This window comes from Salvelinus namaycush, chromosome 8, assembly GCF_016432855.1.
Source record: "Salvelinus namaycush isolate Seneca chromosome 8, SaNama_1.0, whole genome shotgun sequence".
In the NCBI taxonomy this organism is placed as follows: Eukaryota; Metazoa; Chordata; class Actinopteri; order Salmoniformes; family Salmonidae; genus Salvelinus; species Salvelinus namaycush.
In genome coordinates, this window is record NC_052314.1 from 27055360 (window position 1) to 27199538 (window position 144179).

Genomic DNA, 144179 nt, shown 5'->3' on the forward strand with positions numbered 1-144179 from the left:
CACTAAATCAAAGATTGGGCACATCATTGCGAACATGTCACACATCATGAAACGCGTTGAGTCAAAAATGACAGATAGTAGCCTAGTCACAAAATAGAACTCAATTTATTGAACATGAAATTGTTTTCAATATGGTTGAAATAGCCTATATAGCTAGGCCCATGTATACCTATGTATCTTTTGATGCAGTCATCTCAGTTTTCATTTGAAGCCTCATTTTATCCTTCACTTGTTTGTAGCGATTGCAAATACTTTGGCAACTTTGTATTTCTAGTCAACTTCGTTCTGAAGTTATTCGCAGTCACGGTCAGACAGCATAAACATCTTGATTCTATGTTTAGCTGAGATCTTTTTTTTGAAGATCCACGTTACTAATAAAAGCTCTGGAACACAGCTTGGCTACTAAAGATGCATTGCAAGAAGGTTCTAACGATGATCTTAACGCTATGAAGGATCTGGGAAACGAGATCCTAGTCACAATACAAAGCCAGGTGTTCACTTTAACTGAGGTCAAACACAAAGCCCCAACAGCCAAACACTGTATATAGAGTATATATAACAATGCATGGCTTAAAGCTCCTTGCCGTGGCTGTGCGGTTCCCAGAGTGAAATAAACTCCACAGTGCTGCTCTGTGAGGTAGGTGAGTCATGCAGTAGCCTCAGCTCCCGTATTTTTGTGTGTGATGATGCTGAGCTGGAAAATGTTGAAAAGAGCTGAAAGGGGCTCTGTGAGGTCACTGGTGCTCTGACGCTTCCTCTAGATGATGGGTTGCCATGGAGATTGGTTATTCCAATTTGTGAGCATGACTCTGGTGGAAAGAGATGGTTAAGTGGCTCGATGGGGGGTACGAAGACAAACAGTTGGATATTGAGATAAAGAGAACGTGTGTTTTTCCATTGCTTGCTTTTAATCTGACTTGGCTCAATTGGCTGCTCTTTTCCCTCCCTCTCTCCTGCCTCCCCTATATCAAGGTGTTTTGGTACCTCCCTTATGTACTACGCCTTTTGCATGCTAGACTTTTACTATAACACAGGTCAATATACTGCCCTAACAAAGGCAAAGGCAGGTAGCCTAGTGGTTAGAGCGTTGGACTAGTAACTGTAACTGCTCCCGGGTGGCGCAGTGGTCTAGGGCACTGCATCGCAGTGCTAGCTGCGCCACCAGAGTCTCTGGGTTCGCGCCCAGGCTGGGCTGGGTTCGCGCCCAGGCTCTGTCGCAGCCGGCCGCAACCGGGAGGTCCGTGGGGCGACGCACAATTGGCATAGCGTCGTCCGGGTTAGGGAGGGTTTGGCCGGTAGGGATATCCTTGTCTCAGTATGTAAAATGTAATAAAATGTATGCAAATTTATGTAAGTCGCTCTGGATAAGAGCGTCTGCTAAATGACTAAAATGTAAATGTAAATGTAAAGTTTGCGAGATCGAATCCCTGAGCTGACAAGGTAAAAATCTGTCGTTCCGCCCCAGAACAAGGCAGTTAACCCACTGTTCCTAGGCCGTCATTGAAAATAAGAAATTGTTCTTAACTGACTTGCCTTGTTAAATATAGACACTTTTAGTCAAAATTGAGTTACGACTGAAATCAGACTTTGCAGTATCTGTTTTATCTTGTGATACAGTGATGTTCCGTTTCAGAGAAAATTGAATTTGAAATTTGCAGGAACTACAAAATCCAATAAAAACCAAGGCAACCAGCAGTAACTGAAGTTACTGCACTTTGGCTTTGTTCCACTGTGTTTTGACTGCAGTTACCTGCGCTGCCATACAAAGGCAAAGAGCAGTAACTATGCAAACAATAAAACTGAGAAAAATGTCTTTAAAGTTTATTTGCTGTTCAGCCAAATATGTTGTAGGTATATCAGTTATAATGCACTGATATATTGTCTTATTATGACGTAATTTCTTATGCATATCAAGCATGACCACTGATTTGACCTATGACCCCTAAGTCAAATAAAGTTCGATAAACACTTTTAGATTGAAGATACTGCACAAAGTCAAATATTTCAAGTATACACATTCTTTGTGATGAAATAGTCCTTACCTTATGGTGAAAAAATGCTTGAGGGTTACTAGAATACAACATTCTAAAAATGAAAACAGCTACATCAAACCATTAAATACAGTTGGAATGTAGTTAGAACTCTCAAACTGTTTCCATCAAACAGAAAGAAAAAAAAGAAAGTTTGAGAAATACAATTAGATTGTAGATACTGCACTTTGCCATTGCATTACCCATAAACAAAGGCAGATTTCAATATCTGCATTTTAGAGGTCATACCCACACTGTGCCAGAGAGGGTACACACCCTACAGCAACACCATTTTCTTTTTTGTGACAAAACAATGACTAGATCTAGAGTTGAAAATGCAATGGAAACCCATTGAACTTGTATTTTTTATTCAGTACATGGGGATTTAACCGCAAAAGTAATTTTTATATGCACTAGGTATTTATGCACAGACTTTAATCCGCAACAAGTCAATTTGATGGAAAAACAACTCTGATGGGAAAATTTGCATATTGTTTTTATGCGGATTTTTGAATATTCACATAAATCTGTGGCCAATTGGAAGGAAACCTAGCTATAAACACCTCAAAGACTCTGGCAACTGCGCTAGTCCAGTGTCACTTTGATTATGCCTGCACATCATGGTCCACCAGCAGCCCCAAACATCACTGAGGCGCGCATGCTCCTATTATGCACAACAACAATTTCAGAGACATAGGACATAGACACACGGAACTCCAACATAAACCGGGAAATATGAACAAAGGAAGCCATACACCTGATCCTATATATAGCAAAGGCACCCGATCCTATAGCTGTACAGCAAATCAGCAATCTGTCCGCTAGCTCACCTAACCTGTGTTGATTGACAGTTTGCTCGTCCAATCAGAGTGTGTGTTTCACTAGCCAATCTGTTGCAGGTTTTTTTGCAAGGGCGATGCTGTGGCTACTGTCTCTGGCTGCATGTAGAGTAATCCACGTAGACTCTGTGACACAAAATGAGTGACAAAACATGACAAAACCTGGCCAGATAATTTCAAGTCATCAGTCTCAAGATAAAGTTGAGTCCCGAGTCTTGAGGCTCCAAGTCCAGTCTCAAATCATCAAATTTGTGATTCGAGTCAACCTCGAGTCCAAGTCGTGACTCGAGTCCACAACTCTGCTACTGGTTAGTACCAATGGATGCAGAAGAAATAGATGAAGTCTGTAGCTCAAACACACAATGTTTAAAAAAGGGTTAGAAGTCCTAAATCACACCAGTGTGATGATGGGACTCATTACGTTAAAAATAATGCCAAAAGCTAGCTAATGTGTGAACAGTATAACTTTTTTTGTCTGTATATCTGTAATGTGTCTGTATCTATGTATTTATGGAAAAATGGAAATAAGTCCTCAACTTTATTGTGCAATCCTGGTCATTTAAAAAAATGTTTGTACTGTGTATATATATTTAAAAACTGTATTGACAAATTAAATTAATCAATCAATCCAAACTGTGCCGCGACCATTTAATAAATGGAAATAGAGCTATATGGAATCATTTTAAGAAGGCCATACCAAGGATAATTTTTCTATTTGATTTTAAATTGTAAAACCCCTTTAAGTATGAAAAAATATGTGAAAAATATCAGGAAACTTTTACATTTGTTACATGTATTTAACCCCTTATTTTTGTCACTAAACAGTCTCCATATATACTTCCAATTATGTTTTCAACTGGTACAACTGAGGCTTGTGAGGCCTGTGTTCATCCTAGAACAAAACAACTGACATGTACGTGTTCATGAGAGACTTCAGCCAAATCCCAAGATGCTTGTGGGGGTCGTAGAGCAAAACGGAGACACATGTTGTTTGTGAGTGTCTCATTTTTCCATAGAGGGGTCATAATAGTTTGTAGGCGAAACCAACGTTACAGACGAGTTTGTGAGAAGACCGATTTTCGGGATGTCTCATGGTCTGACAAACCCCACTCTATCTCTGTCTTTTATTTGTATTTTATGTTTGTCGAGATTGACATAGTGTTTTATTGTGGTGTTGAAAGCGCAAACCATGCTGTTGAAGCACCCGAAGTTGGTATGCATTGTTCATTGGTTGTGTGTTGCAATGGCACAGAAACCTGTTGGTGGAAAATATGTTGCATATATTTTATATAATTATAAATATGGCATCAACATGTTGAAAATCTGATTTCCCCCTAGCTAATCATTGTCTGCAGCCGGCACTGATCGTAGTGTAGGCCTAATGAAACAGACAGGAAGGTGAGCTCGTCCGTGGTGGTCGGCGAACCTTCTGGCCCATAGCCCTGCGTGTCATCGACTGTGCCACAAAAGTATGCTGAAGTGCCAGTCGTGTCCATGTTTCTTAACACAATAAACAAACAATTAACAATAAATAACAGTTATTATTATTTATGGCCAGTTAATACAGTTAATTCTATGAGGGGGACAGTCTGCAAAAAAAATGTAAGTACAAGGGGAGGGTCATCTGAAAATATTTGTAAAATTGGGGGGGGGTGCATTTTTTTTAGGATACCTTGATGTTGGACCAGCCCTCCCCCATTACATTGTGAACTGTCCCTAATGGTATCGGCTACTGTAACAGATTAAAGAGGTGTCTGCTTAATCAATAAGCCTTGCTCTGGCATGGCAGGGCCTTCCTACTGGAGAAGGAGGGAGGAAATCATTATCCCTACTACAAACAGTGTGAATTTTGTGTTTGTGTACATGTTGATGAGGAGGTGGGGGGCGCGTCAGTGTGTCGGATACGCTATATATTCTTGTGTGAGGGAGGAAGTGTAAATATGTGTAAGATGTGACCAAGATTGATAAAGTGTTTATGGATTGGTCTCAGACTCTGAGTCACGTGCGCCGAATACAACATGTGTAGACCTTACAGTGAAATGCTTACTTACAGGCCCTAACCAACAGTGAAATTTAGGTATTAGGTGAACAATATTCATGTGAGTGTATGCAAGCAAGAAATAGAGTACATTTATTTGAGATGGTTGAATAGAAAGTGTGTGTGTGTGTGTGTGTGTGTGTGTGTGTGTGTGTGTGTGTGTGTGTGTGTGTGTGTGTGTGTGTGTGTGTGTGTGTGTGTGTGTGTGTGTTGTGAGGAAGAGAGCAGAACGTGTGTCTATGTTGGCAGGCGTCATTAGACCACAGGAGTGTGAAGGAGGAAAATGAGGTCCTGATGTTCAGGATGATGATCTGAATACAAATTAAGCCTTGTGTCACACACACACACACACACACACACACACACACACACACACACACACACACACACACACACACACACACACACACACACACACACACACACACACACACACACACACACACACAAAAACTGTCTCCTTCCATACAAATCATAATACATTTCAGTCAACACCTAAACACTACAAGCAACACCAAATGTTGCTCAACAGTTTTTTTTGTGAGTGGGGAGATGTGCTTTGTATTTTCTTACAACATCTTCTGTGTTTTTCTGAGGGCGTAACTCATAAAACAGGGGTCAAATGTCAGCTTGTGATTTACCCGCTCCTTTCCTGGAACCAGGTCACTGAGGACAGCAAATCAATCCTGAAGAACTTCCAAATGATTAAAACCCTCCAGCTGTGTTTGACCATCGTTTTTCCACTGGTGACCAGTGGTTACAGTGAGCTGGGCTCCTGGACCTCGGGTCAAAGGGAGAGGCAGGCGTAGCCAACATCCAGTATCTTACGGGTCCAAAGCGAAAAGTAGGATAAAAGTATGGTAAACCAAAGTTAGGGTTGAAGTTGGGGATAGGGTTCAATAACGTATGTAAACCCTGGATTATTGATGCTATGTTTTTGCCAGGCTTTGAGAGAGGCTTTGAAGACACCGGTCGGCCATATTGGCACTTCCCAGAAGAAGCAGGAATGAATGGAATTCTACAGTACTTGAATGAAAGGTTTCAAGGACAAAATTACATGTATTTAAGTATTTTTGTTGTTGTAGTGTGAACAATAACATAAAAACTTCCTAAACATTATACTTAAAGGATTTAGTTTTCAATAAAAATAAGCATTAAGGTGTCTGTAACAAAATAAACGTGACAAAAACAAATGTACACATTAATAAATTAATTTCTATAGCTCCCAAACTATGTTTTACAATGGTCATCTAGTGTATATATAGATAATTGGTAGAGCTAGGGTGTGGACATCAGCTAGGATTAGGGTAAGCCGGTGAGGATAAGAGTTGAGCTAAGGTTTTTTAAATGTATTTATTTAACCTTAACTAGGCATGTAATTTAAGAACAAATTCTTTTTTACAATGACGGCCTACCAAAAGGCAAAAGGCCTCCTGCTTGGTTGGGCTAGGGGTTGAACATAAGGCTAAGCTCAGCCCTTATCCCAACCCAAACCCTAGGTTCACATACACATCTGGTTCAACCCCAACCTCAACCACAACACTTACCCTAACCTCATGTCCACATCCTGGTTGAAACCTAACCCTAAACTTAACCCTAACCCTAACCTAGGCGAATAAAATAGTGGTTAACTTTTCCCATCCACTCCGAATTCCAGCTCCTTCCCTCTGGTCGCAGGATAAAAAAACAGGGCCTCCGCAACTTAACAAAATGTTGGACTAATTGCACTTGGAGGTGAAATAAACGCACACCTGCTTAGGTGAGGTGCAGGCTAGCGGAGTAGAACACCTGTTTAGGTGAGGTGCAGGCTAGCGGAGTAGAACACCTGCTTAGGTGAGGTGCAGGCTAGCGGAGTAGAACACCTGTTTAGGTGAGGTGCAGGCTAGCGGAGTAGAACACCTGCTTAGGTGAGGTGCAGGCTAGCGGAGTAGAACACCTGCTTAGGTGAGGTGCAGGCTAGCGGAGTAGAACACCTGCTTAGGTGAGGTGCAGGCTAGCGGAGTAGAACACCTGCTTAGGTGAGGTGCAGGCTAGCGGAGTAGAACACCTGTTTAGGTGAGGTGCAGGCTAGCGGAGTAGAACACCTGTTTAGGTGAGGTGCAGGCTAGCGGAGTAGAACACCTGCTTAGGTGAGGTGCAGGCTAGCGGAGTAGAACACCTGCTTAGGTGAGGTGCAGGCTAGCGGAGTAGAACACCTGCTTAGGTGAGGTGCAGGCTAGCGGAGTAGAACACCTGTTTAGGTGAGGTGCAGCCTAGCAGGGTAGAACACCTGCTTAGGTGAGGTGCAGGCTAGCGGAGTAGAACACCTGTTTAGGTGAGGTGCAGGCTAGCGGAGTAGAACACCTGTTTAGGTGAGGTGCAGGCTAGCGGAGTAGAACACCTGTTTAGGTGAGGTGCAGGCTAGCGGAGTAGAACACCTGTTTAGGTGAGGTGCAGCCTAGCAGGGTAGAACACCTGCTTAGGTGAGGTGCAGGCTAGCGGAGTAGAACACCTGCTTAGGTGAGGTGCAGGCTAGCGGAGTAGAACACCTGTTTAGGTGAGGTGCAGGCTAGCGGAGTAGAACACCTGCTTAGGTGAGGTGCAGGCTAGCGGAGTAGAACACCTGTTTAGGTGAGGTGCAGGCTAGCGGAGTAGAACACCTGTTTAGGTGAGGTGCAGGCTAGCGGAGTAGAACACCTGTTTAGGTGAGGTGCAGCCTAGCAGGGTAGAACACCTGCTTAGGTGAGGTGCAGGCTAGCGGAGTAGAACACCTGCTTAGGTGAGGTGCAGGCTAGCGGAGTAGAACACCTGTTTAGGTGAGGTGCAGGCTAGCGGAGTAGAACACTTCAAGAAGAAACCGGGAGCCGCACACTAAGAGCTCAGATGCAATCATTTAATTTTACATATCTGGCATTACTCAACTCATATGTATATACTGTTTTCTATACTTCTACTGTATCTTAGCCACTTAATAATGTTTACGTATCTTGCATTACTCATCTCATATGTATATACTGTATTCTATACTATTCTACTGTATCTTAGTCCGCTCCGCTCTGACATAGCTCATCCATATATGTATATAGTCTTAATTCATTCCTACTTAGATTTGTGTGTATTGGGTATATGTTGAGTAATTTGTTAGATATTATTTGTTAGATATTACTGCACTGTCGGAGCTAGAAGCACAGGCATTTTGGTGCACCCGCAATAACATCTGCTAATCACGTGTATGTGAACAATAAAATTTGATTTGATTTGAATTAATGACCTAATAACCAACGTTTCGACAGACAAGTTGTCTTCATCAGGGTATAATGACAAACACTGCGGGTCACTAGTTTTATAGTGTCAAAGGACACACACACAGGTGTCTGTAATCATGACCGGGTGTGGCTTGATATCATTGGTTAATTTACAGATATAAATAGAACATACACTACCAGTCAAAAGTTTTACTATTTTCTACATTGTAGAGTAATAGTGAAGACATCAAAAATATGAAATAACACATATGGAATCATGTAGTAACCAAAAAAGTGGTAAACAAATCAAAATATATTTTATATTTGAGATTCTTCAAATAGCCACCCTTTGCCTTGATGAAGGCTTTGCACACTCTTGGCATTCTCTCAACTTAGCTTCATGAGGTAATCACCTAGAATGCATTTCAATTAACAGGTGTGCCTTGTTAAAAGTTAATTTGTGGAATTTATTCCATCTTAATGCGTTTGAGCCAATCAGTTGTGTTGTGACATGGTAAGAGGGGTATACAGAAGATAGTCCTATTTGGTAAAAGACCAAGTCCATATTATGGCAAGAACAGCTCAAAAAAGCAAAGAGAAACAACAGTCCATCATTACTTTAAGACATGAAGGTCAGTCAAAATGGAAAATGTCAAGGACCTTGAAAGTTTCTTCAAATGCAGTTGCAAAAACCATCAAGCGCTATGATGGAACTGGCTCTCATGAGGACCACCACAGGAAAGGAAGACCCAGAGTTACCTCTGCTGCAGAGGATAAGTTCATTAGAGTTACCAGCCTCAGAATTTGCAGCCCAAATAAATGCTTCACAGAGTTCAAGTAACAGACACATCTCAACATCAACTGCTCAAAGGAGACTGTGTGAATCAGGCCTTCATGGTCAAATTGCTGCAAAGAAACCACTACTAAAGAACAACAATAATAAGAGACTTTCTTGGGCCAAGAAACACGAGCAATGGACATTAGACCGGTGGAAATCTGTCCTTTGGTCTGGAGTCCAAATTTGAGATTTTTGGTTCCAACTGCTGTGTCTTTGTGAGACGCATAGTAGGTGAACGGATGATCTACATATGTGTGGTTCCCACCGTGAAGCATGGAGGAGGTGGTGTGATGGTGTGGAGGCGCTTTGCTGGTGACACTGTCTGTGATTTATTTAGAATTCAACGCACACTTAACCAGCATGGCTACCACAGCATTCTGCAGCGATACACCATCCCATCTGGTTTGGGCTTAGTGGGACTATCATTTGTTTTTCAACAGGACAATGACCCAACACACCTCCAGGCTGTGTAAGGGCTATTTGACCAAGAAGGGGAGTGATGGAGTGCTGCATCAGATGACCTGACCTCCACAATTCCCCGACCTCAACCAAATTGAGATGGTTTGGGATGAGTCGGACCGCAGAGTGAAGGAAAAGCAGCCAACAAGTGCTCAGCATATGTGGGAACTCCTTCAAGACTGTTGGAAAAGCATTCCAAGTGAAGCTGGTCGAGAGAATGCCAAGAGTGTGCAAAGCTGTCATCAAGGCAAAGGGTGGCAATTTGAAGAATCTCAAATATAAAATATTTTTTCCAATACCTCGCAAAGAAGGGCACCTATTGGTAGATGGGTAAAATTTGTTTACCACTTTTTTATTTACTTCATGGTTCCATGTGTTATTTCATAGTTTTGACGTCTTCACTATTATTCTATAATGTAGAAAATAGTACTAATAATGAAAACCCTTCAATGAGTAGGTGTTCTAAAACTTTTGACCGGTATTGTATAAAAAACATGAATGGATAGCATACGATCATCGATTCAATTTGGCTACCTAGGCCTACAAACATTTACAATAAATAACAAAATCACAATAATCACAAGAATGGCTATAGATCAAAGTCTACGTCGAGATCGAAGGGAGCAAGGGTCTTTAAATTAAAGATCCAGGCAGCCTCTCATTTTAACAATAAATTGTCGAGGTCAGCCCTCTCCTAGGGAGGGTGACATGTTCGATGCCGATATAACATAGAGACGACATAGAGACGAAATAGAGTGGTTTGCTTCCAAAAAGTGGGCCGCAACTGGTACGTCGAGTTTTTGCACCTAACGCTGGACTAATTGCACTTAGCACTTGCACTATGAAACTGAAATTACCCAGCCTATTTGCTTGTAAATATCCTTTGCTCTTTTTTTTATGTGATATGTTTTATGGCTGCTGCAAAACAATTTGCCTCTCTGAGGACATTAAACTTTTCTGAATCTGAATCTGAACGTCCACATCCCAGTTCCAACCTTAACCTCAACCTCAACCACAACCACAACCACAACCACAACCACAACCACAACCACAACTCTAACCCTAACCTCAACTACAACCATTGCTCCAGGGTCGCTGTCAATAATGGCTGATCCCTGGCTCTGACCCCACTCTCCGGGGTTGTCTCAGGGGGTGTGAGATTTGCAAAAAATTAATTCCAATTCACACATACACTTGTACATGTGTGAAATATGACAAATGTAAGCACCCACCTAATTATCTTATTATTCCCGGTTCAAACCTAACTGTAACTCTAACCCTAAACCTAGACTAGGTTTGATCATCACGTCTAAACTGTGGACAGACTGTGGTGTGGTATGTCTGTGGGTCCAGCTACCTGTGAGGGACACAGCCTACCTCAGTGGTCCGGGGACACTGGCACGAACTGTGAGATTTATGTGCGTATCTCTTGCTCCCCCATGTGGTCGAATTAATAAACGCACTACAGGAAAAAATGGCGACCTCCGTGTGTACGGTGTCAATGATCAACTAACGTTTGCACATGTTATTGTCAAAGGACCCGATAGTCAAACGATAAGAATTATATGGAGCGAAATGCCAACTTGGTATCCATCTTAAACGACAACAGAGTTGCGTGAAAACGTGAGTTTTGCACCAAACTACCTTCAAATTATCTTGCTAGCATAGCTAGCTAACTTAGCTTTGAAATCAACTAACAGCCACAAAGACAGTTGCATGCTCTGTCTAGAATAATGTCGCTAGTTAGCCGGTCTATCAAATATTTGTATAACTAAACCATTGTTCTATCTGTGGGTCTATGGCCCAGCCGTGTTGTTGTTTTGACAAGGCCAAGGGTGTATTCATTAGGCCAGTTCTATTGCAAAACATTTTGCAACAGAACCCGTTTAGTTCCATTCTGTTCTTAAACGAAGTTTAATGTTTTGCCTCTGTACTCCAGCATTTTGGATTGAAAATAATAGAATGACTATGAGATTGAGGTACAGACTTGTCAACTTTAATGTGAGGGTATTGTGTCATTATGGAGTCACTTTTATTATAAATAAGAATATAATATGTTTCTAAACACTTCTACATTGTGGATGCTACCATGATTACGGATAATCCTGAATGAAATGTGAATAATGGGTGAGAAAGTTAGATGCATAAATATCATATCCCCCCAAAAAATGCTAACCTCAGGTGTTATTGTAATGGTGAGAGGATAGCATGTCTTGGGGTATGATATTTGTGCGTATAACTTTCTCACTCAGCTTTTTCCGGGACTATCTGTAATCATGGTAGCATCCACATTAATGTCGAAGTGTGTAGAATCATATTCTATTCTTATTTACAATAAAAGTGACTCCAAAATGACACAATACATTAGTTACCATTAATTTCTGTTGGGCACAAAATAATCTGAAACACAAACAGAAAATGCACCCAACAATGTTAATTCATTGTGGAATATAGGACCAAATACTAAACCTTTGACTACTTTAATACACATATAAGTGAATTAGTCCCAATACTTTTGGTCCCCTCAAATGGGGGGGGACTATGTACAAAAGTACTGTTCACCAATATTGGTGAAAATACCCTCAAATTAAAGCTGACAGTCTGCACATTAACCTCATAGTCATTGTATCATTTAAAATCCAAAGTGCTGGAGTACAGAGCCAAAACGACAAAAAATGTGTCACTGTCCCAATATTTTTGGAGCTCACTGTATATACCACTATCCCCAACACACCCCACCACCCCTTCCTGCTACTTTGGCCCTAACAGATCCTACACCATGTTGTCAGCCTGGGAGGCTGAAAACCCTTCTCTCAAACCCCCCTGTAGTTCTTCTGCACTAAAATCTCTGACACCCAAAAACTTCTCTGCTGCTACTAGAAAATTACATATTGGATTTTCTTTCCATCTGAACAGCACAATTAATGACCATGGCAAGAAGCCAGCCTTATTAAAGCACAAACTGTTCGGGTTACTCTGTACAGGCCTCTCAGCCTCCCTCACCCTTTGCCCACCATTTTCTACTTTCCTCACTGCTCTCACCCTGGAAACTTCAACCTGTCTCACTCACACAAGACATTTCTGATCCCTTGCAACATGGCCACTCCCACAATTGAAACACTCCACTTTTTCTACTGAAACGACATACTCCTTTGACCCATGCCCTCCTGCACACTTCTCACATCTCGGAATCTCCCTCCTACATACTGCTGCAACATGAGCATAAACTTGTCACCTGCGCACCCTCAGAGGTTCTTTGGGGATGCAGTGGGGGGGCACCTTCCGGAAGGCCGACAGCCGGCTAAGCGGGCTGCCTGGGGGCCGGGCCTAGCACCAGGTTGTACCGGCCTGAATTTCCATTGCTCTATCCAGAATTACAACCAACTAATTGCATCATTACCTCAAAAATGGAAAAGGAAAGTGGAAGGGGGAGAAAGTAAGGACCTCTGTTGGGCCTGCATTAAAGACCAAAATTGGTTAAAGAAAATTGTGCTGAATAAAAAAGTACCAGTTTCTTCTTAAGGCTAGGGGGCAGTATTTTGACATCCGGATGAAAAGCATGCCCAAAGTAAACTGCCTGCTACTCAGGCCCAGAAGCTAGGTTATGCATATAATTAGTAGATTTGGATAGAAAACACTCTGAAGTTTCTAAAACTTTTAGAATCATGTCTGTGAGTATAACAGAACTGATTTGGCAGGCGAAACCACGAGCACAATCCATCCAGGGGGGGAAAATGTTGAGGTCATTGTGTTTTCCAATTGTTTCTATGGGAAGCCCTATTTATGAGGAACCTGGTTGCAGTTCCTATGGCTTCCACTAGATGTCAACAGTCTTTAGAAAATGGTTAATGTTTTTCTTTTGAGAAATGAAGAAGTAGTGCTATTCATTGTGTCACTCCAGGTGGACTCTACTGTTTGGTGCGCATGAACTGGAACGTGCTTCACGTTGTTTTTATCTGGCATTAGAAACAGTTTATTCCGCCTTAAATTTTATCGATTATTTACGTTTTAGGGTACCTGAGGTTGGATTAGGAACATTGTTTGAAATGTTTGGACCAAGTTTACAGGTAACTTATTAGATACTTTGTAGGCATGTTGGGCGAGTTGAAACCGGTGTATTTATGAATCAAACGCGCCAAATAAATGGACATTTCTGGGACATAAAGAAGGACATTATCGAACAAAAGGACCATTTGTGATGTTTCTGGGACATTTTGGAGTGCCAACATAAGAAGATCTTCAAAGGTAAGGCATTAATTATATCGCTATTTCTGGCTTTTGGGGCGCACCAGTCTGGTTGAAATAGGATTTTCATGTGTTTGTATGCGGGGCGCTGTCCTCAGATAATCGCATGGTCTGCTTTCGCCGTAAAGCCTTTTTGAAATCTGACACAGCGGCTGGATTAACAAGAAGTTAAGCTTTATTTTGATGTAGTACACATATATTTTCGTGAATGTTGAATATTGATATTCCTGTAGTTTGAATTTGGCGCCCTGCCATTTCACTGGATGTTGTCAAATCGATCCCGCTAAAGGGATTGGCGCGTGAAGGGGTCCATAAGAGGTTTTAAGGACCAAAAAATTGACAACTGTTCCATATACAGTGCATTTGGAAAGTATTCAGACCCCTTGACTTTTCCACATTTTGTTAAGTTACAGCCTTAATTTAAAATGTATTAAATTGTTTTGTTTCCTCATCAATCTACACACAATACCCCATAATGACAAAGCAAAAACAGGTTTTTAGAAATGTTTGCTAATTTATATTTAAAAAAAGACTTAAATATTACATTTACATACAGTTGAAGTCGGAAGTTTACAAACACTTAGGTTGGAGTCATTAAAACTCATTTTTCAACCACACCACAAATGTCTTGTTAACAAACTATAGTTTTGGCAAGTCGGCTAAGACATCTACTTTGTGCATGACACAAGTGATTTTTCCAACAATTGTTTACAGACAGATTATTTCACATATAATTCACTGTATCACAATTCCAGTGGGTCAGAATTTTACGTACACTAAGTTGACTGTGCCTTTAAACAGCTTGGAAAATTCCAGAAAATGATTTCATGGCTTTAGAAGCTTCTGGTAGGCTAATTGACATAATTTGAGTCAATTGGAGGTGTACCAGTGTGGATGTATTTCAAGGCCTATCTTCAAACTCAGTGCCTCTTTGCTTGACATCATGGGGAAATCAAAAGAAATCAGCCAAGACATCAGAAAAAAAGTTGTAGACCTCCACAAGTCTGGTTCATCCTTGGGAGCAATTTCCAAACGCCTGAAGGTACCACGTTCATCTGTACAAACAATAGTACGCAAGTATAAACACCATGGGACCACGCAGCCGTCATACCGCTCAGGAAGGACTCGCGTTCTGTCTCCTAGAGATGAACGTACTTTGGTGCGAAAAGTGCAAATCAATCCCAGAACAACAGCAAAGGACCTTGTGAAGATGCTGAAGGAAACAGGTACAAATGTATTTATATCCACAGTTAAATGAGTCCTATATCGACATAACCTGAAAGGCCGCTCAGCAAGGAAGAAGCCACTGCTCCAAAACCGCCATAAAAAAAGCCAGATTACGGTTTGCTACTGCACATGGGGACAAAGATCATACTTTTTGGAGAAATGTCCTCTGGTCTGATGAAACAAAAATAAAACTGTTTGGCCATAATGACCATCATTATGTTTGGAGGAAAAAGGGGGAGGCTTGTAAGCCGAAGAACACCATCCCAACCGTGAAGCACGGGGGTGGCAGCAACATGTTGTGGGGGTGCTTTGTTGTACGAGGGACTGGTGCACTTCACAAAATAGATGGCATCATGAGGGAGGAAAATTATGTGGATATATTGAAGCAACATCTCAAGACATCAGTCAGGAAGTTAAAGCTTGGTCGCAAATGGGTCTTCCAAATGGACAGTGACCGCAAGCATACTTCGAAAGTTGTGGCAAAATGTCTTAAGGACAACAAAGTCAAGGTATTGGAGTGGCTATCACAAAGCCCTGACTTCAATCCTATAGAACATTTGTGGGCAGAACTGAAAAAGTGTGAGCAAGGAAGCCTACAGACTCAATTACACCAGCTCTGTCAGGAGGAATGGGCCAAAATTCACCCAATTTATTGTGGGAAGCTATCCGAAACGTTTGACCCAAGTTAAACAATTTAAAAGCAATGCTGCCAAATACTAATTGTGTATGTAAACTTCTGACACACTGGGGATGTGATGAAAGAAATAAAAGCTAAAATAAATCATTCTCTCTACTATTATTCTGACATTTCACATTCTTAAAATAGAGTGGTGATCCTAACGGACCTAAGACAGGGAATTTTTACTAGGATTAAATGTAAGTAATTGTGAAAAACTGAGTTTAAATGTATTTGGCTAAGGTGTATGTAAACTTCCGACTTCAGCTGTACGTATTTAGACCCTTTACTCAGTTCTTTGTTGAAGCACCTTTGGCAGCGATTACAGCCTTGAGTCTTCTTGGGTATGGCTCTAGAAGCTTGGCACACCTGTATTTGGGGAGTTTCTCCCGTTCTTCTCAACAGATCCTCTCAAGCTCTGTCAGGTTGCAAATGTATTAAAAATACAAACTAAAATACCTTATTTACTTGAGTATTCCAACTCTTTACTATGAGACTCGAAATTGAGCTCAGGTGCATCCTGTTTCCATTGACCGTCCTTGATATGTTTCTACAACTTGATTGGAGTCCACCTGTGGTAAATTCAATTGATCTGACATGATTTTGAAATGCACACACCTGTTTATATAAGGTCCCACAGTTGACAGTACGTCAGAGCAAAAATCAAGCCATAAGGTAAAAGGATATGTCCGTAGAGCTCCGAGACAAGATTGAAGGTCCCCAAGAACAGAGTGGCCTCCATCATTCTTAAATGGACGAAGTTTGGGGAACCACCAAGAATCTTCTTAGAGCTGGCCGCCCAGCCAAACTGAGCAATCGGAGGAGAAGCGCCTTGGTCAGAGAGCTGACCAAGAACCCGGTGGTCACACTGACAGAGCTCTAAAGTTCCTCTGGGGAGATGAGAGAACCTTCCAGAAAGACAACCATCTCTGCAGCACTCCACCAATCAGGCCTTTATTGTAGAGTGGCCAGACAAAAGCCACTCCTCAGTAAAAGGCACATAACAGCCTGCTTGGAGTTTGCCAAAAGGCACCTAAAGACTCTCAGACCATGAGAAACCAAGATTAAACTCTTTGGCCTGAATGCCAAGGGTCATGTCTAGAGGAAACTTGGCTCCATCACTAAGGTGAAGCATGGTGGTGGCAGCAGCATCATGCTGTGGGAATGTTTCTCAGCGGCAGGGACTGGGAGACTACTCAGGATGGAGGCAAAGATGAATGGAACAAAGTACAGAGAGATCCTTGATGAAAACCTGCTCAGGACCTCGGACTGAGGTGAATGTTCACCTTCCAACAGGACACAGCCACGACAACTCAGAAGTGGCTTCTGGACAAGTCTCTGAATGTCCTTGAGTGGCCTAGCCAGAGCCCGGACTTGAACCCAATCGAACATCTCTGGAGAGACCTGAAAATACTGTAATATCTTATGTTTCACAGAGACTTGGCTGAACGACGACATGGATAATATGGAGCTGGCTGGCTTCTCCGTGTTTCGGCAGGACAGAGCAGCTACGTCTGGTAAGACAAGGGACAGGGGTGTGTGTCTATTTGCCAATAACTGCTGGTGCGCGATGTCTAATATTAATAAGAAGTCTTGAGGTATTGCTCGCCTTAGGTAGAATACCTACCTAACGAATATGTGGGAACTCCTTCAAGACTGTTGGAAAAGCATTCCAGGTGAAGCTAGTTGGGAGAATGCCAAGAGTGTGCAAAGCTGTCATCAAGGCAAAGGGTGGCTACTTTGAAGAATATCAAATATATTTTGATTTAAGTTTTTTGCTTTCTACATGATTCCATATGTGTTATTTCATAGTTTTGTTGTCTTCACTATTATTCTACAATGTACAAAATTGTAAAAATAAAGAAAACTCTTGAATGAGTAGGGGTGTCCAAACTTTTGACTGGTACTGTAAGTATTCAGACCCTTTACTCAGTACTTTGTTGAAGCACCTTTGGCAGCGATTACAGCCTCGAGTCTTCTTGGGTATGACGCTACAAGCTTGGCACACCTGTATTTGGGGAGTTTCCCATTCTTCTCTGCAGATCCTCTCAATCTCTGTCAGGTTGGATGGGGAGCGTCGCTGCACAGCTATTTTCAGGTCTCTCTAGAGATTTTAAATCGCGTTCAAGGACTCTGGCTTGGCCACTCAAGGACATTCAGAGACTTGTCCCAAAGCCACTCCTGCATTGTCTTGGCTTTGTGCTTAGGGTGGTTGTCCAGTTGGAACTTGAACCTTCGCCCCAGTCTGAGGTCCTGAGCGCTCTGGAGCAATTTTCATCAAGGATCACCCTGTACTTTGCTCCGTTCATCTATCCCTCAATCCTGACTAGTCTCCCAGTCCCTGCCGCTGAAAAACATCCCCACAGTCAGATGCTGTCACCACTGTGCTTCACTGTAGGGATGGTGCTAGGTTTCCTCCAGACGTTGCGCTTGGCATTCAGGCCAAAGAGTTCAATCTTGGTTTCATCAAACCAGATAATTGTGTTTCTCATGGTCTGAGCATCCTTTACTGAGGTGTGGCTTCCGTCTAGCCACTCTACCATAAAGGCCTGATTGGTGGTGCTGCAGAGATGGTTGTCCTTCTGAAAGGTTCTCCCATCTCCACAGAGGAACTCTGGAGCTCTGTCAGAGTGACCATCACGTTCTTGGTCACCTCCCTGACCAAGGCCCTTATCCCACGATTGCTCAGTTTTGGGCTGCCAGCAATAGTATGAGGTGGTTCCAAACTTCGTCCATTATTGGTGTCCATTTAAGAACTTCAATGCTGCAGAAATGTTTTGGTACCCTTCCCAAGATCTGTGCCTCAACACAATCCTGTCATGGAGCTCTACTGACAATTCCTTCGACCTCATGGCTTGGTTTTTGCTCTGACATGCACTGTCAACTGTGGAACCTTATATAGACAGGTGTATGCCTTTCCAAATCATGTCCAATCAATTGAATTTACCACAGGTGGACTCCAATCAAATTGTAGAAACATCTCAAGGATGATCAATGGAAACAGGATGCACCTGAGCTCAATTTTGAGTCTCATAGAAAAGGTTCTGAATACTTATGTAAATAAGATATTTCAGATTTTTTTTTTGAAACAAATCTAAAAACATGTTTTTGCTTTGTCATTATGGGGTATTGTGTGTAGATTGATGAGGATTTATTTTATTTAATCCATTTTAGAGTAAGGCTGTAACATAACAAAATGTGAAAAAGGGAAGTGGTCTGAATACTTTCCCAATGCACTGTATATCATTAATTTATATGTCCAAAAATGTAAATGATGGATTCTAGCTTTAAGGAAGGGCTTCAGTAGACGTTAAATCCGACTGACCCTGAAACCAAATGCCAATGTCATCTCATCTTTGACTTTGCTCTGTGATGTGGTCTCTTCTGCAGGGCAGGGGCATGTCCAGGCTGTGTGTGGTGTGTGGGGGCTCCAGGGGCATTGGCAGGGCTGTATCAAGGCTGCTGGCAGAGAGAGGCTGCAGGGTTGCTGTGGTGTCCAGGAACCAGGATGCTGCTCAGGCCACTGTGGTGTCCCTCGCTGGAGGTACAGCATTATACCTGCAGGGGTGTCATGCACCTCTTAGTTGGGCTCTGCTGTTCACATTTTCAATGTCTAACCCAGCGTTTCCCAAGTTCGGGGTCACGACCGCATGTGGGGTTGCCTAATTAAAATATGTGTAGCAAGAGAATTACGCTTGGTTCATAGAACCGGGGTTAGGTCGGTAACCTCCGGTAGCCGCTAGATGCGGTTGACATAAACAGCACGTTTTCTGTTTTCTTCCAACAAATGTCTTACTATCTTTTGAACCATTTAAGCTGCAAAATATAATGACCCCATCAATGAAAGATAAGACTCTCAGGAACACCAGAGTGGACAGGGCCAGGCACTAAATACGACTGGGGGGGAAATAAGGTACAGGCTAGTTTTTCTAACACAGAACATCATACAAAATTATTGACTGATGATCTACTGAACTTCCGTCAATTCTGTCACTTCAAACCACTCTTCCTTCAGATTGAAATACTGTGAAAAGTACTGTCAGAATGATTTGTAATAAACTGTCATAGCCCCATTTCAAAAAGTTAACATTGGCCGTTGATTACATAACTTATTTTTACATGGTGAGGTGGGGTCGCACATTTTTTTAAATATCAAAATGGGGTCATGGGCCAAAAAGGTTTGGGAACCCCTATTCTAACCAGATGATTAGGCTAGTGCCACATTCACTTATGTTGTTTATTAGGCCTAAACACAGTTGTAGTTTTCGGTTGACCTTATGTTTAACCAATCTCTCGTTTTCTAGCTGACCATGTGGCCTTTAGTTGTGACGTCTCCAGAGGAGAGGAAGTTCAGAAGATATTTGAGACGATCCAGAAGACCTGTGGAAACATCTCATACCTGGTCAATGCAGCTGGTATCAACAGGTGTGTGCGTGTGAAATACTTGCATGAATCAGTACTCGTACAGGTTAGTTTCATACCTTCAGAACTCCAATGATCACCTATGCAGGTGAGTTTGCATGTGTATAAAAAAATAACTCATCCATCTCCTGTGTATGTGTTCAGGGATGGTCTGTTGCTGAGGACCAGGCCCGAGGACATGGTGGCTCTGCTTCATACCAACCTACTGGGGAGCATGTTGACATGCAAGGCAGCGCTACGGAGCATGCTCCACACCCAGGGGGGGGCCATTGTCAACATAGGTACTGTTACTGTACAGTGCCTTCGGAAAGTATTCGGACCCCTTGAATTTTTGTTACGTTACAGCCTTATTCTAAAATTGATTAAATAAATAAATAATCCTCAGCAGTCTACACACAATACCCCATAATGACAAAGCAAAAACAGGATTTTAGAAATGACATATTTACGTATGTATTCACACCCTTTACTATGAGACTCAGGTGCATCCTGTTTCCAGTGATCATCCTTGAGATGCTTCTACAGCTTGAGTGGAGTCCACTTGTGGTGAATTCAATTGATTGGACATGATTTGGAAAGGCACACACTTGTCTATATAAGGTCACACAGTTGACAGTGCATGTCATAGCAAAGGTTACCAAAGCATTTCTGCAGCTTTGAAGGTCCCCAAGACCACAGTGGCCTCCATCGTTCTTAAATGGAAGAAGTTTGGAATCACCAAGACTGGCTGCCCGACCAAACTGAGCAATCGGGAGAGAAGAGCCTTGGTCAGGGAGCTGACCAAGAACCCGATGGTCACTCTGACAGAGCTCTAGAGTTCCTCTTTGGAGATGGGAGAACCTTCCAAAAGGACAACCATCTCTGCAGCACTCCACCAATCAGGCCTTTATGGTAGAGTGGCCACTCCTCAGTAAAAGACACATGACAGCCCACTTGGAGTTTGCCAAAAGGCATCTAAAGACTGAATGCCATACGCCACGTCTGGAAGAACCTGGCACCATCCCTACGGGGAAGCATGGTAGTGGCAGCATCATACTGTGGAGATGTTTTTCAGTGGAAGGGACTGGGAAACTAGTCAGGATCAAAGCAAATATGAACGCCGCAAAGTACAGAGAGATCCTTGATGAAAACTTGCTCCAGAGCGCTCAGGACCTCAGACTGGGGCGAAGGTTCACCTTCCAACAGGACACGGACCCTAAGCACACAGCCAAGACAACTCAGGAGTGGCTTCGGGACAAGTCTCTGATTGTCCTTGAGTGGAGTTGGACCCGGTTGAACATTTCTGGAGAGACCTGAAAATAGCTGCGCAGCAATGCCTCCCATCCAACCTGACAGAGCTTGAGAGGATCTGCAGAGAAGAATGGGAGAAACTCCCCAAATACAGGTGTGCCAAGATTGTAGCGTCATACTCAAGAAGACCTGCCAAAGGTGCTTCAACAAAGTACTGAGTAAAGGGTCTGAATACTTATGCAAATGTGATATTTCCATTTTTTATTTTTAAATATACATTTGCAAACATTTCTAAAAACCTGTTTTTGCTTTGTCATTATGGGGTATTGTGTGTAGATTGATGAAGGGAAAAAACTATTTAATATATTTTAGAATAAGGCTGTAACTTAACAAAATGTGGAAAAAGTCAAGGGGTCTGAATACTTTCTGAATGCACCGTATGTCCAGCCCCTTCACACTACTGAGTTACTAACCTAACGTAGCAGACGTAGAAGAAAGCGCCTGAGCGGAGTTCCTACATCTGGTTTTCAGCGGAAAAGGAAGCTAGGTTGAATTTGCTGTATCCCTGAAAACCGGATACATCCGGTTATTGGCAACTCCGCTCAGGGTGCTATGATACTAGATGCATTCTATGTTGCCATTTGGCCACAAGGTGGTGGTTGTGGTCCAGGGAATAAACATAATCTCTCACTTCACTTTACATTGAGTTAGCCAAATCACTGTGCTCATGGTTGTGATCTGTGTGTACTGTAGGCTCTGTGGTGGGGTTGAAGGGGAACGCAGGTCAGTGTGTGTACAGCGCCAGTAAAGCAGGTCTGGAGGGCTTCACTCGCTCCCTGGCCAAGGAGGTGGCCTCGCGCAATGTCAGAGTTAACCTGCTGGCTCCAGGTATGGAGCTGTCTCTTCCTCTTTTCTTTACTGCTCCTCTCTCTCTTTCATCTATTGACTGCTTATTCTCCTCAACTTCTCTCCTGTCTTGTCCTAGCCTTTGTACTCCTGTGTATGCTTCAGCCATCTCCTTCATCATTGTCATGCTAAAATAGAAAGACTTGTACTGTACCTAGGATATTGGTTTCCAATGTCCTCTCAGCTCGAATTCAGTTTTCTCCTGATGCTGACCCTCCCTTATCTTTTCTCCTTTCTCCTAGGTTTCATCCGGACAGACATGACAGTGGGGCTGAGGGAAGGGGAGGGGGTGCGGACCATCCCCCTGGGGAGGTTTGGGGAGCCTGAGGAGGTGGCCAAGGCTGTTCTTTTCCTCCTGGAGTCTCCCTACATCACAGGACAGGTGCTGGTGGTGGACGGAGGGCTGCAGCTGGCCATGTAGGGAGGCCCTCGACCCCTCTATATACACCTGGTGCCCACTATACCTCCTAACACTGTCAGCTGGGTGGTTTAGAGACTCTCAGATGAGAATTACAATGGAGAGGTCTGTGTTTTCCAGTATATGTATGTTTCAGCTTAGGATGGGCTGGGTTCATGCATAGGAAAGGGATAAATATGTTTTTTATCTATACTGAACAAAAATATACACGCAACATGTAGTGTTGGTTCCATGTTTCACGAGCTGAGATCCCAGAAATGTTCAATTTGCACAAAAACGTATTTCTCTCAGATGTTGTGTGGGCTTGACCTTGTAATAAGTCAGGGCCATAGATATGTATACCTGAGTATGGTTCATGTAATACTGTTGCCCCTATCGGTACACAGTGCTGAGTCACAGGGTACTGCTCCACAAAGCTCAGAGGGGGTGTGTCTTTATGTGAGTGACAGTTTTTCATGGCTAACACTGCTGACTCCACTGTGTCTGACTCAGTCTGGCCCTCCACGCTCCTGAGGCCTTAACTTTGATCAGCAGATTTAATGCTATTACTCTTTCCATGACTTCTAGGCACCTAGTGCTGACCAAAGCTCTCATGTTTCACTCTCCCACTCCCCTGGGGGACCGCGACACAGCGCAGGCCCCAACCGCTGCCCCCCCCTTGAGCCCAGCCCTGGAGGGGCCCAGAGAGGGGGTATGGATGGGGTCTGACTGCCTGCCTAGTGCCTACAGCTGGAGGGGATTTTTAGCCCATGGAATGTTTTGAGGGTCCAGTTACAGCTCAGGATCGGTGGTGCAAATGGATGGGGTCAGAGGTGACTGTCATGCTCAGTGTGGAGATTTGAAATGCTGTGATCTCATCTGTTATTTCCTCCAGTGGAGAGACATTTCACCTCACTGGAGTGTGCTGCCCAGTCCCCTCACACACAGGTTGCTCAACAGTCACATATATTTACACGTCATTAGAAGCTTTCATGGATCTGGGGCATCTGCACTCATCTGCTGTCTATCATGTGACCTAAGATCAAGGTGGAAACAATGTAAACTAGGGATCAAGGTCAAATCTGATAAGAATTCTCAATAAACAATGGCATTTCCCCTGTGATGGATGATATGGCTGCTTGGTAAGTTTTTGTATGGAATTGATTTGAGCAGTCTCCTACTGTCTCCTCACTCAACATAAACACAGTACCTCTAGACACTTAGATTTTTTTATTATCTTTCATAAACTAATGTAATATCATGAGAACATTCCATATACAGGCATTGAAATCAAAAAGGTGTCCTATATGTTTGTGTGACTGATCACAGTAATGGCAGGATGAAACATGCTGTGAACAGATACAGCAAAAGAAGCCTATTTAATAATGCAGTAGTGAGAGAAAATATATCATTACTTATTTCAATACAATTCTGTGTATATCTTTCCCTTAACAGCTTTGCTATAATTAATAATAATAGTCATTTGGTATAAGTTCCTCATAAAAACATGGACAGATATTGTGATTGAAATAAGCCCAAGTGATCTTTTAATTAAGGCAATATATATTGTTTCAAAAAGTGTGATATTTTAATACAGACAGGATTATGTTTTGTCATTGAACATTTGAGAGAGAAAAAATCACTAATATAATTTGTCAAGTTTCTTGGGAAAGTTTTCTCATACAAAAATAAAGCAGACAGTCTGTGGTGTGTGATCAATCAACTGAAGCCATTATTAGGACTGTCTGTGAAAATTTTAAACTTCAAAAATAAACCAAAGAAAATAACTGATCTACAAAATCAATCATAACCATCATTTTCCTCATCAACACCATCATCATTTCATCATCAACATTGTCAATTTCTTCTTTGTCATCTACAGTGAATTCTATTCCAAAAACTTGCTTTCCTCTGTCCTTGACTTCCACTCACGGATCACACAGTTTACAAGCGTTGAAGTGACTTGTCACTGGGCTGAGACTGATCACCTGGGCCTCCTGGCCCAGGATAACCCCTCTTCCTGTCCCTGTTACAGTCAACCTTCACACACCAGTACCTCCTAGCCAGTCATGGCCCTCTATCCATCAATCAATCACTGAAGTTACCATGGTAATGGTGAGAGCTCTCAACGGTGTCCGAGTCATTCAGCCAACATTCTCTTTTTCACAACTCATCTAGTCACTAAATAGTTTGAACTTTCAAGGTCATTTGACCTGACAAAAAAACAAGAAAAAAAGTATGTAAGAAAAAAGTAAGTCCTTGTGCAATATCGATGGTATTTGTGCTAAATGTTGAACCTGACAATGCTGATATCTATGGTATTGTGCTATTAATGACTAAAACCAGACACTGTTTATATCCATGTTGTGCTATATTACCAAGACTATGCTGTGATAACCATATAAAAGAACAACTTTGTGTTTTGCGGTCTCTCTTTCGTCTCTCAACAGTCCAGGGAAACATGACGTGCGGCTCCCATGCTTTGGACTTTCCATACCTTTCCATTGCGTCCAAAGTCTGTCCTGTTTCTACATATCTCTACCCCTATAATTGGGTGCCTTTGTTGGGGGAGTATTTCATAAGTAAGGCATCAATTTATATAGAGCATTACAAATGGCACCATTGTCACATGCATAATAACACTACTTTAGACTTTAAAATATATATATTTTTTGCAAAGAGTTCATGTGAGATATCTTAGGCACTTAAGAGGTGTGTGGTTATGGTAGAGTTACTTTGAGAACTAATTTACCAACATTCAAGTCTTCTTCAGTTCCACCACCCATTATCAGAAATTTGTGAACAATATTTTTTTTTAATGGACCACAGAATTGCAAACTAACTTCAATGGCCACCAAGGGTAAATTCCTCTGGTTCCTATGGTAGTTCCTATTCCTATGGTTGATCAAATGGAACCATCTTTTTATTACATTTTTTATTTAACCTTTATTTGACTAGGCAAGTCAGTTAAGAACAAATTCTTGGGTTAACTGCCTTGTTCAGGGGCAGAACGACAGATTTTTACCTTGTCAGCTCGGGGATTCGATCTAGCAACCTTTCGGTTACTAGCCCAACGCTCTAACCACTAGGCTACCTACCTGCCACCCCATCTGATCCTAAGTTGGGATCCATGTTTCATTGACACTGAGATATTATGGGGTGTCACATTGCCCGTCATCCATCTTCCAAAATAGTATCTGTGGCATTGTCGTAATACGCCTCGGATGGAGGGGGTTACATTTACCCCTATATGTCTGGGGAGAACGGGGGAGAATGGGGGTTGGTGCTTGTAGCACTGGGGGTTAGTTTTAAGGCATTAGGGGGTTGAGTGGGGTGTGTGAACCCCGCTGGTCTCTACAGGTCATCACTCTCCACCAGGCCTCCCGGCTGCAGGGGGCTGGAGTCAGGGAAGAAGGCTGCCTTCACGTCCAGTCCTCTCTCTGTCAGCGCTGCGTAGCGACTCGTAGACGGACGCACCTTCTTAGGCTTGGGAGTGTTGGGCTGCTGCCACTGAGCTGAGGATGAAACATAGGTGGAAGAGATGAGAACAGAGACAATAACAGAGATTTAGCCTTTTACATTTGGTCCTGTGTGTTTAGAGGGTAAATAATATTCAGTTGGTTTGTGTGGACACAGAGAAAGACATTGGTGTCTGGGGGACTTACTGTGGACGTCGAGTCGTGCGGTGCTGGACACGATGCCAGCGTCATTTTTGGCTGACACGGTGTACCATCCAGCATCCTCCTTCATGGCTGGCTGGATGATCATACACAGGTAGCCACAGTTGTCCTGGTGCATGCTGGGAAACAGAGTTCAACACACTCCCTCAGGACAGAGTTTCACCAACTGTTGTCAGATCATCAATATCTTTATCATTTGCAGGTCCAGTTTAAGAGGCTGCTTACCAATAATATTGCTTCACTACTTCCTTTGACTGTTTTTGGACTTATATAATACAAGCCATAGACGGTGAATGGTAGAGCTGGCTTACCTGATCCTGTCTGTATTGTGAGTGAACGACTCGTTCTCTTTCTTCCAGAAGATCTTTGGGTTGGGGACAGCCGACACACGGCACTCCAGACGTACAGGGTTACCCTCGGCAACAGCAGTGTTCTGCAGCTTCTCGATGAACGAAGGAGCCTTGTGAATCTCTTTGGCTGGAGACAAGAGAGAGACCACGGTCAGTCAATAGTATATCAAACTATGACGTATTGTGATAAGTACTACGGTATTTGCATCAACAAATAAAAATAGACAAAGGGCCCTTATATCTGAAAAGACATGTAAAATATTATGGCCAGTGCTTGACTTGGGCAGGAGGAGCTCACCGGAGCTGAGTACCAACACCTCAAATGTTCTACTGCTTGAGCTCCTGTTCCTCTTCTAGAATAGTTGCTCAAAAGTATTGTGCAGCTCCTGCACCTAAATATAAACAGTGCCGGCACCCAAAATAAGTACTGGAACCTATTTCAGTCCAAGTCAAGCTCAGATGATGGGTACTTTCCTGTGACGATGTTTTAATGTTGTTCATCTGTCTATACTTATACATCTACGTATTGTATGGGTGTCTACCTGCGACAATGAGTTCCAGGTTGAAGGAGTTCTGTCCGGCGCGGTTGCTAGCGATGCAGGTGTAGATGCCTGCGTCGCGGCTGGACACGGGCTCGATGACCAATGAGTGTACGCCATTCTCCCTCACTAGCATCTTGTGGGCGGAGTCAGGACGGATGGTCTGACCATTCAACTGCCAGATCAGATCTGGTGTAGGCAAGCCACTCACCTAGAGGGGGGAACGCAACACATACTCAATGACTCATTCCTCACATTGTGTTATTTATACAGTGATGTGATGATTTGAATCTAGATGGAGCATGACTCTATCTGCAGTGTATATGTGCTTGTATATATTTGCATTGTGAGTACAGTAATATGGTGTGTCTCTGTCTGCAGTGAGAGCAGCAGTGTTTAATTGTTGCTTGTCTGGAGTCTCCTGCATGTTTTCTCATGGGAACTGCCTGGCCTTCAAAAGGAAGGTCTGACCAGTAGAGGCTGTGTTTGTGTGTGCGTGTGCGTGTGCATGTGCGTGTGCGTGTGTGTGTGTGTGTGTGTGTGTGTCCGGCCTTGACTGTATTGAGTGCTGGAAGAAGAATTTATACATTTTTGGTTGAACAACATGGTTCAGCCTGACTGCAGAACACTTCCTGTAGTTGAGACACTATTGGCATGGAAAGTTTGGAAACTCACAAACGATTTGGAAATAAATTTAGTCTATAAATATAATTGACATTCAGAGCCCCAAGACATTGGAGACTCACTGTGTTTATTTTTTGGACGAGTATAAAAAGAGAGTATTTTTATAGCGTGTGAAATCCGTGTATGCTGCTTTTTGGTTGTATTACAGTTTTGTAACATCGTTTTCTAACGGTCTGACCGCACAGGGAGGATTAGTGACCAAGGGAGAAAGAGAGAAAAGGGGATGGACAGAGAAAGAGAAAACAAAGGGAAGGAGAGTGTGGAGAGAGACATGATTGCAGAAAGAGTGAGAGGGATCCCGGTAATCCTAGCAAAATGACCCCAGGATTTCCCCTCCTCTTGCGCTCTGTCTGAGCCATTCCTCATGAAAGAAGAAATTAAATATATAGCCCGCGGTTTTTTCTTCTCCAGTATATACAATTAATGGGGAGGACACCTTTCTCAGGCCCACAGACACTCCTCATCACTGACACATACATACAATTAGAGGGTGGATCTGCACTGCTTTCCTCCATTTTCTATGATTTACTATTTGCTGAACACCAGGGTTAATTGTGGAAAGTTGGAATGTTCCTTTTAGGAATTCTTAGATCCTGCCCTGCTTCCAGTAATGAAAAAGCTCCCAGTCCTCCATAAACACCAGGCCTATAATGGCAGAATCCTAAAGATGTGGCTGTAGTTGAAGAGGTCAAGGAGAGGTGGGTTCAGTGTTAAGGGGGCGTGGTCTCACCTTGCAGTCCATCCGGCAGAGCCTGCCCTCCTGGACGATGAGGTCACCGGGCGCCTGCAGGAAGTGGGGGCGGAAGTGACGCTCCTGGATATTCTCGTTCTCATCACCACTGTCTCTGGACCGAGACCTAGGTCTAAGAGAGGGAAGCAGAGCAATAATTTTACACCCAACAGAACCCAGTACTCCCACTACTAACACCCTGTTTCTCCGTTTAGGAACTCTATGGTGGGTCATGACCCCAGGCGTTCCCTGTCCTCCTACACTATCACAACAATGACATCACCATCCCTCCACACAGTGTAAATACACCCGAGCTGTGCAGAGTGGAGCGAGGGGAAGAGAGAGGGTAAGAAGGAGAGAGATAAAGGGAGAAGGAGGTACTGATGGATATCTTCAAACACTTCCCTCAGACAAATGAAGGACTTATCTGGGAGTGTCTGTGTACAGATCAGCTTACCGTAATGCATGTGTGTGTGCGTTCGTTCGTTCGGTTGGATGTGGGAGTGTTATTATACGTGGGACAGGTATTATGCAGAACAAATATTACACCTATCAATCTAACAGAGCAGAACCAACAGGTGTTTCCGCCCTCTCACGCTACACTATTCACCTCACATAAAAATGTCAGCACAATGATTTAACACACACTAGTATCAACAATACTGTACATAACTCTTTTAAAAGGTCATAATAATGGTCGTTTGGAATTGATGTTCATACACCTGGTATCATTGTGAATATGAACATTTAGTCTATAATGTTGCTTGACCGGTGGTTAGGCTGGCCAAAAGTAGGCTACATGAAAAGTGCATTACTGGTAATATAACCTTGTGTTAGTGTAGGTTTTCAGTGAATTTATGTAAATCATAAAGCTCATCTGCATTTCCTGCAATGCAGGAAAATTCTCATAAACAAAAGAGTGATCAAATGAAGATGCCACATCTGTAAGAACGGCATATGAATAATAGCCAACAGTGTTTTTCTGCCCTCTCCTTCTGTGTCAGGTATTGTAGTCTCCTTCTGTGTCAGGTATTGTAGTCTCCTTCTGTGTCAGGTATTGTAGTCTCCTTCTGTGTCAGGTATTGTAGTCTCCTTCTGTGTCAGGTATTGTAGTCTCCTTCTGTGTCAGGTATTGTAGTCTTCCTGTACCTGCGAACATGTCCAGGTGCAGAGCGCTGGCTCCTCCCTCTCTGGTTCACTGCCTGGACCATCATCCTGCCAGTACAGCTCACCCTCCCCTGAGAGAGAGAGAGAGAGAGAGAGAGAGAGAGAGAGAGAGAGAGAGAGAGAGAGAGAGAGAGAGAGAGAGAGAGAGAGAGAGAGAGAGAGAGAGAGAGAGAGAGAGAGAGAGAGAGAGAGAGAGAGAGAGAGAGAGAGAGAGAGAGAGAGAGAGAGAGAGAGAGAGAGAGAGAGAGAGAGAGAGAGAGAGAGAGAGAGAGAGAGAGAGAGAGAGAGAGAGAGAGAGAGAGAGAGAGAGAGAGAGAGAGAGAGAGAGAGAGAGAGAGAGAGAGAGAGAGAGAGAGAGAGAGAGAGAGACGTTTGTTCGACATTTATGACTGTTCATACTCAAACTCAACTAAAACCCACGTCAGGGGGGAAGTACAATGTGTTGAAGTTGGCCAGGCTCTCAGAGAGCCAACAGTACATGAACTCTCGACCCTCATGAAGGCTTTAGTGATTTCCTGTCTCACTCAACGCCTGCTTCCCCTTGCTGGCTGGAGACCCTTATCTTCTCCATGGCTATTATTCTCCAGAACTAATGACTGCTAACAGCATCAGCACCACTGGCTGCCAAACGGCACCACTGGCTGCCAAACGGCTTGGTCCTGATAATGTGTGTGTATGCGTGTCCATAGATACAGTGTGTGTATGTCCCTTGTGTACAGTAGATTAGTGTGAAACAACTTGGTGTGAAAGTCTGTGCTGAGTTTTCTACATGGGGTGTGAATCAGTCAGGTCCTGTGTGTGTGTGTGTTGGGTGGGTCAGGTGTTCTCACCTCGGGGTTACCAGCCATGATGGTGTAGTTGCCGTCATCGTCCAATGAGGCGGCGGCGGTGTGGAGGTTGCAGGTTCCATCAGCGTCGCGGCTGATCCTGTAGTGTTCACTCCTCTTAGAGATCTGCTTCCCATCCTTAAACCAGTAGATCTATAGGGGACAGGATAGACACAACACAGAGTTACACAATGACCTGCTTCCCATCCTTAAACCAGTAGATCTATAGGGGACAGGATAGACACAACACAGAGTTACACAATGACCTGCTTCCCATCCTTAAACCAGTAGATCTATAGGGGACAGGATAGACACAACACAGAGTTACACAATGATCTGCTTCCCATCCTTAAACCAGTAGATCTATAGGGGACAGGATAGACACAACACAGAGTTACACAATGATCTGCTTCCCATCCTTAAACCAGTAGATCTATAGGGGACAGGATAGACACAACACAGAGTTACACAATGACCTGCTTCCCATCCTTAAACCAGTAGATCTATAGGGGACAGGATAGACACAACACAGAGTTACACAATGACCTGCTTCCCATCCTTAAACCAGTAGATCTATAGGGGACAGGATAGACACAACACAGAGTTACACAATGATCTGCTTCCCATCCTTAAACCAGTAGATCTATAGGGGACAGGATAGACACAACACAGAGTTACACAATGACCTGCTTCCCATCCTTAAACCAGTAGATCTATAGGGGACAGGATAGACACAACACAGAGTTACACAATGATCTGCTTCCCATCCTTAAACCAGTAGATCTATAGGGGACAGGATAGACACAACACAGAGTTACACAATGACCTGCTTCCCATCCTTAAACCAGTAGATCTATAGGGGACAGGATAGACACAACACAGAGTTACACAATGATCTGCTTCCCATCCTTAAACCAGTAGATCTATAGGGGACAGGATAGACACAACACAGAGTTACACAATGATTTGCTTCCCATCCTTAAACCAGTAGATCTATAGGGGACAGGATATACACAACACAGAGTTACACAATGACCTGCTTCCCATCCTTAAACCAGTAGATCTATAGGGGACAGGATAGACACAACACAGAGTTACACAATGACCTGCTTCCCATCCTTAAACCAGTAGATCTATAGGGGACAGGATAGACACAACACAGAGTTACACAATGATCTGCTTCCCATCCTTAAACCAGTAGATCTATAGGGGGCAGGATAGACACAACACAGAGTTACACAATGACCTGCTTCCCATCCTTAAACCAGTAGATCTATAGGGGACAGGATAGACACAACACAGAGTTACACAATGATCTGCTTCCCATCCTTAAACCAGTAGATCTATAGGGGACAGGATATACACAACACAGAGTTACACAATGACCTGCTTCCCATCCTTAAACCAGTAGATCTATAGGGGACAGGATAGACACAACACAGAGTTACACAATGATCTGCTTCCCATCCTTAAACCAGTAGATCTATAGGGGACAGGATAGACACAACACAGAGTTACACAATGATCTGCTTCCCATCCTTAAACCAGTAGATCTATAGGGGACAGGATAGACACAACACAGAGTTACACAATGATCTGCTTCCCATCCTTAAACCAGTAGATCTATAGGGGACAGAATATACACAACACAGAGTTACACAATGACCTGCTTCCCATCCTTAAACCAGTAGATCTATAGGGGACAGGATAGACACAACACAGAGTTACACAATGATCTGCTTCCCATCCTTAAACCAGTAGATCTATAGGGGACAGGATAGACACAACACAGAGTTACACAATGATCTGCTTCCCATCCTTAAACCAGTAGATCTATAGGGGACAGGATAGACACAACACAGAGTTACACAATGATCTGCTTCCCATCCTTAAACCAGTAGATCTATAGGGGACAGGATAGACACAACACAGAGTTACACAATGATCTGCTTCCCATCCTTAAACCAGTAGATCTATAGGGGGCAGGATAGACACAACACAGAGTTACACAATGATCTGCTTCCCATCCTTAAACCAGTAGATCTATAGGGGACAGGATAGACACAACACAGAGTTACACAATGATCTGCTTCCCATCCTTATACCAGTAGATCTATAGGGGACACAATGACCTATAGATGTGGATAGGAGTAGGGAGGGAAGGGAGGTATATTATTATGTTATATCATATTATACTCCCTCCATCCTCTATCTATCCTCTCTTTTTCTATCTCTTCCATTCATCTGATGCCTGTCATCACCCAGTCATTACAGAGGCCCTCTGATGCTGCCCGCAGTGGCGGACTCAGAGATGTTAGTACGGCAGGCCTCGCCCTTATAACACACTGTACATGTACCTCCTACTAACAACACCACACATCATCAACTCCAAATGATCAGAACAATATGGCAGTACATTAAATAGGTTCAGCATACAACAATACACTATAACTAAATAGCGTAGCAGTGATAATATTGACATTAAATACAATAAAAAATACTAGAATACGGCGTGCTGGTATGCGAGACTAACGATGAATCAGTCCGCTATATTTCCACATCATCACTCTGTGATCTGTGTGACCTCTGACCTTTGGCTTGGGGTCTCCGATGACCTTGCAGGAGAAGGTGACGGGCATGCCCTCGAACACCTTGTAGTGTTTGAGCTTGCTGTCGAAGAATGGCACCACCCCCTGGCCTGTAGAGTCTTCGTCATGCTGCACATCGTCGTCAGACTCCTCCGCTGGAGAGCGCTCCAGACGGAACTCGATCTCACTGATCAGGCGCTGCTCGAAGCTGGACACCTTGTACTCCTGCAGAGCACACAGAGAGGGAGCAGGGTTAACCCTGGGAGACGGAGTTCAAGGAGCATCACTATTACAGGAAGAGCCTGAAATCACAGAGGAACGGGGTCACAGAAAAATCAGATGAACAAGAAGCACACTCCACCAAGAACATTCTGTGTCACTCATGCATGCATTCATTGATTTATCCTTTCATTCATTCAAGAACAGTGAGTTACGGAAAAACAAGATTCTCCTTTTCCCGTCAGTTCGCCTTTATCCAGTGTCTTCCTATTCCCTGTCAACTCTCTATTCCTCCCTCCTTTTCTGTCTATTCCTCTCTCTCTCTCTCTCTCTCTCTCTCAATTCCTCCTCCTCTCTCTTTCAATCTCAATCTCTCACCATCCTGGCCCAGTCTGTTGCGGCAGAGGCAACATCTGGAGAGTAGAGTGTACTGACTGACTGACTGACTGACTGATAATTACAGGCCTAAGACACAGCTGAAGGGTTATGACATCTCAAGGGGAGGCAAAGCTTTGGTAGTGGGAGGACGAGTATGTTGCCAACGCTCACCAAAGTGTAAATCTATTTCTCTGCCTCAATCCCTGTCTCCCCTCCTTCTCGCAAACGTTTCTCTCTCTCTTCCTCTCTCTCTCTCCCCCCCTCCCTTGAATTCTTGTTCTCTCTGTTTCTCGTTCACGCACGTACACAAACAAGAGACAAGTATATAGGTCATGTGACACGTAACACACACACACACACACAGCTATGGGTGTATCCCATAGTTCTGATGACAGTGGACCATGTTCATTTTAGCATCTCATGTCAGGAAGGTGTTGGAAACAAGCTCATGCAGGCGCCAATATCTGGTTAACACATCAAAAGTGACCAATCAACACACTGAGATTCAATGAATCAACATATACATTAAAAGTAACAGCCATGCACAGGGACAAAGCCTTGGCCATACTTACTCGGTTTCTCATAAACAGTATTGGTCAGTAATTGGGTCAGATCTGACTGAAGACCACAGGCGGTCAAAAGATATGTAACCACCACAATGACCTTAACAGAACCATGAATTCACTTTTTTCCATCTGCTTTTTTGTCAAATGTATGTTTGTCTTTATCCTTATCAGTTCATTTGCAGGTTCCCAGGCCTGATCCTGTTACGGTCAAAGTGTGTGTAAGCATATCTAATATAATTATTATCAGTGTAGCTTTGTTGAATGGTTTAAGCACGGGGAGTGACCACACACAGTGGGTGAGTGAGTGAGTGAGTGAGTGAGTGAGTGAGTGAGTGAGTGAGTGAGTGAGTGAGTGAGTGAGTGAGTGAGTGAGTGAGTGAGTGAGTGAGAGAGAGAGAGAAAGAGAGAGAGAGAGAGAGAGAGAGAGAGAGAGAGAAAGAGAGAGAGAAAGAGAGAGAGAGAGAGAGAGAGAGAGAGAGAGAGAGAGAGAGAGAGAGAGAGAGAGAGAGAGAGAGAGAGAGAGAGAGAGAGAGAGAGAGAGAGAGAGAGAGGCTTGAATAACCTTTTGAGGGACCGATTCTATATCAGATGAACTGGAGTCCTGCGAAGACATAAAATAGTAGTGAGGTGTTGTCTCTGTGTTACTGCATGACATCACGACCTGAGGTCCAACCAAACACCAAGAGGGTGTGGGCGTGCATGCACTTACCAGCATTCATGAAAGAGTGTGTAACATTGTAAGTCTTATACCCTTTCACACATTTCCACAAAACACACATATTTTCATCACATATCCTCTGATTTGGAACAGGCAAACTCACAGCCTCAGGCAGAGTAGTGCCCAGAGCCATGCAGAGCCAATCTCTATCAGACAGGGAACTAGGCTCATGGGCCTCCAGGCAGCCAGAGCCCAACGTCATTATAGCACAGCAGCACAGAACAGCCCTGACCTCCACAAAACACTACTGCCACTGTCTGCAGCTGTGAGAGGACAAACTCTGTTTACTTGGCACTGAGGCTTGACTTTAGTCAATGCAGCAACTATGTGTGTGTTCTGCAATGAGGTTTTGTGTTCTGGACATCTTTAAGACTACATGTTGTATTAATCTGTGTAGCTGTAGCCTATATTTGACACTTTATCACAGTTCTATACAGCTTTTTAATGTTTCTGAGGGGAACAAACGGCTACATTCAACTCATGTGTGTTTTTAAAGAGGGTTTTAAAGAGGGTTTTAAAGAGGGTTTTAAAGAGGGTTTTTAAAGAGGGTTTTAAATAGGGTTTTAAAGAGGGTTTTAAAGAGGGGTTTTAAAGAGGGTTTTAAAGAGGGTTTTTAAAGAGGGTTTTAAAGAGGGTTTTAAAGATGGTTTTAAAGAGGGTTTTTAAAGAGGGTTTTAAAGAGGGTTTTAAAGAGGGTTTTTAAAGAGGGTTTTAAAGAGGGTTTTTAAAGAGGGTTTTTAAAGAGGGTTTTAAAGAGGGTTCTGTAGGATAGTATTCTGTTCATATCAAAGCTTCATTGCATGCTTTAAATGAAAGTGTTTCCAGTGTAGCCGAAATATAATATAGCCTTTTTCAATAATAAACATCACAGGCCAGCATTCAGATGGAAAAATAGACTCAGAAATTCAGTAACCCTGCACCCTGCACACCGACACAACTCTGAGTGAAGCAGTGTGACTGACAAATATGACTAATGTAGGTGTGTATGCTACACACACACGCAATACTACAGTGTAACACAGAGGTGGTGATCCTAGACAAGTATTTTGTGACTCTGTGAGTAGTGTGTGAGTCTGTACCTGTCCAGTCCAGCCCAAGTGAGTGTGTATATACCTGTCCAGGTGTGTGTGTGTGTTCTTGGTATAGTTGTAGCAGCAGCGTACCTGTGTGACTGGCTCCTCGTCCTGCTGCTGTGTGTTTAGTACTGTGGCTGCGTTGTCTGCCCCCAGCAGCCTGCGAGCCATCTTCTCCTCATAGGTTAACCTCTGGAAGCACCGATTAATGGGTCAGCCGGGGTTAGTGTGTCAGTCGCAACAGCAACACACACTCGTTACAAATATTAATAAGATACAGTCTTCCTGAGATACACTTGTGAAATGGATGACATGGGGAAAAATGTTTTGTCCTCTCCAAGTCAAAAGGCTCTTTTGGACTCACTATAGTACCGGGCCTGTTCTAACATCAGCAGAAAAGCTTGTCTGTGAACATATCTGTAGCATAGTTATGCTTGTATTAATGGTTGGGAATGAAATTTGATTGATATTTGACATGATGGACCGCTTGTTAATAATATGTATTAAAGAATGTTACAACAATACCTTCATTCCCAAGTTACCTACAAATACACAGTCATTTGCGGTGTTATGAAGGCACTCTGTAACACACACCTGTTGTCCGTTGCTCATGCGCTCATCCTTAAATCGTAGCTTCCTCTCCAGGTCCTGAATGACAGCATCCTTGGTTCCCTGAATGTCAGAGTCAGAGGCCAGGCGTGGGGTTCCTCTGGACTGCTTCCGGGGGAAAGCACTGCCGACAGAACACAACAACAGACTTAGGGGTTAGAACATGGGACCTCAGACCGTTAGTCAACAATGGCTGCTGTTTCTTTCTACAGTAGATCACATAGCCATGATATGCAATATGTTGTTTGTGTGTGTGTTAGACTGACTGGGAGTTATTTGAACCCGTGATTGAGACAGAATAAGCCACTTCTTTCTGTTTCTCATTCCCTTATCTGAACATGTCCAACTGCAGCCTTCCAGACAGAGTCCTCTTATCTCTCTCCCCTGCTGCAGGAATGCCCCGGTGAGGGGAAAAGCAGACAGAGGAGAGGGCTTGATGAAAAAGAGGGCGAGGGAAGGAAGGAGATGTGGAATTGCCTTAAAGGGGAAGGGGGAGAGCGTGTTTGACAGCAGAGCAGAGTGGATGTTTTCTCCAGAAGGCCAGGCATCATCAAGCGGAACCAGAGCCAGGATTATCTACACAACACCAGATCTCTATCAGTTAAATAAACATAAACATGACCAAGCTCAATCTGGGTGCAGCCGACTCATAGTCAGGCCTGGCCTGAGATGGTAGGGTTTCTTGACTTGAGAAATACTATTGTGTTTTGGAAAATGCATGGTGTGCTTTCTCTGTAAAGCCTTTTTGAAATCGGACACTGTGGTTGGATTTACAAGAAGTTTATCTTTAAAATTGTGTATAATACTTGTATGTTTGAGGAATTTTAATTATGTGATTTCTGTTGTTTTGAATTTGGCGCCCTGCAATTTCACTGGCTGTTGTCGAGGTGGGACACTACCGTCCCACTTATACCAGAGAGGTTAACTCACACACACACACACACACACACATTTACACACCTCAGGATACTGAGAGAGACGGTGCTCTCTGAGCTGAGTGTCTGTATGAGCCCCTGACTGGTCTCTGGGTTGTAAACATGCTGAATAAGAATTTAAACAGGCCATCTTCCATCTAGCAGCAGACCTCCAGCCTCCAGCTGGAGGTCTCCCTCCATTCCATGATGAGAATGGAGGGAGAGGGAGAGCCAGCCTGGCTCCACAGAGACAGACCTGCCGCAGGCTGTCACTCACTGACTGATATGCTATACTACCATTTGACTGGGGATTGAAATGGTCTGAAAGTATAGGGTACTGCCCCATGGAGAGCCAGTGTAGCTGTGTCTAGAGCCAGTGTAGCTGTGTCTAGAGCCAGTGTAGCTGTGTCTAGAGCCAGTGTAGCTGTGTCTAGAGCCAGTGTAGCTGTGTCTAGAGCCAGTGTAGCTGTGTCTAGAGCCAGTGTAGCTGAGTAACATTGAGGATACTCACATAGTTCCATTCCCTTTAGGCAGGCCCAGGGCGTTGACGGACGGGCTAGTGGGCGTGGCTGGCAGGACGGAGGCCAGGAAGCCAGCAGGTGATTGGGGCATGGAAGTGAAGGGGGAAGAGCTGCTGGAGTGGCCGGGGGAGAAGGGGGGAGTCGAGGAGATGGGTGGAGGAGGGGGTGGGGGAAAGTCTTGGCTGGGGCCTGATGGAGAAGACATGCTGCTGCTGAGGAAGGGAGGGGGTGGAGGAGGGAAGGAGGGAGAGGACGGGGACTGAGACCCGATGCTGCTGCCCTTAGTGAAGGGAGGCATGGTGACCCTGGTGAAGGGTTTGTGTGAGGTGGGTGGGGAGAGGGGTGAGGGCAGGCTGGATCCAGAGGAGCCAGAGGACTGGGTGACGTAGCCCCCCACAGGGACTGTCCCCCCGGGGCTCTGGGCAGCGATGAACTGCTTGGGCCGGGCGTAGTTGAATGTGCTGGTCTGCATGGCGCTGCTCTCCAGCTCCTGGAAGGAGGGAGGAGGGGGAAGAGGAGGAGAGGGCGGAGAGGACACTTCCTGAGGCTGCTGCAGTGGAAGTGGGACTTCCTGCTCTTGCTCCTGCTGCTGGATCCAATTGGCTGCTTCTTGCTGTTCCAATAGAATCTGATCCTGCAGCTGCTTCAACTGTTCTATGTTCCTAAAAGGAAAGTTGATACATAGGCATCATCAGTAACATGACTGCTGGACAGTGGGGTCACTTTGAATGATCATGCCAAACGGTTAAAAAAAAACACTATTGCAGAAAAAAACTGGACAGTTTTAAAACGTTTGTGAGCTAAATGAAAGCAGGAACACACACCAGTAGATCAGAAGCATTCCGTACAGGCCTTTTTCCCCCCGGACCAATGGAATCCCTACAGTAAAGGCCTAGACTCCATACTATGTATCCACATATTTTGTGTCAGGGTCAGTATAAACGCCCAGAGAGGCTAACAGCAGTGGTTTTCCTTCCCCAGGTCACCAATCAGAACATAGCACACATACCCCTGTAACACTCAACATCCTCTCAACACCACTAGAACGCTGGAGGGGATGAGATAACGCTGCTAAGGTTACAGGCACGTTGTAAAAATGTTACAAAAGCATGCGGCTGTAATCCATTTTGACCTTGACTGACACAATACCCTATTACTCGTCTCTCACTCTCTCGTTACACAACCATGATTGACAAATTAAAGAGATTGTGATTGTAAAAACAGCAATCACAAAGAATGAGCCTCCCAGTCGTGCCGAGACATTGCTCTAATGTTACAGATGCGTTGTGAGGATGTTACTGTGAATGGTTGATAACCACACACAGAGCTGTCGGGATAACTTCAGCACTGGGCCATCCAAGGGCCTCACTCAGGAATTACACTGGAGCTTTTTTCACCAGCCTGGAATTGATAGCCTGTCAGGCCTGAGTTGGGAGGGTTCAGAGTACCATGGGGTGTGGTTCATTCAGCTAGCCAACCTTGCCACGGTGTTTGTGTTGTGTGTGTGTGTGTGTGTGTGTGTGTGTGTGTGTGTGTGTGTGTGTGTGTGTGTGTGTGTGTGTGTGTGTGTGTGTGTGTGTGTGTGTGTGTGTGTGTGTGTGTGTGAAGCGCTGATTAGTGATGTTCTGGGGAGGAAACCTCTGCATAGTGAGTCTATCAGTCATTACATAAAGACTTAAAAGGCCAGCCTGTCGACAGCCACGTCAAAAAGTACCATTTTAAATTAAATTAAACATATTAATTTTGTTTGGCATATTTTAACATCTCAACCAATGCCTTTTAGCATAGGAGTCCTGTATTTCCTCAAATATGGTTCAAAACCAGGACGTGAATATTAGCAAAAATTGACCACATTTTCAGTACTAATTCTGTATAAAATTGAAAATTACAAGACTGTAAAATGTTGTTTCTGATATCTATTTCTTGGTGTGCCAGTTAATGGGTTAAACTGCAGTGCGATGAAACAAAATAACCACAAACACACATCTTGTCTTCAGGGGTGAATCCTAATTATGCAGCATTGTATTCTGTCATAGAGGTATGGCTGGCTGAGGATTTCACACACAGAGCCCTCATACACTGTCAAATAACGTCTGGCCTGGTCTGGGATCAGTTGGCTGGGGAAACTATGGCTCTCAAGGAGGTTCCTGATCCTAAAGGGGGTGGATGACATGACTGTGGACTGGAATGAAGAAAGAGGGGCGAGTAACCTAGACTCATCCTATGTCCACTGCTTGCTTTGAATGTGTTCATTTATAATGGGGAACTATTTTATTTGGGTCTGGGGGCTTGTAACAGGAATGTACAGTGGGAACTTCAGAACACACATGACATGGTTGAGTTATCTTCTCAGGGTAGCAGAAGGGGTCTTGGGGAAATCTATAAAACCCCAATGTTAGAAACCTTAATGTTAATGGCCCAGTCTTTGACTGGTAGTGAGTCCATCTGAAAACCTGGACGGAAGAGTCTAGATCCAGCTACATGCCTTGTCATCAGGACTTCACTAGGACAACACTCTCAGAATCTGTTTCAGATGCTGAATAACCAGGACATTTTCCATTTCTGTCTGAGGTTCCAGGGGATAAGCCCCTCATTCCCCAGCCTCCCCCCATTCCCCAGCCTCCCCTCTCTCTCAAAAAATATGAAGAGCCCAACAATGGTAATGAACATTTTACAGTAAAATGACAGAACTGACAGTGAAATCACCATGAGACAGATATCCCACATGCTTTGAGATCAGTCACATGCTCCCCTCATTAGTAGCATAGCAACAGTGGAACTCCAGGCCCAAATAAACACTCATTATTCGAATCACTCCAACCTGTCATAACCTGTGTGATGGTGTAGACTATGGTACATGAGAAATAGCATGTGAAATAGCAAAATGAAATAATGCAGTGTCTACTTTCCATATGTGTTTTTCTTAATATCCCAGCAATGTCGGACATCCAAGCCTCCACCAAAAGAGCGCTTTTACAAGAATAGTTTGGCAGCTCCTAGGAGCGGCAGCCCTGGCCTCCACTCCTCCGTGGCGCTTTCAGTCCTTTTTTGGCTGCGTTCTCTCAGCGCAAGGCAGAAGCTCTTCGCCCCGCCCGCCCGCCCGCTCAAACAGAGGAGAAACGCGCTTCATTTCCTCAGCGCCTTGTCTTTCTCTCTCCTTCACTGCCAGCCTCCGTGTGTGAGTTGTGCATGAAATTATTTCCATAACAAACCGTTTGCCCGCGTGCCTGCATTTTTTAATAACCTACCTGATGGTTTCCAGCCTGCCTAGTATATTTTAGAGAATGTTAGGAGCCCAGTTTGAGTATACTAAATATATCTGAAAAGTTGTCCTGGTGTTTTTACTCCTGTCTCTGGAATTTTTCTGAGTATGTTTGGGAGGCAGAATGGATGTTGGCCAGCAGTGGCTGACTGACATCATCTTCTTGCCTTAAAAGGTGTTCCTTCTTTATATAGAACAGCTACTTCCAAACAAACATCGCCGCTCATTATTCCCCAAAACAACTGATGTGCACCCCTCTCTCCCTTTCCCTCTCTCTCTCTCCCAGCATGGTCAATCAATTCCACATTTAGTACAGTCTAATTCCCCTTGCTTATTTTACAAAAGGGCACTCACATGATTAAGATTCATTTGTCCTTCTTTCCGCATAATGACTAACTTTCCAATTGTATTCTACGTTATGAAATCTGACATGTCAATTTCATTTGAATTTTTCCACTCAATTGAATTGCCATTTTGTCAGATAGTATCATCTTAAATATTCTGAACCTCTAAAACAGCCCATAAACTTCAGATCTTTTTATGGTTGTCAGTGAGAAGGTCAGACTGTGTAATATTGTAGCTGCATCAGTTGTTTTATTGTGCCTGGTCTGTCTGCCTCTAGGACAAAAGGAGTGGGCCACCTTGGCTGACACCATGGCCCTGACCATACCAGCCTCCAGCCAGCTCTACCCAGCCAACATCCACTTACAACTATTTCATCTCTCTCAATCAAGCTTTTTCTCTACTGATTCAGAACAGGGATTGTCTATTAGTCTTGAATGAGCCAACAGACAAATCATTGGGATAATAAAGTATCACTTGACTTGATTTAGTCACCAACTCTAGGAACAAAGAGAGGAGCCTTCTGCCCAATCAACCACTCTTAAAAAGAGATTTAAAAGAGGTGGAGGTTCATTCTAGCATACAGCATTCACTTATAGCCATACAGCCTTTTAATTTACAGTACTTTCACATCTCCACATAAATCCTCCCATTGTTAAGTCTCAAAAAGGGCATTTTCTTATAGCTGTTCAGAACAACCTGTTCTATAGATGCCAGTCAGACTCTCTTGGGTACAAGAAACAAAACCTACATTATTTAGAACTTCTAAAAGGTTTGTGAACAGAGTTGGTGCTTGGTAAAAAAAAAGTTTAATCTCTCATGTGAGCAGCTAAAGAAATGACAGAAACTGCTGAAAAGGCTGGAGTTAATTCCTTTCTTTCTTCCATTCCTCTGAGAGTCTGTTCCTATCTGTCTTGCGGTGCAGTGGGGCCTTGCAGGGAGGGAGAGAAGGAGCCGTCCTGCTCTCCATCTCCATGCCAACGGCCCAGTGTTGTGCTTTACCGAGTTGAGCCAACTGGCCCACACAACTCTCAGTTCCAGTGTGAAAAAACTGCAGAGCTCTGCCCTGTCATTTCAGACTGTAACAGTACATTACCGTTAAATCTCTCTCTTCCTTTCTCCTCTCTCTTTCCCTCCATTTAGAGGTCTAAATAGGCCAGGCTGTTAAATGTTCTTTCTCTCTCATCTTGAAAAATACTTTCAGTTGGCCTGGTTCTTGGAGTAAATTATTTAACATGGAACACAATGAAAGAGAACTTTAGAAGAAACGTTTGATTGACAAACCATTCTTCACATTACCCTCATAGTAAAATGTCAATTATAAAGGATTCTGGTGGTGCTTTAACTTTCCAGTTTCTACATGGTAACATTAGCAGCATCGCTGAGCTTAACGGGGTCAGGCACAGCTTGTCTGAGTGAAAGTTAATTGAATCGGTCTTTTAGCACACCATGTAGCAAGCTGAAACAGACCATGTTGTAGCAGTCAGAAAGAGCAAGCTGAAACAGACCATGTTGTATCAGTCAGAAAGAGCAAGCTGAAACAGACCATGTTGTAGCAGTCAGAAAGAGCAAGCTGAAACAGACCATGTTGTATCAGTCAGAAAGAGCAAGCTGAAACAGACCATGTTGTATCAGTCAGAAAGAGCAAGCTTAAACAGACCATGTTGTATCAGTCAGAAAGAGCAAGCTGAAACAGACCATGTTGTAGCAGTCAGAAAGAGCAAGCTGAAACAGACCATGTTGTATCAGTCAGAAAGAGCAAGCTGAAACAGAAACAACCCATGCCAACAGTCAGCTACAGAGGGTTTCCAATCTGTGATCGCCACCGGCTGCTTCTCCTCCGTAGACTCCAATCATACTGTCTTTAATCAATGCTCTCTCTAATCAACATGTCTATAATGGTCATCTTTACACACAGTCGCTTGTTTGTGCTTCCTGGACAATGATGCCTCGGGTCCATACAGACAGGCGGTTCTACAATTAGACTGACTAACATTGCAACAAGCAAGCTGTGAGCCATCGCTGGGTTTTACGACCTAACTTGTTTGGGTGCGAGGAAGGGGAGCTTGTCTTTGGTTGGCCACTGGTTTGTTGACTAGGAGGAGGAGAGAAGGGAGAGGGTTTATGGGATTCCGCCAGCAGCACTCACTAACCACAGGAAGTGACCATGGGAGGACAGGAAGTAGTTGAGTGTAAACAGCCAATAAGGAGGGGGTGCCTTCTATAAACAACAAGAGGCTAAGCTTCCTTCTGCATGATGTGTACATACAAGCCAGCCATGTGTAAGTGAAAAGCTGTTGATCCACTCAAATGTCTGAACAACAGGTTTACATTTTCCCACAATGGGAAAGGCTCCTCAGAGGAGGAAGGGGATGACCATCCTCCTCAGTGAATCTCATAAAAATCTAAATTGTAAAACATTGAAAAAGTTATCCTTTTTAGATAAAACTATTCAAAATATATTCACATGTCACCAAATAATTGATTAAAACACACTGTTTTGCAATGATAGTCTAGAGTAGCCTCAACAGGGTAGCATCATGGTGTAGCCGGAGGACAGCTAGCTTCCGTCCTCCTCTTGGTACATTGACTATGTCATGACTGTCCTGTGAGGATCCAAATAGGTCAGATCAACTTTGCAATAAATAACTTCAATCAGACCCTCTCTCACCCACTCACCCACAGAGGGGGGGGGGCTGGTCAAGGAGAGAACATTCAGACATCCGTCTCCAAATTCAGCCAAGGAATGTGCCTTTGTTTTAAGAAGGCTTTTCCCGCAGAAACTCTAACACGTTCAAAAGCAACTACTGGAACAATATTTCTAACATAGAACGTGGGGAATGGTCAGAGGCGATGTGGAGACCACTGGTGACGTTTCGGGTGTTATTTTGTGATGTAATTTAAAATGTTATAAAGGAAATACTGTAACTTGGAAAGTATACTAACTATATGTGTGAAGTGTTCATCCGATGTGTTGTGCATGAAATATGAAAAATTATGAAAGTGTTTTTGTTAAGAGAGGGACATGATTTTAGGAGCCATAAGAGATAATAGTTTTACATAACTTTGCACAGTGACAAGTCACACCATTGAGTGAGGTCAGCCTGATGGAACCGCCCCTTTTGAACTAACTGTATAAAATGATGGGTTAAGAATTAACATACTGTATCAGACCAGAGAGACGTTGAGCTGCAGCTCACTTTTGATTTTTTCTCCCCAATTTTGTGGTATCCAATTGGTAGTTACAGTCTTGTCTCATCGCTGCAACTCCCGTACGGACTTGGGAGAGGCAAAGGTCGAGAGCTGTGCGTACTCCCGAAACACAACCCAACCAAGCCGCACTGCTTCCTGACACAACGCCAGCTTAACCCGGAAGCCAGCCGCACCAATGTGTCGGGGGAAACACCATACACCTGGCGACTGCGTCAGCGTGCACTGCGCCCGGCCCGCCACAGGAGTCGCTAGTGCATGATGGGACAAGGACATCCCTACCGGCCAAACCCTCCCCTAACCTGGACGACGCTGGGCCAATTGTGCGCTGCCCCATGGGTCTCCCGGTCACGGCCGGCTGCAACAGAGCCTGGACTCGAACCCAGAATCTCTAATGGCACAGCTAGCACTGCGATGCAGTGCCTTAGGCCACTGGGAAGCCCGCAGCTCACTTTTAAAGTGGTTTAAACTTTGAATCTCAACACGAGGTAGAGACGATAAAGTCAACTCCCGGACAATCACTGGTACGGCTGATTAGCTGTCCTAAGTAAAGTATCTAGAAAAATGAATTTAAGTAGGACCATTCCATTACTCTGTTCAAATCATCGTATTATGCTACTCTCATCACCCCACTGGGAACCATCGACACAGCTGGCTAGCCTATCTTCAAAGAAGCATCTTCCAGAGCAAATGGAATTAGAATAAAATCTGTAGTTCTGTTCAGGACTACACAATAAGTCACCGGATACCGGACAGCTGCCGGATACCGGACGACTGCAGAGAAGAACAACAGTAGAAGACGGGTGGGGACCCCTTTTGGACAATCAGAGCCTTACAAGCGTGTCGCGAAAAGGCCCAAACAACCCCCTTTCCCAGAAGGCCCAGTTAGGAGAGATACATGGCAAACCAAGGCATTTCCATGTAAATACATTCATGATTTCTTTCTCCAAGCGGGCGGCGGTTCGTGCACAAAGTATAAGTGAGAGTAGTTTCTAAATGTACCAATGTTAAGTGTTTCTGTCCCTCTCTCTCTTTCTCGCCCTCTCCATGTCTTTTGTAACAAGCAGCCATATCGTTGTCAGTCCGCTAGGGACCTGTTTCTAATGTATTAAGTGTGTATGTTTATTCTGTGTTATCAAGGGGTGTCAGGTAGCCTAGTGGATAGAGCATTGGACCATTAACTGAAAGGTTGCTTGATCAAATCCCCAAACTGACAGGGTTCAAATCTGTCCTTCTTCCCCTGAGCAAGGCACTGTTCCCTGGGTGCCGAAGACATGGATGTCGATTATGGCAGCCCTCCACACCTCTCTGATACAGAGGGTTTGGGTTAAATGCGGAAGATGCATTCAGTTGTACAACTGACTAGGTACCCCCATTTAGTTAGGTAAACCAACTTGTGTAGTACTGAATCATAAGCAAGGCTAGGGTTTTTGCCGATGCAAGGAGGTTACGACTGTTCAGAATGATGATATGATTAATAAGTTGACTGTTTATGGATGTAATATGTAAAGACCTTTAGAGTTTAATTTGGGAGATGATAACTCTTTAAAGAACCGCTCTTGTGGTGCCCCAAATCCTAATGAATTGTTACATGATTAATTTAATTTAAATCGGGTAACAATTAAACATAGTTAGTTGATTAGATAAATAACAGCCATCCGATTAATGAAAGTAAAGTCACGACAACTTCAATACATAATCTCTTGGTTCCATAGATTTACACAGTAACTATTTCTTTAAAAAATGAAGGAGAAGCAAGAGAGAAATAGAGAGAGAGAGATTTTGTCTTTTTTTTAGTTACTCAAACACCCGGCTCAAACAGAAGGATGCTATGTTAGCTAGCTGGCTATGACTATCCAACACAACACTGGAACTTGTCAAATTCAAGGTAATCTTTTGGTTTTATCAATTTATTTCCACCGGGGCCCCGCCGGTGTAACTGCTTAACTGGGTTTACTAACACATTAGTTCTATTACCTATGTTGACTAGGACGTTACTTTAGCTAATATGGGGACAACGATGCAGGCTGTGTGTAGCGGTTATGGTTTGGCTTGGAAAGATGTTTTTGCCTGGTCACATACAGCTGATGTGTTGTTCATTGAAGTCCACAAACGAAGGGAAATGGTGAGAGGAGACTACATAGAGGCTACAATGAAGACAACATGGCTGCTTTGAAAGTGAACTGTGTTTATGCGTGATTAGGGGTTTATTCATTCCGCCAATTCTGATCGAAAACGTTTCTTAAGCGGAAGCAAACAAAACATGGATAAGAGTTCCTGAATTTGTCCAATAGAAACTCTCGTTTGCAACTGTTGGACTAATGATCACACCCTAGATAAGCTAGATGCAGGCAAGAGTGTGTAAGGCCGTATTGAATGTGTCACTGTCTGTCCACGTGTCACTGTCTGTCATCTCAAATGTTTCTCTCGATCTGTGTACACCTACATTGTAAACTTTCATTTATAGGCTAGGTTGTAGCAACCTCATGATGGGTATAGGGAAAATGTCAGTATCATGTAGTAGCCTAAACCTATCGCTGTTACATTGAACTGGGTGAATGGAATATGAATGACAGTCATCCAACATGCTGTGATAGAAATAAGGCCATGCTCATTAAAAAAATAAATGGTCCTCCCTCATCATAAACGTCACTGACCACCACTGGAGTACAGTATCTGTCTGTGTCATTGTTTAACCACACATCACTGTGCCAGCTTTTAAAAAGTGTGTCCCAAACAAGCTAGCAGAGCTCCAGGATCACACCTCCAAAACAAACACAGCCCCTATGTGTGTGTCCTACCGTGGAAATACACCCCAAGGTGGTAACACAACAACATGCTGGCCCCAAACCACGCCCGAGCCAAGAGTTTATCAGACCAGATCCAGGAACGCATGATGAAATCAATGGGAGTATGGGAAAATACCAGACTCCCACTGCAATCACATAGACAAATACACCTCTCCCTGTCACCTCCCCCAAGCATGACCAGACATACAGTAGAGTATGATTAGTGGTGCATGCTGTCTCTCTGTGCCTGACAGCACCTGTTTCACACTTCCCTCACCTGTACTATACAGTATTACCGTGCCCCCATTACATCACTGTTACAGTGCGTCAACCTGCACTTGACCAATCTCTGACAGAGTGACAGACCAGACACTTTCTGTCTGACATACTGACTGAATCAACGAATGTCAGACTGTGACTAATTGACTTAGTATCTGACTGACTGGCTACGACATGATTGATTGACTGTAAGGAAATTCTGAATTCATTTGACGTGTCGCTCACAGACACACACCTATCAGGCTGAGTGTAGATCAGAATAACGTCATGTTTGTGTGAGATCAGACTGCAAGAGGAGGAGTAGAGGGGAGGCATGCAAAACTTACACATGTTTAAACACATGCACAAACAGGTACAATACCCAAGGCTTTTACAAATGACAGGAAGTGTAGATATGGGCCAAAATCCCCATGATCCAGTTGTTAATGATTATCTCTATCGCTGCAGAATAATGTTGACACTACGATATCTGTATGTACCCTAGCAAAGTAACAGGTCATTATACATCGACTTTGTTCACCAAGGATCTCGAATAACAACAATGAGCTCTTTTTTTTAGGCAAGTTGACATCCATTTGCAGTTCTATGGTAAGTTTACGGTAAGGGGCTGCCTATTGCAGCTTACATGATTCCAGTATACAAACAACCCCAGCAAGATAGCTGAATGTTTATGTTTGACATCATCACATCAGATCGCCGGATGAGATAAACCAGTGAGCGTGATACACTTCCATCAACAAATTCATGTGAAGCCCTCAAACTGAGGGTTATAGTAAAAAAGCAGGTTCATTGAGTTAGCCAGCTAACTTGTCTAAATGTTCTGAAATAACTTTGTATTTTTTTTTTGAAAGATAAGCTTCAAATGAGCATGGTATCTTTAACTCAACAACCAACAACACATATCTGAGTTTAGCTTTGTTTTTACTCATTGAACTTGCTTTGTAGTATACCCCTCAGGTGTGTGCTGCGCGCACACTAACCACACCAAACTAAACACACACAGAGACAGTACACACTTGTAGGCCTATACATGCGCACAAGCTCTGCCTGAAATTAGCACTTTGGATCATGTTTTTAAGGAAACACCTCAAATATCTCCGCCCCGTCCATCTGATGGCAAGCGAGCTGATATAAGGCAGGCAAATTGCCAAACCTGGTGTTAGGGCTGGAAAATGCCAGTGCGGCAGTTTTTACATGACGAAATTGCAAACTAACGTGCTTTTGACACTAGCGCCGCCTTAACGCCAGCCGAAAATAGAGCCCTTAATCAGATCCGTTTCCACAAGGAGCATGTAGGTGTAACGGATGTGAAATGGCTAGCTAGTTAGCGGGTACGCGCTAGTAGCGTTTCAATCAGTTACGTCACTTGCTCTGAAACCTAGAAGTAGTGTTGCATACTGTTACATTGATGCTGTTGACCCGGATCACTGGTTGCTGCGGAAAAGGAGGAGGTTGAAAGGGGGGTGAGTGTAACGGATGTGAAATGGCTAGCTAGTTAGCGGGTACGCGCTAGTAGCGTTTCAATCAGTTACGTCACTTGCTCTGAAACCTAGAAGTAATGTTGCCCCTTGCTCTGCAAGGGCCGCGGCTTTTGTGGAGCGATGGGTAACGACGCTTCGTGGGTGTCAGTTGTTGATGTGTGCAGAGGGTCCCTGGTTCGCGCCCGTGTCGGGGCGAGGGGACGATTTAAAGTTATACTGTTACATAGGTCAAACCTCCAGTCAGGTTCAGAACCAGAGTTAACCCATTTACCTGACCCACATCACAGGCTGACTCAACACCATGCAGTCCCATTCTGAGAACCTCATTCACCCCATACACACAAAACTCATATACACCCTAACCTCTCAACACACACAAAACTCATATACACCCTAACCTCCTCAACACACACGAGTCATACAACTCTCCCTAATCCCTCCCCCCCTGGTTTGGCTGAGTGCTCCTCCTCAGTAGAGAGCTGCCCAACTTTCCATGGACATTTCATAAACCCCTTGATTCAGCTCCTAGCTCAGATCCTTTGAGGTGCTTTATTGGCAGCAGTCGTCCCTGACATTTTTCATATAGACAACAAAGGAAAACAGAAAAGCCCTTTTTTTAATCAACTTCCATTCCTTGTCTCTTTCCTTGTCCCACTTCAATTTCTCTCTGTCTGTTCTCCTAGACTTCCAAATGTATTTTCAACCTCTCCATCTTCCTCTCTTTCACCTCCCTCCGTCTGTACCCTACCACCTCCCTCTCTTTATGGTTCTAATTGCACACACACCACATAAAACAGAACCAGACTATTTTCTTTCCCCCCCCTTTAAACGCTGCACAGAGCATGTGGCTCACTCCAACTAGACTAACAGTTCAGGGCTGCTCCAGCTCCAATCACCCCCTTCTTTATGTCTCTCCCTCCCTCTGTCTGTCTGTCTCTCTCTCTCTCTCCCTCTCTCCGTCCATCTCTCTATCATCTGTGGAGCCATTTCACATATATAATAGAATAACAGGTGATAAGTACAGAGAATGAACAGTGAGCTCTCTCTCTCTCCCTCCCCTGTCTCTATCTCTCTCTCTCTCTCCCTCCCCTGTCTCTCTCTCTCCCTCCCCTGTCTCTATCTCTCTATCTCTGTCTCTCCCCCTCTATCTCTCTCTCTCCCTCCCCTGTCTCTCTCTCTCCCCCTCCCCTGTCTCTCTCTCTCTCTCCCTCCTCTGTCTCTATCTCTGTCTCCCTCCCCCATCTCTCTCTCTCTCTCTCTCCCTCCCCTGTCTCTATCTCTCTCTCTCTCCCTCCCCTCTATCTCTCTCCCTCCCCTGTCTCTCTCTATCTCTCTCCCTCCCCTGTCTCTCTCTCTCTCTCCCTCCCCTCTATCTCTCTCCCCTGTCTCTCTCTATCTCTCTCCCCGCCTGTCTCTCTCTATCTCTCTCCCTCCCCTGTCTCTCTCTCTCTCTCCCTCCCCTCTATCTCTCTCCCCTGTCTCTCTCTATCTCTCTCCCTCCCCTGTCTCTCTCTCTCTCTCTCCCTCCCATGTCTCTCTCTCTCTCTCCCTCCCCTGTCTCTCTCTCCCTCCCCTGTCTCTATCTCTCTCTCTCTCCCTCCCCTCTATCTCTCTCCCCTGTCTCTATCTCTCTCCCTCCTCTGTCTCTCTCTCTATCTCTCTCCCTCCCCTGTCTCTCTCTATCTCTCTCCCTCCCCTGTCTCTCTCTATCTCTCTCCGTCCCCTGTCTCTCTCTATCTCTCTCCCTCCCCTGTCTCTCTCTCTCTCCCTCCCGTCTCTCTCTCTCTCCCTCCCGTCTCTCTCTCTCCCTCCCTCCACACTCTCTCTCCCTCCCCTCTCTCACTCTCTCCCTCTCTCTCCCTCTCTCTCTCCCTCCCCTGTCTCCCTCTCTCTCTCTCCCTCCCCTGTCTCTCTATCTCTCTCTCCCTCCCCTGTCTCTCTATCTCTCTCTCCCTCCCCTGTCTCTCTATCTCTCTCCCTCTGTCTCTCTTTCTCCCTCCACGCTATCTCTCTCCCTTCCCTGTCTCTCCCTCTCTCTCTCTCCCTCCCCTGTCTCCCTCTCTCTGTCCGGTGAGACGGAGTGTTTTTCTTTATTGCAGGAAGGCTCAAGACATTCTTCCTGGGATTGGAATGGGAAAGACATCGCCATCAAACGGGATTAGCAGCAGGAGTGGAGAGGAAGAGGGAGAAAGAGGAGGAGAGCCAGAGAAAGAGAGAGGAAGGGAGGGGGTAGAAACCAGAGAACCCAGTGAAGGACCTAGTACTATTGTTCGTTCCTGACAGACACTATTGAGCTAACTAATCCAACAGACCCCAAAAGTGGCACCACACAACTGGCCTATATAAGCGTACCTAGTCTTTCACCACTAACACACCACAGACACAATCCACAATAAAGCAACGGGCACTGGACTACTGTCATCCCTACATCAACTCACACTACAACTCCTTGCAAACTCACAGACCCTACCCTACCACCCTTAGTAAAGCAGTCATTTGCCTGCAGCCCTCCTCTTCAGACGAACCACTTCCCAGAGCCTTCGGTGAATGAATGGGCTTCTATCTCTGCCTCTCTGTGTCCTATAAACCACACATCCATACTCCAACACATGCTTTTAACATTAACTGGGTGAGCGGCTGGCAAAGCAGACAGAAATAAAGGAAAAGCATTCCTGGCTCTGCTTCTCTATCATTTGTGTCTCTCCTTATTCTGCACTCCCTCATTCCCTCTCTCAATTCAACCCTTCGGTTTGAACCGTTTTTCCAGAAGATTTTGCGATTTTAATCCCATCTATTTTAGCTCGTGAAGTTTTACTACAATGGCAACACTGTATTTCATTAAAGCACTGAGGTAAGCATGAAGCAACAGTGGCTGTGCTAATGTGGTGTGTGCTCATTGTTCTCTCTCTAATGATCTGAACATGACAGAGAGTTAATGAAAAGCATCTTGCTCGTTGCTGCTCACCCTCTCCTGGCTTCCCCTCTTCCTTCTCTCTCTCTCCATAAACAATTACTTCCACTGAAGTGAGTTAAAAAAAAAACGTATTTTTGTTTTAAAAAGTTGTTAGTACCTTCAGTGATGCGGTCCAGGTGAGTGTGTCTGTCTGCGGCTCAGGTAGTCCCCAGGAGGTGTGTGTGTGTGTGTGTGTGTGTGGTTGTTTCTGTGCCGGTCTGCCAGGTAGCAGAGCAGCATATATAGAGCAGCCAGCAGCCAGACAGTGACAGACTCTCCCTCCCTCTCTCTCTCTCTCTCTCTCTCTCTAACTGCGTGAGTCAGCCTGAGCCTGTCTGAGAACCACCTCTTTCACAATAAAAGCTTGGCAACACGGGCCACTGATCGAGAACTTCCCTTTCAGAACCAGACTCCAAGAATAACAACAGCCCACTATTTTTGAGTCAGAGACAAAAGATTGAAAGTGAGAGAGAAAGAGAGAGATTGTGAAAGATTGCGACAGCTCGAGGTAGACACCCAGATCGTATTACATTAGGGTACCTGACGTATGTTTATCGTGTTGTTATTTCGGACTAAGATCTGATGTATAATGTTCCCACTGATTCATGGGAAATTAAGTTCCTGAATCAGAGAAGAAATTAATCAAACATGTTATTCTCTCTTTCTCAGATAGATACAATAGGAAGGGAATCTCCGTTGTAAAGTCTCTATTGTGACTTTATACTGGCAGGAAATATAATCCATATTATGTTCTGTGTACTATAGTTTTCATGGGTGGCACACAGAAACAGTCTCTGCTGTGCTTTTCATATGTTTACAGACCAGAGTTAGCATTATCTACATGCCAGCCACATAACAACCAAGTAGTCTGTGCTTTATATAACTGACAAACATGGTACGTAGCCACAGCAGTCTATCTAGGAACCTGGATTAGTTAGAACAGGGGATCACACTTAAAAGGCCACACAATCCATTACAGACTAACAATCTTCCCCCATCACCACCCCCACAGATCTGGAACATGTCAACAGTTTTTTCCCCCAGAGATTTTGGCCTTCAATTTTGGGAGGCAGACATACATTTTTGGTGCATTTATCAGTTCTGTTTTGGTGTGTAATGTCTATTTGTAGGTTGGCCTGTGTTCTCCATCTCATCTGCTCTGCTGTTGTCTCTCAGTGGCTGGAGATGAGTCCCAGAGGAGAGATACGGGGGTGAGGGGGCGGGGTAGGGGTCAGGGGGCGGGGTAGGGGCCAGGGGGTGGGGAACATGGGGGCGAGGGAATGTTCAGTTCCTCTCTCAGGAGGGCTCAGTCATCTCCCCAGTGTCGAGTCACACCACTCACGGCCGAGTCAGCTTCTATGTATCTCACTCTCCTGCTTATGGAAGACAGGTTCAACAACTGTGTGAGTAGTATAGTGTTGTAACGGCGATGTATCTATGCAATATGTTGCTGACTTTACAGTATATCACAGACACCCTGTAATTAATGTCACTCTGCTCGCTATAAAGAGGAAGTTGTCTATGTTTCCTGGGTGTCAGGATGTACATCTGAGCTCATCTGGGTACCAGAACCCCCCCACGCACACAAACAAGGGCAGGGATCTGGACAGCAGCTATAATCAAAGGCTGATTGACTTCATGCGGAAACAATGTGATTCTCAAAAGCGTATAGCTGCTAGAGCTTCTCTGTGTTTAGAATGCCATTCCCTCTGGGACACAGCCCCTGCTCTCAACAGGCCATCACTAAGACCTCCGTTTCCATGCTGTCAACTAATAAGCATACGTGTTTTTTGTTGTTGTTTTATTTCTCTCTCTCTCTCTCTCACCACTCTCTCTCACCACTCTCTCTGTCTCAATTCAATTTCAATTCAATTTAAGGGCTTTATTGAAATGGGAAACATATGTTAACATTGCCAAAGCAAGTGAAGTAAATAATAAACAAAAGTGAAATAATCAATACAAATTAACAGTAAACATTACATTACACATTGGAACTAAAGTTCCAAAAGAATAAAGACATTTCAAATGTTAAAGGGAAAATTAATAAACATTAATGTGGGTTGTATTTACAATGGTGTTTGTTCTTCACTGGTTGCCCTTTTCTTGTGGCAACAGGTCACAAATCTTGCTGCTGTGATGGCACACTGTTGGGTTTGCTTTCAAATTTGTGGGTCTGTGTAATCTGAGGGAAATATGTGTCTCTAAAATGGTCATACATTTGGCAGGAGGTTAGGAAGTGCAGCTCAGTTTCCACCTCATTTTGTGGGCAGTGTGCACTTAGCCTGTCTTCTCTTGAGAGCCAGGTCTGCCTACGGCGGCCTCTTTCAATACCAAGGCTATGCTCACTGAGTCTGTACATAGTCAAAGCTTTCCTTAAGTTTGGGTCAGTCACAGTGGTCAGGTATTATGCCACTGTGTGCTCTCTGTTTAGGGCCAAATAGAATTCTAGTTTGCTCTATTTTTTGTTAATCCTTTCCAATGTGTTAAGTAATTATCTTTTTGTTTTCTCATATTTGTGTTGTGTTGTCCTGGGCCTCTGTGGGGTCTGTTTGTGTTTGTGAACAGAGCCCCAGGACCAGCCTGCTTAGGGGACTCTTCTACAGGTTCATTTCTCTGTAGGTGATAGCTTTGTTATGGAAGGTTTGGGAATCCCTTCCTTTTAGGTGGTTGTAGAATTGAACGGCTCTTTTCTGGATTTTGACAATTAGCGTGTATCGACCTAATTCTGCTCTGCATGCATTATTTGACTACCAGAATCCAGTGGGTTCTGGTAGTCTTAATAGTTGATTCTAAGATTTTTATTTGATCATGTATATGTTTTTGTTCTTTGTTATAGGGCCAAAAAGATTGGAGAAGTGGTTTACCCATACATCTCTGTTTTGGATCGACAACTCTTTGTGTTGTTGTTTGTTTATTGTTTTCCAATTTTCCCAGAAGTGGTTAGAGTTTATGGATTCTGCAATTACATTGAGCTGATTTCTGTTCCTTCTTTTTCCGTAGTGTATTTCTGTATTGTTTTAGTGAGTCACCATAGTGAGGGCAAAGACTCAGGTTTTCTGGGTCTCTATGTTTTTGGTTGGATAGGTTTCTCAATTTCTTTCTTAGGTGTTTGCATTCTTCATCAAACCATTTGTCATTGTTGTTCATTTTCTTCCGTTTTATGTTAAATATTTTTAGATTTGATAGGGAAGCTGAGAGGTCAAATATACTGTTTAGGTTTTCTACTGCCACGTTTACACCTTCACTACTACAGTGAAACGTTTTGTCCAGGAAGTTGTCTAAAAGGGATTGAATTTGATTGTTTTTCAAAGCCTAATTGTTTTTTGGTAGGTTTCCACACTACTTTCCTTCCTTCTATAGCATTTATTGATATTATTCAGACCCTTTGGCTTTGATGCCTCATGATTGAGTACTGCTCTGTTCAAGTAGACTGTGATTTTGCTGTGATCTGATAGGGGTGTCAGTGGGCTGACTGTGAACTCCCTGAGAGACTCTGGGTTGAGGTCAGTGATAAAGTAGTCTTCAGTACTACTGCCGAGAGATGAGCTATAGGTGTACCTACCATAGGAGTCCCCTCAAAGCCTACCATTGACTATGTACATACCCAGCGTGCCACAGAGCTGCAGGAGTTTTTGTTATGTTGTTGTAGTTGTGCCTAGGGGGGCATATAGGGGAGGGAATGCTGGGCAGGTAGGTGTTTGTCCCCCTGTGTGCTGAGGGTATCAGGTTCTTGTCCAGTTCTGGCCACAGACTAGTACAGGTCCCTGGGCCTGGAAATTATTGATTTCCCCCTCCAGGATGGAGAAGCTGTCTTCATTAAAGTATGGGGATTCTAGTGGGGGGATATAGGTAGCACACAGGACATTTTTCTCTGTTAAGATAATTTCCTTTTGAATTTTTTGCCAAATGTAAAATGTTCCTGTTTTGATTAATTTAATAGAGTGGGTTAGGTCTGCTCTATACTAAATTAGCATACCCCCTGAGTCCCTTCCCTGTTTCACACCTGATAGTTTGGTGGATGGGACTACCAGCTCTCTGTAACCTAGAGGGCAACCATCTCATCTATGCCCTGTTTCTTGTAGGATGACAATGTCTGTATTTCTGATTTCTTTGGTGAAGTCCAGGTCCCTGCTCTTTAGGCCAAAGGCAGGTGTCCCCAGGCCTTGGATATTCCAGGATGAGATAGTGAAGGTTTTGTGTTCCATAAAGAGTCCAATGTTGTTAGTCGTGTGGTTTGGCGAGCAGAGCCTGCTGTGTGAGCAGAGCCTGCTGAGCATCTGGTACATGTCATTGCCTTGGGCTAGTGTAAGAGTGGGGGTTGGGCCTGTTTGCCTGCTCACGGCCTGGGCGTATATGTGTGACTTTCATGTTGAGGGCCTCTTTGCGGGAATGGGGGGCATGGGGTGGGCAGGAGGGGCATAGGTCAAATCTGAGTGGGCCTAAATGGGGTGTGGGCATGGTTGACTTGGGGGGGTGTTGATTGGTTGGGGTGGGGGTGTGGACGTGGCTAGTGGTGCTGTGGTGTGGATGTAGGTCTTCTCTGTGTAGGTCCGGGGGGGGCGGGGTGGGAGAGTGTCTCTCTAGACTGGGCGGGGTGTCTGTTGATCTGTTGCTCCTGTGTGAGGTGTTGGAGCTGCAGTTGAGGGCGTTGTCCTTTAGGGTCTGGGCGAAGGTGTGCACTACTGCCTTGTAGAGGTGGACCTGGTCGTAAAGGCTGTTCAAGTCCAGGGTGGAGTGGTGGGCCAGGTAGACATTTGGTTTTGAGGCACAGTCACAGGAAATACTTGCGTTTACCTTGTTTATGGTAGCAGGGTGGCAGTATTTTTGTGGTAGCAGAGTGTAGATAACCACTTGTGTGTTGGGGAAAGTAGAAGAAGCTTTTTCAATCACTCCCTTGAGTGCTGTGGTCACCCTTTCCTGCTGTGTTCTCAGCTCGTTTGTGCCTGTGTGTATTGTTATGTGGCTGGGTGACCTTAGTTGGTCATCAGACAGAAGGTTTAGGACGCGCTGGGTGTTTGGACACCAGAGTTTAGACACTGTGTTTGGGAAAAAGTTAATTTTCTTGTATATATTTCCTGTTTGAGTCCATAAGAAGCACAATCTGTGTCTTGTGTATGTCCTCAGTGGGTGTGTGGGGGTTGTCAGGAGGGCTATCAGGGTGGCTGATAGGGGGGGTGTTCAGAGGGGGTGGGATCCCCTGTGCTTGGGGTTCTTCATTTGTCTGTTCTGCTGTGGTGTCGAGACTTTGGTCAGTGTGAGGTGGGCTGTTCTGCTGGCTTCTCTGCGGGGGTGGCCAGCTATCTAATGGGTTGTTCTCTGTCACACTTCATTGTTCTCACCTTCTACTCCAGCACTCTGATCCTCTCCTGTTGATGTTGTCTCACCACAGTCCAGAGTCGAGATATGTCTCTCTCCACCCTCAGCTCTGGTTGAGGGAGGTATTGTTGAGCTGGACTATGTTGTGTGCTGACTGGAGTGTGTTCACCTGCAGTTCCAACTCCACCTGCCTTATCCTTCATTTCAATGAGGGAGTAGTACTGGGAGGTTGACTTTCCGCTTGGGGTTGCTCGTCTGTGGGGCTGTATAATGAAGATGTCGGGTCTGACACGCTCGGGGTGGGGGTATCTTTCTCAAGTGAGAGCTTATCCTGCTGAGCTCTCTCTTTGTTTATGTGAAAGTCCAGCTGAAACGGCTTGGGGTCGTCCTGTACCATTACTGTTCCAGACTTGTACAGGTTGACATTGAGTCCTCATCCTCTAGTATCCTGAGTTTCCACCCTTCGCTACCCCCCCCCCCCCCCCCCCCCCCCCCCCCCCCCTTTTAACAGAGGGGTAATGTGTTTATATAGCACTGTGCCATGCCAGGGGATGGTCTGTGTGGAAGATTAAGTTGCTTATGTTCCCATTTTTCAAATAGTCAGCAAAAAGTGTCTCTTATTTTTGTACTCTTTCGCACCTTCTCATTTTTTTACATCCAGAAGGAACTGTATTGTAATGACCTCTGAACAGCGGGAGGGGGCTTCAAAGGCCTCTGCATTTGGGTGGGGTAGGCTGTGAAACTCTCCTGCCATTGTTGCGCTCAATGGCTTTGACACTTCTCACTTCACACCTCAGTGCTAATTGACGTTGCAGTCAGATCTGTTTTGTCCTAGCAAGTTTGGTAGCCTTAACTTATCATTCAGTCCTTATGAAGTAAATATATCATTGTAATGTATTTTTCTTCTTGGCTTTAAAAGTAGCTTCAGACTAAACATTACTCACTCAGTCCCAGGTTGGATGGTGTTTTCAGGTTTCTGTTGTTTGTTTGTCAGAGCATTTGCTGTACAGTAGTTTGGAAATAAGAATCTTTGGTAGTAGGAATCCTTCCATGTAATTTTGTCCAAAATCAGGTTGCAGGTTTGGAGTTTTGATTTGGAGGGAAGGTTATGTTGTGGAGGGTAGTATCCTGTATATGTCCTTCCCGAAAAATCCAAGTTTATCTAACTCTCAATCTCTTTTTATAAAAACATGCTGAAAAATGCAGGAGCTCATCTGCTCTCACTCTCTCTCATACCCCTCTCTCTCACCCCCACTCTCTCTCACACCCTTCTCTCTCACCCCCACTCTCTCTCACCCCCACTCTCTCTCACACCCCTCTCTCTCACCACTCTCTCACCCCCACTCTCTCTATCTCTCTCTCTCTCAGCACCCTCTCTCACCACTCTCTCGCTCTCTATCACCACTCTATCGCTCTCCTCTATCTCTCCTCTCTCTCCACTGTCTCTCCATCTCGCCACTCTCTCTCACCACTCTCTCTCGCTCTCTCTCTCTCTGCCCACCCTTATCCCTTTCTTCCATGCCCCTGCTGTATTGTAAAGGCCAGCTCTAACCAATCAATCAATCAATCAAATGTATTTATAAAGCCCTTTTTACATCAGCCGATGTCACAAAGTGCTGTACAGAAACCCAGCCTAAAACCCCAAACAGCAAGCAAAGCAGATGTAGCAGCACGGTGGCTAGGAAAAACTCCCTAGAAAGGCAGGAACCTAGGAAGAAAACTAGAGAGGAACCAGGCTCTGAGGGGTGGCCAGTCCTCTTCTGGCTGTGCCGGGTGGAGATTATAACAGTACATGCCAAGATGTTCAAACGTTCATAGATGACCAGCAGGGTCAAATAATAATAATCACAGTGGTTGTAGAGGGTGCAACACGTCAGCACCTCAGGAGTAAATGTCAGTTAGCTTTTCATAGACCGGCCAATCCAGTGTCAAGCCACAGCTTTTTCAGCCAATCCTGCTGCTCGCCATGTCCTTTTAAGGACTGCCCACCTCAGGGGAAGTCTGGGGGTTGTTGAGGAACGATCTGCCTCCCTGCTTTCTATACTTAGTATCCTCTACTTTTCCTCATTCTTTATCTTTCAAGAAAACTCTCTTTCTCTGGCTAGTTCTTTTTGTAGACACCCATTCACATTCCAGGTTCACATTTAGAGCAACAAATGTAACCACTCAGAGAGCTGATAAACAACAACATTCTCACTTTGGGTTTTTTAACAACACTGGCATGACTTTAATGAAATACCTCAAGTTGCAAATGAACGTCAGGACTGTCCTGAGCTTGCCAGGTAGCTGATAATGAATAAACAGAGTATTCTGTGTATAAACTCAGTTCCATATGTGTCTCTTTAACGTACATGTTTCCCAGCTTTCCATAAAACCACACACAAAGCCTCTACAAGAAAGTGATTGCTAATACACCATTAGAGAGTTAATGAGTTACACCTCATAAACACAAGGCCTCTGCTGTGAGTACAGCTCTGAGTCACAGCACAGATATGTGACAAAGCCCGGCAGCCAGCGCAACAAGGCTCTGAACGCAACACAACCACAACCATAGAGCAGTACGGTCCCACAAACACGACCCTGAATGTAACACAATCACAACCATAGAGCAGTACGGTCCCACAAACACGACCCTGAATGCAACACAACCATAGAGCAGTACGGTCCCACAAACACGACCCTGAATGTAACACAACCACAACCATAGAGCAGTACGGTCCCACAAACACGACCCTGAATGTAACACAACCACAACCATAGAGCAGTACGGTCCCACAAACACGACCCTGAATGTAACACAAACACAACCATAGAGCAGTACGGTCCCACAAACACGACCCTGAATGTAACACAATCACAACCATAGAGCAGTACGGTCCCACAAACACGACCCTGAATGTAACACAACCACAACCATAGAGCAGTACGGTCCCACAAACACGACCCTGAATGTAACACAACCACAACCATAGAGCAGTACGGTCCCACAAACACGACCCTGAATGTAACACAACCACAACCATAGAGCAGTACGGTCCCACAAACACGACCCTGAATGTAACACAACCACAACCATAGAGCAGTACGGTCCCACAAACACGACCCTGAATGCAACACAACCACAACCATAGAGCAGTACGGTCCCACAAACACGACCCTGAATGTAACACAACCACAACCATAGAGCAGTACGGTCCCACAAACACGACCCTGAATGCAACACAACCATAGAGCAGTACGGTCCCACAAACATGACCCTGAATGCAACACAACCATAGAGCAGTACGGTCCCACAAACACGACCCTGAATGTAACACAACCACAACCATAGAGCAGTACGGTCCCACAAACACGACCCTGAATGTAACACAACCATAGAGCAGTACGGTCCCACAAACATGACCCTGAATGCAACACAACCATAGAGCAGTACGGTCCCACAAACACGACCCTGAATGTAACACAACCACAACCATAGAGCAGTACGGTCCCACAAACACGACCCTGAATGTAACACAACCATAGAGCAGTACGGTCCCACAAACACGACCCTGAATGCAACACAACCACAACCATAGAGCAGTACGGTCCCACAAACATGACCCTGAATGTAACACAACCATAGAGCAGTACGGTCCCACAAACATGACCCTGAATGCAACACAACCATAGAGCAGTACGGTCCCACAAACACGACCCTGAATGTAACACAACCACAACCATAGAGCAGTACGGTCCCACAAACACGACCCTGAATGCAACACAACCACAACCATAGAGCAGTACGGTCCCACAAACATGACCCTGAATGTAACACAACCACAGAGCAGTACGGTCCCACAAACACGACCCTGAATGTAACACAACCACAGAGCAGTACGGTCCCACAAACACGACCCTGAATGTAACACAACCACAGAGCAGTACGGTCCCACAAACACGACCCTGAATGTAACACAACCACAACCATAGAGCAGTACGGTCCCACAAACACGACCCTGAATGTAACACAACCACAACCATAGAGCAGTACGGTCCCACAAACACGACCCTGAATGTAACACAACCACAACCATAGAGCAGTACGGTCCCACAAACACGACCCTGAATGCAACACAACCATAGAGCAGTACGGTCCCAAAAACACGACCCTGAATGCAACACAACCATAGAGCAGTACGGTCCCACAAACATGACCCTGAATGTAACACAACCATAGAGCAGTACGGTCCCACAAACACGACCCTGAATGCAACACAACCATAGAGCAGTACGGTCCCACAAACACGACCCTGAATGCAACACAACCATAGAGCAGTACGGTCCCACAAACACAACCCTGAATGTAACACAACCACAACCATAGAGCAGTACGGTCCCACAAACACGACCCTGAATGCAACACAACCACAACCATAGAGCAGTACGATCCCACAAACACGACCCTGAATGCAACACAACCATAGAGCAGTACGGTCCCACAAACACGACCCTGAATGTAACACAACCACAGAGCAGTACGGTCCCACAAACACGACCCTGAATGTAACACAACCACAACCATAGAGCAGTACGGTCCCACAAACACGACCCTGAATGCAACACAACCACAGAGCAGTACGGTCCCACAAACACGACCCTGAATGTAACACAACCACAACCATAGAGCAGTACGGTCCCACAAACACGACCCTGAATGCAACACAACCATAGAGCAGTACGGTCCCACAAACACGACCCTGAATGCAACACAACCATAGAGCAGTACGGTCCCACAAACACGACCCTGAATGTAACACAACCACAACCATAGAGCAGTATGGTCCCACAAACATGACCCTGAATGTAACACAACCACAACCATAGAGCAGTACGGTCCCACAAACACGACCCTGAATGCAACACAACCACAGAGCAGTACGGTCCCACAAAACACGACCCTGAATGCAACACAACCACAGAGCAGTACGGTCCCACAAACACGACCCTGAATGTAACACAATCACAACCATAGAGCAGTACGGTCCCACAAACACGACCCTGAATGCAACACAAACACAACCATAGAGCAGTACGGTCCCACAAACACGACCCTGAATGCAACACAACCATAGAGCAGTACGGTCCCACAAACACAACCCTGAATGTAACACAACCACAACCATAGAGCAGTACGGTCCCACAAACACGACCCTGAATGTAACACAACCACAACCATAGAGCAGTACGGTCCCACAAACACGACCCTGAATGTAACACAACCACAACCATAGAGCAGTACGGTCCCACAAACACGACCCTGAATGTAACACAAACACAACCATAGAGCAGTACGGTCCCACAAACACGACCCTGAATGTAACACAACCACAACCATAGAGCAGTACGGTCCCACAAACACGACCCTGAATGTAACACAAACACAACCACAGAGCAGTACGGTCCCACAAACACGACCCTGAATGTAACACAACCACAACCATAGAGCAGTACGGTCCCACAAACACGACCCTGAATGCAACACAAACACAACCATAGAGCAGTACGGTCCCACAAACACGACCCTGAATGCAACACAACCACAGAGCAGTACGGTCCCACAAACACAACCCTGAACGCAACACAACCACAACCATAGAGCAGTACGGTCCCACAAACACGACCCTGAATGCAACACAACCATAGAGCAGTACGGTCCCACAAACACGACCCTGAATGCAACACAACCATAGAGCAGTACGGTCCCACAAACATGACCCTGAATGTAACACAACCACAGAGCAGTACGGTCCCACAAACACGACCCTGAATGCAGCACAACCATAGAGCAGTACGGTCCCACAAACACGACCCTGAATGTAACACAACCACAACCATAGAGCAGTACGGTCCCACAAACACGACCCTGAATGCAACACAACCACAGAGCAGTACGGTCCCACAAACACGACCCTGAATGTAACACAACCACAACCATAGAGCAGTACGGTCCCACAAACACGACCCTGAATGTAACACAACCACAACCATAGAGCAGTACGGTCCCACAAACACGACCCTGAATGCAACACAACCACAGAGCAGTACGGTCCCACAAACACGACCCTGAATGTAACACAACCACAACCATAGAGCAGTACGGTCCCACAAACACGACCCTGAATGCAACACAACCATAGAGCAGTACGGTCCCACAAAACATGACCCTGAATGCAACACAACCAAAGATACAAGACAAAGAGCAATACGGCACACAGACACAACCCCGAACGCAAGAGGTCGCAAGATCAACACAAAGCTCTGAATTTGACAGGCACGAACCGTAGCTTCAACAATACCACACATGTATATTAAACATGTTGTTTAAGTATACTGTATAAGCACGGTTGGAGAAGTAATGAACATTCCAAAGCATCAAAATCCAATCTGAGATGAACTCTTGAGTACACAACAACAAACAGTATCCAGGCACCTCTGTAAACAGTTTATGTGTATGTGTGTATGTGTGTATGTGTGTATTTGTGTATGTGTGTATTTGTGTGAGTGAGAAATAGCGCCGGGGAAGAACGGTTTGTAACCAAACGGGTCGAGCGTGGCCTTCAGTTTGTTCCAGTTATCCACTGTTACCCTGACGATGATGACCTCAGAGAGGGTTAAAAAGATTGAGGAGTGGGCCACAATCATTTAATCTCTGTGGTATGACAATTATGCAGCCGGCATGGGTTTGAATGGTACTGGGTCAATTCATAAGCAATATATAGCAAATGAAAGGGGATTAGTAGCTTCCTCATCTCTACCACTCTGCAGGCTTAACACACATACACACATGGTGTCACCTACAGCCAAGCAGGCTGTTGTTCTAAGCTCCTGCGTGTTTGGGATTGTTATCCCAGTGTGTGTGCGTGACACACATTTTAGTCAGGAATGGGAGTTCCCCGAAGCCATGAGGGGGAGGGTTACCACATGGTGAGGTTGTGACCCCATACGCAGCTATTTACTAGCAGCATTTTAACACATAATAGTCACCTTTGACCTCTGACCCCTAAACGATAATTGTTGTACCCTGTCTGCCATGTGGCTCCAGCAGACCGACACCTTTCACTTCCTGCTCCCTGGACACAAAAGGACAGAACATGACTTTGTATTGTTCTGTGATTTCAGCTGTTTACAAAACCAAATACTCTCTCTCTCCCTCTCTCTCTCTCATTGTGACTCAGTGTGCTTGTGGTAGGTCTCTCAGGGTGGAGGCTGTGACAGATCAGTCTGGAACAGTGAGGATTAACACAGCTGTCTGAACACGATGACCCTCTCACCCTAACCCTGCAGGGGATCTGAGAGGCACCACAGCATCACTTCCTCGTCACCGTGACGACAGGCCCACTTTGCCACATCATGATCTCATGATCAACAGCCTGTTTTTAGATTCACCAGAAGGAACTCAACTTGAACCAGAACTCAACCACATTTCAAGTAGTCCCCAATCAAGGACTGCGTTGTGAAGGTTAATGGTTTTGTTATGTCATGTTTTTAAGTTTAGATTGTGAGCGGGTTATGACAAGGCAAAGTTGAGGTTGTGTAAACTGCTGATCTGCGCTTGACTCCTCTGCTTTTCGCGATCTGTAATCCTCACATAATCTGGAGCAATCAGGAAGATGGAGCCAGGTGGAGATTCTCACAGAGGGTTTGCCAGCGAGGGCTCAGCGGAAGATGAAAAGAAGGTCGTTTCTAAAATGGATACGTGCAAGATAACTATTTCAACTGTCAGGTTCTGATTCCCTGTCTTATGAAACAGTGATTAAGATATCAAATGTTTGCAGGATAATTGCTGCTTGTGTGTTTGACGACGCCCACCCACAGATTATATCCCAACCCATAATCTAATGCTGTGCGACCGTGATCACAGTCAGTACCACAGTCACACCTCACTGCCTCATTCACTTGACTCTTCGCTATGATCCTCCCCTCGAGAACCTCACATGACATGGGTTTGGACTTTCCCTTCAGAGGCTGCCGCTTGAAAAGAATGTCCTTGGTGTTTCTGTACAAATACATACTGTGTCATTATCTTTTGTAGACTTTGTTGGCATGTGAAAATAGTCAATGTTGACAGTAATCGACAGCACGGGAGTTAAGAAATTGAAGATGTGCCACACGGAATGTCAGGGAAAATGTGAGACAACAGCTCCACTAACTGACTGTCTGAATGCCTCTCCCACACAGTGTTTTTAGCTCTTACTAGCAAGGATATGACATAATCCATAGCAAATGCAAAACAGTTCATGTGAAATTTCACACCGTAGCATGTATTAATACTAGAAAGTTGATACTAGACACCAATACCACTCATACTCCATCCGTCACAATGTACAGTACACATGCGACACACACACACACACACACACAGAGCAGATTGACAACTTCCAGATCAGTCCAGTGCGTGTGTGTGTGGCTTTATACATGGTCACATGTGTCCCTTTCGACCCCTGGTGAGTCTGAACCATAAACCAGGACTGAGCATACAGACTCTCTATAAAATTGCACCCCAGGTACCTCAAACTGATATCATAGCTCCCAGCTAAGTGATTTATGACCTGCCTCATGGCATAGCTACATACCCAACATTTACAGCTTAATACATACCCTTATACACCGCCGCAAGCCCTTAAGACCAAAAACCGTCTCTCTCTCTCTCTCTCGGCTTTATTAGCATGGGAAACACATGTTAACATTGCCAAAGAAAGTGAAGTAGATAATATACAGAAGTGAAATAAACAATAAAAATTAACAGTAAACATTACACTCACAGAAGTTCCAAAAGAATAAAGACATTTCAAATGTCAGATTATGACTATATACAGTGTTGTAACAATGTACCAATGGTTAAAGTACAAAAGGGAAAATAAATAAGCATAAATAAGGGTTGTATTTACAATGGTGTTTGTTCTTCACTGGTTGACCTTTTCTTGTGGCAACAGGTCACAAATCTTGCTGTTGTGATGGCACACTGTGGTATTTCACCCAGTAGATAGGAGTGCAGCTCCTATCAGGTCACCTATCAGGTCACAAAATCTAACATGGCCATACATTGCGCAGGAGTTTAGGAAGTGCAGCTCAATTTCTACCTCATTTTGTGGGCAGTGTGCACATAGCCTGTCTTCTCTTGAGAGCCAGGTCTGCCTACAGCAGCCTTCTCAATATCAAGGCTATGCTCACTGAGTCTGTACATAGTCAAAGCTTTCCTTAAGTTTTGGTCAGTCACAGTGGTCAGGTATTCTGTATTCTGCCCCTGTATACTCTCTGTTTAGGGCCAAATAGCATTCAAGTTTGCTCAGTTTTTTTGTTAATTATTTTCAATGAGTCAAGTAATTATCTTTTTGTTTTCTCATGATTTGGTTGGGTCTAATTGTGTTGCTGTCCTGGGGCTCTGTGGGGTCTGTTTATGTTTGTGAACAGAGCCCCAGGACCAGCCTGCTTAGGGGACTCTTCTACGGGTTAATTTCTCTGTAGGTGATGGCTTTGTTATGGAAGGTTTGGGAATCACTTCCTTTTAAGTGGTTGTAGAATTTAACGGCTCTTTTCTGGATTTTGATGATTAGCGGGTATCGGCCTAATTCTGCTCTGCATGCATTATTTGGTGTTCTACGTTGTACACAGATGATATTTTTGCAGAATTCTGCATGCAGTCTCAATTTTGTGTTTGTCCCATTTTGCGAATTCTTGGTTGGTGAGCGGACCCCAGACCTCACAACCATAAAGGGCAATGTGTTCTATAACTGATTCAAGTATTTTTAGCCAGATCCTAATTGGTATGTCAAATTTTATGTTCCTTTTGATGGCATAGAATGCCCTTCTTGCCTTGTCTCTCAGATCGTCCACAGCTTTGTGGAAGTTACCTGTGGCGCTGATGTTTAGGCCAAGGTATGTATAGTTTTTGTTGTGCTCTAGGGCAACGGTGTCTAGATGGAATTTGTATTTGTGGTCCTGGCGACTGGACCTTTTTTGGAACACCATTATTTTGGTCTTACTGAGATTTACTGTCAGGGCCCAGGTGTGGCAGAATCTGTGCAGAATATCTAGGTGCTGCTGTAGGCCCTCCTTGGTTGGTGACAGAAGCACAGGTGTGGCAGAATCTGTGCAGAATATCTAGGTGCTGCTGTAGGCCCTCCTTGGTTGGTGACAGAAGCACCAGATCATCAGCAAACAGTAGACATTTGACTTCAGATTCTAGTAGGGTGAGGCCAGGAGCTGCAGACTTTTCTAGTGCCCTCGCCAATTTGTTGATATATATGTTGACGAGGGTGGGACTTAGGCTGCCTCCCTGTCTCAACCCAAGGCCCTGTAGGAAGAAATGTGTGTGTTTTTTGCCTATTTTAACTGCACACTTGTTTGTGTACATGGATTTTATAATGTTGTATGTTTTTCCCCCAACACCACTTTCCATCAATTTGTATAGCTGGCCCTCATGCCTAATTGAGTAGAAGGCTTTTTTGAAATCAACAAAGCATGAGAAGACTTTGCCTTTGTTTTGGTTTGTTTGTTTGTCAATTAGGGTGTGCAGGGTGAAGACGTAGTCTGTCGTACGATAATTTGGTAAAAATCCAATTTGACATTTGCTCAGTACATTGTTTTCACTGAGGAAATGTACGAGTCTGCTGTTAATGATAATGCAGAGGATTTTCCCAAGTTTTCTGTTGACGCATATCCCATGGTAGTTATTGGGGTCAAATTTGTCTCCACTTTTGAGGATTGGGGTGATCAGTCCTTGGTTCCAAATATTGGGGAAGATGCCAGAGCTAAGAATGATGTTAAAGTGTTTTAGAATAGCCAGTTGGAAGTTGTCTGTATATTTGATCATTTCATTGAGGATACCATCAACACCACAGGCCTTTTTGGGTTGGAGGATTTTTATTTTGTCCTGTAGCTCATTCAAGGTAATTGGAGAATCCAGTGGGTTCTGGTAGTCTTTAATAGTTGATTCTAAGATTTGTATTTGATCTGATTTCTGACGTGCTGTTCCTTTTTTTCCCCGTAGTGTATTTCTGTATTATTTTAGTGATTCACCATAGTGGAGGCATAGGCTCAGGTTTTCTGTGTCTCTATGTTTTTGGTTGGATAGGTTTCTCAATTTCTTTCTTAGGTTTTTGCATTCTTCATCAAACCATTTGTCATTGTTGTTAATTTTCTTAGGGTGTCTGCTTGACATTTATAGATTTAATAGGGAGAGGTCAAATATACTGTTTAGGTTTTCTACTGCTAAGTTTACACCTTCACTATTACAGTAAAAACATTTTGTCCAGGAAATTGTCTAGAAGTGATTGAATTTGTTGTTGCCTAATTGTTTTTTGGTAGATTTCCACACTACTTTACTTTCATCTATAGCATTTCTTAATATTAATATTATTCAAATCCTTTGGCTTTGATGCCTCATGATTGAGCATACTGTTCAAGTAGAGTGTGATTTTGCTGGGATTTGATAGGAGTGTCAGTGGACTGACTGTGAACTCTGGGTTGAGGTCTGTGATAAAGTAGTCTACAGTACTACTGCCAAGAGATGAGCTATAGGTGTACCTACCATAGGAGTCCCCTCAAAGCCTACCGACAGAGCTGCAGGAGTTATGACCATTTTTGTTGGTTATGTTGTCGCAGTTGTGTCTAGGGGGGCAGCTGGGGGAGGGAATGCTGTCACCTCCAGGTAGGTGTTTGTCCCCCTGTGTGCTGAGGGTGTCAGGTTCTTGTCCAGTTCTGGCATTTAGGTCGCCACAGACTAGTACATGTCCCTGGGCCTGGAAATTGTTGATCTCCCCTCTAGGATGGAGAAGCTGTCATTGGTAAAGTATGGGGATTCTAGTGGGGGGATATAGGTAGCACACAGGAGGATTCTTTTCTGTTGTGATCATTTCCTTATTAATTTCTAGCCAGATGTAAAATGTTCCTGTTTGACTAATTTAATAGAGTGGGTTAGGTCTGCTCCATACCAAATTAGCATATACCCTGAGTCTCCTCCCTGTTTCACCTGGTAGTTTGGTGGATGGGACTACCAGCTCTCTGTAACCTAGAGGGCAAAAAGTGGGGTTGTCTCCTTTATACCACGTTTCTTGTAGGATGACAATGTCTGTATTTCCAATTTCTTAAAAAAGTCTGGGTTCCTGCTATTTAGGCCAAAGGCAGATGACCTCAGACCTTGTTTATTCCAGGACGAGATAGTAAAAGCTTTGTGTTCCATAGTGTCTAGTGTTGTTTTTGTGTGATTTAGTCTCTCTCTCTCTCTATCTCTCTATCTCTATCCCCCCTCTCCCTCCCTCTTTCAACACTAGGCCAATGTTCCGATCCCAACAGCCAACCTGGGGCCTCTCCCTAAGAGCTTCCTCTGATTCTTCCACCAGGTCTGGCAACACCAGTAACATCAGCCATCAGAACCACACACTGACTGACTGACTGAATGACCCAACTCCCTCTTCCTCCAGTAAAGAACAGTCACAGTGCAGACAGACAGCAGGCGTGTTTTCCCAGATCAGGTCTCCTGCGGTCACCTTAGCCTGCCAAGTCATACAGCCACTTCCTCTCCACAGCCCAGCTCTGTTAATGCAGTTCTGAGATAGCGTCGACAGGAGCGCTTTCAGTAACACTACTAATCAAGGTACCGTCCCACAGATCCATAGCTAAGAGGTCAAGGCAATGTGATGCATTAATAACAGGTGTAGGCCAATGTAATGGTTGAGATGCATGGATGCAACAGTACTGTACGTCCTCTTAGGCCATCACTAAAACACATTTCTTCCCTCTGAATACAATACAGCCGTTGAAGCAGAACGAGACTGTAATCGTCGTTGGTCCGGTCTATTGAAAGCATCAGTCAAAACAGACACCCAGACACCTTATTGGCTGCAGTGAAATGAGAGCCAATGCATGATAGAGTTTCGTTTCACATAGAGAGATGTAGAGCCAAGACAGTAGGGTCATAGTTTCCATTCAGTCCCCATTGGATTCACGGCAATTTAGCAAAACGACTCAATCGCAAACTCAATTAAAGTTACATTGGAGTCCTCAAATGAAATCCAGCAAATATAAAATCTGCCTTTTACACCAGCGGCAGTAAAAGTCCCACAGCAGGATCCCTTTTCAAAGGCAACAGACAGATACTGTAGAACCACCGCTTCAACATTGTGCAACAGCATGCCGTTTAAAGACCATGGAAAAACTTTAAAAGGTAACAGGAACGTGTGCAGGAGAACAAATGAGAGGCGGTGACCCCTGCCGTGAGGTCAGAGGTTAAAGATCAAGAGTGGCCGGTGCCTAAGGCTTTAGTTTGTCAGCCAACACTTCTACAGGTCACCAGGGGACAGAGAGGGATCTAACCTCCAGTACGGCACAATGCAGTACACTGTCCCGCCGCACGCTTCACAGTGGGGGGGGGGGGGTGATTGTTTTAGGCAGCCTGTCCATGTCATTACTATGGAAAAACTCACTCAAGGAAGCAGCTTTACGGAGATCCTGCTATTTGCAGAAACTCAATCCGGGACACAGCGCGAAATATAGCAAAACAATGTAAATGTGCCAACACGTCGTTCTGATCCCAGCATTACTCAAACAACAGGGCTCCGTTCACATCACTCCCTGAGAGCCTCACCCAGACCAGACCCAGACCAACCTTTCTGTTGTTTACCTGTCAGTTTCGGTCTCCTCCTCTATACCCGCCGCTCTGGAAGCATAGAGGACAACGTCAACATTTAGCAAGTGTTACACAGACAGGCATCCAAAAGGTTGATTCAGAAACTCAACGCAACAATGCACATGCGATGGACAAAGCATGAGCCCTACATAACATTCATGCTTCACATGCGCCCAGTCTTAGGCCACGTCACAAATACGTCAGTCTCAGACCGCATCGCGACTATAACGTCCCTCCTCACTAATGCACAAGACATATATCATGCCTGAACCACTAAATCAAATGAGCCAAGATCAGAAGCTTCATACAATTCCGTCTATAGACAGACCTGACTGAGCAACAGCAAGTAGCAGCACGCATGCCCCGCCTACCTGTGGAGCGGGCTTTTTCAGCCATCCACTTCCTGTGTTTGAGGGTTGCAAAATCCACTTCAATCTCTCTGGATTAACTGCTTTCATTTGACTCCTAAGACTTCTTTTATACTCTTGTCTGTTGTTTTCCCCCGTTAATGTTACGACCGCGGAATTGTTTAATGGCCTGTCAAACACACCCCGGTAATGGCTGAAATGGGCTCAATGGAATACGTTGTTTTACCTTCGTCTGGGATTTAACGCACCGTCTCGACATTTACGTCACAAGAAAGATAACTTTATTTTGATGTGTGTTGATTTTTGGTGGAATTGAAAAAAGTTAGAATTTAATACAGTTTTTGTAAACAGAAATGTTTACAAATTAGATGTGCTGAAATGAAAGCAACTCCTGAAAATGAACACTCTGATTATAGTGATTTTATGTCTGATCTCACAAACAATGTAAAGTATGTGTAGATAGGTGTAATCTAGAGCCAGGCGTGTTGACTTTTAATCCAATTTTATCCTGCTATTTGTTTCAAGATGCTTTGTGTTGTAGTCGCGACAGACAAAGATATATAATTAAGCAAACTTTACTAGGCATGTTGTCAACCAGCACATGAATAAGGTAAGTAACAATTGGCTTCCGCTTCCTGTGTAACATCAATATGAGTAACATCAATATTGCTACATGTTCTCTTTTTTTTTTTGAACACAACCTAGAGCGTTCACCTCTAGGTTATGTTCAGCACCCTGCTGGGCGTCAGCCGGTGCTCTGTTTACTGGCGCTGTGCCAGGCTCTTCAACAGTGGGGAAATCCTTCTCTATTTCTCTGCTCTTCCTCAGGTGTCGCCTGTTCCTCCTGAAGACCTGTCTGTCTTCACCTCGTAGGACCTTTGCTCCACAGGTCTGACTACTGTGGCCCTCTGCCACTACTGTTTCTGTCCTGTGAGTGGCTGAACTCTCACCCTGTCATCTCGTTGCAGCTCTGTGAGATCCTTAGCAGAGGTGTCATAGTACTTTGCCTGTCTCTGCTGTCTTTCTTTGAACTTCCCCGGCTGACAGTTTGCCATCACCAGTCCCAGGATTTTCGCTCATTATAAGTAGTGTCTTTGTACGTCTTCCCATGATCACTATTGCAGGGCTGCTGTCTGTTCCTTGTGACGGGGTATTTCTGTGATCCAGCATGGCCAGGTATTGGTCAGCACCAGCTCTCTTTGCTTTTGCCATCAGTCTTTTGGCTGTTTTCACTGCCGATTCCACTTTCCCATTACTTTGTGGGTATCCTGGAGACTATGTTTTGTGTGTAAAGTCCCAAGCCTTGCTGAAACTTCGGGAACTCATCTGAAGAGTACTAGGGACCATTGTCTGAGTAAAGGATGTCAGGTATCCCACAGCGTGCAAAGTGTGTCTTCAGTTTTCGAATGACCGTTTTCGACTGTGTGTTCTCCAAATGGTCCACTTCCCAGAAGTTGGAGAGATAATCAACTGTGACCATGTAGTCTCTGTTGTTGAACTGGAACAGGTCAGTCCCTATTTTTTCCCAGGAATGCTTTGTGTGGCCTCAGCGTCTCTTTCTGCCGCTTCACACGCCATGCAGTGCAGGTGCTACATTGTGTCATTGTAACGAATACTCTGTGAGAAAAAGATGTAGATTCACGCGCAGACCACGGCAGATGTTTATTAAGCCTTCGCAGAAGGCATGAATCGTGGTCACAGACAGGCAATGGTCAAACACAGGTAGGCAGTCAAAAACAAACAATACCTCACAACCATACAAACAGAAAGAACTGAACTAAATAGGGAGCTGATGAGACCAGGTGAGAACCAACACAGGTGATATCAATGACCAAAAATGAAAGACAGGGCTACGTTCCAGAGCACAAAGAAACAGGGCTACGTTCAAGAACACAAAGAAAAATAACACAAGGTTGACTAAGAAAAGAAAAGCAGAACCTTACAGACATGTATGTTCTCAGCTGTGCATTCATGCCCGGCCAGTAGACACACTCGTGAGCTCTTCTCAGACATTCCTCGATTCCTATGTGTGAGGAATGGATTCTCTGCATTTTCTCCTACCTGAGGGCAGTAGGCACAACGACTTGCTCACCTCTGAAGATAACTCCATTTTGCACACTGCTGTGAAAATACATGGCTACTTCCAAGGGTACATGTTCTTTCACTTCAGGATCACATTTTTCAGTGTCTGGAGCGCCCGGTCATATTGATTGATTTCACTTCGACCTCCACAGGGCCTCTGTTGTCTTGTTCTGTGAGGTTCGCCCTGCTCAGGGTGTCGGCCAGCACCACATGCTTTCCAGGAACGTATTGGAGACCGACCTAGTAGTTTTGGAGTCTCATGAGCATGCATTGTAGTCTTTTTGGTGCGCTGAGGAGAAGCTTTGTCATGATGCTCTCTAGAGGCTTGTGATCTGACTGCACTTCCACAGTTCGTCCATATGTGAGTTGGTGGAACCTCTCAATGCCAAACACCACTGCAAGCAGCTCCTTCTCTATCTGTGCATACCCTTTTTCAGTCTCTGTCAGGGCTCTGCTGGCGTATGCTATTGGTTGTCCTCTCTGCATCAAGGCTGCTCCTAATCCCTCTTTGAAGCATCACACTGTAGTACACGCTGCTGTGTTGGGTTGTAGTATTTCAGCACAGGGGTCTGTGCAATGGTATCCCTGATTTTATTGAAAGCCTGCTCATGTCTCTCTGACCACTCCCACAGTGAGTCCTTGTGTGTTAGCTGTCGCAGTGGCTCGCAGAGCTCCGTGGTGTGGCTGCAGAACATGGCTAGGTATTTGACCATGCCCAGGAAGCGCTGCATCCCCTGCACATCTGTAGGCCTAGGCATCTGTCTGATGGCTGTCACTTTTCCTGGGTCCACTTCCAACCCCTCTGATGTTAGCAGGTGGCCAATGTAAGGCACTTCCTTCAGCCTGAGCTGCAGCTTCTCCGGATTCAGCTTGATATTGAGCTTCCTGCATCTGTCCAGGAGCATTCTCCGGTTTTTGTCATGGTCCAGAGTCGCCGCTTCACTGTTGCCTCCTTCTCCCACAATCAGGATGTCATATGCAATGATTTTGACTCCTGGAAGACCTTACATTGCCTGGTTCAACTTCCTTTGAAAGATCTCTGGGGCTGGACTGATTCCCATTGGCATGCGCAGCCACCTGTAGCGTCACATGGGTGTAGAGAACGCGGTGAGATAGCTGGATTCCTCCTCTAGTTCCACATGCCAAAATCCGTTTTTTACATCACAAACAGAGAACACGCATGCTCTGTTCAGATCTGGCAGCATGTCTTCAATAGTGGGAAGTGGGTAATGGCTCCTCTTGAGCACCTTGTTGAGAGGTTTTGGATCAAGACACACTCTTAGTTACCCAGACGGTTTCATCACTAAGATCAGGCTGCTGATCCAATCTGTGCTTTTTTCAACTGCTTGTATCATCCTTCTTGTCTCTAGACCACTGAGCTCCTCTTTGAGTGGTTTATATAGTGCTACTGGCACTCTTCTCTTTGGCAGCTGGACGGGCTCCACTCGCTCATCCACTTCCAGCTTCAGTTTGCCGGGGAAGCATCCATCTCCCTGGAATACATCAGAGTAGTCCTGTTTAATTTGCTTTTTAATCCAGGATCCTGTTGTTTTCTCGATGGCCAGAATGTTGTGGTGCTGCACAGTAATCAACTCCATTGCCTGGATAGCCTTACTGCCTAGAATGGGCCTGTGCACGTTCTTGTTGACTACGATGAACTCAACTCGGTAGGTTTTCTTATTGCGTGGATTGATCACTTTAAGTGTGCACTTCCCCAGTGGCGTCAGAGTGCTCTTGTTATACATCACCAATACCTGACTGCAGGGCTCTAGGTGACTGGCTTTTGTGAGGTTTGCAGGGATAACATTACAACTAGCACCACAATCTAGCTGAAATCTGACTGACTTTTTTTGTTGACCAGCATGGTTTTAAAGATAACTGCATTGGGGTCTGTGGTTTTCTCCTGCACCACGTTGATGCTCTCTGAGTGTGATGCAGAGAACATCCTCACCGCTCTCTGAGTCAGAGGGTCTCACAAATCTCTCTGCCTTTTTCCCAAATGAGATAATACAGTAGCTTCACTTTGTAGTCATCAGGTTTTTCTCCCATTGTAAGAGCCATGTACAAATTGAATTCCTCTTTACATCTTTTCCAGGTCAGTGCTAAATTACAATCATCAAAGTCTATTTTTCCCGGAGGTTTCAGTACATTTTCCATGGCGATTTCTTTGTAGAATGGAATGTTAGCTACTCACGAATCTGCTTGTATCCAATAGCCAGCTAGCCTTTAGCATAGAGTCACTCACGATAGCCAGCTAACGTTGGCGTTCGGCACGATGACTAGCTTGTAAACGCGGCACTTTTCCAAACTGCTGCCTGGGATGTATTCTTCATTTACATTGATGAGATCCAGGTTCTTTTAAGTACCGCTGCCACCATGTTTCAATATGCTTTGTGTTGTAGTCACACCAGACAAAGGTATATAATTAAGCAAACTTTACTAGGCATGTTGTCAACCAGCACATGAATAAGGTAAGTAACAATTGGCTTTCGTTTCCTGTGTAGCATCAATATGAGTAACCTCAATATTGCTACACTATTGACATGCTTGTTGAGGTATGCAGTGCAGGTAAATGCTGGAAGTGTGGACAGAGCCTGTGTTTGGTGTTTCCAGCCTGGTATATGTATGCAAATGAGGCACATATCATTTTCTTTCTTTTAACAAAAAAATACCTGATACAGTGAGAAAATGTATATAAATTCAACAAAAAAAGAAACGTCCTCTCACTGTCAACTGCGTTTATTTTCAGCAAACTTAACGTGTAAATATTTGTATGAACATAACAAGATTCAACAACTGAGACATAAACTGAACAAGTTCCACAGACATGTGACTAACAGAAATGGAATAATGTGTCCCTGAACAAAGGGGGGGGGGTCAAAATCAAAAGTATCAGTCAGTATCTGGTGTGGCCACCAGCTGCATTAAGTACTGCAGTGCATCTCCTCCTCATGGACTGCACCAGATTTGCCAGTTCTTGCTGTGAGATGTTACCCCACTCTTCCACCAAGGCACCTGCAAGTTCCCAGACATTTCTGGGGGGAATGGCCCTAGCCCTCACCCTCCGATCTAACAGGTCCCAGACATGCTCAATGGGATTGAGATCCGGGCTCTTCGCTGGCCATGGCAGAGCACTGACATTCCTGTCTTGCAGGAAATCACGCACAGAACGAGCAGTATGGCTGGTGGCATTGTCATGCTGGAGGGTCATGTCAGGATGAGCCTGCAGGAAGGGTACCACATGAGGGAGGAGGATGTCTTCCCTGTAACGCACAGCGTTGAGATTGCCTGCAATGACAACAAGCTCAGTCCGATGATGCTGTGACAGACCATGACGGACCCTCCACCTCCAAATCGATCCCGCACCAGAGTACAGGCCTCGGTGTAACGCACATTCCTTCGACGATAAACGCGAATCCGACCATCACCCCTGGTGAGACAAAACCGTGACTCGTCAGTGAAGAGCACTTTTTGCCAGTCCTGTCTGGTCAAGCGACGGTGGGTTTGTGCCAATAAGCGACGTTGTTGCCGGTGATGTCTGGTGAGGACTTGCCTTACAACAGGCCTACAAGCCCTCAGTCCAGCCTCTCTCAGCCTATTGCGGACAGTCTGAGCACTGATGGAGGGATTGTGCGTTCCTGGTGTAACTCAGGCAGTTGTTGCCATCCTGTACCTGTCCCGCAGGTGTGATGTTCAGATGTACCGATCCTGTGTAGATGTTGTTACACGTGGTCTGCCACTGCGAGGACGATCAGCTGTCTGTTCTGTGTCCCTGTAGCGCTGTCTTAGGCGTCTCACAGTACGGACATTGCAATTTATTGCCCTGGCCACATCTGCAGTCCTCATGCCTCCTTGCAGGAGGCACGCAGATGAGCAGGGACCCTGGGCATCTTTCTTTTGGTGTTTTTCAGAGTCACTAGAAAGGCCTCTTTAGTGTCCTAAGTTTTCATAACTGTGACCTTAATTGCCTACCGTCTGTAAGCTGTTAGTGTCTTAACGACCGTTCTACAGGTGCATGTTCATTAATTGTTTATGGTTCACTGAACAAGCATGGGAAACAGTGTTTAAACCCTTTGCAATGAAGATCTGAAGTTATTTGGATTTTTACGAATTATCTTTGAAAGACAGGGTCCTGAAAAAGGGACATTTCAATTTTGGCTGAGTTTATGAGTGCATTGTATGATTTTCTTTTTTACATTTGACAATAAATTGAATACCCACCAAAATCCCTGGGGCCTCATTTATCAATCATGCTTATGCACACATTTGTGCGTAAACCATGCGTGGAATCATTTCAAATCAAATTCAATCAAATCTATTTCTAAAGCCCTTTTTACATCAGCCGATGTGAGATTTATCAATATGAATGTTTGCTTGAGAGTGTGCGCACAGCCATGACCATGCGTATGCAGAGTTCAAGGTGGTGGAATAAGGGAACTGCTTGTCAAGGGTAGAATGGGGGAAATATATATTGAAAATGTGTGAAATTATGAGTTATAATTAAATAATTTTTCAATTTCATTGTATTTCCATTGTGATTTCATACAACATATCTTGACATGCTATTTAATTTGACCACATCAGTGCATTTGTTACAATAATAATCATATTATTATATAAAGTACAGTAATTTGCTAAATGAGAGGTACGTGTGAAAGTGAAACCATTGTTGAAATACTATAAAATACTGACATAATGGGAAATCGAATGAGAGATGGCTGATCTTGCTCTTTTGGAAAATTTGGCAAATGCTGTATTTCGCAGAGAGCACGTTTTTAGAGACAGGTGGGACATTTTCTGCAGATAGTACCGATTGGCTCATCAGATATCGTTTCCCAAAAAACTGTCTCATAGGATTTTTGCGAGGATTTAAGACCTACTTTAAAAAGGCAAACACGTGCCATTCCTGTGCAAATCCAAGTGCTATCCACCCTTGGGTTCTTGGCAACGGGCACTTTTCAGCGGGAGTTTGTCAATCGGCATCTCACAGCCCTCGATGAGCCAATGTTTGGGATGCAATCATCAGCAAAATTAACAGTAACACTTACAATTTCTATACACCAATGGTGTACAACAGGTTGATGTCAAGAGGTGTTTCTTTGCCATGATGCTATCATTGGGTTCCCAAATACGAACGGACCAATAGACTGCACCCACATCGCCATAAAATCACCATCGCAAAACAATTTCAACTATATTGAACAGAAAAGGTTTCCATTCTTTATGTGCAGGTGATAGGTTATGTGATGGGCAAAAGACGCTGCTGAATGTGGTGGCAACAATGTTAGCTTATACACCTACAAGAGGGAGAGTGCTGAGGATGGACGGCTTAATGGTGAGCGTTGTCTACTCATGTGAAGTATATTTCCATTGCTAAAGCAACTTCATTGTCCTAATGGTTCTCTCTTTGTAGCTTCAACTGAGCGAGCCAAATAAAACCTTTTGGTTGTACTCACTCTCTGCCACTAGCACCTCTATTTCCATCTCTGAAATGTTTTTATTTGTTTGGTTTTGAACAACATTTGGTATTTATCAATGGTGATCTCCTACCGGTGTGCATATGACCCTTGTTAAATCACACTTTTGTCTATGTGGTAGCATTTTGAATAGTTTCTACTCAATATTGATAAGTGAAGCCACTGAACTTTTAATTCAGTCAATATCTGATGGATTATATAAATCCTAAAAGTTTGGATTATCTTCATCCATTTCCCAACTGTTGCATTTAAAAAATGTTGATGACCATTGCCACAGCAAGCCCTGCAACAGGAACAGTCCCAATTTTTTTACCTTTATTTAACTAGGCAAGTCAATTAAGAACAAATTCTTATTTACAATGACCGCCTACCGGGGAACGGTAGATTAACTGCCTTGTTCAGGGGCAGAACGACAGATTTTTTACCTTGTCAGCTCTGGGATACGATCCAGCAACCTTTTGATTACTGGCCCAACGCTCTAACCGCTAGGCTACCTGCCACCCCAAATAAAAACATACAAAAGCCATACAAAGACTATCAAAGCTCTACAGCCCTGTAACATCACAGACATCATACCCGCTGCCTACACTATAATACACACAGGGAGGCTACAGGGAGGCCATACAGACAGAGCAGGGGTCCTGGGCGTGCACACAGGAGTCATACAAAGACAATAGGTGCCATCCAACAGAACAAAAGCCATACAGACAGATCCGTTTTGAGCCACAAAGCAGCTGCCAGCCAGGCCATCTCTGGCACACAAACACAGCACTGACATGGCACTGACACCATAAAGAGACCGGAATACTTTTGTTCTCAATGCTCGGATTCCCCTTTCAAAAGCTGAATACACCCAGCTCCCTGATCAACAATCCAATCCCTTACTATGGGAATCATGATGCCAGCTCAATCAGCCATCACCTATGACAAGTGTGATGGCAGGATGGGTGTACTCACAGTTTGGGCTTGTTGGGCAGCGGAGGGGCTTCCTTCACCGGGGGTGGAGACATCTTGGCTGGGCCTAGGAAGTCTGGCCGGGGCTCTGGTGGAGGCAGGCCGAAGGAGGGCAGAGGGGGACTGGCCCTCCGGTCCTGGCCCTCCATGGGGTACATGTGGGAGTGTGGAAGGGCTGACACACTGGGCCAGATCTCCAGCTCGTTGACATGGAAACCCTCTGCGCTGGCACTGGGTGGGGTCTTGGGCGGTACCTCCAATAGGCTGATCTCTGTGAGCGGGGGTGGGGGGAAGGCCTGGGCATCCTCGAAGACAGAGTTATCGCCGGATGCCACACCGTCCCTGACCGATTCGTACACCGCTAGAGGGAGAGAGACCAGGAGAGAGTAGAGGTTTACCCCCAGCAGAGCCCTACCCCCTCCTCTTCACAGTGCACAAGCATATCCTCCCTCCCCTTTTCCTAACATAGTACACTAATATTACCTCCAGCAGAGCCCAGCTCACCCCCATCCTCACATACCCCACTAACATGGCAGCTCTAAATTAAGTTAGAATGTGATCTAAAGTAGCAGCTGTGTCTAGTCAGCCTGTTTGTCTTGAGGAGCTCTTGATGTAATCCCTGTTTATTTGGCCTGTGGATTTCCTCTGATTGCGTGGTGAACTGAGAGTACACAGAGAGAATAAACACGCCTCCCTTCTCCCACAGAGATATATGCTGCTCACGACCTAACTAGCCTATTTCTTCCTCCTCTCCTCCCCCTCTTCTTTTCTTCTCATCCTCATATAGATCAAAGATTATCCAGGATAATAAAGAGGCCCAGAGGAAATACCACACAGGGATCCAGGTCGGAGCCAAAACCACTCGACCTCCCAGGCTGACTGCCTATTGGTAACCATTGACATGAACCAGAGGTACACGAGCCCTCGTCGTTGAACCAGATGTACAGTGCATTCGGAAAGTATTCAAACCCCTTGACTTTTTCAACATGTTGTTACGTTACAGCCTTATTCCAAAATGGATTACTTTAAAAAAAAATCCTCATCAATCTACACACAAGACCCCATAATGACAAAGCGTTTTTAGAAATGTTTGCAAATGTATAAAACATTTAAAACAGAAATACCTTATTTACATAAGTATTCAGACCATTTGCAATGAGACTCCAAATTGAGCTCAGGTGCATCCTGTTTCCATTGATCATCCTTGAGATGTTTCTACAACTTGATTGGAGTTCACCTGTGGTAAATTCAATTGATTGGACATGATTTGGAAAGGCACACAACTGTCTATGTAAGGTCCCACAGTTGACAGTGCATGTCAGAGCAAAAACCAAGCCATGAGGTCAAAGGAATTGTCCGTAGAACTCCGAGACAGTATTGTGTTGAGGCACAGATCTGGGGAAGGGTATCAAAACATTTCTGTAGCATTGAAGGTCCCCAAGAACACAGTGGCCTCCATCATTCTTAAATAGGAGAAGTTTGGAACCACCAAGACTCTTCCTACAGCTGGCCGACCGGCCAAACTGAGCAATGGGAGGAGAAGGGCCTTGGACAGGAAGGTGACCAAGAACCCGATGGTCACTCTGACAAAGCTCCAGAGTTTCTCTGTGGAGATGGGAGAACCTTCCAGAAGGACAACCATCTCTGCAGCACTCCACCAATCAGGCCTTTATTGTAGAGTGGCCAGACAGAAGCCACTCCTCAGTCAAAGGCACATGACAGTCCGCTTGGAGTTTGCCATAAGGCACCTAAAGTCTCTCAGACCATGAGAAACAAGATTCTCTGGTCTGATGAAATCAAGATTGAACTCTTTGGCCTGAATGCCGAGCGTCACGTCTGGAGGAAACCGGGCACCATCCCTACGGTGAAGCATGGTGGTGGCAGCATCATGCTGTGGGGATGTTTTTCAGCGGCAGGGACTGGGAGACTTGTCAGGATCACGGGAAAGATGAACGGAGCAAAGTACAGAGAGATCCTTGATGAAAACCAGCTCCAGAGCGCTGAAGACCTCAGACTGGGGTGAAGGTTTGCTTTCCAACAGGACAACAACCCTAAGCACACAGCCAAGACAACGCAGAAGTGGCTTCACGACAAGTCTTTGAATGTTTTTGAGTAGCCCAACCAGAGCCTGGACTTGAACGCCATTTGACATCTCTGGAGAGACCTGAAAATAGCTGTTCAGCGACGCTCCCCATCCAAACTGACAGAGCTTGTGAGGATCTGCAGAGAAGAATGGTAGAAACTCCCCAAATACAGGTGTCTCACACTTGTAGCGTCATACCCAAGAAGTACTGAGTAAAGGGTCTGAATACTTATGTAAACTTGATATTTCAGTTTTAGTTTTTTCATAAATTTGCAAAAATATCTACAAACCTATTTTTGCTTTGTCATTATGGGGTGTAGATTGATAAGGGGAAAAAAACAATTGAATCCATTTTAGAATAAGGCTGTAGCGTAACAAAATGTGGAAAAAGTCAAAGGGTCTGAATACTTTCCAAATGAACTGTACAGTACCAAAACTCTGCATAAACACTGTGCAAACTACAACATTTAAAGTTGAAGTCAATTACACTAAAGGCAAATTCACCTATAAGTTGCTACAAGTTATGCAATCTGTCCTGATGGTACATCTTCTGTAACTGTGAATACAATAATGATGGTAACTCACCTGTGGGAGTGTTGAAGGCCCCTCCAGTAACAGAGAGTTGGGCTGTGCTGCTGATGGAGCCGTAAAGGTTGGTTGCAGTGCAGCAGAACTGCCCTCCGTCGTCAGGGAAGGCCTCAGCTATCACCAGCGTACATATCTCCTCTGGAAGAAACAATTACAACTCTCATCAAATCACTGTGGTAGCAGTGACACGGTGTTACAGCTAACAGCTAAAATATATATTTCTGGTGGTCAGTACAAGGACAGTTGTATGGCTGAACGAGAAGTGTGTAAAATTTGAATGAGACAGACGCTGACTCTTTTAGACAGGTTTAATAGACATTTACACAGCCACAGAAAAGAGTGGCAGGTTTACTATCCATATGTTCGTAGTTGGAGGTAAGACAGACATATGATAGACAGTTAGACATATGGTATAAACATGTTAGACAGGAGACTGACAGTTAGATGTGACTCACTGCCAAGGAAGAGACTAAAGAGCAGACAGGGTTGGAGGGTAGAGAGACAGACTGACTGACACACACACCGCTCTGAATATGGCAGGTGAAGTAGGAAAACATACACAGACAGACAGACAGACAGACAGACAGACAGACAGACAGACAGACAGACAGACAGACAGACAGACAGACAGACAGACAGACAGACAGACAGACAGACAGACAGACAGACAGACAGACAGAAAAGACAGGTGTTGAGAGATGTCTTTAGTGTGACTCACAGGGTGTTTGTGAGAGCTTGGCGGTAACACCTGATGTATCTTATTAGTCACACCATCTCAGACTGGAAAAAGTCTGTGTGTAAATATGTGTGTGAGAGTTTGTGTACTCCTGTCAGAGTTGAGTAGGGATTCCCTCTTACTGTGCCAGACTGTAGTTTTAAGGCCTTACACCGTTTTCATCAAATCCAGGTGAACAGGAGATGACATCATCCCAGTGCCAAAGAGACAGCACATACTGACACAACAGATAGATTGAGGATGGTGTGGATGGATGGTGGAGCTGACGGGAGTTGACATATGGCTGGGACTTTGTTGATGACAACAACATGACTGAAAATGACATATGGAGGAAGTGAGGTTCCTCTTACCTGGCTCTGCTGCAGACCGTGGCTCTGTGTTTCACATGATATCAAAGGAAGCGAGGGAGAGGAGGTAAAGAACAGAGAGAGGGAGGGATTAAGACTCATAAATCACTATCCTTTTTTTAACTCGTCGATGCTATGTGGGTCTAACTCTGGGTCCAGCCACCACCAATAAGTATTCTGACTCTACTGAGAATGTCTTACTTTTCTGCAGGATGCGGAAGTCTAGAGAGTCCTGGATGACCTGTCCCTGTCTGAACCACTGGACCTGCAGAGGAGGATTGCCCCGAACCCTGCACTCCAAAACCACCACCTGACCCTCTGACGCCTGGGAATCCTGTAAGAGCTGGATGGGGAGAGCGAGACAGAGAGAGAGAGAGAGTTAATTAGTTGCAGGAAGGGAGAGAATCAAGGTGAGATAGATTAAATGGCGATGGGGGGGCAAGGTAAAGAAGAGAAAGTAAAGTAGAAAGGGTCCGGGGTAGACACACGAGAGAGAGAGAGCGAAAGAGGAGGAGGAGAACGAGACGTGGGAAGGAAGAAAGGGTAAGAAAGTGGGAGAGAAGGGAATTAATGAAGACGTAGAGGAAGATGACAACACAGTGTCAGTGAGCAGAACAGAACACCACACTGTGGAGTGGGAGGCCAGCAGACACTGTCCCCATTTACAGCACTCTGTTTCACTAAAGGACAGAGCAGGGCTCTTCTCCAGACAATCCTGTGACAGCTTCTAGTGTTGCAGTCAGAGAGGCAGGAAGCCATCCATTGAGAGGCCAAGGCAGCATTGTGTTACCTCTCCAACCAGTCAACAGGTCTCACAGTGAAAGGACTCATCTATCAGCAACTCCCTCTTTGTGTGTGGAGGAGGTCATGTGTGTGTGTGAGTGTGTGTGTCTGTGAGTCTATTAACTGTGTTTGGGAATCTCACTGTATATTTTGGGACGACCTGGGTGGAATGTGTGTGTGTGCGCGTGTGTTTATGACTCTGTGTGACTGTTTGTGTGTGAATGTGTGTGTGTTTGTCTACAGTGATGGTGTGTGTGTCCATGCCTATGTTTGTGTGCGTGACAGCCAGGGTGACAGACATCACACCCCTGACTTCACCCACTTGTTGAGATGATTAAAGCCATTCAGCTCCTGGAGGAGGGAGTGAAGACAAACAAATGTCTTTCAGTAATGAACTGGAAAATGTAGTCTTCAGGGATGGATGGGAGTGAAACTCTCCTGACCCCTGTGGGTTTGGCAGGCCTGTTTGATGCTCTGCCACTTACATGCCACTATCACACACACAACCCGACGCATGGTCCGAGGTGGGCTGGGGGAGAGGAGGGGAAGAGGTGTGGGTTCCAGAACAGTTAAACCAGGAGACAGGAGCGCTCGGCCCTTCGTCTAACTGTAATGTTTTATCTGGCCCCTGCCAGTGAAAGCCACTGTCCTATCCTGTGTTATTCCAGGGAGATGGAGCATGCAAGTGTCTGCACATATGTGTGTGTGTGATGCATAACTTTGCCATAATTCCAGATGTAGTCTTACCTTGGTGAAGATAGGGGGCGCTGTGACAGAACCATCACCATGTAGTGAAGAAACTGGACTCCGCATCTGGAGGACAAGATAATCTGACCATCAATATCCACCTTGAGAAATTGTTGTGTTTCCTTGTATTTTCAATTTTAAGACAGATTGTATACGGCTGTGTGTGTGTGTGTGTGTGTGTGTGTGTGTGTGTGTGTGTGTGTGTGTGTGTGTGTGTGTGTGTGTGTGTGTGTGTGTGTGTGTGTGTGAGTGTGTCCTACCCGGTGTTGAGGTGCAGATAGGGGCTGGACCAGGGTGAAGCGGTGAGGTACGGCCTCGGGGCTCTTGGGTGAAGGTGAATGAATGGACAGGGAGATTGAAGTTGTCTTCTTCTGGGACCTGAAACAGACACAGTATTAGGTCCGTTCCTCAGAGATGTCCACACACTGAGTGGCCATTTAGAGCGAGAGAACAAAACAAAACAGTGCAGTTAATGTATTATCTGAGATAATAAAGATGTTGATGTCTAAAACATATTTCACTACTAAATACTCTTTACTTATTGCTCGCTCTTTGCAATAATGGTCTGCTCTCACACGTCTAATTCGATAGACACAAAGTGGGCAGTTTGCACCTTATAAATGACTTTGGAGCCTATGAAAATGGTCCCCCACAAGGACTAAGATGATGTCACTGAGAGTGAGAGCCAAGATGTTAATGTGTGAACAGAAGAGAGAATGAAGGCAGAGTGAAGACAGGAAGGGAGAGTTGGGAAATACACAGACAGAGAAATACAGAGAGACAATGACAGAGAAAGATAAGAAAGCGAGATAACATGAGATGAGGAACCAAGGAATTCTGCACAAATATCTTCAGTAAAACACCAAATAATACATGCAGAGCAGAATCAGGTCGATACCCGCTAATCATCAAAATCCAGAAAAGAGATGTTCAATTCTACAACCACCTAAAAGGAAGTGATTCCCAAACCTTCCATAACAAAGCCATCACCTACAGAGAGATGAACCTAGAGAAGGGTCCCCTAAGCAAGCTGGTCCTGGGGCTCTGTTCACAAACATAAACAGACCCCACAGAGCCCCAGGAAAGCAACACAATTAGACCCAACCAAATCATGAGAAAACTAAAATATAACTACTTGACACATTGAAAAGAATTAACAGAAAAACAGAGCAAACTAGAATGCTATTTGGCCCTAAACAGAGAGTACACAGTGGCAGAATACCTGACCACTGTGACTGACCCAAACTTAAGGGAAGCTTTGACTATGTACAGACTCAGTGAGCATAGCCTTGGTATTGAAAGAGGCCGCCGTAGGCAGACCTGGCTCTCAAGAGAAGACAGGCTATGTGCACACTGCCCAGAAAATGAGGTGGAAACTGAGCTGCACTTCCTAAACTCCTGCCAAATGTATGACCATATTAGAGACACATATTTCCCTCAGATTACACAGACCCACAAAGAATTAGAAAAACAAATCCAATTTTGTTTGCGTGAAATACCACAGTGTGCCATCACAGCAGCAAGATTTGTGACCTGTTGCCACAAGAAAAGGGCAACCAGAGAAGACTAAACACCATTGTAAATACAACCCGTATTTATGTTTATTTATTTATCTATTTGCACATCGTTACAACACTGTATATAGTCTTAATATGACATTTGAAATGTCTCTATTCCCTTGGAACTTTTGTGAGTGTAATGTTTACTGTTCATTGTTTATTTCACTTTTGTTTTATTATCTATTTCACTTACTTTGGCAATGTAAAAATATGTTTCCCATGCCAATAAAGACTTTAGAGTTGAATTGATTATATTACAGAAATAGGTCATAGGTAAAGAAACTGAGTGAATGAGTTTCAAGTTCTTAATGTCACGTGCACAAGTACAGTGAAATACCTGTCTTACAAGCTCCAAGCCCAACAACGCAGTAATCAATATCAATGTAGCACAAAAATAAATGTACATATGTCACGATCGTCATAATGAGCGGACCAAGGCGCAGCGTGAGTATAGTTCCACATATTTTTAATCTCCGTGAAACAAACAAAACAATAAAGAAACAACGAAACGTGAAGTCATGACGCGCACACAGGCAACTAAACACAAACAATATCCCCAAAAACACAGGTGGGGAAATGGCTACCTAAATATGATCCCCAATCAGAGGCAACGATAAACAGCTACCTCTAATTGGGAACCATATTAGCACCAACATAGAAATAGACATAATAGAACACCCCCTAGTCACGCCCTGATCTACTACACCATAGAGAACCAAGGGCTCTCTATAGTCAGGGCGCGACAACATATATAAAGAGAGAAAGAGAGAGAGAGAGAGAGAGAGAGAGAGAGAGAGAGAGAGAGAGAGAGAGAGAGGGAGGGAGGGAGGGAGGGAGAAGGCCTGTATAAGTTTTCAGGGCCAAGGCAGGCAGCCTTTACCATATTAACCCATGGGGACCTCTCATTATCTAAATGAGCCAGAGTTTCACTGGCCAGGGTAAGAAAGGTCATTATAGAGGTTTATAGGTCTAGTTAAATTAGAGCAGGCAGCTAGCCTGATTACCACCTGGAGGGCCCAGCTAACCTGGACCCTACCACAGAGTTAGGAAGGGGTTATTAAGGCTCACAAGGTGAAGGGTGGAGAGAGGGTCATGCTAAGACACTCACACACACACACGTACACACACGGAGGCACACACACGTACTGAGGCATGACTCCTGATCTGGAATTTGTCAAAGATCCTTCTGAGTCTGAGGATGAAGCACCTAAACAGAGGTACAGAGAGAAGGGAAACAGAGACCTTTTAGTGGAGCGTTTACATGAATTCAAATGACATTCATTTGTTTGACAGTGAGCCCAGATATATTGGAGAAGTTGTACCGATGCACCACAGGAGGTTGGTGGCACCTTAATTGGGGAGGACGGGCTCCTGGTAATGGCTGGAGCAGAATTAGTGGAAACCATGTGTATGATGCCATTCCGTCTGCTCCGTTCCAGCCATTATTATGAGCCATTATCCCCTTGGCAGCCTCCACTGCTATGCACTCACCCTCGATGTAGACCTCTGCCGAGGTGTTGTCAGCGCCGAGACTGTTGGAGGCAACGCAGGTGTAGCGTCCCGTGTCTTCCTCGAAGGCCTCAGCGATCATCAGCGTGTACAGGTCACCATCCCTCCAGATCTGGACGTCAGGACAGTTGTGTAGCTCCCGCCCCTCACAGAACCACCTGGACATAACAGATGGGGGTAAGAGGGAATATTCGCTTAAATACCATTCCTACAAACAGCCATAGGCCCTACCAATGTGCTGATACAAGTAAGAGCCATTGTTCAACATAAAACAATTGAATTGATTTCAGATTCTCAGATTAGCGGTTATAATCATGACTGTGAAGAATGTGATGGAGGTCTGCCAATCAGAGTCATTAATCACCTAAGCACTACCAAACACCTCACGAATCTGTGTTACATTGGTTTTGGGATCATTGAGATCTTTTGTAAAAAATTGGACCAACGTCACTTGTGTGTGAGTTTATTTGTGGCTACTGTGCATACTGTGACATTTCTACATTATGAGTCCCATTTGATTTACTTCTCTCAACACCATGTCCACTGTGCAGCGTAAAGAGACAAAGTCGTTTCAGACCTTTTCTCAAACATATGCCTTCACCCACACCTCTACCCTCTGGGCATGTCTGAGAGAGTGTTTCCATACCTGCTGAAACTCAGCCCTGGGGCAATGACAAAACACAGAGTTACAGGAAACAGGCAGCCCCCCTCCCTCCCCCCTCCCCCAGACGTCTGAGGTTCTGCCTGGGCTGGAGCGTGGCCTGGTGGGACCTGCCTGGCTCGGTACCCCCTCACAGGGCTTCACTCACTCTGGCTTTGTTCCCCTCTCTGGGTCCCAGGAGGCATGAGACAGTCTAGTCTACCACACTAAACAGGCAAGAGACAGCCTACCACACTACAGAGACTGTCTCATCTCTGTTTACTGAGCCAACGATCAAACCAACCACTACTGACACTGTACTGTACTCCCTGACGAAGGCCATGCAGCCGAAACGTGTCGGTTTTTAAAACTTTGTTTCTATTGAACATGCCATACTAATAAAGGCATTTTAATTAATTATATGAAGAGTGCCTTGGTCCTCCTTTCTTTTTGATGACCAATTTACCCCTTTTACCAAAGAGCACCTTCTGTCTACCAAAATGTACTATTGTGTCCCTTAGTAGCGCTTCCCTTCCTCCTCTTTCTACCACCCAACTACTTCAAACACAGCCAATGACCCCCATAACCATCTCGCTCCTTCTTCTCCATGCTTCTTCTCCATGCTCATGCCCTCCTATAAAATGAGAGCACATGCTTCTGCACAGTTAACCCGAGCAGTGAGGGGGAGGAGGAGCAGCAGGAGGACGAGCAGGAATTCAGCAGATTGCAGGAAGCACAGCTGTTCCGTTCCGCTGGTCGCAGACCTCGGGACATTCCAGCCCTCTTGGCGCACTATATAAAAATGCTATGCATTCCGCTGTTCGGCTATTATACTTTACATTATACACTCCACCCTGCTATTAATCTACCAGCCCAGATAACCAGACAGACAGATGTCACTTCATCCCTTATGATTTACACTTGATGGTGTGGGTGTGAGAGAAGCTGAGAGGAGAGAGGGATGGAGAAAGTGAAAGACAGGGCTGGGTAGAACGAGAGTATGAACGTGTGGCGTGCCAGGCAGGCTCAGACAGAAACAACTGTGTACACGACACTGTCATTATCAAAACGGGATCGCACATCGCAATTCATTAGCACTACTGACAGCTGGATGAGCCAAAGGGGTTTAGTCATCATATTCCGACAACTGGGACTGAGATAAGCAAAAGGGTTATTCCCCATCATGTGTCTTAGCATGGTTAGCAAGGCTAGTCATAACACATCCTTTAAGTGGGACTCCACTGAACTGCTGCCACAGCTCATACCTTAACCTCTCACTACAATAGACTTGGGAGTTGGGTCTCTTCCTTATCGCTCGATGAAGGGAAATGAGGGAAAGTTGGCAAGCTACAGCCTATCGTGCTGTGTGTTAAATGATAGGAAACAGAGCAGTGCTCAGAGATTGGATGGAGGGCTGTTTAAGACATGCGGCCTCTAGCAGGAAGGCAGGGGGACCTGTTATCCAGCAGCAGCGGCAGCATGTCATCCACACAGTCAGCTGGAGGCCAAGAGTCAGCCACGCTCCAAACATCCACGGCTATCTCCACTGTACTGATAAAACAGACTGTGACCCACACACCGAGCCTTTGTACAGTGCTCCTTGACCCCAGAACATGGGTTTGCTGCTTGACATGTTTTATAATGCTCAGTAATATCAAAGGCTTCGGTTGAGGCACAGAGACAGTTACAGGGTAATAGTTCACTGAGCTGACAGCAGCAGGCAAATGAAAGTCTTGATTGTTTGAGCAAAGCAATATGTCTGAGTGTTTGGGGATAGATTTTTTACATTATGGCAAGAATTTAGGACAACATGGTTGGTTCAAATCCACCTTCTGGGAATTTGCTCTGAATGAAAAATCCCGGGGATTTGTGTTTTTTTGTTCTCAGAACTCAAACTGTTTCTGTTGAGTCACCATCTCCCTAGGGTAATCACAGTGACTCGTAGTCTCCTTCAGATTCTCAGATGCTGTCAGTTTGAAATATCCCCCACTGCAGGAACCACACTGCAGGAACCACACTGCATTGCTCACTTCAGCTGTAGCAGAATCATTTGGACATTTGGTGGAACACCAAATTAAACACATATTGTACAGAAAACAGCATATTACGAGTCATTATGTCATTATGTTAATGTATTCACAGAGCTGTGTGCGGTAGCTGTGATGCTGAGTGATAAGGAGGGTGTGTGTGTGTGTGTACAAAACATAGTGAACAGAGACCAGTAAACCAGCAGGGGAAGTGTGTTTTCCATGAGCCAGACAGTCTTAGTCCAGGCCCCAAGCAGATAAAATCAACTTGTTACAGTACTGCACAAACTGAACTGTGTACTAAATACCCCAAACAAATAAAACTGGCAATCAGAGTATTCAGCAGTGGTCAGATTGAGGCTTGTTAATTATTTTCCATTCTGGTTGTGGTACAGCTCTGTCCTGCCAGGTTCTCCTCCAGTTCTAAGTCTCAGTCAAACAGTGTAACACGCGATACAGCATGTGTCATACTGTGTTTTATAGGCGTGAAGGAGCATGGCTTTGGATGGATTACTGTACATTCACTAGGGTCCAGTTTGGTAGAAATGCAAAAGCTACCCATAAAGAGGGAGAACGAGTAAAGTAGGGCAGCCAGGAGCTCAAGTTGAACCTAGCAGGCAGCCAGAGTTGCAGAGTAAACGTTACCCAGTCCCGACGAGCACCACAATAAAACCACATATTAATCAAACCCTAATGACCTGCTATTACGTGTAATTACTGAGTAAACTCACTTAGAGACAGGCTCCTTTTTTAATCCCCGCTCCATTTAGCTCTGTTAAGCCAGGCACTGTGGAATGTGCTGAACACGACTCACTGGCCTCACTGTTCCTTCTCACTGGTCTCACTGTTCCCTCTTACTGTTCTCACTTTTCCCTCTTACTGTTCTCACTTTTCCCTCTTACTGTTCTCACCGTTCCCTCTTACTGTTCTCACTGTTCCCTCTTACTGTTCTCACTGTTCCCTCTTACTGTTCTCACCATTCCCTCTTACTGTTCTCACTGTTCTCACTGGTCTCACTGTTCCCTCTTACTGTTCTCACTGTTCCCTCTTACTGTTCTCACTGTTCCCTCTTACTGTTCTCACTGTTCTCACTGGTCTCATCTTACTGTTCTCACTGTTCCCTCTTACTGTTCTCACTGTTCCCTCTTACTGTTCTCACTGTTCCCTCTTACTGTTCCCACTGTTCTCACTGTTCCCTCTTACTGTTCCCACTGTTCTCACTGTTCCCTCTTACTGTTCCCTCTTACTGTTCTCACTGTTCCCTCTTACTGGTCTCACTGTTTCCTCTTACTGGTCTCACTGTTCTTACTGTTCTCACTATTCCCTCTAACTGTTCTCACTGTTTTCTCTTACTGTTCTAACTGTTCTCACTGTTTTCTCTTACTGTTCTAACTGTTCTCACTGTTCCCTCTTACTGTTCTCACTGTTCTCACTTTTCCCTCTTACTGTTCTCACTGTTCTCACTGTTCCCTCTTATTGTTCTCACTGTTCCCTCTTACTGTTCTCACTGTTCCCTCTTACTGTTCTCACTGTTCCCTCTTACTGTTCTCACTGTTCCCTCTTACTGTTCTCACTGTTCCCTCTTACTGTTCTCACCGTTCCCTCTTACTGTTCTCACTGTTCCCTCTTACTGTTCTCACTGTTCCCTCTTATTGTTCTCACTGTTCCCTCTTACTGTTCTCACTGTTCCCTCTTACTGTTCTCACTGTTTCCTCTTACTGTCCTCACTGTTCCCTCTTATTGTTCTCACTGTTTCCTCTTACTGTTCTCACTGTTCTCACTGTTCCCTTTACTGTTCACACTGTTCCCTCTTACTGTTCTCACTGTTCTCACTGTTCCCTCTTACTGTTCTCACTGTTCCCTCTTACTGTTCTCACTGTTCCCTTTACTGTTCACACTGTTCCCTCTTACTGTTCTCACTGTTCTCACTGTTCCCTCTTACTGTTCTCACTGTTCCCTCTTACTGTTCACACTGTTCCCTCTTACTGTTCTTACTGTACTCACTGTTCCCTCTTACTGTTCCCACTGTTTCCTCTTACTGTTCTTACTGTTCTCACTGTTCCCTCTTACAGTTCTCACTGTTCCCTCTTACTGTTCTCACTGTTCCCTCTTACTGTTCTCACTGTTCCCTCTTACTGTTCTCACTGTTCCCTCTTACTGTTCTCACTGTTCTCACTGTTCCCTCTTACTGTTCTCACTATTCCCTCTTACTGTTCTCACTGTTCTCACTGTTCCCTCTTACTGTTCTCACTGTTCCCTCTTACTGTTCTCACTGTTCCCTCTTACTGTTCTCACTGTTCCCTCTTACTGGTCTCACTGTTCTTACTGTTCTCACTGTTCCCTCTAACTGTTCTCACTGTTCCCTCTTACTGTTCTCACTGTTCTCACTGTTCCCTCTTACTGTTCTCACTGTTCCCTCTTACTGTTCTCACTGTTCCCTCTTACTGTTCTCACTGTTCCCTCTTACTGTTCTCACTGTTCCCTCTTACTGTTCTCACTGTTCCGTCTTACTGTTCTCACTGTTCCCTCTTACTGTTCTCACTGTTCCCTCTTACTGTTCTCACTGTTCCCTCTTACTGTTCTCACTGTTCTCACTGTACCCTCTCACTGTTCTCACTGTTCCCTCTTACTGTTCTCACTGTTCCCTCTTACTGTTCTCACCGTTCCCTCTTACTGTTCTCACTGTTCCCTCTTACTGTTCTCACTGTTCTCACTGTTCCCTCTTACTGTTCTCACTGTTCCCTCTTACTGTTCTCACTGTTCCCTCTTACTGTTCTCACTGTTTCCTCTTACTGGTCTCACTGTTCTTACTGTTCTCACTGTTCCCTCTAACTGTTCTCACTGTTCCCTCTTACTGTTCTCACTGTTCTCACTGTTCCCTCTTACTGTTCTCACTGTTCCCTCTTACTGTTCTCACTGTTCCCTCTTACTGTTCTCACTGTTCCCTCTTACTGTTCTCACTGTTCTCACTGTTCCCTCTTACTGTTCTCACTGTTCCCTCTTACTGTTCTCACTGTTCTCACTGTACCCTCTCACTGTTCTCACTGTTCCCTCTTACTGTTCTCACTGTTCCCTCTTACTGTTCTCACTGTTCCCTCTTACTGTTCTCACTGTTCCCTCTTACTGTTCTCACTGTTCTCACTGTTCCCTCTTACTGTTCCCTTTATTTATCTAGGCAAGTCAATTAAGAGCACATTTTTATTTACAATGACATCCTACCAAAAGGTAAAAGGCCCCCTGTGGGGGGCACAAAAAAACTAGGCACAAAAAAAACGTAGTACCAAACACACACCACGACAAGAGAGACACAACAACACTATAGAACGAGAGACCTAAGACAACACCACTGTTCTCACTGTTCCCAATGGAGCAGCACTAGGCTGGGCTGGCTGGTCCAGATGTGGCCTAGCAGCGGTGGGTAGGAAGTGGGCCTTCAGTAGGTCCAGGATGTAGGTGGGAAGTGTGGGTGTGAGAGCAGGACACTAATGGCATTAATGACCTTGAACGATTTGAACGATAGCCATTCAATAAGAATTTCTTAAATTCCACACCCTTCACCTTCACCACCCTCTTCCTCTTACACACCCTGTACAATAACATTATGATACACACCCTGCCACCCCCACCCACCCTGCCCCCCCCCCCCCCCCCCCCCCCCACCCACCCCCCCCCCCCACCCACCCACCCACACACACACCCACACACACACACACACACACACACACACACACACACACAAAATGGCCGGGTGTGTAGCTAGGAGCAACTACCTGAGTGTTTTAGCCATGGCCTCTCCTTTCCTCTCCCACCCCTAGGCACCAAGCCAGAGGACATCCAGACATCCCCCCAACCCTCCTCCAAGCACACATTGACTAGACCTCCTTCATTAGAACCTTGACTACAACCCTCCATCCATCAGAACAGCTGCTCCTACCAGCTTTACAAAGAAATCTGAGGTGAGCAAAGTTCTGTACAGTATCCAACAGAGGATTTCTCAGAGGGAGTGGGGAGTAGGGGAGCTGGTTATTGTGAATGTCGCTCATTGAGGCATGATACAAATGTAGTAATCTTAAAATCTGGCTATTTCGTCCTTTGAATATGTGGGTCGTTCCACGAAATAAGTGCCTTTTGCATCCCTTTGATATATCAAGTAGATATTGGGCACCAATATTTAATTTTAAAATCCAGTTATATTAAATGTGGCCTTTAATATAAACCACATGAAGAATTCAATCAATTTGATTTTTACATGGATAAAGACAGCTAAAGTACCAAAATTCTGCATTTTGACATTTCCCTCCGTGCACCCTCTGCAACTTCTAGGAAGATTATAAACCAACTTAACCCCAACATTTAACCATCATTGTAAAGCCCTAGTTATTTTGTTGCTTTGACATTTCTGAAGATGATTTATTTCATGTGATTAGTGATTCATTTACGTCTGTCCCTCATTTTAAGGTCAACTCTGTTACGTGCACTGAACTCTCATTTTAATATGGTGAAAATATTCCTTAAATTAAAAAATTAACATTGAACATCTAATACTCAAATCATAGTGTAAAAGCAGGTGAGCTTCCCTTCCCCCTGTCACAAGGGGATTTAAGGCTGATTTAAGATAATAATCAACCCTGTTACGGTCAAACCTGTTACGGTCAACCCTGATAATAGACACTTACTATAGTCCTTTTTTTACCTAACCTCTTGAGATGGGAAAACATGTTTTTTTATGAAGTTGAACATGTGCTCTTTATTGGACCAAGTTACAATTCTCAAAAGGCACCGAATTGGTGGAACGACCCATCTGTTGCACCATACATCAGTGCCAACACACAGGCTGATCCACCCAAAATGCCAAAACGGCAAGACAGAACATGAACATAGCATTGTAAAGGGTGAGACAAAAGCATGTACTTTAGCCCTGGCCCTCTCTGGTGCGTGCCTAGGTCCACAGTCACCTCATCTGATCCTGTTGTTATTTGCTGCTGTTGATGGAAAGATTTACAGAGTGAAGCTCAGTTTCACCGCAAGACCGAAGAGCGAAGGAAAGAGCAGACGGAGAGAAAGACAGAGGGAGAGACAGAGAAAGAGAGAGGGCGCGAGAGAGAAAGACAGAGGGAGAGACAGAGAAAGAGAGAGGGCGTGAGAGAGATTCCATCAGGACAGAGGGAGAGACAGAGAAAGAGAGAAGGCGTGAGAGAGATTCCATCAGGACAGAGGGAGAGACAGAGAAAGAGAGAGGGCGCGAGAGAGAAAGACAGAGGGAGAGACAGAGAAAGAGAGAGGGCGTGAGAGAGAAAGACAGAGGGAGAGACAGAGAAAGAGAGAGGGCGTGAGAGAGAAAGACAGAGGGAGAGACAGAGAAAAAGAGAGGGCGCGAGAGAGAAAGACAGAGGGAGAGAGAGAAAGAGAGAGGGCGTGAGAGAGAAAGACAGAGGGAGAGACAGAGAAAGAGAGAGGGCGTGAGAGAGATTCCATCAGGACAGAGGCACATAGGTTTAGATGCCAGCACATATACCCACCCCCCAAAAGTGTATATGAGGATAGACTATACACGTACAGTATGTAAGGCATACATACATCACTGTCTCATACATGCTGACCAGACCGGACACGTCGCATGCATGAGCGTTGCAAAATACATTTACACATACATGTTATTCAATCATTGCACACCCACTGCCCGTTGAGCGTCTGCGTGGCCAGGCGCTAAAATAGAAATTGGTTCTATTTGTGATGCTTAACGCGTTGCAAGTCCATCCTCTCACATCTTCTCATTGGTTTTTAGGAGCATATACCCACGTGGGTGATTGAAAGATGAACTTAGGTCCACACTCCAGTCGGTTGTAGTAATGCTGTGAAGTTGTTTGCCAACCTTCATATAAAGTCCAAAAAAGAAAGACATATAAAGTCGAAAGAAGAAAAGCCATATAAAGACCAAAGAAGAAAAAGAAGCCTGAAGGAAGGAGGAGAGATGACGAGAAACAAATTCGCTTTACCGTTTTATCTGTGGATTAATTGTCGGAGTTGAGGACCTTGTGCATTTCAGTTAAATAACAACCCAATGTTTATATCCCAGGACAAATGATCTACCAACAGCAAGCTCGCTAGCTAAATTGCCATAAATGTTTAATGCTTTTTGACCTGTCCCCAAATGAATATAATTGGCTCAGAGTTTGTTGTGATATTTCAACCTGCGTGTCCTGATCGCTTCTGGTTTGGGTGAACAAAATGAATGTGCGCGCTACGGCGGACGCACGTGTGTGTCCGGTTTGGTCAGCATGTTAGTCATCTCTCCCTCTAATGCTCAGTCTCTCCTGTACTAACCACAGGAACCAAGCAAAGTGCAACTGGACTGAAGCAGCACTTAAGTCTTTATTGATAATTACAAACTGCACCATAAAGTTTAAATAAAATGGTTCTCCAGTGAATTTTTGTCAAAAAATGTTTTTTTATATAAAAAGTATTCAATAATGCCCTTGGGAGAGTTTCAAAGACAAGCAGAGACCACAGTCTGTACAAGTACAAGCTCTAGAGCCAGATAGTTTTTTGTGTCAGTGTCATGCAAACTCTCCAAACACACAAATACATCCACACTCCCAGACCCACCCACACTCACAGACACAATGAAACTATTTCACTAATGCACACACACCAAATGAGGAGCAGTATCAATCCCCTCACTTAACCCATAAATGGTCACCCGACCGTGAAATGTCATGCAAACTCTAGGTCTCTTGGGAGGTTTGAAGAACTTGTGCAGACATCTCTGTGAATAGATCTAAAAGCACAATGACACATGAAGGCTTTGGAAGATTGTGTACGCATATGGCCGGGTCTCATCACTTTATGGGGAAATAATCTCTCCCTATTGCAGCTCCCTACGCACCCAACAACATAACGCACTTATTTAATCAATTCATTTCTTGGCAAATGACACAGGCAGCATTATTCCATATGGATATACTCAGAATCATAACAAGTTAATCTGAAAACTGATTAGAAAAAAGGGGCAAATGGTTTACAGACTAATCTTGACCATATGTGGATGATCTGGGCACGGCACTGGCAGAAGTGCTGCCAGCAGCACAGAAAACCCTGTTTAAGATCCTATTTCTCTGTCTGGGGGAGGAATAATGTCACCAGGAAATATGGAAAGCCTTAGTTGGCATCAGATATTGTGAAGCTAGGGTTAGATGAGGCCATCTGACGAATCAATGTTTATGTTCATGCCACAGTCCCTCCAGGTGTGTGGGTGTATGTGTGTGTGTTTGCGTGTGTGCGTAGCTAGGTAGCTAACGTTAGCTAGGCTAGGGGTTAGGGGTTAAGGCTAGGTTTAGGGGTTAAGGTTAGGGTTAGGTAACATGCTAGCTAAGGACTTTAAGGGGGCATGGTTAGGGTTAGCTAACATGCTAGCTAAATAGTTCAAAGGTAGTAAGTAGTTGCAAAGTTGCTAATTGGAGTATTTGGAGTATTTCTCCTGTCTTATCCGGTGTCCTGTGTGAATTTAAGTATGCTCTCTCTAATGCTCTCTCTCCCTTTTTCTTTCTTTCTCTCTCTCTGAAGACCTGAGCCCTAAAACCATGCCTCAGGACTACCTGGTCTGATGACTCCTTGCTGTCCCCAGTCCACCTGGCCGTGCTGCTGCTCCAGTTTCAACTGTTCTGCCTGCGGCTATGGAACCCTGACCTGTTCACTGGACGTGCTACCTTTCCCAGACCTGCTGTTTTCAACTCTCTAGAGACAACAGGAGCGGTAGAGATACTCTCAATGATTGGCTATGAAAAGCCAACTGATATTTACTCCTGAGGTGCAGACTTTTTGCACCCTCGACAACTACTGTGATTATTATTATTTGACCCTGCTGGTCATTTATGAACATTTGAACATTTTGGCCATGTTCTGTTATAATCTCCACCCGGCACAGCCAGAAGAGGACTGGTCACCCCTCATAGCCTGGTTCCTCTCTAGGTTTCATCCTAGGTTTTGGCCTTTCTAGGGAGTTTTTCCTAGCCACCGTGCTTCTACATCTGCATTGCTTGCTGTTTGGGGTTTTAGGCTGGGTTTCTGTACAGCACTTTGATATGTCAGCTGATGTAAGAAGGGCTATATAAATACATTTGATTTCATTTTAATTAATTAAGTTGTCCATGACGTGATTTGAACACGCAATGTTTGGGCTGCTAGACGGTTGCATTATACACCCACCCATCCTCCCTGACCAAGCTCCCTCCTATCATTTCTGTCTTAAGTAACCTACTGTCTTTATCTGTGATTGAAATGCACTGTAGGGAAGAGTGGGATAAGTTTATCCATTTTTACATTCAGCATCACTCCGTCAAGGGAAATATAGTATTCTTTCTAACAAATATATATATATATATATATATATTTCAGGACGTTGTGTATCCCTGGACATAATCAGAATTCATGTAAACATTACAGTTCTGAAAACATAGCTTGTCCAAAAAAGCCTTCTCTTGGCACAACTTACTGGGGTATGTAGTAAGTTGAGCCGCCGGACAGGGTATGTTAAGCCGCCTACAAATGTCTGTACTGAATTAAATATTACCACTACCTTTTTAAAACCATATCTATTTTTATTTCCCAAACACAATTCAACACAATCACGACCACTTTTTTTATTTTAATAATTTGAAGCATCTTTTAACACAGGCTAAACACCTAACAAAACATAGACCAGGCCCTGTTGTTACCTCATATCCCAGCGATAATGCCTTGCATTGCGCCTGAGAAGAAAACACTTGAATTTGCTCAACTTGCGTTTGGCTCAACTATTAGCTTAACTCAACCCATGGCCATTGTCTCAACTTACCCCAAGACAAACATTTTGACTATATTAGCCCACGTAGCTACAAGGACACAGTTTCATGCTAGGTTTAGGACCTCATATTGAAGCTTATAGAGACCCCAACTGACATATAGAACGATCTTAAAATGATCTATAATACTTTGGTTTAGATACAAGCATCATGAAACCTCTAACAGAATAAATTAATTTGACTTAGTGAAAATCAGTTTTTTGGACCTGACTTGCTTACCACTTTTTTCATGTAGTTCCTTCATTCACAGACTCCATGAAATTAGGACCTCTTCCTAAATATTTGGTCAAATAATACACTTTGTGTATGTTTTCTTAGAAACACAGGTGGCTCAACTTACCCCTTTGGCTCAACTTACCCCACATTCCCCTATACAAAATCGTGTACGGCATACAAACAAAAATCCAATAAGCAAGTCTTGTCTATTTCACAATAATCTGTGATACTGGGTTGCACACGCACAAGCACATGCACACACGTTATCCTTACCCTACAGAGTAAAGTTCCACCTTACATATTTCATGAGTATCTGTTATCAAATTAAATAAGTGCCAGACGAATCAATAAATATTTATAGTAGATGTACATGCTCAAATCAGCTTTCCCAAATAAACTACGACATCAAAATAAGATGACACAGCCCAATGGAAAAACATGGACTATGAAGAGCCTCACAAGGGTAGGAAAACAGTGTGAGAGGCAAGGTGTGCCCTGAGGTGATGAAATACAAACAGGCGTAGCTTTTTTGTTAATGAGTGACCCAACACTGAACAAAATCATGTTCAGCAGCAAAACCCAGTAAAACCTTCTATCAAATACCACAAATGTACAGCATGTAACCAAATACTTCATTATAATTCTCCACAGGACCACAACTTTACTTGATATGACTAATAATGTCTTGCCCTGAAATATTCTGAGAAATCCATTAATTCCAGACCCAAATTAATTGCCAATATTTGTATAACAACCACACAAGCAGATGAGTGGATCAAATATGACAGATTCACCAAACAATGACATGAACAAGTAAGTCAACTTAAAACTAAGAAACTAAAGTAGGCTACATTAACAACAACAACAGGGTTCAAAGTTCAGAGTTCCTTACCTGTGCTGATGTACTGCCCAAGTTATTGAATATAAGAATGATGTCACCTATAATTTTCTTTATCTTCAAGTGAAGGAATTGAAGATTTATATAAAGTCTCAACTTCTGAGAGAGTGACTCTCACTAAGCCACTGTCAAAAACACTGACACACACACACACACACACACACTCTGCCACTGAGTAACACTGAAACACACACAGAGGGCACAGAGAGAGCAGAGTGGGAGGGAGCAGCGGAAAGTGGAGAGAGACAGAAGGAGAGAGACAGTACGATTTTTAAAAGCAACCAAGATTGTTGTGAGACGTGATTCGGACTCTGATCTCTTGGCATGACTTCAGTTGAACTCTCCTTCAATCTCTGTGTCTCGCTTGTTTTCCCCTCCGCTTGCTGTCAGTATCAGTAAATAACACATCGATCCCATTTTGGAGTCCACTGTGGCTGGACCAGGAACCCATGGAGGAAGGGGGAAAGAGAGGTGCTGACATCCTGTCCAGAGTCCCCCAGGCTGAGACACACTGGGGGTTAAACCCCCCAACTCTACTCCATCCCAATTACTCTCTCTGGGTCACTAACATGGAAACCCAAGAGACTAAATCAGGATGGTCCTGGTACTGTACTGTACATCCTGATAAAAATCATATCCAGGTGGGTTGAAACATCAGTGGCAGTAGTATTTGTATGTTTTGGATGCCATTCTGCTTGTGGGGCCAAATGTTATCCTAGCACCTTCATTGTCACGTTTCCCCCCCCTACTGAAACAAAGCTGTGCTATGCATTCTGTATTCTGTCTGTATTCTGTCAGTTTAGCAGGCTGGGTCACAGTCTACTGGTCATCTTAAAGTCCAACAATACCCCTCAGTTCTGGGACTGACACAGAGCCAGATGACTTTAAGGGAAAACAGGCCTTAGGGGCTTAATTGTGTGTGTGGTATAATGATGAGAAATTAAAAATAACAGCGCTTTGTGACATCAGACATATTATCTTGCATGCCAAATTGAAATAGGCCACTTTGGCCTGGTCTAAAATAGCTTGGTTAGGACGGTATGGAAATAGATCCACTTAGAGTGGCCAGCACCTGGTCAGTATGGGACAGATGGCTGTGAACCCTGCCTGATCATGCTCTGCAAAAAGAGCATACACTGCCCTAAGACTGACTGCAGCCCTCACACGCCAAACGCTTACTGTACAGTTTACATACAGTAGAGAAATGTGAATAAAGTGATTGACGTTTCTGTAGTGCACTGGGGCAAGGCCTGACACAGGGGCTAACATTAAATGAAGCATGAAAGGGTGTAGTTTTTCACTCAGTGAAATGCTCAGTATGGGGTTCAGGTTTTGGGGTTTATAACATTGGGTGAACTGCCCAGTGATATTTTGGTCTGTGTGTGTCAGTGGAGGCTCTGCCACTGGGAAGCAGCAGCAGATGGAATTATTTGTGGTAGTTGTTGCTAGGAGGGGTTCATACCAGAGACAGTGTGTGTGTGTGTGTGTGTGTGTGTGTGTGTGTGTGTGTGTGTGTGTGTGTGTGTGTGTGTGTGTGTGTGTGTGTGTGTGTGTGTGTGTGTGTGTGTGTGTGTGTGTGTGTGTGCGAAAGAGTGTGTAGCGTGTGCACAGACCAACGAAGATGAATACACACACCCACATACACAAACCAATGATGGGCTGGTTCATGCTGCTCTCTCACAGTTTGTTTATTCTAGCTACCCAATAAATGGGGTTGGTTTCATAGCCATTCCATTGGAGCTACACTACTGTGAAAAAGACATGAAAAGAACTATGTGTGTATCCTCCGGCTTAAGTAACCATAAAACACAGGTTAATGAGACGATGAGTTTTACTGATTCAAGATGTTCACATTACTAATGCCAGGCTGGCCCACAGTAGGTTAACTTCAGGCCTGCTGTTGCTGAGTGCTCTCTGGTCTGTATAAAAGCTGGCCTGCCCCCTCTGTAATCATTAGGGCTATAACACAGTGTTCAAGGAGGCTGGGTTCAGGAAGAGAGATAGTTTGGAACTGGAAGAGATGGTTCTGGCTGAGAGCATCAGGAACTTCCAAGATGTTAGTCAACTGACAGAGCATGAAGGGCCTCCTGCCTATTAGCTCTCATTTCCATATGGAGCACACACACCTACAGTACAGTCTCCACACTGTCCAACCCAAGCATTATAACATTACACACCCACTTAATATGGAAACTCCCATTAACAACCACATACATTCGTGCTTACAAGTATGCAAAACCCACTTACACGGAGTAGGCTATTTAACTGTTTAAAAAGGGCCATGTCAAGGTCACATGACATACAAAAATGGGTACAGTACATGTCAACGTTTCCATGACAACCTTCACATTCCCAAAGCAAAATAAGAATAGGACCACTCATGAAGTTCACTTGGAAAGGAGCATAAATTACAACATGAAAAACAACAAAACAGACATCTATGAGAACTCGTTTAAACATTTTCGAACCTCTAAACTCTTATGAGTTCAACATGGAGAGGAAAATAATCCGTGTTTTCCGCTGAGGGGAAACAAACAACGGGTTGTCTTGAAAATGCTTGAAATCAGCATTTCAAATTATATGTTACGAATTGGCAAAACGTACAATGCAAAAAAGTATTTTTTCCCTTTCTGATTTTCTCTATTTTTGCATATTTTACATTAAATGTTAGCAGATCTTCAACCAAAACCTAATATTAGATAAAGGGAACCTGAGTTTACAAATAACAAAAAAGTACACTTATTTTATTTATTTAATTAACAAAGTTATGCAACACCCAATTCCCCTGTGTGAAAAAGTAATTTCCCCCTTATACTCAATAACTGGTTGTGCCACCTTTAGCTGCAATGAATGCAGCTAAAATGACATTTGCAGGTTTTCAAGCATGAACTGCTCGTTTCAAGTCCTGCCACAACATCTAAATTGGGATTATGTCTGGACTTTGACTAGGCCATTCCAAAACTTCTAATGTGTTGCTTTTTAGGCATTTTCATATAGACTTGAATGTGTTTTGCATAATTGTCTTGCTGCATGACCCACCTGAGCTTCAGCTTCAGCGCACAGACTGATGGTCTGTCATTCTCCTGTAGAATTCTCTGATACAGAGCAGAATTCATGGTTCCTTCTATTAAGGCAAGTCATCCAGGTCCTGAGGCAGCAAAGCATTCCCAAACCATCACACTACCACCCCCATGTTTGACCTTTGGTATGAGGTTCTTCCTGTGGAATGCAGTGTTTGGTTTTTGCCAGGCCTATGACCTATGTCGTCCGTGGAAGAGTGGTCCCAAATTCCTCCACAGCAACGTGAGAGACTGATCAACAACTACAGGAAGCGTTTGGTTGGAGTCAATGCAACTAAAGATGGCACAACCAGTTATTGAGTGTAAGGGGGCAATTACTTTTTCACACAGGGGCATTGGGTGTTGCATAACTTTGTTTATGAAATACATGAAATAAGTATGTAATTGTTGTGTTATTTCTTCATTCAGGTTCCTTTCACCTAATATGTCATTGAAGATCTAACATTCAGTATAAAAAATATTCAAAAAAATCAGTATGGGGACAAATACTTTTTCACAGCATTGTATGTTATGAATTTGCAAAATGTATGATGTTATGAATTCTAGCTAGCTGGCTAACATTAGCTAGGCTAGGAGTTGGGTTGGGTGGGGTGGATGCCCACCCATCCACCTCAGCCAACCCAACCAACCACCCTACTTATCGGTTTTGCCTTAAGTAATCATCTGTCTTATGTACCATACCATACCAAACGTAACATATAATTTACTATGTTACATCTAGTCTATGAGACCAGGCTGTAATCTCTGCTGACATATGTACATGGACCACAGCAACAAAGAGTAGTCTAAGCATCCACAGCTGATCCATGACCAGGTCACATGCTTTAGAACTATCCTTAGACCAATGACTGTGACTCCTGACCTCTGTCTGCTGTTATTCCTTTCAATGTCTTATTCCTCCAACTCCATAAGATTTTTCCGGCTTAATGAAAAATCTCATTTGACTACTGCCTGTTAGAGAAGAGTGGGGTAGACCTTTAACAAGGAGGAAGTCACAGACACTTAGGGCCATCTGAAGCCAATGACAGCAAAACCCTCCCCAAACACACACACATACGCACGCACGCACGCACGCACGCACGCACACACGCACACACACACACACACACACACGTTCACACACATCTGCACCCATAGCCTCCTCTGCTTCCTGATAGTGGTGGCGTATAGTTTTTGATAGATCACCTCTGTAAAGACATACAGGAATCCAGGAGAATGGGGAGAAAGACCATTCAGTCACAGGTTTAAAACACCCAGTAATTGGAGCAGTAATGGTGAGCATGTCAGGCGAATTTAAGCACTATATGGAGACACTTAAACCCCAAATCCCTGGCAGAAAGAAAGCATACCCAAATGGGCTTCAGCCCCCCCCTTGAACAACAAAGGAAATAAGGTGCTCGACTGACGGACTTAAAAATCCCAAAAAGCATTCCTTATCCCAGGACACTTGAACAGGTGACTATCCAGGAAAACAAAGAAAAATGAGGACTGTGTGTCTGCTTCGATCCTTGGCCTCAGCATGATGCGAATCAGCCTACAGTGTTCTCTCTCTCTCTCATGTGCCCTTTTTCTCTCTATAAAGAATAAGTCCTTCAACAAAAGACTGTCTCAGAAAACAGGAAGCATTTTTTATTTTATTTAACCTTTATTTAAAGGCCTAGAGCAATAAAAAACGTTATATGCCTGTGTTTTATATATACAGTTGAAGTCGGAAGTTTACATACACCTTAGCCAAATACATTTAAACTCAGTTTTTCACAATTCCTGACATTTCGTCCTAGTAAAAATTCCCTGTCTTAGGTCAGTTAGGATCACCACTTTATTTTAAGAATGTGAAATGTCAGAATAATAGTAGAGAGAATGATTTATTTCAGCTTTTATTTCTTTCATCACATTCCCAGTGGGTCAGAAGTTTACATACACTCAATTAGTATTTGGTAGCATTGCCTTTAAATTGTTTAACTTGGGTCAAACATTTTGGGTAGCCTTCCACAATCTTCCCACAATAAGTTGGGTGAAATTTGGCCCATTCCTCCTGACAGAGCTGGTGTGACTGAGTCAGGTTTGTAGGCCTCCTTGCTCGCACACGCTTTTTCAGTTCTGCAAACAAATTTTCTATAGGATTGAGGTCAGGGCTTTGTGATGGCCACTCCAATACCTTGACTTTGTTGTCCTTAAGCCATTTTGCCACAACTTTGGAAGTATGCTTGGGGTCATTGTCCATTTGGAAGACCAATTTGCAACCAAGCTTTAACTTCCTGACTGATGTCTTGAGATGTTGCTTCAATATATCCACATAATTTTCCTCCCTCATGATGCCATCTATTTTGTGAAGTGCACCAGTCCCTCCTTCAGCAAAGCACCCCCACAACATGTTCTTCGGGTTGCAAGCCTCCCCCTATTTCCTCCAAACATAACAATGGTCATTATGGCCAAACAGTTCTATTTTTGTTTCATCAGACCGGAGGACATTTCTCCAAATTGTACGATCTTTGTCCCCATGTGCAGTTGCAAAATGTAGTCTGGCTTTTTAATGGCGGTTTTAGAGCAGTGGCTTCTTCCTTGCTGAGCGGCCTTTCAGGTTATGTCGATAAAGGACTCGTTTTACTGTGGATATAGATACTTTTGTACCTGTTTCCTCCAGCATCTTCACAAGGTCCTTTGCTGTTGTTCTGGGATTGATTTGCACTTTTCGCACCAAAGTACATTAATCTCTAGGAGACAGAATGCGTCTCCTTCCTGAGCCGTATCACGGCTGCGTGGTCCCATGGTGTTTATGCTTGCGTACTATTGTTTGTTCATATGAACGTGGTACCTTCAGGTGTTTGGAAATTGCTCCCAAGGATGAACCAGACTTGTGGAGGTCTACAAATTTTTTCTGAGGTCTTGGCTGATTTCTTTTGATTTTCCCATGATGTCAAGCGAAGAGGCACTGAGTTTGAAGGTGGGCCTTGAAATATATCCACAGATACACCTCCAATTGGCTCAAATTATGTCAATTAGACTATCAGAAGCTTCTAAAGCCATGACATAATTTTCTAGAATTTTCCAAGCTGTTTAAAGGCACAGTCAACTTAGTGTATGTAAACTTCTGAACCACTGGAATTGTGATACAGTGAATAATAAATTAAATAATCCGTCTGTAAACAATTGTTGGAAAAATTACTTGTGTCATGCACAAAGTAGATGTCCTAACCGACTTGCCAAAACTATAGTTTGTTAACAAGAAATGTGTGGAGTGGTTGAAAAACGAGTTTTAATGACTCCAACCTAAGTGTATGTAATCTTCCGACTTCAACTGTATATATATTTCCACATCATGAGGTTGGAATAATAATGTGAAATTGTGAAAATTATGATAATGCCCTTTTAGTGTAAGAGCTGTTTGAAGACTTCTTTGCCAGTTTTGGTGGGATGGAGTTTTGGCCTGCCTGGTGACATCACCAGGCGACATTGGCGGCCCGTCCATTAGGGTGTTAGGGGCAGTACCCCACTTATGAATGGTAAAACATTTGACTGTTTCAATATATAATATATTGTTCAAAAAAGCTGTTGTTCAGTTACCTACTGCTCTGCCATCAGCAGCTCCGGGCATTTGGCCTGCAGTCCAGCCAGCCCTTGGATTGCTTTGCTTGCTATTGGGATTGCAGGATTTCATCACATGATTTTCACCGCACAAAGTAAATGGACCGCCCAGGGGCCTTGAAATGAACGCCTACACATTCTGGGTCTGCTCTATCAGGTACTGAAGAGCAAATTGCCATGAACTTGTAAATAAATAATCATGACAGTAATTGGGAGCCTGGGACCTGAACCAGACATCCACATAGGGCTGGGCAATATATAAAATGAATTACATTTTTATGAGCGTTTGTTCTCATGTTGTCTTTTTGGTCTTGTCTCTGCACCTTCCCATTTACACGCACGCACGCACGCACCCACGCACCCACGCACACACTCACACACACACACACACACACACACACACACACACACACACACACACACACACACACACACACACACACACACACACACACACACACACACACCAAGCTCCTCCTCCTGCCACTCACAGGAACAAAGATAAAATACCAATTCTTCCTCTGACAACAAGCAGTTTCAACTCGCTATTTGCATTTGAGGTTTGGTCCAACAGTGTCGGTCATATGGACACTGAAATACATTGAGACATTATTTTACTGTAATAGGAGACAACATAACCTCTCTAACGATACCCTTTTTATGTTTCCTCTTCAAACTGAAGAGAATACCCTACTATACTGGGAGTATCAATGAACGTTGATTCTGGAAAATGAATGCTCTCATTCTGTTGTGTGCGGCGTTGTGGTACCACGTACCGCTAGCAGTATTTTAGCCACAGACTGTTATACTAGCTGTCTAGACTGTGTTTTATAAATGCTCAATGAGCATAAAAAACTATTATATAAGGAATTGGCAACTTGTTCTCAATCTGAGAAATAAGATAGGCCACTTGATTTCAACATCTGAACAAAGTGGACAGGTTAGCATGCTGTTCAAACAGTTGGAGATGGACAGAAGGGTGTGGTCATAACAATTCAACTGTTCTACCTTGTTAGCTAGCAAGTAGATCCAAGTTGGCTAAACTTGAAAAATAAAGATTACCTGGCTATTTCCTCACTAGCTCGTGGGCTTGTGCTTAAGAGATTGTTTATGAGACCGGTGTTAATTTTCTATAATGACTGCTACAAGAAGTTAGTCATTATTAGTGAATTTGCATTATGCATGGTTCTGGTTAAATTTGTTAAACAAAAGGGCATTTTCATAGACAGACTTGAAAGCCAGATCAGCTTATATATTTCACAAGCCCTGAATTCATTAGATTATTGCTAACTGTTTCAAATGCAGTGTGTTTCTCCTGCCGTTAGATGTTTGCTAGTGGACACTATTGTAGCTACCGGCCAGCTAGCATACCGGTAGCTAGCTTGCACGCACGCCAATCAAGTCTAACTAAAGTTACTAGCGAGCTCATCATGCTTGTGACATTATGCTAGCTAGCTATCCCCTGTTAGATAATTTGTTTTCACTTGTTGCATCTGTGCTTGTTGCGTTTTCCCTGTGCCTGTGTCACCGATGCACACATTCTAAAAAAATATATTTTGGTAATCAAAACCATGGCATCATGTGCAGCAGAGGTGATTCTGTTTTAACATGTAAAAGTGAAATAGTTGTAGGCCTATTTATGCTGTTGTTCAAATGCACAGATCACTTTATATAGCTTCCCAAAGAAACAACCTGTCATTTCAAAATGTGGGTTATTATTCTGTCATGCTGCTTTGTTGACAATACAACAACAAAGCATATTTACCCACCACCCCGCGTATTCAGCCAATCAGTGGCCACCACTATCAGGCGGTAAATTAGTTAATAGACCAATAAGAAAGAGAGTTCCAAACCTCTTTGCCAATAACAGCTAGTTTTCAGTTTTCCCCTCCCCGCTCAGACCACTCTGACAGTCCTAGCTAAATTCTTTCTTTAGAAATTGCTCTTCGCTAAGAAGCTATTTTTGTTTCTTTTTGACCATTTTAATTGAAAACAATCACAGTAAGGTACTTAATTATTTCCCAGAAATTCTTTGATATTGAGATAAAAACAGCTGCATTTGACCTTTAAGACGTGTTCCTCACCCCGAAACATGTTGCCTAAGAGGAGCCATCTAAACAGCTATAACTCTGGGTCAACAAAAGTCGTTGTTTAAGCCTTAAGAAAGTCATACAGTCTACCCAGCTAACAACAAACATTCCCACAACTTTAGAGAACATTGACCTAATGTCTTATTAGGTCATTAACGTTGCCATAGGAATGTTTCCAAGAGACCATTCCCTTCATGTCAAATAGAGTTTACCCAGAATGTTCTAGACACATTAAATGAGAACGTTGCAAGAACATTCACATTCATGTGAACATTCACATCCACCTCTTTAAGGAATACCTAGGATAGGATAAAGTAATCCTTCTAACCCCCCCCCCCCCCTTAAAAGATTTAGATGCACTATTGTAAAGTGGTTGTTCCACTGGATATCATAAGGTGAATGCACCAATTTGTAAGTCGCTCTGGATAAGAGCGTCTGCTAAATGACTTAAATGTAAATGTAAATGTGTAGTTTTCTGTGAGTTAGGAGAAGATTCCATCAACGTTCCACCAAACATACACAAAACATGGTTGCTATGTTCTCAGAATATAAGATAGACATTTTCTATATACGTTTCATGGTAAAGTTGCAAGACCATTCATGTGTCCAGTTTTCTGAGGGTTAGGAGAATATTCCATCAACTTTATATACACACACAACATGGTTGCCATGTTCTCAGAATATAAAATATTAATATTCTAGACACTTTTCATGGGAACGTTGCAAGAACACTCACATATTTTAGACACTTTGACATACATGATTACATTGTGCTTGTTAATTTATACTGTAATTATTATTCAATATGTTCTCACCTGGGATTTGAACTCACAACCTCTTGGTTCACGGTACTCTTCCTGCTACACCACCAAGCCTGTGTCAGGTATCAGTTAATCTGACTATTCTATCATCATTGACTTTATTTATTTCAGCAATTTAAGGGCTTTCTGTATAGTTGTCAAACCGGTGCACCTGGCACCTACCACCACATTCCGTTTAAAAGGCACTTTATTTAACTAGGCAATAAGAACGAATTCTTATTTACAATGACGGCCTAGGAACAATGGGTTAACTGCCTTGTTTAGGGTACCTTGCCAGCTCAGGGATTCGATCTAGCAACCTTTCAGTTACTAGTCCAACGCTCTAACCACAAGGCTATCTACCACTCTTAAATCTTTTGTCTTACCCATTCACTCTCTGAATGGCACACATACACAATCCATGTCTTAATTGTCTCAAGGCTTAAAAATCCTTCTTTAACTTGTTTCTTCCCCATCATCTACACTGATTGAAGTGGATTTAACAGGTGACATCAATAAGGGATCGTAGCTTTCACCTGGATTCACCTGGTCAGTCTATGTTATGGAAAGATGCTAATGTTTTGTTCACTCAGTGTATGTTACAGTGCCTTGCAAAAGTATTCATCCTCCCTTGGCGTTTTCCTATTTTGTTGCATTACAACCTGTAATTTAAATGGATTTTGATTTTGATTTCATGTAATGGACATACACAAAAATTTGAAATTGGTGAAGGGAAATTAAAAAAATAACTTGTTTAAAAAATTCACCAAACATTTTTATACGGAAAAGTGGTGCGTGCATATGTATTCACCCCCTTTGCTATGAAACCCCTAAATACGCTCTGGTGCAACCAATTACCTTCAGAAGTCACATAACTAGTTAAATAAAGTCCACCTGTGTGTAATCTAAGAGTCACATGATCTGTCACATGATCTCAGTATATATACACCTGTTCTGAAAGGCCCCAGAGTCTGCAACACCACTAAGCAAGGGGCACCACCTATCAAGCGGCACCATGAAGACCAAGGAGCTCTCCAAACAGGTCAGGGACAAAGTTGTGGTGAGGTACAGATCAGGGTTGGGTTATAAAGAAACATCCGAAACTTTGAACATCCCACGGAGCACCATTAAATCCATTATTAAAAAATTTAAAGAATATGGCACCACAACAAACCTGCCAAGAGAGGGCCGCCCACCAAAACTCACGGACCAGGCAAGGAGAACATTAATCAGAGAGGCAGCAAAGAGACCAAAGATAACCCTGAAGAAGTTGCAAAACTCCACAGCGAAGATTGGAGTATCTGTCCATAGGACCACTTTAAGCCTACACTCCACAGAGCTGGGCTTTACGGAAGAGTGGCCGGAAAAAAGCCATTGTTTAAAGAAAAAAATAAGCAAACACGTTTGGTGTTCGCCTAAAGGCATGTGGGAGACTCCCCAAACATATGGAAGATGGTACTCTGGTCAGATGAGACTAAAATTGAGCTTTTTGGCCATCAAGGAAAATGCTATGTCTGGTGCAAACCCAACACCTCTCATCACCCCGAGAACACTATCCCCACAGTGAAGCATGGTGGTGGCAGCATCATGCTGGGGGGGATGTTTTTCATCGGCAGGGACTGGGAAACTGGTCAGAATTGAAGGAATGATGGATGGCACTAAATACAAAGAAATTCCTGAGGGACACCTGTTTCAGTATTCCAGAGATTTGAGACTGGGACGGAGGTTCACCTTCCAGCAGGACAATGACCCTAAGCATACTGCTAAAGCAACACTTGAGTGGTTTAAGGGGAAACATTTAAATGTCTTGGAATGGCCTAGTCAAAGCCCAGACCTCAATCCAATTAAGAATCTGTGGTATAACTTAAATATTGCTGTACACCAGCAGAACCCATCCAACTTGAAGGAGCTGGAGCAGTTTTGCTTTGAAGAATGGGCAAAAATCCCGGTGGCTAGATGTGCCAAGCTTATAGAGACATACCCCAAGAGACTTGCAGCTGTAATTGTTGCAAAAGGTGGCTCTACAAAGTATTGACTTTGGGGGTGAATAGTTATGCACGCTCAAATGTTCTGTTTTTTTGTCTTATTTCTTGTTTGTTTCACACACAAAAATATTTTGCATCTTCAAAGTGGTAGGCATGTTGTGTAAATCAAATGATACAAACCCCCAAAAATCTATTTTAATTCCAGGTTGTAAGGCAACAAAATAGGAAAAATGCCAAGGGGGTGAATACTTTCGCAAGCCACTGTATTGTCATTATTGCTGTTTAAATTGCAGTTATCAGTTTATAAGTCTATGGAAATTTCGTTAGAACACTTGGAAATTTAAAAAAATGCATCTTTGTTTATTATCATAATGTGTATAGATTTCTCTTCTTTGACGCATTTCTGGAACTTTGGCTACCAGCTTTGTGCCTTTGTGCACATCCTCCAGATGCTTTTTCAGAGATCAATGATTCCTTTGCAGAGTTTGCATCCTTTGTAGAGTTTGCATTTGACTAAAATGTTCTCTTTCTTCTCGATTAACCCAAAATAATGGGAGCATTTCCACAAGGCAAAAGTTAAGCGGGGTAATAACACAGCTGCCATCTTTCTTAGATTTTAGGCTTTACGATTACATTTTAATTTATTTAACTAGGCAAGTCAGTTAAGAAAATAATATTATTTACAATGACAGCCTACCCTGGGCCAAACCCTAATCCGGACGACGCTGGGCCAATTGTGCACCGCCCTATGGGACTCCCAATCACGGCCGGTTGTGATACAGGCTGTAATTGAACCAGAGTCTGTAGTCATGCCTCTAGCACTGAGATGCAGTGCCTTAGACCGCTACGCCACTCGGGAGGTCGATATCGCATTTTTTTTTAACACAGATAGAATGTTCCCCTAACTAACGGAAAACTGGACACTCAAACATTAGGGGAACATTACAGGTAAAATTACAAAAACGTTCTCTCTCCCTAGAATTGTTAGCTGGGTATCCGCTGCCAAAACAGGCTTGATATACAGTAGAGTCTTAGAACAGATGAACACCAAAAAAAGTTACAAAAAATGTGCCCTCTATAAATAACTATGAAGTAAGTTGTTGTTATCTCTTAATTTAGATGGATGATATAGAGCAGCAGGAGACAGAGGACTTTAACTGTCTTAACAGGATTTGGACTCTGTAACCCCCCAACCTCCCTACTCATTTTTTACTGCACAGACACATGAGACATGATGAGACATTATGGATGGTCTCATCCTCCCCTTTACATGAAACTGAATCCCCTCACATGGACCCCCGGAATACAACTGTCTCTATGACATCATCACCTAAAAACAACATAGTGCCTCATCACTGACCTGTGGGTCTGAGTCATAGACAAACTGTGGCTGTGCGTGCAGAGGGAGAGAGAGGGAGAAGAGGCAAACAGGGACAGAGAGCTAAAGGATGGGAGAGGAAGATAAAAAAAAAGGAGGAATGTTGATAATGACAGTGGTGTTGAGAAGAGACAAAGCGAGTAAAGAGAGATCGAGAAAGAGATAGAGATAGATGCTTCTCTTGACTCGGAGTGAGACAGTTTAACGTACAGCTGTACTGTACAGCTGTACTTGACCCAGCATCGTCCGGGTTAGGGTTTGGACGGGGTAGGCCGTCATTGTAAATAAGAATTTGTTGCCTAGTTAAATAAAGGTTAAATAAAAAATGTAAAAATAATAATAACTTAACTGGCTGAGGTAGGTTACAGTATGAGGCTTAACAGTAAAAAAAAGTTAGGGCCTAATATAAGCCTAATTTAAGTTTTTTTTTATTAGGCCTACTTACAATTCCAAATGGCCAAATATGTAGAATCCTACAAAAAACAATAATTTAAAGAAAAAAGGTGATGTCTGTACCTGAATGTCTGTATCGGGATAGCCTGCTCCAGTAATGACAGAACAAACAGAAAATACTGTCAACTTGAGACCTAAATATCCCTGGATAAGCACTCACAATAATGTTAGTATTTACTAAATACAGTCATATAGGCCAATAAAATACTTACTCAATGGGAAAATGTGCATTTCCCCTCAGACACAATCTTGTGGATGTCACGTGAGATGGATGTGATTTTGATGCGTAGGCAGTCCTCGATTGACTTATGTGAAAGCCGGTTCCTTTAGTGAATCTATATTGCGATCATAGAGAAAAATGAGGACTCGCAGGTGTAAGTCGATCCAAACATTGTTAGAACATAAAATGCAAGTTTCTTTATTGTGCTGTATTCTTCTGAGCATGCCACCCAAAACGCACACAAGGACTTGGCACTCCTGAGTGCATCCCTGATTTGGCTCAATGTCTGGAATTCAATCAGCTCAGTTTGAATTGCGGCCTCATCCAGCAAGGGTATCGTTTTCTTAGCAAGGGAGGAGAATTATCCACCTGGGCGGACTGTGAGAGGATCACGTACAAATGCAATTATATCCTTGGGCATGCTGTAGCCTTCAAATCTGGTGGAGAAGTTGCCTGGTCTCTCTGCCTGTCGTTCTTCAGTGTGCTGAAGTGCAGTAGCCTTCCAGATGACAAGTCCAAATCAAACAACTCAAGCTTCCTAGTAAAGGCCTAAAGCTTTTCCACCATGTCCACGACTGTTTTCCCTCTTCCTTGTAACAGAATGAATTTGTCAGACAAAGAAGCAGTGTGTGTAGCTTGCAGTTAATGCTTCAAAGTTTCTGCGTCGGGCCTCTGTCTGGGACACATTGAAAGTACCATGCTTAATGATGTCTGAGATTGAATTCTTTGCAAACAGCGAAATTCTCTTTGCAAATAAGACACACTGGCTTGGCATTGGGAAAATATGGTAAAATGAACGCATATATGTCGCTGTACATTCTTCCCAGAAACTTCGATTGTCATTATCCACCTTTATTTTGATACTTTTTGAGAGCGACATTTTCTCATGCTATCAAGCTAATTGTTCTGAACGAATGTTGACGTAAATAAAATAGTGTAGCCTACAATAGGCTACGTAGACCTGGTTTTCCCCACCAATCAACACAGAGAAATAGACTAATTGAATAGAGACATGGTGATTTTATGAGCGTAATCAGATCAAAATCATTATGTTATTGTCACTTATTATGTTATTGTCAGTTTATTGTGTACAAATCAGATGTGTTAAAAATGTTGTTCAATTTGTAGTGTAGGCCAAATTGAACCCTGCCCTAGACCAAATCCAATTTGCATGCCGATACAGATCTACAGTACAGACGATTCACCTGCAATTGCACTACACACTGCCCTCTCCCACCTGGACAATAGCTATGTGAGAATGCTGTTCATCAACTACAGCTCAGCATTCAACACCATAGTGCCCTCCAAGCTCATCACCAATCTCAGGACCTTGGGACTGAATACCACCCTCTGCAACTGGATCCCGGATTTCTTGATGGGCTGACCCCAGGTGGTGAAAGTAGGCCATAACACCTCCGCCACACTGACCCTCAACCGTTAAACTAGACATCGGGCCGATGCCGATGTTGGCATTTTTAGCTAATATCAGCCGATTTTAATATGTTCACCGATATATCGTGCATCCCTAGTCAATAATGTTCTGTTACATTTCAAATGTTATTTTCAGTCCCACAAAAATGCAACAAAGCTCCTATGCAAAGCCCTTACAGTCACTTATTCCAGTATCTGCCTGCCTGCCAACTGAAAATCTTTGCCAGTGTGTGTGTGTAGGCTAAGTGCCCCTCCCCCTTCCTCCAAAGCATAGTCTACAGTAGTTACTGATGTTACAGGTGTGATTCAGAAATTACAGAGAGATTTTTGATTAGAGAACTAATTTTGGATTAACTTGGATTAACCTTGGATTAACTTTTTTCATGCTAGTTAAAAAATACTATCGTTATCACGTTTCACATTGAATTTATTAACGACAAAAAGGTAAGATGTGTTTTTATTGTTATTCTGGTGCCGCTCTGCACACACAAACTTGTTAGCTAGCTAGCTCTGGTCTAGCTCTGGTCTAGCTCTGGTCTAGCTCTGGTCTAGCTCTTGAAAACTCCAGGCGGCATTATGAGTAATGTAATGGAACTGAGAGTCATGATCAAGGGCTAGCTCTGGTCCACCGTCAGTTAAGCCAACTCTCTGAAGTTCAAAGACATTCAAAGTTCCTTCATAGAAGCCGCTCCTCCGTAGATATAATACTGTGGGCCTAATTCAGATAATGCATGTCATAACAACAAGATGCCCAGCGCTTCATGTTCAGTGCTCTCCTCACCCGCAACACTTCAGTCACACCCTACACTACACTTGTCTGTCCAATGCATGTATGTACATAGTTTGCCCGCTCCGTAGCAAGCTGCTCTATCCATTTGTGAAGTAATTTAATGTCGAGCTACAGTAAATGTAAAAAATATATATATTTTGATTCTGTTCAGAAATAAATTATTGGAAAATATTTTCCATTTCAACACCTGGTAAAAACATACACCCTCATGCACACCGTTTACAAACCATCAACCTACAAACTCTCCCACACACAGGCAGGCAGCAAAACAGTCTACACGCGGTAATTCCATGAAGAATTCCTTTGTTTTAAATATCAGACATAATTGGATAAAGCCCTTCATCAAATACAGGGTCCTGGCAGCCACGCAAGAATCCAACCCAAGACAAACAGCACAAAACATAACACATCAAAAGGCATCTTACTGTAAGCTGAATCTAATGGTCGTGCCTTATCAAGCATGATGAATGGCAGGAGGGAGTCATTATGCAGGTGAGCCCAGGAATGTAGGCTAGCTCTGTGCTGTACTGCACCAGGCCCAGCTGTAGAACAGTCCCCAGGGCACCTCTGACTCACAACACAACTGATCTTAGAACTGAAACTCTTCTGTTTGAAATAAGATTATAGGGGATGTGGCATATTCAAGCAGATCCAAGTCTCCATTCATCCAAGTTCATAAGATCTATCTGGGTTCTATAACCAAGTGTGTCCCGGAAGCCTGCTTGTGGCTTCGTGTTGGAGGTGTAGTTTGTATCTGCTTGAGGTATTATCTGTGTGCTTTAGGGGTACTTTGGATGTGTGTGAGCTGATGAATGCTGAGCTACACGAGTGTGTGTATGTCAGTGAGTGTGTGGTGAGATGAGATCAGGGTTTCCAGATGATGGGGGGGGGGGGGGGGGGGGGGGGGGGGGGGGGGGGGGGGGGGGGGGGGGGGGGGGGGGGGGGGGGTGTAAGTGCGTGTCTGAGTGTTTACCCTGAGAGCTGAACAGGAACAGCGAACACTCAGATTATCTGAAGAAGCTGTGGGGGATTTATGTCCTGTCCTGTCCCTCGTCCTCCTCTCCTGTCTGTAGGCAGTCTAGCATTACCCTCCTCCTGCCTCGCATAACTGCTGCCTTTGTCTGGCACAGACCACAGACACACTTAATATCAAATCTGGTATTTTACTCCTAACTCTCCAAATCATGTCTAACTAATGCACTTCTAGAAGTGTAACTCTGTTAATCCCCCTCTCTCTCCTCGTCATTCTCTCTTTACCCCTGTCTCGCCTCACTCCTACTTTATCTCTCTCTGGTTTGGTAAGTAAGTCATTTTGTGAACTGACCCCGAGTTGACTATACCACAGGCATCAAGATTGCCCTTAATATCAGCAAAACCAAACCATTCACTGTGTACGAAGGCTAGCACATAGAGACAGCATGTATGGTAATGATGTAGACCTATAATTACAGGCAATGCTGTTACTGCCCTCAAATAATCAATCATACGCACAACAACAACAACAACATCTTGTTCACAATATCCTCTCCTAGCTGAATGTAGGATTAGCGTAGATGTTTGTGTGTGATGATAAGAGCCGTAGCACAGCAGGACCCTCCCTGTCCTTGATGCTCCAGGCTCCCAGACTGGAACCGGAGCTGGAAAAGTCTCACCTTCAGGGGGGAAACTTCACACCCTGTCTCCAGCCCAGCAGATGCCAGGGTCCAGGGCCCGGGGCCAGGAGGGAGGCTGGGAACCAACGGCTCCCATCGTCATTTCTGCCTGTTAAAGCTCCGGTGATGCACAGCTGTGACAGGTGTCCATCTGAAGGCCTTACTGCTGATGAGTTAGCTTACTGTGTGTGTGTGTGTGTGTGTGTGTGTGTGTGTGTGTGTGTGTGTGTGTGTGTGTGTGTGTGTGTGTGTGTGTGTGTGTGTGTGTGTGTGTGTGTGTGTGTGTGTGTGTGTGTGTGTGTGTGTGTGTGTGTGTGTGTGTGTGCCCCACTGTTCAATGTGTGTTATACATTATCAAATGTACTGTACGTCTGTATAAAAGCGGTAGTAATGACGCCACAACCTTTAATGAGCATATGGACTGACTGACAATTGCTCTTACTCGTTTACCTCACTACATTCCCAAACAGCATGGTGTTAACTACTTAACACATCTACTCGTGTATTTACAAACACACATATTCACATACAAACACACATCCTTCAACCCACAGGATAGTGAGAACTACCTGTTACGTCAAAACTGACTCTTTCGCATCTGCCTGCAAACATCAGACATTTACCTTACTTAAAGGTCCCCTCTGCTGACGCAGTCATACTCTACATGAAGGTAAAGCAATGCATGCACACACACACACACACACACACACACACACACACACACACACACACACACACACACACACACACACACACACACACACACACACACACACACACACACACAAAACCCAGACCTCAACTCCTGTTCTATCATTACTGACCCCACTACACACACACATACAGTAAGGATCAACCCTTGAATCTTGAGCTCTGTCATTATTAAGAACTATGATATGACATCATTCACCGCTAACAAAAGGTATGAAAATGCCAGCTAGCGCTCCTCCCAGGGAGATGAAACAGGCCCATGAGGGATATGTTAAAATTACGGCCCTGCTTAAATAGGCCAAACAGTCAGCAACAGCGTTACAGTCCCACTGCGTCATGAGTCAGTAATGGGTCGGGTCAGCTGGCTGCTATGACCTCATGCTATGGCTGTTGTTAAACGGAAAGAAAAAGGAAGAGCTAGCTAATGTATCTCTTACTAGTACAGCAACATCACACTCTGCCAACATCTCCTTTACCCCCCCTCTCTCTCCACTCTCTCTCTCTTTACTAGTACAGCAACATCACACTCAGCCAACATCTCCTTTACCCCCCCACCCCCTCTCTCCACTCTCTCTCTTTACTAGTACAGCAACATCACACTCTGCCAACATCTCCTTTACCCCCCCCTCTCTCCACTCTCTCTTTACTAGTACAGCAACATCACACTCTGCCAACATCTCCTTCACCCCCCCCCCCCTCTCTCTCCACTCTCTCTTTACTAGTACAGCAACATCACACTCTGCCAACATCTCCTTTACCCCCCCCCCCCCTCTCTCTCCACTCTCTCTCTTTACTAGTACAGCAACATCACACTCTGCCAACATCTCCTTTACCCCCCCCCCTCTCTCTCCACTCTCTCTCTTTACTAGTACAGCAACATCTCACTCTGCCAACATCTCCTTTACCCCCCCTCTCTCTCTACTCTCTCTCTTTACTAGTACAGCAACATCTCACTCTGCCAACATCTCCTTTACCCCCCCCTCTCTCTCCACTCTCTCTTTACTAGTACAGCAACATCACACTCTGCCAACATCTCCTTTACCCCCCCTCTCTCTACTCTCTCTCTTTACTAGTACAGCAACATCACACTCTGCCAACATCTCCTTTACCCCCCCTCTCTCTCTACTCTCTCTCTTTACTAGTACAGCAACATCTCACTCTGCCAACATCTCCTTTACCCCCCCTCTCTCCACTCTCTCTCTTTACTAGTACAGCAACATCACACTCTGCCAACATCTCCTTTACCCCCCTCTCTCTACTCTCTCTCTTTACTAGTACAGCAACATCACACTCTGCCAACATCTCCTTTACCCCCCTCTCTCTACTCTCTCTCTTTACTAGTACAGCAACATCACACTCTGACAACATCTCCTTTACCCCCCTCTCTCTACTCTCTCTCTTTACTAGTACAGCAACATCACACTCAGCCAACATCTCCTTTACCCCCCCCCCTCTCTCCACTCTCTCTCTTTACTAGTACAGCAACATCACACTCTGCCAACATCTCCTTCACCCCCCCTCTCTCTCTCCACTCTCTCTTTACTAGTACAGCAACATCACACTCAGCCAACATCTCCTTTACCCCCCCCCCCCTCTCTCTCACTCTCTCTCTTTACTAGTACAGCAACATCACACCCTGCCAACATCTCCTTTACCCCCCCTCTCTCTCCACTCTCTCTTTACTAGTACAGCAACATCACACTCTGCCAACATCTCCTTTACCCCCCCCCTCTCTCTACTCTCTCTTTACTAGTACAGCAACATCACACTCTGCCAACATCTCCTTTACCCCCCTCTCTCCACTCTCTCTTTACTAGTACAGCAACATCACACTCAGCCAACATCTCCTTTACCCCCCCCCCTCTCTCTCCACTCTCTCTCTTTACTAGTACAGCAACATCACACTCTGCCAACATCTCCTTTACACCCCTCTCTCCACTCTCTCTTTACTAGTACAGCAACATCACACTCTGCCAACATCTCCTTTACACCCCTCTCTCCACTCTCTCTTTACTAGTACAGCAACATCACACTCTGCCAACATCTCCTTTACCCCCCCCCCCTCTCTCTCTACTCTCTCTCTTTACTAGTACAGCAACATCACACTCTGCCAACATCTCCTTTACCCCCCCCTCTCTCTCCACTCTCTCTTTACTAGTACAGCAACATCTCACTCTGCCAACATCTCCTTTACCCCCCCCTCACTCTCCACTCTCTCTCTTTACTAGTACAGCAACATCACACTCTGCCAACATCTCCTTTACCCCCCCTCTCTCCACTCTCTCTTTACTAGTACAGCAACATCACACTCAGCCAACATCTCCTTTACCCCCCCTCTCTCCACTCTCTCTCTTTACTAGTACAGCAACATCACACTCTGCCAACATCTCCTTTACCCCCCTCTCTCTCCACTCTCTCTCTTTACTAGTACAGCAACATCACACTCAGCCAACATCTCCTTTACCCCCCTCTCTCTACTCTCTCTCTTTACTAGTACAGCAACATCACACCCTGCCAACATCTCCTTTACCCCCCCTCTCTACTACTCTCTCTCTTTATTAGTACAGCAACATCACACTCTGCCAACATCTCCTTTACCCCCCCCCCTCTTTCTCCACTCTCTCTCTTTACTAGTACAGCAACATCACACCCTGCCAACATCTCCTTTACCCCCCCTCTCTACTACTCTCTCTCTTTACTAGTACAGCAACATCACACTCAGCCAACATCTCCTTTACCCCCCTCTCTCTACTCTCTCTCTTTACTAGTACAGCAACATCACACTCAGCCAACATATCCTTTATCCCCCCCCCCTCTCTCACTCTCTCTCTTTACTAGTACAGCAACATCACACTCTGCCAACATCTCCTTTACCCCCCTCTCTCCACTCTCTCTCTTTACTAGTACAGCAACATCACACTCTGCCAACATCTCCTTTACCCCCGACCCCCTCTCTCCACTCTCTCTTTACTAGTACAGCAACATCACACTCTGCCAACATCTCCTTTACCCCCCCTCTCTCTCCACTCTCTCTCTTTACTAGTACAGCAACATCACACTCTGCCAACATCTCCTTTACCCCCCCCCCTCTCCACTCTCTCTCTTTACTAGTACAGCAACATCACACTCTGCCAACATCTCCTTTACCCCCCTCTCTCTCTCCACTCTCTCTTTACTAGTACAGCAACATCACACTCTGCCAACATCTCCTTTACCCCCCCTCTCTCTCCTCTCTCTCTTTACTAGTACAGCAACATCACACTCTGCCAACATCTCCTTTACCCCCCTCTCTACTACTCTCTCTCTTTACTAGTACAGCAACATCACACTCTGCCAACATCTCCTTTACCCCCCTCTCTCTACTCTCTCTCTTTACTAGTACAGCAACATCACACTCTGCCAACATCTCCTTTACCCCCCTCTCTCTACTCTCTCTCTTTACTAGTACAGCAACATCACACTCTGCCAACACCTCCTTTACCCCCGACCCCCTCTCTCCACTCTCTCTCTTTACTAGTACAGCAACATCACACTCTGCCAACATCTCCTTTACCCCCCCTCTCTCTCTACTCTCTCTTTACTAGTACAGCAACATCACACTCTGCCAACATCTCCTTCACCCCCCCTCTCTCTACTCTCTCTCTTTACTAGTACAGCAACATCACACTCTGCCAACATCTCCTTTACCCCCCCTCTCTACTACTCTCTCTCTTTACTAGTACAGCAACATCACACTCTGCCAACATCTCCTTTACCCCCCCCCTCTCTCCACTCTCTCTCTTTACTAGTACAGCAACATCACACTCTGCCAACATCTCCTTTACCCCCCTCTCTACTACTCTCTCTCTTTACTAGTACAGCAACATCACACTCTGCCAACACCTCCTTTACCCCCGACCCCCTCTCTCCACTCTCTCTCTTTACTAGTACAGCAACATCACACTCTGCCAACATCTCCTTTACCCCCCCTCTCTCTACTCTCTCTTTACTAGTACAGCAACATCACACTCTGCCAACATCTCCTTTACCCCCCCTCTCTCTACTCTCTCTCTTTACTAGTACAGCAACATCACACTCTGCCAACATCTCCTTTACCCCCCCTCTCTACTACTCTCTCTCTTTACTAGTACAGCAACATCACACTCTGCCAACATCTCCTTTACCCCCCCTCTCTCTACTCTCTCTCTTTACTAGTACAGCAACATCACACTCTGCCAACACCTCCTTTACCCCCCCCCTCTCTCACTCTCTCTCTTTACTAGTACAGCAACATCACACTCTGCCAACATCTCCTTTACCCCCCTCTCTCTACTCTCTCTTTACTAGTACAGCAACATCACACTCTGCCAACATCTCCTTTACCCCCCCTCTCTCTACTCTCTCTCTTTACTAGTACAGCAACATCACACTCTGCCAACATCTCCTTTACCCCCCCTCTCTACTACTCTCTCTCTTTACTAGTACAGCAACATCACACTCTGCCAACATCTCCTTTACCCCCCCTCTCTCTACTCTCTCTCTTTACTAGTACAGCAACATCACACTCTGCCAACACCTCCTTTACCCCCCCCCCCTCTCTCACTCTCTCTCTTTACTAGTACAGCAACATCACACTCTGCCAACATCTCCTTTACCCCCCTCTCTCACTCTCTCTCTTTACTAGTACAGCAACATCACACTCTGCCAACATCTCCTTTACCCCCCTCTCTCTACTCTCTCTCTTTACTAGTACAGCAACATCACACTCTGACAACATCTCCCTTAGCCCCCCTCTCTCTCACTCTTCTCGTTCAAAAGTCAAATCTACCCATGTCTGCCCAGTTGTTTCAATATATGAGGACGAGGACCAAAGCCCAAAGTTAACATAAGATATAACTGATGTGGATTACAGTTATAATCTTATCAAATGAGATACCAGCACAGATAGTAAATAGATCTGTTCACCGTCTGCCCTGGCCTGTCTCCCCTCCCCACCTCTACCTCTCTCTCTCTCTCTCTCTCTCTCTCTCTCTCTCTCTCTCTCTCTCTCTCTCTCTCTCTCTCTCTCTCTCTCTCTCTCTCTCTCTCTCTCTCTCTCTCTCTCTCTCTCTCTCTCTCTCTCTCTCTCTCTCTCTCTCTCTCTCTCTCTCTCTCTCTCTCTCTCTCTCTAGCACACACGCACTGTTGGGGCAAGTGACTCTGAACTTACAATAGCTAGCCACAAGTCGTTATATATTTACTTTTTTTCTTGTGCATTTTGCTATTTGCCTCATGACTCTTGCATACTTTGTTGACTACAAACTTTCTTTACCCAACTGTGGGACAGACTATGTTACACCCTGGCCCATCTACTGTTGCTAGCCCCAATTCTGACTTGTGCTCTGATATCTGCTTCACTGATTTCTGCTCTCGTAAGATCCTGGGATTTCTGCACGTTAACATTAGAAGCTTATTACCTAAAATGGATCAATTGAAAGTGTGGGTTCACAGCTCCAATCCAGATGTGTTGGTCATTACTGAGACGTGGTTAAGGAAGAGTGTTTTGAATACTGATGTTAACCTTTCTGGTTATAACCTTTTTCGGCAAGACAGATCTTCCAAAGGTGGAGGAGGGGCAATCTTTACCAAGGATCACCTTCAGTGCTCGGTTGTCTCCATCAAGTCCCAAACAATTTGATTTGCTGGTTTTAAGCATTAAACTTTCAAATAGCTCTTGTTGACTGTTGCTGGGTGCTATCGTCCTCCATCAGCACCGGCCTGTACCCTACCTGCCCTAAGCTCTCTCCTGGCCCCTTACACTAAGTCTGAATTTGTCCTGCTAGGTGACCTTAACTGGGACATGCTTAGACCACCTGACTAAGTCCTAAAGCAATGGGACTCCCTAAATCTTTCTCAGATTATTACCAACCCCACAAGGTATGACTCCAAACACCCAGAAAAGGCTACTCTCCTCACAAATAATCCTGATAGGTATCAGTCTGGTGTTTTCTGTAATGACCTTAGTGATCACTGTTTTACAGCCTGTGTTCGTAATGGCTGCTCAGTGAAACGACCTGTCCTGATTTGTCATAGACGCTTGCTAAAAAACTTTCATGAGCAAGCCTTCCTTCATGAACTGGCCTCTGTAAAATGGTATAAAATCAGCTTGATCCCCTCTGTCGAAGACGCTTGGATCTTCTTTTTTATATTTTCAGTGGTATTGTTAACAAACACGCCCCCATAAAGAAAATAAGAATTAAAAACAGGTTCAGACCCTGGTTCGACTGTGATCTTGCAGAGTTACTCCACCTCAAGAATTGTATTTGGCAAAAGGCTCGGCACAGGCATATTCAGGCTGACTGGCTCTCGTTCAGGCAAATGAGAAATAAGTGCACTCAGGCTATCCGTAAGGCCAAAGTTAGTTACTTTAAGGAGCAGTTCTCTCTCTGTGCGTCTAACCCCAAGAAGTTCTGGAAAACGGTTAAAGACCTGGAGAATAAACCCTCCTCCTCACAGCTGCCCATGTCCCTTAAAGTTGATGATGTGGTTGTTACTGGCAAGAAGCACATGGCTGAGCTCTTTAATTACCACTTCATTAAGTCAGGGTTACAATTTGACTCAGCCATGCCTCCTTGCCCGTCCAACATTTCCTCATCTCCCACGACTTCTAATGCAACTAGCCCTGATGCTCCTCCCTCTTTTTCCCAAGCCCCGCTACAAAGTTTCTCCCTGCAGGCAGTCACTGAGTCCGAGGTGCTAAAGGAGCTCCTTAAACTTGACCCCAAAAAACATCTGGATCAGATGGTTTAGACCCTTTCTTCTTTAAGGCTGCTGCCCCTATCATCGCCAAGCCTATATCCAACCTTTTAACCTGTCTCTCCTTTCTGGGGAGGTTCCCATTGCTTGGAAGGCAGCCACGGTTTGTCCTTTATTTAAAGGGGATATCAAGCTGATCCTAACTGTTACAGGCCTATTTCTATTTTGTCCTGTTTATCAAAAGTGTTGGAAAAACTTGTCAATAATCAACTGACTGGCTTTCTTGATGTCTATAGTATTCTCTCCGGTATGCAATCTGGTTTTCGCTCAGGTTATGGATGTGTCACTGCAACCTTAAAGGTCCTCAATGGTGTCACCATTGCCCTTGATTCTAAGCAATATTGTGCTGCTATTTGTATTGACTTGGCCAAAGCTTTTGATACGGTAGACCATTCCATTCTTGTGGGCCGGCTAAGGAGTATTGGTGACTCTGAGGGGTCTTTGGCCTAGTTTGCTAACTACCCCTCAAGAGTGCAGTGTATAAAGTCAGAAAATCTGCTGTCTCAGCCATTGCCTGTCACCAAGGGAGTACCCCAAGTCTCGATCCTAGGCCTCACGCTCTTCTCAATTTACATCAACAACATACTGTAGCTCAGGCAGTAGGAAGCTCTCTCATCCATTTATATGCAGATGATACAGTCTTATACTCAGCTGGCCCCTCTCCGGATTTTGTGTTAAATGCTCTACAACAAAGCTTTCTTAGTGTCCAACAAGCTTTCTCTACCTTAACCTTGTTCTGAACATCTCCAAAACCAAGGTCATATGGTTTGGTAAGAAGAATGCCCCTCTTCCCACAGGTGTTATTACTACCTCTGAGGGTTTAGAGCTTGAGGTAGTCACCTCATACAAGTACTTGGGAGTATGGCTAGACAGTGCACTGTCCTTCTCTCAGCACATATCAAAGCTGCAGGCTAAAGTTAAATCTAGACTTTGTTTCCTCTATCGTAATCGCTCCTCTTTCACCCCAGCTGCTAAACTAACCCTGATTCAGATGACCATCCTACCCATGCTCGATTACGGAGACATAATTTATAGATCGGCAGGTAAGGGTGCTCTCGAGCAACTAGATGTTCTTTACTATTCGGCCATCAGATTTGCCACCAATGCTCTTTATAGGACACATCACTGCACTCTATACTCCTCTGTAAACTGGTCATCTCTGTATACCCGTCGCAAGACCCATTGGTTGATGCTTATTTATAAAACCCTCTTAGGCCTCACTCCCCCCATCTGAGATATCTACTGCAGCCCTCATCCTCCACATACAACACCTGTTCTGCCAGTCACATTCTGTTAAAGGTCCCCAAAGCAAACACATCGCTGGGTCACTCCTCTTTTCAGTTCGCTGCAGCTAGCGACTGGAACAAGCTGCAACAAACACTGAAACTGGACAGTTTTATCTCAATCTCTTCATTCAAAGACTCAATCATGGACACCCTTACTTACAGTACTGGCTGCTTTGTGTGATGAATTGCTGTCTCTACTGTCATGACGTTGCCCTCTTTGGGTACAGCGAGCACTACCCCCCCCCCCCCCCCCCCCCCCCTCTGCACCAGCCCTTTTCTATGCACATTCCCCTACCTCCCTGTCTCCTACACCCAGGCTGCTGTGGTCATAGAGGTCGTAAATTCCTGGAGGAGATTATCTCCTCATGGCCACAGTATCGAGAGAGAGTGAGTTTTCATAGAGAGAACAAAGGAATTTCTTCCACCTCACAGAACTTGAGGTCCGAACAATATTTATGTTCTGGAGAATGTATAAAAGATCGGTGAAGAATCCAGCTACGAACTGGTCCGTTTGGTACAATTTTGTGAAACTCATGGGAGACAATACGGCCACATTACCATAACGCTGTTTATATAATAGCCTCAGTTATGAGGCTTACATCTAATTGTTGTATAAGATGAATGAGTGAGGATGATACTGTTTGTGAAATTGTGTAATGTGATTTTGGACTGTTTAATGAAGGAAACTCCAATTCCCTTTGGAGTTTAACTAAATCAGAGGACCGCCCGTGAGCACAGTTATGGTCTGGCGTCATGGGACAGACAGCCTTTTCTGCTCTTCCGAATAAAACTCCCACCCGGGTTTTCTATCAGCAGACCGAGCTTACCTCAATTACGAGAGGGCTAAGGGTTGAGACGATTGCTGAATCTTTTAACCATCCCACGTGGTTAAACTCTTAGACTATCGATACCGACAGAATAAGAACAAGTCTTTGATATTAATTACTAGTCTGCAGCTAGGAATTCGGTATCATTGAACGCGAAGACCGACAACCGCCAAAACAACTATTCTATAACGACATGAATGAATGTCACTCTGAACTATCCATTCTAACCACGACAGAGAGAGGGCGGACAGACTCTCCAACAGAAACAAACTTTTCAACAGAGATCCTGTCAGGGTTGTGTGCGGAGAATATTCGGAGTCAAACGCAGGACACAGGTGTTGAGCGAAACCACAGTGTTTTACTCAAAATAAATGCAAAATTCCACAAATGGAAATAATAAGATACATACACGTATAAACCACAACCACTAACGCACAAACAATCACGGACAAAACAGAAATGAAAGCCAGAGGGTTAAATAGGGAACATGATGGGGGAATTGAAACCAGGTGTGTATAATACAGACAAAACAAAATGAAAGTGAAAAATGGATCGATGGTGACTAGAAAGCCGGTGACGTCGACCGCCGAACACCACCCGAACAAGGAGAAGGGCCGACTTCGGCGGAAGTCGTGACAGTACCCCTCCCCTGACGCGCGGCTCCAGCAGCGCGACGACACCGGCCTCGGGGACGACCCGGAGGGCGAGGTGCAGGGCGATCCGGGTGGAGACGGTGAAACTCTTGTAACATGGACGGATCTAGAATATCCTCCACCGGTACCCAGCATCTCTCCTCCGGACCGTACCCCTCCCACTCCACGAGGTACTGAAGGCCCCTCGCCCGACGTCTAGAATCCATGATGGCCCTTACGATATACGCCGGGATCCCCTCGATGTCAAGAGGGGGCGGAGGGACCTCCCGCACCTCAGACTGCTGGAGCGGACCAGCCACCACCGGCCTGAGGAGAGACACATGGAACGAGGGATTAATACGGTAATCAGGGGGGAGTTGTAACCTATAACAAACCTCGTTCAGTCTCCTCAGGACTTTAAATGGCCCCACAAACCGCGGACCCAGCTTCCGGCAGGGCAGGTGAAGGGGTAGGTTTCGGGTCGAGAGCCAGACCCGATCCCCCGGTGCATACACCGGGGCCTCACTGAGGTGGCGGTCGGCACTCGCCTTTTGTCTCCTGATGGCCCGTTGTAACCGCACATGGGCAGCGTTCCAAGTCTCCTCTGAGTGCCGAAACCATTCATCCACCGCAGGAGCCTCAATCTGGCTCTGATGCCATGGTGCCAGGACCGGCTGGTAACCTAGCACACACTGAAACGGTGATAGGTTGGTAGAGGAGTGGCGGAGGGAGTTTTGGGCCATCTCCGCCCAGGGGATGTAAGCTGCCCACTCCCCCGGCCGGTCCTGGCAATAGGACCTCAGAAACCTACCCACATCCTGGTTGACTCTTTCCACCTGCCCGTTGCTCTCGGGGTGGAAACCTGAGGTAAGGCTGACCGAGATCCCCAGGCGTTCCATAAACGCCCTCCAGACTCTAGACGTAAATTGGGGACCCCGATCAGAAACTATATCCTCAGGCACCCCGTAGTGCCGGAATACGTGGGTGAACAGAGCCTCCGCAGTTTGTAGAGCCGTAGGGAGACCGGGCAAAGGAAGGAGACGGCAGGACTTAGAAAACCGATCCACAACGACCAGGATCGTGGTGTTACCCTGCGACGGGGGAAGATCCGTCACAAAATCGACCGATAGGTGTGACCACGGTCGCTGTGGAACGGGAAGGGGTTGTAATTTCCCTCTGGGCAGATGTCTAGGTGCCTTGCACTGTGCACATACCGAACAGGAGGAAACATAAACCCGCACGTCCTTAGCTAAAGTGGGCCACCAGTACTTCCCAGCAAGGCAGCGCACCGTCCGACCGATACCAGGATGACCAGAGGAGGGTGACGTATGAGCCCAACAGATCAAACGATCGCGGACATCAAACGGAACGTACATACGCTGGACAGTCAGGTGGAATGGGCTCTGAACGTGACGCCCGTTCGATGTCCGCGTTCACCTCCCATACCACCGGTGCCACCAGGCGAGAGGCTGGAATGATGGGAGTGGGATCTGAGGACCTCTCCTCTGTATCATACATCCGGGACAGTGCGTCTGCCTTAACGTTCTGGGAACCTGGTTTGTAGGAAAGGGTGAAATCAAAACGGGTGAAAAACATGGCCCACCTTGCCTGGCGAGGGTTCATTCTCCTCGCCGCCCGGATGTACTCCAGATTGCGGTGGTCAGTCCAAATGAGAAAAGGGTGTCTTGCCCCCTCAAGCCAATGTCTCCACGCTTTCAGAGCCATGACAACAGCCAGCAACTCCCGGTCCCCCACATCATAGTTTCGCTCCGCCGGGCTGAGCTTCTTCGAAAAGAATGCACAGGGACGGAGCTTTAGTGGCGTACCCGAGCGCTGAGACAGCACAGCCCCTATTACCGCCTCGGACGCGTCCACCTCAACTATGAATGCTAAGGAAGGATCAGGATGAGCCAGCACGGGAGCTGAGGTAAACAGAGCCTTCAGCTGACCAAACGCCCTGTCCGCCCCAGCTGTCCACTGCAGTCGCACCGGTCCTCCCTTCAGCAGTGAGGTAATGGGAGCCGCTACCTGACCAAAACCCCGGATAAATCTCCGGTAGTAGTTGGCAAACCCTAAAAAACGCTGCACTTCCTTTACCGTGGTTGGAGTCGGCCAATTACGCACGGCTGAAATGCGGTCATTCTCCATCTCTACCCCTGACGCTGAAAAGCGGTACCCTAGGAAGGAGATGGACTGTTGGAAGAACAGACATTTCTCAGCCTTGACGTACAGGTCATGCTCCAACAGTCTACCAAGCACCCTGCGCACTAGGGACACATGCTCGGCGCGTGTAGCGGAATATATTAGAATGTCATCTATATACACCACTACACCCTGACCGTGCAGGTCCCTAAAGATCTCATCCACAAAGGATTGGAAGACTGATGGAGCATTCATTAACCCGTACGGCATGACGAGGTACTCATAATGCCCAGAAGTGGTGCTAAATGCTGTCTTCCACTCATCTCCCCCCTTGATACGCACCAGGTTGTAAGCGCTCCTGAGGTCCAATTTTGTGAAGAAGCGCGCCCCGTGTAATGACTCGGTCATACTCGCTATAAGTGGTAGCGGGTAACTGTATTTTACCGTGATCTTATTTAATCCGCGATAATCAATACACGGGCGCAAACCTCCATCCTTCTTCTTCACAAAAAAGAAACTCGAGGAGACAGGTGAGATGGAAGGCCGAATGTATCCCTGTCCCAGAGATTCGGTGACATATGTCTCCATAGCCACCGTCTCCTCCTGTGACAGAGGATACACGTGACTCCTGGGAAGTGTAGCGTCTACCAAGAGATCTATCACACAATCCCCCGGTCGATGGGGTGGTAATTGAGTCGCCTTCTTCTTACAGAAGGCGAGTGCCAAATCGGCATATTCGGGAGGAATGTGCATGGTGGAAACCTGGTTTGGACTTTCCACCGTAGTGGCACCTAAGGAAACACCTACACACCTCCCTGAACACTGACAGGACCATCCCTTGAGAGCCCTCTGTTGCCACTAAATAATCGGATCATGAGAGGCCAACCAGGGAAGACCCAACACAACAGGAAACGCAGGAGAGTCGATCAGGAAGAGACTAATTCTCTCCTCGTGATCCCCCTGCGTTCTCATAGCGATGGGCGCTGTGACCTCCCCAACCAGCCCCGACCCCAAAGGACGACTATCTAAGGCATGTACAGGGAAGGGAACATCAACCGGAATAATAGGGATCCCTAAGCTATGAGCCAAAGAGCGGTCAATAAAGTTCCCAGCTGCGCCTGAATCTACTAGCGCCTTATGCTGGGGATGTGGGGAAAACTCAGGAAATTCTATAGATAACCACATGTGTGCAACAGAAGGCTCTGGGTGAGTTATGTGCCTACTCACCTGAGACGACCCACCAGTGCTCCGCCTGCTACCTCGACTTCCAGGAGAAACACCCCAGCACCGGACAGCAGTGTGCCCTCTGCGTCCACAGTTGGTACATGGAGTGGTTCCCCCTCCGGTCTCCCTCCTAGCAGCCCCTCCCAACTCCATAGGGGTTGGATCCAAGGAGCTGGGTAATGGAATGGGCGGACCCCGATCTAGACGCCCGCGGGGGGCCAACAGGTTATCCAGCCGGATAGATAAATCCACCAGCTGGTCCAGGTTGAGAGTGGTGTCCCTGCAGGCTAGCTCCCTACGAACGTCCTCTCGTAGACTACACCTGTAATGATCGATCAGGGCCCGCTCATTCCATCCCGCACCAGCGGCCAGAGTACGGAAGTCCAAGGCGAAATCTTAAGCGCTCCTCATCCCCTGTCTTAGATGGAACAATCGCTCTCCCGCCGCTCTCCCTTCAGGTGGATGATCAAAGACTGCCCGGAAGCGGCGAGAGAAGTCATCATAGTTATCCAGGGTAGATCCCTCTCTTCCCCAGATGGCGTTGGCCCACTCCAGGGCTTTACCAGTCAGACAGGAGATGAGGGCGCCCACCTTCTCGTGTCCCGAAGGGGACGGATGAACAGATGCCAGGTATAGCTCCAGCTGTAGGAGGAAACCCTGACACCTGGCTGCTGTTCCGTCATACGCTCCTGGGAGCGAGAGCCGAATTCCACTGGTTCCGACCGGTGGAGGGATGGATGGTGGTGTAGGTAGAGGTGCGGGTATTGGTGCTGGGGTATGATTTACTGGGAGACCTCCTCTCTCCCATCTGTCCATTGTTTGCAGCACGCGATCCATGGCTGTCCCTAAACTATGCAACATGGTTGCGTGCTGTTGAACCTGCTCCTCTACTGGGAGAGAAGGGCTGGCTGCGCCTGCTGACTCCATTTGAAGCTGGTCCGTGATTCTGTCAGGGTTGTGTGCGGAGAATATTCGGAGTCAAACGCAGGACACAGGTGTTGAGCGAAACCACAGTGTTTTACTCAAAATAAATGCAAAATTCCACAAATGGAAATAATAAGATACATACACGTATAAACCACAACCACTAACGCACAAACAATCACGGACAAAACAGAAATGAAAGCCAGAGGGTTAAATAGGGAACATGATGGGGGAATTGAAACCAGGTGTGTATAATACAGACAAAACAAAACGAAAGTGAAAAATGGATCGATGGTGACTAGAAAGCCGGTGACGTCGACCGCCGAACACCACCCGAACAAGGAGAAGGGCCGACTTTGGCGGAAGTCGTGACAGATCCCGACGACACACTGAGCGTAAATATATATATTGATTGCAATTGTTTCCGAATGAGTGAGCGTTCATGTGCAAAGGATTAGCATTTCAATTGTTATAATTATCACTCTGTCTAATAAGCCGCCATGCCGGTTTAGCCCACTAGGGCACATTCTCCTATCATTTCCTTGTAAACATATCTACTGTTTGTTATGCATTTCTGTGAATTACTTAGTTAGTAAATAAATGATTTTAAGACAATTGATGTATGGATGACTCATAGTGAAGACTGGGTTCGTGCAGATAACCAACAATTTACGACGTTTGGAATGAGACTAACATGAGGTAAATAATAATTCATTAATTCGAAGACTAATTGATCAGATATTAAAATATCTGAAAGTTATATTAGGAAAATTATAACTTTGTAATCTGAATATTTTCCTTGGTGCCCCGACTTCCTAGTTAATTACAGTTACATGAGTAATCAGTTTAATCGCGTAATAATAATTACAGAGAGTTATTTGATAAATAAGTCTTCAGTTTTAATAATGCCAAAGACACGACACTACCTTCTTGCCCTTTGTGCTGTTGTCTATGCCCAATAATGTTTGTACCATGGTTTGTGCTTCTACCATGTTGTGTTGCTACCATGTTGTTGTTGTTATGTTGTATTGCTACCATGCTGTGTTGTCATGTGTTGCTGCCTTGCTATGTTCTTGTCTTAAGTTCCTCTTTATGTAGTGTTGTGTTGTCTCTCTTGTTGTGATGTGTGTTTTGTCCTATATTTATATTGCATATTTATATTTAATCCCAGGCCCCCGTCCCAGCAGGAGGCCTTTTGCCTTTTGGTAGGCCGTCATTGTAAATAAGAATGTGTTCTTAACTGACTTGCCTAGTTAAATAAAGGTTAAATAAAAAAATAAAAAATTAAATATAGCTTAGGCACTTGTTCCACTAGCTGGGGAAGACAATGTTTAGGCATGTGTGAGTAAACATAGTCTGTACAAAATGGGAATGTTGAATTTAAACAAGAATCCTATATTTGATGACAAATTCCAACATCAGCGTAGCGAATGGCGTGTGCTCCCGCCAGTGTTGGAAACGCTGCCTTGTTTGGATTTCAGCTCACAATTCCTCTCCAGCTTCTCATCTTCCTCAAGTTTCCTCTGGGGTTGTGTGTGTTTGGTTTATCCCATGCAGCCAAGGCTGTTTCCCCACAGCTGTCTCCTTCTACGTCTCACTACCGACTCTCTACTCCAAGGACAGTTTAGAAAATGCTTTGTACGGCAAGCAGCTATGGTGATGACAAGAAAGAACATTACACGGGAAGCCTTAAATAACACATCCAACAATTAAAGATGGATTCTCTTCTACTCTTCTGAACATACAGTTAAGGCGTCATCTCTCTCTGGGAAAGGATTCCAAAAACAACAGGCCTTTAGAGGAGGTGTCCCCGACACACACACACACACACACACACACACACACACACACACACACACACACACACACACACACACACACACACACACACACACACACATACACACACACACCCACACACACACACACTGCCCTGATGCCAAACAGGCCTCTCTCTCAGTGTAAACCAGTGTGTTTGAGGAGCCGAAGTGTACACTGAGAAATACCAGGCGCTCGGGGACCGTAGGACTCTCCCACCAAGAACACAGACAACTGCAGTCGCCCACGACCATGGGAGACCGCGCCCAGCCACCAGGAATGCCTGTCCCAGTGAGCATGTGAAATGTTGGCACTACTACCGCATCACCAACTCGTTACCCTGAGAGTGAATGGGCAAAAGGCATTTTTAGAGGTGAGGAAGGGGATCTCCTGCAAAGACCTGGCAACCCCATCAAAGCCCCTGCCCAGGGGAAACGACTGTTAAAATGGGGAGCAACCATTAAAGATAGACTGGTGGGAAGTAAAGGAAGATAAAAACACAAACACACACCAACACCACACACACACACACACACACACACACACACAAACATGTAAATAAGAACACACTCACAATAGAGACAATTAGCCATTGAAATTAGGGTCATGAGGAACAAAGGGTAGGATAAATAATAGTTCTCCTCTGGAAAACATAGAAAACACATACATGTGTGCGTGAGAATGGCCCTTTGAGACAAGCGCGCTATAGGGTAATGAACAGTCCAAAGATGATTATCTTAAAGACCCACATCCATCCACACATCCAGTACGTACATCACGTGTACATAAAGCGATAAGGGGGGGGGCAGGAAGGAAAAGCTATCTATTTTGTATCTTTGCTGGTATCTCATTTGATAAGATTAGCAGGTTGATGTGCTTGACCAAGGAGTTAGAGCCATGACCCATGACCCTTCCTAAAACCTTGTTATGACAAATAATAAACCATGGCCATATTACTGAGGCTATCTCTACGGCCAGGTTTTTACGGAGTGTCACGATCGTCAAAGGGAGAGAGAGAGGACCAAGGCGCAGCGCGTGAAAAATACATCTTCTTTTTATTTTAAGAAGAAAAATGAAACAAAACAACAAACAGACGACCGTGAAGCTATAAATACAGATATTGCTGACACAAACACAACACATAGACAATTACCCACAAAACAGCTAAAGCCTATGGTTGCCTTAAATATGGCTCCCAATCAGAGACAACAATAACCAGCTGTCTCTAATTGAGACCCAATTCAGGCAACCATAGACTTTCCTAGACACCTACACTGAACACTAAACCATCTACTCTACTAAACCCCCTAAACCATACAACACCCTAGACCAGGGGTGTCAAACTCATTCCACGGAGGGCCTAGTGTCTGCAGGTTTTTGGTTTTTCCTTTCAATAAAGCCCTAGACAACCAGGTGTGGGGAGTTCCTAACTAATTAGTGATGTTAATTCATCAATCAAGTACAAGGGAGGAGCGAAAACCCGCAGACACTCGGCCCCCCGTGGAATGAGTTTGACACCTGTGCCCTAGACAATACAAAAACACACAAACTTCCCCATGTCACACCCTGACCTAACTAAAATAATAATGAAAACAAAGATAACTAAGGCCAGGGTGTGACACGGAGGGCTTCCAGGGAGATAATGTGCAACTAAAATAAACACATCACATAAGATGTTCATTCATAGGTCATTGTTAAAATGTTCCAATTAAATAGCAAGGGATATGTAGGCTAGGAATGTTGGCCATTCTGTAAAATCTAGATAAATTGTTTTGACCGTTTGCTCCTGGGTGGGGAGGCAGCAGTTAATTACCGTTCCTGAAATTGTGAATCAAAGCATCCCTGCGGTACTTTACAGCAGTAAATCAACCTAGGTGTCACATTACAGGGTAATTCCCAAAACCCCTGCAAGCTCCTGGGGTACAACTGCAGGGAAAGGACGTGACACACACATACACACACGGAGGTATCTTCATCCTTAAAATCCTCACACACACACGCAGACCCCACTTGGCCTGTGTAAGCAAACCATGCATGCATAAATCTATACAGCACCTACAAGGCCTGGGAGCAATGTACACTGTCTGCTATGCCAAACCCAATGTTTACATACATGGCATGTCTCTCCACACCTGGAATTGATTGTCTCTATTGTAAAGGGGTCCTGTAGCATACGGATCAAATGATGATGCTTCTAACCACTCAGTGGCCTTGTGGTTAGTGTCCGCCCTGAGATTGTGAGGCTGGCCGAGTAATACCAAAGAATGTAAAAATGGGACCCAATGCATCTCTGCTTGGCACTCAGCATTAAGGAGATAGACTAGCGTCCTGTTCAGGGGGTTTACTTGTACATCAAGCTGCCTCATGCTACAGATAGGCTCCTGCTCCTATGAGCCATTCCGGCTCGTGCAAGGCTACTTACAGTTGGATTGTCAGGAGTAGTTGCATTATAAGGCAGAGGGTAGATTACTTGTTATGGTGTATTAAAACTAGGGCCAGCCCAGGACTGAGAATATTGATTCAGGGGAAGTGTTCTTCATTTGACATGGAATCTTTGGTCCTCAACATTTCCCTGACAGCATTGTCTCATATAGTCCTGACCAGGATAAGAGCTGTTCACTTTCCACCACACAACAGTCCCAGAGGGAGTCTGACTGTTATTGTGTGTCTGTCCTGGTGAGAGAGATGGATGAAGAGCAGGGGAACAAGAAAAGTATGTTCATGAAAGCCTCAGTCAGAGGCTGTAGCTCAGCCTTCTAACCCCGTAGAGTTTACTCTGCTGCACCATCCATTTCCCTGGAGAACACAAAACATACACAACACAAGTGAAGCAGTTGACTGAATGTTGTGGTGGAAAATCAAATCAAATTTTATTGGTCACATACACATGGTTAGCAGATGTTAATGCGAGTGTAGCGAAAATGCTTGTGCTTCTAGTTCCGACCGTGCAGTAATATCTAACATGTGATCTAACAATTTCACAACAACTACCTTTTACACACAAGCGTAAAGGAATGAATAAGAATATGTACATATAAATATATGGCTATATATGCGATGGCTGAACAGCATAGGCAAGACGCAGTAGATGGTATAGAGTACAGTATAGAGATATGAGATGAGTAATGTAGGGTATATAAACATTATATAAAACCCCTGACATTTTTCAGTGCACGTGAAACTAACACCGGTAGATGTTCTTATACATATATGTCAACATGTTTTCAACATATTCATTTATTACTGCGATGCCACTTGGTATAGTGCAGATTCCAATGGGGGACACTGAAGACATTGTGCAACATCTTTCTGAATGATAAATACCACAGTGCCATCTAGTGTCAATAGACAGAAAACAGGACAAGCCTCAAAAGTAGTTTTCTGCAGGATAAGTGACAAAACATCTGGGTGAACCATGTTCTATCAGGATCCCCAAGACTGGAGTAAACAAGACCTCAGTCTTATATCAAAAATTCAGACAATTCCTGACTTGTAAACATCAAAATCACAATCCCAGACTGATTATACAAGCAACATTCAGACACAAATAAACTACATATTAGGTCAAAGAAAACACAAAAGAAACCAAAATGATCTGAGACCTAGTCCTATTCCAGTCTCAGCCTATATTAGCCTCCCCCCCTCTTCCGCTCTCTCCCTCTCCATGTCTGTCTCCCTTCTCCTGTTTCCTGGTGGTAAAATACAACACTACACTACATCCTTCATATTTCCCAAGAAGGTGTGGAGAGGTGAAGATGTGGAGAGTGCGGTGACGGAAAACGCTGTGTAATGACATTGCTTACTACATTCCTGGCTCCTGTTGGCCTGGAGACTATTTATACAGCCGAGGAAGAGGCCCCTTATAGCCCACCAGGAGAGGAGAGAACCATGTCAGAACCACAGCCCCAGGACTCTCACCATCTGTATTTGGACTGATCCAAATCCCTACAGCCAGGGGGTGCTGTATTTTCAAAAGGAGCAGAACGACTGCCCAGGCAGAAACTCCCTGACCTGACAGCACCTGGTCGCAAGGCTTATTGGTTACTCAAGGTTTAAACACAGTGGAACTCTCCCAACCACACAGCAGGTGTTCCAAGGAGGCCTTCTCGACACCCAACAGCTCTCAACTCCTACCCCCTTCCGTTCCCCCAATCTCCCACTCCCACAGTCAGCAACCCTATCTCTGACTGAAGGCTGAGCGTCGTACCACTGACACCAGTCTATGTGAGTATGAGCGCCTTAGTGTTTCAGTTGGATCTTTTTCGCCATACATCCATATCCTCTCAGAACAAAACTCCAAAGTCACCACATGCTTGTCCCCAAATGGGGAGTCCGTGTGTTTCAATGGACCGGCTTCCAGAGGGGGATCTTTTCAAAAGTCTCCACCCTGGGGATCCACTTCCCTTAGGGGGGAAGGACATTGGTGTCGGGACAAACCAGAGGATCAACTGTCTTGGAACTGTAGGACTAAATATAGTTTCTGTGACTGTACTTTCCAGTATTGGAAGGAAAGATGCCAGCGTTCTAATCTTTACCCACTGCATCACATGGGCAACACATAACATTGGAGATCTCAATTAAAGGATACATAGATATACAGTAGCGTATACATACAGTATGTTTGATTTTGTATATATATATTTTCACCCCTTTTTCTTCTCAATTGGTAGTTACAATCTTGTCCCATGGCTGCAACTCTCGTACGGACTGGGGAGAGGCGAAGGTCGAGAGCCGTGCCTCCTCAGAAACACAACCCAGCCAAGCCACACTGCTTCTTTGACACAATGCTCACTTAAACCGGAAGTCAGCCGCACCAATGTGTTGGAGGAAACACTGTACACCTGGCAACCGTGTCAGCGTGCATGAGCCCGGCCCGCCACAAGAGTCGCTAGAGCGCTATGGGACAAGGACATCCTGGCCGGCCAAACCCCTCCTAACCCGGACGACGCTGGGACAAATGTGTGCCGCCTCATGGGTCTCCCGGTCACGGCCGGCTGTGACACAGCCTGGGATCAAACCAAGATCTGTAGTGACACAGCTAGCACTGTGATGCAGTGCCTTAGACTGCTGCACCACTCAGTAGGCTACAGTAGCGTATAAATAAGCATGAGCGAATGTAAGTGTTGTTAAAGAACAAATTCAGCAGTCAGATTTACTATATGAATAAACCACCTCTTTGCCCTGCCACTGGTGTTAACTGTCTTATTCAAATATCACTCATCACTAATATTATCACAACCAAAGCAGTCTTCCACCAAGCACCAGTCTCCTTACCTGACCAGCGGCTGAGGGTTTCCTGCCACCCTGCACTCCAGTCTGATGGGGTGTCCCTCTGCCACCTCCTGACTCTTCAGCTTCTGGGTGAAGTGTGGCAGCGACAGGTCTCCATCTACACACTGAGCTCCACTGTGCTGCTCCCCCATCAACTGGGCTCCACTGTGCTGCTGCTCTCCCATCAACTCATTCACACTCATTAGACCAGAGACAACTGGCACCCCTGTCACACTCAGTGGAGGGACACCCATCACACCCGTTACGCCCATCATGCTTGCTGGCTGGGTACCCAGGCCTGGCTGGTCCTGCTGCGCCGCCACCTGTTGGATGAAAGGCTGTGGAGGGACAGAGGCAAAGCCCCGGGGGGCAAGCCGGTGGCTCTTAGGAGACAGGTACCCGCTGTCGGGAGAGGAGGAGTCTTCCTCCCCCTGTTGCTCCAGCCGAGAGGAGCCTTTAAAGATGGAGGACAGCTCCTCGATGAAGGTGGCGGCACGGCTGCAGAACTCCGTGGCTGAGGCAGCCCGTTCATTCAGCTCCAAGCCCTCATGGACCAGCCGGGGCTTGTCCTGTTTATAGACTGGGGTGATGTTCTTGTGGCAGACAAACTTCTCAGGCGAGGCCGTGGCTTCGAAGGTGGCCTGTATGGGCCTGCTGAGGTGGACACTCTGGCTGGAGGTGACTTTGACTGAGTGGCTGTCGTCCATGGACGAGACTTTTGTTTCATGGGGGAAGCAGGGGCTTTTGGTCAGGTATTCTGTGGTGCTGAAGGGGGCAAGGGAGGGGTGGTAGTGGAGAGCCGGCTCCTGGGTTTTGGGAATAGGGGAGACAGGGTCCACCCAGTCTTCTGCGTCACTGAAGGCCTCCCAGGCCAGGTCCAGGCTACGGTTGATCTCATCTTGGCTGAGAAAGGCAGTAAGGTCTGGAAAGTCCCCGTCACCAGCATCCAGCTCCGCCATAGAGTGCAGGTACAGATCCCCATCAGACGAAGCCTCCGAGAACACGCACCCATCTCCTTCTAGAACCCCACGCCCATCCTTCACAAGCAGAGAGGGGGGGAGGGACTGGTTCCAGCTCCCGTCCTGCATCCTGTAACACACACACACACACACACAAACATGACATTCAGTTAACACTGTAGATACAGTAAGACACTAATGATAAGCAATACACACATCCACAGTACATAGTCATCTGAATAAAATAAACCCACACTCCCTCACAAACCAACAGTTGCTCAGTTGTGATGACTCAGGCTACAATTTTTTCGGCACAGCTGGTGGGTATTTACAAAGGGCTTTCCAGAGGTCAAAGTGGACTTGACTGGCATTTGTCACCATCCCTCCCTCTATTCTCACCCTAACTGTATATTTCCCTGACTCTCCTCTCACTTCCTTATTATTTTCCATCTATGTCTCTCTGCAAAAATTCACTGCAAGCATAGAGTTATGAAAGTTAACATACAGAACCAGTCCAAAGTTTGGACACACCTACTCATTCAAGGGTTTTCTTTATTTTTACTATTTTCTACATTGCAAAATAATAGTGAAGACATCAAAACTATGAAATAACACATATGGAATCATGTAGTAACCAAAAAAGTGTTAAACAAAAAAAGTTAATATTTTAGATTTTTCAAAGTAGCGACCCTTTGCCTTCATGGCAGCTTTGCATTGTCTCAGCCAGCTTCATAAGGAATGTTTTTCCAACAGTCTTGAAGGAGTGCCTTCACTCTGCGGTTCAACTCCTCCCAAACCATCTCAATTGGGTTGAGGTTGGGTGATTGTGGAGGCCAGGTCATCTGATGCAGCACTCCATCACTCTCCTTCTTGGTCAAATAGCCCTTACACAGCCTGGAGGTGTGTTGGGTCATTGTCCTGTTGAAAAACAAATTATAGTCCCACTAAGTGCAAACCAGATGAGATGGCGTATCGCTGCAGAATGCTGTGGTAGCCATGCTGGTTAAGTGTGCCTTGAATTCAAAATAAATCACAGACAGTGTCACCAGCAAAGCACCCCCACACCATCACACCTCCTCCTCCATGCTTCATGGTGGGCACCACACATGCGGAGATCATCCATTCACCTACTCTGCGTCTCACAAAGACATGGCGGTTGGAACCAAGTAATCTCAAATTTGGACTCATCAGACCAAAGGACAGATTTCCACTGGTCTAATGTCCATTGCTTGTGTTTCTTGGCCCAAGAAAGTCTCTTCCTCTTATTAGTGTCCTTCAATAGTGGTTTCTTTGCAGCAATTTGACCATGAAGGCCTGATTCACGCAGTCTCCTCTGAACAGTTGATGTTGAGATGTGTCTGTTACTTGAACTCAGTGAAGCATTTATTTGGGCTGCAATTTCTGAGGCTGGTAACTCTATTTAACTTATCCTCTGCAGCAGAGTTAACTCTGGGTCTTCCTTTCCTTTGGTGGTCGTCATGAGAGCCAGTTTCATCATAGCTCTTGATGGTTTTTGCGACTGCACTTGAAGAAACTTTCAAAGTTCTTGATGTTTTCCGGATTGACTGACCTTCATGTCTTAAAGTAATGATGGACTGTCGTTTCTCTTTGCTTACTTGAGCTGTTCTTTCCATAATATGAACTTGGTCTTTTACCAAATAGGGCTATCTTCGGTATACCACCCCTACCTTGTCACAACACAACTGATTGGCTCAAACACATTTAGAAGGAAAGAAATTCCACAAATTAACTTTTAACAAGGCACACCTGTTAATTGAAATGCATTCTAGGTGACTACCTCATAGCTGATTGAGAGAATATCAAGAGTGTGCAAAGCTGTCATTAAGGCAAAGGGTGGCTACTTTGAAGAATCTTAAATATAAAATATATATATGTGTTATTTCATAGTTATGATGTCTTCACTATTATTCTACAATGTAGAAAATAGTCAAAATAAAGAAAAACCCTTCAATGAGTAGGTGTGTCCAAACTTTTGACAGGTACTGTATACTAGCTTAGCCTGCCCAGGTGCTTGTATTGAATTGCTCTATATTATGCTACTACTATTTTTTTATCTGAACGTTGTGATATACAGTACCAGTCGAAAGTTTGGACACATCTTGATTCTTGAGGAATATCACTTATAAATGCCTCATGAGCTTACTTGAACTGTCACACTCCATGAGAACCCAAAATATAACCTTGTTTTTCTCCAATGTTTGTAAACATTGTAAATGTAAACAAACACTGTATAGCCTCATAACATGGTTAAAACAATACTTTTGATATCATGGATGGTCAGTCCTGGCATCCATAGCTCTGTCTATTAATCTGAGAGTGGTTACATTTCTACAGGCCCATCCCTCAGCTTCTCCAGGCCTATCAGTCCTCCATGACAACAAAATCACAAACAACAGAGTAGGGCTGGCTAATAAGTCCTTAGTTTTGGGGTTATGCTCAGGTAAAACAATTTGGATAATCTACACTTCCATATTTCCAAGTCCTATTCTTGAAGATCAAGGGGTATAACATTTATTGGAATGACTGGAATTCTGATAGACTTTGATTTTCAATGTAAATATATAATTTAATCTTCTTATTATATGTAGTAGAAAGTGATGGGTTAGAAGAAGCCTACACAAACATAAAGTAAAATGTAACATCCATATATGGCCAGATATGTCAACTTTAACATTAATGTATCTTGCAATAGATTTTGTTCAATTGGTAACATACATTTTTGTCTTCTTCTGTAACGGTGGTCCTCCTCCTTTTCATCCGAAAAGGAGGAGTAGTGAGGGAACCAAGATGCAGCGGATGTTGAAGACATAATTTATTAAACAAGACGGGAAAAAACACGAAACGAAATACACTTGGATAAACTAACAAAATAACAAA

General features: G+C 44.6%; 2 protein-coding genes across 4 annotated transcripts; one reads left to right on the forward strand and one right to left on the reverse strand.

The window, feature by feature from the left end:
* The first annotated feature begins 10902 nt into the window (after positions 1-10902).
* On the forward strand, positions 10903-23659 carry LOC120052573 (carbonyl reductase family member 4-like). The gene is made up of 6 exons (XM_038999559.1): positions 10903-11051; positions 18967-19120; positions 19881-20001; positions 20143-20279; positions 21982-22116; positions 22377-23659. Exons 2-6 carry the CDS (start codon positions 18976-18978, stop codon positions 22553-22555), a joined length of 717 nt encoding a protein of 238 aa, XP_038855487.1. The 5' UTR covers positions 10903-11051; positions 18967-18975; the 3' UTR covers positions 22556-23659.
* Positions 23660-25541: 1882 nt separating this feature from the next.
* Positions 25542-101408, reverse strand: LOC120052571 (palladin-like). 3 transcript variants are annotated; one of them, XM_038999556.1, is made up of 21 exons: positions 101244-101408; positions 88611-88786; positions 88266-88326; positions 85821-85938; positions 85561-85626; positions 84232-84373; positions 84034-84057; positions 82945-83085; positions 80280-80637; positions 38085-38756; positions 36645-36783; positions 36141-36242; positions 34822-34860; positions 33100-33321; positions 30512-30661; positions 29664-29752; positions 28515-28647; positions 27104-27311; positions 26523-26688; positions 26197-26330; positions 25542-26046 (listed from the first exon to the last, which is right to left on the reverse strand). In XM_038999556.1, the coding sequence occupies exons 2-21, from the start codon at positions 88708-88710 to the stop codon at positions 25886-25888; spliced, it is 3225 nt and encodes a 1074-aa protein (XP_038855484.1). In that variant the 5' UTR covers positions 88711-88786; positions 101244-101408; the 3' UTR covers positions 25542-25885. The 3 variants fall into 3 exon arrangements, with proteins under 3 accessions (XP_038855484.1, XP_038855485.1, XP_038855486.1); XM_038999557.1 differs by lacking the exon at positions 34822-34860; XM_038999558.1 differs by lacking the exons at positions 88266-88326; positions 101244-101408 and having other exon boundaries at positions 88611-88723.
* Between the last annotated feature and the right edge of the window lie 42771 nt (positions 101409-144179).

Coding starts and splice junctions, on each gene's coding strand:
- LOC120052571 (XM_038999556.1), bottom strand. CDS start 88,710: ATGATCGCTGAGGCCTTCGAGGAAGACACGGGACGCTACACCTGCGTT. Junction 80,638..82,944: donor GGCCTTCAACACTCCCACAG/GTGAGTTACCAT, acceptor CTCTCCCTCTAG/CGGTGTACGAATCGGTCAGG. Junction 33,322..34,821: donor TAGAATCGGTCCCTCAAAAG/GTTATTCAAGCC, acceptor TGTGCTCTGCAG/GAGTACAAGGTGTCCAGCTT.
- LOC120052573 (XM_038999559.1), top strand. CDS start 18,976: ATGTCCAGGCTGTGTGTGGTGTGTGGGGGCTCCAGGGGCATTGGCAGG. Junction 19,121..19,880: donor TGTGGTGTCCCTCGCTGGAG/GTACAGCATTAT, acceptor CTCGTTTTCTAG/CTGACCATGTGGCCTTTAGT. Junction 22,117..22,376: donor AGTTAACCTGCTGGCTCCAG/GTATGGAGCTGT, acceptor CCTTTCTCCTAG/GTTTCATCCGGACAGACATG.